This window comes from Manacus candei, unplaced genomic scaffold (genome assembly GCF_025592945.1).
Source record: "Manacus candei isolate 608988 ecotype Guabito, Panama unplaced genomic scaffold, ASM2559294v1 h1tg000057l, whole genome shotgun sequence".
NCBI classification, from domain to species: domain Eukaryota; kingdom Metazoa; phylum Chordata; class Aves; order Passeriformes; family Pipridae; genus Manacus; species Manacus candei.
The window spans coordinates 636,021-769,782 of NW_026138105.1; the positions used below are offsets into that span (position 1 = coordinate 636,021).

The following is a 133,762-nucleotide window of genomic DNA, read 5'->3' on the forward strand; positions in this document are numbered from 1 at the left end:
TGTGTCTGGGTGTGTGCAAGTGTGTCTGAGTGTGTCTGAGTGTGTTTGAGTGTGCTCAAGTGTGTCTGAGTTTTTACGAGTGTGTCTGCATGCGTGTGAGCGTATCAGACTGTGTGCGAGTGTGTCTGAGTGTGTCTGAGTGTGTCTGAGCGTGTCTGAGTGTGTCTGAGTGTGTCTGAGTGAGTGTGAGTGTTTCTGAGTGTGTCTGGGTTTGCCTGAGTGTGTCTGAGCGTGTCGGAGTGTATCTGAGTGTGTGTGAGTGTGCGTGTTAGTTTGTCTCAGTGTGTGTGAGTGTGCCTGAGCATATATTTATGGGTCTGATTGTTTGTCAGCGTTTGCAGTTGTGTCTGAGTGTATGCGATTGTGTCTGAGTGTGCCTGAACATGCCTGAGTGTGTCTGAGTCTGTCTAAGTGTGTCTGGCTTTGTGAGAGTGTGTCTGAGTGTGTCTGAGAATATCTGTGTGTGTGCAAATGTGTCTGGGTGTGTGCGAATGTGTCTCAGTGTGTGAGAGTGTGTCTGAATGTGTGCGAATGTTTCTGAGTGTGTCTGGATGTGTGGGACTGTGCTTGAGTGTGTCTGAGTGTGACTGAGTGTGTTTGAGTGTGCTCAAGTGTGTCTGAGTTTTTGCGAGTGTGTCTGAGTTCGTGTGAGCGTATCTGAATGTGTGCGAGTGTGTCCGAGTGTGTCTAAGTGTGAGCGAATGTGTCTGAGTGTGTGCGAGTGGGTCTGAATTTGTCTGAGTGTATCTGAGTGTGTGCGAATGTGTCTGAGTGTGTGTGAGTGTGTCTGGGTGTGTCTTAGTGCTTTCAAGTGTGTTTCAGTGTGTCTGGGTGTGTTTGAATGTGTTCAAGTGTGTCTGAGTGTGTGAGAGTTTATCTCTGCGTGTCTGAGCGTGTCTGACTGTCTCTGAGTGTGTCTGGGTGTGTACCAGTGTCTGAGTGTGTCTGAGTGCGTGTGAGCGTCTATGAGTGCGTCTATGTCTGTGCCAGTGAGTCTGAGTGTGTCTGGGTGTGTGCCAGTGTTTCTGTGTGTGCCTGAGAATGCCTGAGCATGTATTTATGGATCTTAGTGGTGCGAGTGTGTTTGAATGTGTCGGAGTGTGTTCAAGTGTGTCTGTGTGCGCGAGTGTGTTTGAGTGCGTCTGAGTGTGCTCGAATGTGTCTGAGTGTGTCTGAGTGTGTCTTAGTGAGTGTGAGTGTGTGCGAGTGTGTCTGAATGTGTTCAAGTGTCTTTGAGTGTATATGAGTGTGGCTGAGCATGTCTGAGTGTGTCTGAGTGAGCCAGAGGGTGTCTGAGTGTGCGTGAGCATGTATGAGTCTGTCTACGTGTGTGCCAGTGAGTCTGAGTGTGTCTGGGTGTGTGAGAGCATGCCTGAGTGTGTGCGAATGTGTCTGAGTATGGCTGGGTGTGTGCGAGTGTTTCTGTGTGTACCTGAGCGTACCTGAGCATGTATTTATGTGTCTGAGTGTGTGCAAGTGTGTTTGAGTGTGTCTGAGTGTGTTCAAGAGTTTATGAGTGTGTGTGCATGTGTTTGAACGTGTCTGAGTGTGTGAGAATGTGTCTGTGTGTGCACGAGTGTGTCTGCGTGTGCCTCAGTGTGTCTGAGCACGTCTTTTTGTCCCTGAGGGTGTCTGAGTGTTTGCAGGTGTGCCTGAGTGTGTCGGAGTGTGTCTGAGTGTGTCTGAGTGTGTCTTAGTTTGTGCGAGTGTATTGAAGTGTGTCTGAGTGTGTGCGAGTGTGTCTAAGTGTGCGTGACCATGAATTTATGGGTCTGATTGTTTCTCAGTGTTTGCAGGTGTGTCTGAGTTTGTGCGAATGTGTCTGTGTGTCTGGGTGTGTGCGAGTGTGTCTGAGTGTGTTTGAGTGTGAGTGTGTCTGAGTGCGTGTGAGTGTGTATGAGTGTGTCTGAGTGTTTGCAGGTGTGTCTGAGTGTGTCTGAGTGTGCCAGAGTGTGTCTGAGTGCGTGTGAGCATGTATGAGTGTTTCTGAGTGTGCCAGAGTGTGTCTGAGTGCGTGTGAGCGTGTATGAGTGTGTCTACGTGTATGCCAGTGAGTCTGAGTGTGTCTGGGTGTGTGCGAGTGTTTCTGTGTGTGCCTGAGCATGCCTGAGCATGTATTTATGGGTCTGAGTGTGTTTGAGTGTGTCGGAGTGTGTCGGAGTGTGTCTGAGTGTGTTCAAGTGTGTCTGAGAGAGTGGGTGTTTGTTTGTGTGTGTCTGAGTGTGTCTGAGTGTGTCTGAGTGTGTCTGAATGTGCCTGTGTCTGAACGTGTTTGAGTGTGTCTGCGTGCGAGTGATCGTGCATGTCTGTGTCTGAGTGTTTGCAGGTGTGTCTGAGTGTGTCTCAGTGCGTGTGAGCGTGTATGACTTTGTCTCAGTGTTTGCAGGTGTGTCTGATTTTGTCTGTGTCAGAGTGCGTCTGAGCGTGTGTGTGTCGGAGTGTGGGCGTGTGTGTGTGAGTGTGTTGAAGTGTATATGAGTGTTGTGTGTTTGAGATTTTCTGCATGTGTGTTAGAATGTGTCTGAGTGTATCTGGGTGTGTGCGAGTGTTTCTGTGTGTGCCTGAGCATGCCTGAGCATGTATTTATGGGTCTGAGTGTGTCCGAGTGTGTTTGAGTGTGTTGGACTGTGTTCAAGTGTGTCTGTGTGTGCGAGTGTGTTTGAGTGTGCCACAGTGTGTGAGAATGTGTCTGTGTGTGCGCGAGTGTGTCTGTGTGTGCCTCAGTGTGTCTGAGCATGTCTTTATGTCCCTGAGGGTGTCTGAGTGTTTGCAGGTGTGTCTGAGTGTGTCGGAGTGTGTGCAGGTGCGTCTGAGTGTGCTTGAGTGTGTCTGAGCTTGTCTTTATGTGTCTTAGTGTGTGTGAGTGTGCCTGAGTGTGTTTGCGTGTGTCTGAGTGTGTTTGCGGGTGTGTCTGAGTGTGCCTGAGCGTGTCTGAGTGTTTCTGAGTGTTTGCAGGTGTGTCGGAGTGTGTCCGGGTGTGTGCGGGTGCGTCTGAGTGTGCTTTAGCGTGTATGAGTTTGTCTGAGCATGTCTTAGTGTGTGCAAGTGTGTGTGAGTGTGTTTCAGTGTGTTCAAGTGTGTCTGCGTGTGTTTGAGTGTGTGCCTGAGTGTGCCTGAGCATGTATTTATGTGTCTGTTTGTTTCGCAGTGTTTGCACGTGTGTCTGAGTGTGTCTGAGTGTTTGCAGTTGTGTCTGAGTGTGTGTGAGCGTGTCGGAGTGTGTTCAAGTGTCTAAGTGTGTTTGAGATTGTCTGCGTGTGTGCCATTTTATCTGAGTGTGTCTAGGTGTGTGAGAGCATGTCTCAGTGTGTTAGAATGTGTCTGAGTGTGTCTGGGTGTACACAAGTGTATCTGAGTGTGTCTGAGCGTGTCTGAGTGTATCTGAGTGTGTCTGGGTGTGCGCGAGTGTTTCTATGTGTGCCTGAGCGTGCCTGAGCATGCCTGAGCATGTCTTTATGTGTCTGAGTGTGTCGGAGTGTGTTCAAGTGTGTCTGAGTGTGTGAGAATGTGTCTGTATATGCGCATGTGTCTGAGTGTGCCTCAGTGTGTCTGAGCATGTCTTTATAGGCCTGAGGGTGTCTGAGTGTTTGCAGATGTCTCTGAATGTGTCCAAGTGTGTGCAGGTGCGTCTGAGAGTGCTTGAGTGTGTGCGAGAGTGTCTGAGTGAGTCTTAGCGTGTGCGAGTGTGTGTGAGTGTGTATGAGTATGTCGGAGTATGTTTGAGTGTGTCTGAGTGTGTGCGAGTGTGTCTGTGTGTGCGCAAGTGTGTCTGAGTGTGCCGCAGTGCTTCTGAGTATGAGTGTGTCTGAGTGCGTGTGAGTGTGCCAGAGTGTGTCTGAGTGTGTCTGAGCATGCCAGAGTGTGTCTGAGCATGTCTTTATGTGTCTGAGTGTGTTGGAGTGTGTGCGGGTGCGTCTGAGTGTGCTTGAGTGTGCATGAGTGTGTCTGTGTTTCGTAGTGTGTGCAAATGTGTCTGGGTGTGTGCGAGTGTGTGTGTGCGTGTGTACCTGAGTGTGTTTGAGCATGTTGGAGTGTGTGAGAATGTGTCTCTGTGTGTGCAAGTTTGTCTGAGTGTGCCACAGTGTGTCTGAGGATTTATTTATCTGTCTGAGTGTGTCTGAGTGTGTCCGAGTGTTTGCAGGTGCATCTGAATGTGTTTGAGTGTGTATGAGTGTGTCTGAGTGTTTCGGAGTGTGTGTGTGTGTGTGTGCACGAGTGTGTCTGAGTGCGTGCGAGTGTGTCTGAGTGTGTCGGAGTGTGTTCAAGTGTGCCTGAGTGTCTCTGAGTGTATCTGACGGTGTCTGGGTGTGTGCAAGGGTTTCTCTGTGTGCCTGAGCATGCCTGAGCATGTATTTATGTGTCTGAGTGTGTGGGAGTGCGTTTGAGTGTTTCTGAGTGTGTTCAAGTCTTTATGAGAGTGTGCGAATGTGTCTGAGTGTGTTGGAGTGTGTGTGAGTGTGTGTGACTGTGTCTGAGTGTTTGCAGCTGTGTATGAGTGTGTCTGAGCATGTGTGTATGTATCTGAGCATCTCTGAGTGTGTCTGAGTGTGTGCCACTGTGTCTGAGTGTGTCTGAGCGCGTCTGAGCGTGTGTGAGTGTGTGCGTGTCTGAATGTGTGAGAGTGTGCCTGCGTGCGTGTGAATGTGTATGACCATGTCGGAGTGTTTGCAGGCGTGTCTGAGTGTGTCAGAGGGTGTCTGAGTGCGCGTGAGCGTGTATGAGTGTGTCTACGTGTGTGTCAGTGAGTCTGAGTGTGTCTGGGTGTGTGCGAGTGTTTCTGTGAGTGCCTGAGCGTGCCTGAGCATGTATTTACGTGTCTGAGTGTGTGCGTGTGTGTTTGAGTGTGTCTGTGTGTGCGCGAGTGTGTCTGCGTGTGTCTCAGTGTGTCTGAGCATGTCTTTTTGTCCCTGAGGGTGTCTGAGTGTTTGCAGGTGTGTCTGAGTGTGTCTGGGTGTGTATGAGTGTGTCTGAGTGTTTCGGAGTGTGTGTGTGTGTGTGTGCACGAGTGTGTCTGAGTGCGTGCGAGTGTGTCTGAGTGTGTCGGAGTGTGTTCAAGTGTGCCTGAGTGTCTCTGAGTGTATCTGAGTCCTGCGCACCGGAGGAGGCTGGTCACCTCCTGCCGACCCCTGCCTGTCTGTGACGACAGTGTAGACCCTTCAAGCTGAGGAAAAACCTTTCAGAGACCACGGAAACCCCAAAAGAACTTTTCGCCGCTTTTTGCCGCTTTTTGCCGCTGGCCCAGCGCTAGGACCGCCTGCCGGCCCCGCACCTTGCGGCGCCCGCCGAACCGCATGCACCGAGGACGCCCCGCGCCTGCCGACCCTGCCCCGCCGCTGCCCCGAGCACGCCGCCAGAGCCAGCCGTGCGGGTCCCGCCCCGCGGCCCGCCGCTGCCGCTGTCCCGAGCCCGCAGCTTGCAGCCTGCACCGGGACACCAGCCACCAGCGCCGGAGCCCCACGGCCTGCCATCGCCGAGCCAGTGTCTGCCGAGCCTGCCCCCGCGCCGGGAGCTGCCCCACGCCGCAGCTGCCCCCAGCCGAGCGCAGAACCGCCCACGCCGCCGGAGCAGCACAGCGCACCCCCCGCGCCGCAGCCAACACAGCCCGGACCCCCCAGAGCCGCAGAAAAAGACTGCCAATTAGCCCAAACTGCTACAAAAGGACTCAGAACGTGTGCTCCCAGCCGCTCGAGATAAGGTAACATAAAACACCCTGTTTCCATAGAAACCTCATGATACATTGAAGCAAAGCTCACACTCTAGCGTTTTGCTAAACTTTTGCAACATAAAGCAGTTTACTCTGATAAACTCTGCCTGCACGAGGCACACAGGGAAGAACAAAACAGCCCACACCCCACCCCCCCTGCACACACTGCTGATAGTAGCACAGCACAACATGGTAATACAAACTCAGGGAACATATCGGGAGACACGAGAGCCACGTAAAGCGAGTCGCTGGGAAGGGACAGACATTGCCATGCGAACTTCCGACCCCCGGGTCCACACAAGGCAGTCCTGTTACAGCGATGGGGAGAATAATTCAGTGTATTCATCCCCTTTCGCTGCAAATGAACAGCGAACACGTGGGCAACCATGGCCGCAGACATTTTCCTCCCCCACACAGACTGAACTCCAACCTTTCTTTTCCAGCCAAGGAGCCAACCCCGCCCCCTACCCACCGCCCACCATCCCCCCACAGGGAACCGGTTTTGCCGAGACCACAAGGGGGGAGGGATGAGAGGAATGGGAGACATGGGGGGAGGGGGAGAAGGAAGGGGAGAAGGAGGGGGAGAAAGAGCCAAACATGGTTCCAACGGGAGGGATCAATAGGGCACAGGGGGAGAAGTCAGCTAACATGTGGGAGCAATGTCTGGACAGGGCGTTTCGAATGGAAAATCTGAATATTATTCAGGCATGCCCAGACGATATGAGCCAAAGCCAGTCCCCTCAGAGTCAGGCCTTGTATGAGGCCACAGAGAACCTGAGGCATTTGATAAGAGGTTCTGACCTGTCCTCAACCAATATTTTTAAATATTTGGAGGCATTGAGTCACACCTATCCCCTCACCACATATGACTGGAAAGAACTGATAAAACTAGTTCTCAGTGACACCCAATATACAGTCTGGTTAGCTGATTTCCAGAAAAATTGCTCTGTTCATATTAAATACCTACAGGCAGACACCACGGCACATCAATCAGGTGGGAAAGCAAATTATAATTTAGATTCACAATCAAAATACCATAAAGAGATAACCAGGCAAGCCCTAAATGCTATGGAAAACATTCTCACTGCTGATCCAATTGATTACCTATCCAACAGTAAAGAGTTACAAGGTTATACTGAGTTAAATTTAAGATGCTCGGACCAGCTGCAGTCGACTTTAAACAAGCAAAATTAATACAATGAAGCCAGAGAGATGCTGTGCAAGCATTTGGCTTTGGAAAGAGAAAATGCAAGAGCTTTGCAGAGCCCTCCTGCAAGGGAGAACTGTGACTTTACTGAGCTGGTACAACCCTATCAAGAAACTTGCCTTGAGAAGCAACTACCTGCCTCTCTAGTTGCAGCTTTAGATGCCCAGATGAGAATACACAAGGAAGTCAGACACACAACTAGTTGTTTTAGTTGTGGAGAAATGGATCAATCTCAGGAGGATTGCCCCTGGAAGCCCCTAATAGCAACATTCCATAGACACCCTAGCAGCAGAGAAATGACTCAGTTGTACAAAGGGTGCCATACGCAAAACAAAAGATATGCTGCAAGCATTGTATTGCTTGTAATAGCATTGCTAACTGTACTCTTTTTTAGCACTACTTTTCATGTGCAAAAGAGAAACCTACTTAAGGCAAACCACAATATACCAATAACCAGCCCCCAAAATAACCATGTACCCTGTACCCCAAAGAAAGGTGACAGGTGGAAAACATTACAGATGTTAATAGCAGAACACGCAGTCAAAAAACATGCAGAAGCCTTGCAGATCGGACTGCCTCTACCCATAAGGCTTCTAGCAAATTGGTCACGAGTGGTAACTGATTCAAAAAACCATTCCTTTACCATTCTCCGTCACCCTGAGGATGCCCAGAAAACCCTTCTTCCCATCATGGTTTTAAGCAGTGCACAGACTATCCAAAATCACTGCTGGGCTGCCTTTCCTCAGGGGATGCAAAATACCTCGATGAAGTATCAGACAGCCATAATACACCATTATGCAAAGGACACATTAATAACCAATGCCACAAGAAATGAACTGCTAATTGTTTCTGCTGCTTTAACCAAAACTGCCCAAGGTGCAGATCTTCAGGTTGTTTCAGGAAGAATCCAACAACCACAACTCTGGACTTGCCATGGACAAGACAACACAGCAAAAAGGCTCTACACAGGTGACACAGCTCGAGGTAAAAAACATTTGTATTTACACGAGTTGCAGGAACCTCAGAGGGCTACCAGTTGCCCTCTCCTTGTGTTTCTAGGGGAGAACTCCAACTTAAAGTCTGACGAATTGCTAGCTGCAGAGGCAAACCAAATGTTAGAAAATTAAACCAAGGTAACGAAAAGCAAACAAAACAGGAGAGATCCTGAAAAGCAAATCTACCTAGTTTTTGTTTCCAGCAGGTATGAAGCATTGCAGCTTTGTTTCAGTGGGATCAAACTGAGAGAAGCCCACTGTTGGTTCTAAAACAGCCTCTTCTGTCACACCTCACCACCTAAATCTGTGTAAGTTGCTATTGAGTTTGTAAGCTTGTCATTTAGGGCAGAGCACGACTGAGGAACTGGACGGAAGGAATCCTGCCTTTACCAGCATTCCAGCTTTGAAAGGACAATTTGGATAGGATGACAGCTGAGGACGCTGGATTTCAAGATGCCCTGGCAAGTTTTAGTGGTAATATTTTAATTCATCTCCTTAAGCACAGATTGTGGTAGAAATCAACAGTTTACCTTTAAAAACCACACCAGATGCAAAACTGAACCAGTGAAAGGCCTCAGGGCCTTCACACATGCATCTAGGAAAACATAATATGCTGCAATAGACTTAAAAAAATCCTGCCACGGAACAGTAAGAAAACTACAAGCCATGAACTAAGCTTCTGTATAGTTCTGGACTGATTGTCATTACCTTGGGAAAATTTTAAAACAATCCTTTGATGTTATGATTGTGCTTATTATACTATGAGGTTGATAACCTGTTTTGAAAGTGAATTTCCTTGAGATATTGTTAACCTTTACCTATTTTTTGAAATGCATTCTGGTTGGTTCCTGTGAGTTACAAAAGGTATGATTTCTATACAAATGCACACAAAAGCACATCCTGAGACACCACAGCCAATGACTGACAGAAACTGAAAAACTGCTAAAGCAGCAATGTTTAACACTATACCCAGAGTTTTAAGGCAAGCAGTTGCCTCATTCATTCTCCATCAGAATACAGGTTCTCTAAGAGACCATTCAAAATAACAGTTAATAAAGCTACATTATCAAGGTATGCCACACTGTCAGGAAACCACCCTAGAGAGTTAATAGCAGATGAGGCCTGGCAATCAGAGATATACATTTTTGAATTAGACATATTGAAATTGTACATGCAAATAGATATACATCCACAAAACATAACTGCTACTACATCCACTAGACAAATCACAAAAGTGTAAAACACATGAGTTAGTTGCTTAGCAGCCTTTGGTACACTAAAATGGATTAACATTAAAATTAAGCAGTTACTCCCTATGAAATAGGAAAATTCTCACGTCAAGCATTTCACACTAATCCATAAAACAGTAAAGGCACATATTGAAACATGTGCTAAGTTTAAACAAAAGGGGGGAGAACTGGTGTAACCTGCAAGAACATCTGTATAAAGCTATGTATGTTATCAATTTTTGAGTTGTGACAGTGCTGAAAGAAGCAGGTCTGAAAAGCAGCACACACCACAGGCGTTTGTTTCTCCCAAGTTGCTAATCATAGTAAGATTTGATTTCAGGACAATGGATGAGATTCCTAGGTTTGTGACATGGAGAGAAAGCTATGCCTAAAAGTTATAAGAAAGAACTCAAGCAGGTTTCTTCCAGGAGTGAAAAACCCTATTCAAATATGTGACCACAGCAGCAGGAACCAGTGCAACGCAGAAGTTTGGAAAAGAGTTACGTTATGTTTTCAAGTTTACATTAGAAAATGACCAACGTGGTGAAAAGCAATCTCTGGAATGTGCGTGTGGGTGTGTGTTCGCGTGTGTGTTCAGAGTACGGTGGCCACCGATGTATGTATGAGTGAATGAGTGAAAAAAGTTGTTTGACTGGTCAAATAATAAAAGACAAACACCCCACAAAATAACATTACCTCAACCACAGGTCGCTTTTAAGAAATTGTAGTTTGCTAAGATTACCCTGTTCTTAAATAAAGTTGAATTCCCCAGTTATAAAAACCCTCAGATTAATAAAGTTATAAGTTTATACACAGTTAAGATAGGCCCCAAGTTAATAAAGTAATTATCCAAGTTGCACTACCCTATAGGAATATAAGAAAGTTTTAAAAAGGTTTACATTAGAGTTAAGAAACTGAGCAAGCACTGTGCTGGATCACTGCGAAGCTTAGTAGTTTTATAATGTTCTGATTGTTAAAATTGTTGTTTGCATTGTTGTTTGCATTTTTCATACTGTTTTTGTGACTTCTTAATATAATTAGAAGAGGGGATGTGTGGGAGGCATGACTAAGGTGGCACAGAGGATGTGCCCAGGTACAGAGCCCAAGGAGCATGCCCCAGAGTTAGTGAACTGGTTGGTTAAGAAAGTCACATGATCTGTAAGGATAAAAGGGCGCGCGAGTTTGAAATAAATCTCTTTGTCTCACCATGCACGAGGAGCATCATTTCATTCCTTGTTATACAAGGGCCTAACCGCAACACGACCATGGCCTCGTTGGGGTTGCACGTGAAAAACATCTCGGCGGGGGGAGACCCTGGGGCCGGGATCGATCGGGACCAATCGGGTTCAACCCCAATCCTCCTCCCCACCGCCATCACCGCCCCGCTCCCGGCAGCCCCGGCACAAGGACAGGGGCCCAGCAGAATTTGGCAATGACGTCATTCCAGAAGAGCCGTTCTATTGGCTGCGACCCACGAGGGAGCCCCAGAACCTGTTCATGGCTTGGGGGGGAAGGACAGCCGGCACCGCCGGGAACGGGGGTGCAGAGGGTGTTCAAGTGCCCAGGAAAGGGGTAAAAAACTTTCCCCTCTCCCTCCCAGTGCCCCCTCAACCCATCCCAATGTCTCCCCTCTCTCCCAGTGCCCCCTCAGCCCATCCCGGTCTCTCCCCTGCTCTCCCAGTGCCCCCGTCCATCGAGGTCCCAGCCCGGCCCTGCCCCCTGCTCTGCTCCGGCCTGGATTTCTCCCCTGCAGGGGCAGCTGAGGTGGCTCCAGGGCGGGCGGGAGCTTTCGGGGCAGGGGGTGGCTCCTGACATGCTGCTGGAACCGCCCCTGTCTGGGCGGGCCCGTCAGCCTGGGGCACCTCCTCACCCGAGCCTGGGGGACGGGCCGGCAACTGGGAGGGGCTTTGGGAAGGAATGGGGAGACTGAGAAGGGGTTGGGGGTTGTGGAGGTAAGTGGGAAGGGGCTCGGGGGAGCTTGGGGGGTTGGGAGGGAGGTTGGGGAGATTGGGGTGACTGTGAGGGGTTTTGGGGCAGTCTGGGGGCCTCACAGGGTTTTAGGGGAAGTTGGGAGTGTCCTGTGGGACCGGGATGGGATTTGAGGGCTCCTGGAGGGGCTGGGAGGGCTTTATACCTTTATACGGCGGGCATCGTCTTGTATTGATGGGGGTAATCGGTGAGCTGACTGTTTCATAATCATCCAAATTTTAACAAGACTTTGAAGGTGGTCAACCTCAGTTTGAAGTAGCTCATTTTTAGCAACAAGTTTATGCGATTTTTCTCCCATTTTCCTCTCAAAAGCTAACGATGACTTCAACAGCACATTTTCTGATTTCAAAACAGTAGACTCAACATCAGAAATCCATTCATGACTTCCCTGTCACCACTCCATCCGAATGTCTGTGCACTCACTTTGGCCTGAGAGAAACCTGCCTGTTTGCAGGGCATTGACTGGGCAACTTTTCTTTTTGCGGGTGGAAAAGGGGAGATCAAGAAAAAACAGATGAGTCCAGCAGAAGTGATGCTGTTTCTGTCAAAAGCAGAGCAGAGGCCGAAAGCACTTTAGGAAGTTGCTTGCAGAAGCACTGTGCATTCCAAGTTACAGCTCAGCAGTCTCAGTGACTTGTCCAACATGGGAGCTCCTTTTCCTTTTCTCAACCCCCAGATTCCTCAGGACTAGGAAACTGAAAACACTGCTTCAGAAAAGCTCCTTTCCTTCCTAATAATTGTGCTTTGTCCTTCCCATTTGACAGTGCTCTTGGAAATGTGCTGGTGTGATCTGGATCTGTGAGCAGCCCTGACCTCCCACAGCACTCATCCAACGGCAGGAAGACCCTGCCTGGCTCCTGCTGGGGTTCTTGCCACCCACCGACAGTTTCTCCCTGCAGAGGTGTGGGCAACTACCCAGGCAGGATGAGACCTGACCACGGCAGGCAGCAGGATCCCTGCCCTGACAGGAAGAATCCCGGAACACAGGGACCCTGCTCTGCAGGACAACCCCGGGCACCCCTGGCTGCACCCCCACCTTCCCAGCCCGCAGCCATCCCTGGGAGAAGGAGCCCACCTGCGCTGTCCCTTTGATGGTGCTGTAGGGAAGAACATCCTCCTCCTGCGCAACAGAGAAACTGGGAGAGTCCTGACAGATGCGCAAGGCTGTGGGATGGGGTAGCTTTAGGAGATTCCTCCAGGAACACAAGCGACATTGCCCTGCACCTGTAGACTCACTCTGCAGAGGAGTGTGATATTTTGTCCCCAAGGGAAGTCTCAACTGAACACCTCCCATCTTTCCACTACCCTTAACCTCCCTCTGCCTTGCTTCTCTTCTCTCGTGCCTACAGGCAGTGCCCTCGGCCCTGCTGGGCTGTGCAGAGGAGCTGCTCCTGGGCAGAGCTGTCTCTCTGCAGTGCTGCCCGCTTGCCAGGAGCTCCCTGTGTGCCAGGAGCCCGGCCCAGCTGAGCAGCACAGCAAGAGCCAAAGGCAGCCCTTTCTCTGCCCCTCTGGGTTCCCCGCAGGTGTCCCTGGGGCTCCAGGGGAACCTGCTGTGGAACAGGCTGAAGGAAACAATGATGTTCTCTCTTCTCACCTCTTCAGTGACACTTCTTTCCAGCAGTGACATTTCTCCTCTTAGAAAATTAACAGGGTATGATGATCACCTTTTCTAGTTTCATCATTACGCAGGACACCAGGAGGGTGACAGCAAAGGATCTGGTAACTCCCTGGCACAGTGGGGGTTTTCCTGGAGTCACACAGAGAAATGTGTCAGGTCTCTGAGAGGTGTCCACCCTTGAGCTGGACTGATGCACTGCTCACACACACTGGGGTGTTCAGAGACACGAGTCCTTCCCTCGCACACACACAGGCAGTTCATTGCAGCAGGGGCAGTGTCTCCCTGGGCTCCTGCTGCAACACCCAGAGCCTGCAGCCACCTCTGCCCTGTAGTGCTCCCATCCCACATATGCATGCTCACTCCTACACTTCAGATGAACATTGGGGTTTTCTACTCCCTGGAAATGCCCAGTCCAGCCCCTCCCCGGTCCCTCCATCTACCTGCCCCACCCCACCCCAGCAGAGCAGCACAGTCGTTTCTGGTTGTGCAGCAAGAAAGGGAGGAAATAGAGGACAGGGACAGGGACTGCGTGTCTGGACTGCTCAGGAGATCATCAGCTCAGGCGGCAGCTCCTGCAGCCCCAGGGCCAGACGCGCTTCCCAGTGGCCCAGGCAGCTGCTGCCACATGGGCACAAGCTCTGCTGCCCAGGAGGGTCCTGTAGTGCAGGGCTTTGCAGATGGCCACGTAGCGGTCGTAGGACACGATGGTGAGAAGGGCAACCTCCGCTGTGATCAAGAAGAAAAGCAAAGAACACCTGTGCAGCTGCTCCTGAGCAGGAGATGCCCCTGGTGTTCCAGAGGGAATTGACCATGGCTTTGGGGACAGTGGTGCAAATGCAGCCCTGGTGCGTGAGGGAGAGGGGGAGCAGGAAGAAGTCCCTGGGGGTGTGCAGGTGGTGGTGGCAGGCTACAGCGCTGAGGATGAGGCCGTTGCCCAGGAGGGCAGCCAGGGAGAGGCCCAGGAAGAAGCAGAAGTGCAAGAGCTGCAGCCCTCGCATGCCAGGAGGAGGAAGTGGAGGATGGAGCTGCTCTTGGACATGAACATCCTCCGGGCATCAGGAACTGTCCAAGGAGGAAAAGGCAGTGAAAACTTTGGGGACAGATTTCCTAGAACAAAACCCATGAATTCCTCTGAGCATCTACCTTTATCCCAAGTATCTGCAGTCACACATATGTAGATTCTGGACTGTAGAAGACAGGCTTAGCATGACTTTAAGATGATTTCTTCTGAATTTTTTGATTTATTTTTCTACTACCAGGTGTGACAGCTGTGTCACGGTGACACAGGGGGCATCATGGAACCAAACGAACCCTGAGACATTTCGGAATCCCATGTGTGTTGGGTCTGTCTGAGCTGGAGTTCATTTTCTCACTGCAGCCGTCACAGTGCTGTGCTTTGCATTGGGAGCTACAAAGGGGTTAATCACACCAGTGCTTTGGCAACTGCTGAGCAGGGCTGGTGCAGCATCCTCACTGTCAGCTTCCTCCCTTGAATCGGGGGGCAAGATCATGGAAGGGGATACAGACAGGCCAGTTGAACCAAATGGACCAAAGGGACATTGCAGAACATATGGCGTCAGCTCAGTTACAGGAGCTCAGGAAAGGAACAGGAAAGGGAGAATCCATTTTTTTACAATACTTGCCTTCTGAGCGGCTTTTCTGTGTGGTGAAGCCCTGCTTCCCATGACGTGGCCAGGCATCGCTGCTGATGGGAAGTAGAGAATAAATCTCTTTATTTTCCTCTTCACTTATGCATGCACAAACTTTGGCTTTTGCTTTAGTAAAGTGCCTGATCTCAAGGTAGAAGTCATTTTCCATCTTTTTCTCTCTCTCCTGTCTGGCTGGGAAGGGCAGTGATAGAGCGGTTTGGTGGGCAACCTGGCATCCAGACAATGTCAACCCACTGCAACATTGCAGGCTCTCATGGAACCAAAGGACTGCTGGGACACTGGGGGAACTCACGGAATCAAGCGGTCATCGTGACTCTGCCCTGCATCATGGAAGCAAATGTTCCCTGGGAAACTACAGAAAACCAGGGACTTAAGGGATGTCACTGGGACGTGCGGGACCTCATGGAATTAAACAAACCGTGGGATATCTTTGGAACTTCATGGAATCAAAGGGATAAAAGAAAAGAATTAAACCCAATGACCAGAAACCATTGGATCGAATATTTCTTTAATATGCCAGCTGGGGATTCATGGGGGTACTCTGCCATGCATGAATCAAAGAATCAGTATAACTTTTGGATATAAATACAGTGATACTCTAAAGACCACCCTTCACAAGCAGTCCATACTTATGATTTTGGGGTCAAATAGCATCTGGGATTTTATTCGTGGAGCAAGACTGCCATCTAGCTTCCATTTCTTCTGGGGGGGACAGTAATTTTTGCACAGTGGTCCTCTCGCTTAGCCAGGCCTCGTAGCATCTCTGATTGATCTATCCAACCTCTAACCCCTAAACTAAATGTTCTAGGACCAGCTAAGGCATCTGTCTTAGAACTTCCCATTTGCTTAAACAATGTAGAATTGACTTTCTTCTTAAGTGAACAATCTCTTTTTAAACAAGTTTTCTGAGGCATGTAAGCTAATTTCTTGAAGAGGGGCATACGATACACTCTCTATTAGTTTTGATGTATCATCTACATTCTCTCTCCTAAAACTAATTGTAGTCTTAAAAGAAAAGACCGCTACCATGCCAAGAAAGCAAATCCCTTTGTTGATGAGGATTTTTATCTAAGAAAAAACTTCTGATTTACTAAGTCGTTTAGAAAGGAGATCCTCTCTCAGTGCCATTGTGACAATTGGGGCCTCATGTAACACATGGAACACTGAACACTGCAGATTCCCATGGAATCAAGGGGCCATTGTGACACTCTAGGGCCTCATGGAAGAGGGAGGCCCTGCAGAGAGACTTCAAATCAGAGGTTGGGGCAATCATCAGAGGATGTTCAAGAAGGGGAAGTGCCGGATTCTGTCCCTGGGATAGGGCAATCCCGGATGTACGGACACACTGGGAATAGCAGTGCTGGAAAATGGTCTCTGGGGTCCTGGTGGATGGCCAGTTGGCCAAGAGTCAGTGGTGCCTTGGTGGGAGCTAATTTCTCAGTCACACAAGGGTTTCCAGAAACAGTTCCTCCCTTGCACACACACACAGAGTGTTCAGACACCCGGAGCCTGGATGCACATCTGCCCTTGTGGGGTGCCACCTGCTCTACCACTCTCTGAGATGCCCCACGGCCTGAGAGATGGACACGGGGAGCTCTGTCCACAGAAATACACCCCAGAAGTGCATCCAGGGGCTTTGCCAGGCTTTAGTACTGTAAATGCAATGTGACACCAAGACACTCTTTGTCCCACATAACTTCAAGGCTCCCCCAGGAGGCTGATGGCATTTGTACTTGCTCAGGGTCATCTCCCCACACCGACACCAGGTGTGTGCTCAAGACTTGTCTGTGCAATGCAAACAGAGACACCCTGTTTAGTCCTTCCATGTCTCTCCAGGGAAGGCTAAAGAACCTCTGTGGGCCAAGTGAGAAGCCAGTGCTGGAAGTATTGGTTCTACTGAGAGTGTCAAACGAGAGCAGTTGGCGGGTCTGGGATGCACACCCTTGGGAGTAGACCTGTGTTTTCCAGTGCACATGGCAATAGATAACACCCTGTTCTGGTGGTCCTTCTTTTCCTCCTAGGGAGGTGAGAGAAATGGGAAAGAGAATGAACTTTTTGGTTCTGCCTCTAAGTGCCCCTTAAACTGCTGCAGATATGCTGGTTCCAGCACATCCAGTTCAGGTGTGACAGGCTGTTCCCTGTTCCTTCTAGCAAGAGGAACAGGAGGAGGGACACAGCAGAGCTCACTTACGGAGATTGCATCGCCATGAAGTCCAAAGAAGGCGACAGATGCCATGCCACGTCTGAGCCTTCTATGGGGACGGTGCTTCTCCCATGAAATGCCTCGCCGTAACACTGCTGGCACAGCTCCCGACAAAAGCCCAGGTGGTCCTTGTCCCCAGCAGAAGTGCTCCTGCTGCCAGCAGGGATGCTCCCTGGGACAGGCCAGGAGAGGATGAGCCCGGTGTGCCGAGCCAGGAGGGATATTCTTCCTCTCGTGCCTGTCGACCATTTTCAAATGCACATGCCCTGGAGGACAATTCACGACTCATCATGTGCCAACAGAGGAGGGATGTGAGGGAAGAGACAATGGAGGTGAAAGGAGCTCATGACCTGTCAATCTTGAGCTCCCCAATACGAACCCGCACCCCTGCAAACAGCCTCGGTCCCGTGGCCTTCGTGGTGCAGGGAGGGAGGGAGAAGAAGGTAGAGGAGGGAGAGGAGGCGGCCCGCCCGTAGCAGAGAGCCGGCGCTGGTGGGGGTAGCGAGACGCCGGGCGGCGGATCGGCTGGTGCGACGCTGGTCGCGGTTCTACTCAGTGCGCAGGGCCGGTGGCCGGGAACCGTGGTGGTCAGGGAAGTGGCTAGATTGGCCGCGCAGGTCCCTGGAGACTGCCGTCCTGCCTGGTATGTTCTTCACAGAGCTCTGCCCCCGAACTCTCGTCCCGTCAGTCCCTCCCTCTGCTCCATAAAGCATTCTTTCGGAACAGTCATCGCTCTTTTCTTTGTCAAGTCGTTCCTCTTTCCTTGCTTTCTCTCTCCTTCAGAGAACTCCTGCAGTCAGTCCTTCTCTTTTCCTTCTTTTCTTCCGCTCTTTGCTTTGCTTAGTCCCGCAGTTTTCCATTCTTCAGTGACTCCACCAATCCACTTCTCTTTCCCGCACTCATGTCTCCAGCAAATACTAATGTTCACTTCCACTGCTGCACACCTTGACATCCTCTTAAAATTCTTCTGCGTATGGTCTTGACTGCTTCTGTACCCTCTGTTATGGGAAACAACCTCCACTGCAAAAAGCACTTCTGACAGCTTTTCTTCTTTATCTCCACGCCAGTGTCTGCAGGTAGAGCCCAGGTGCAGCAGGACCAACTGGTAGAGACCACCAAGGGCAGTGAAATCACCGTCAAGTGCTCACACGCCAACATAAGAATCGGCGATTTTGTCCATTTCTACCGGCAGCTCCCGTGCCACACCCTGAGCTCCTGGCATGCACTGCTAAAGGGTGACTTTGATGCTGATCTTCCACCAGGGAAGATGGTGAAAGGTTCAGGACCACCCACGTGCCTAGAAGTCTCTTTAACCCCTTGAGGAGTTGCAGCACTTCCACTGGAACGCTCTTACCATTATCATCATTATATCGTTTTTCACATAATCATAAAAGTTTTGTAGAGGAAACGCCATTTTAGACGTAACCAAACTGAAGAGTGTATTTCCTGTGGTGCGATGGATGCCTGGGATCTCGCTGGATTTTATCTAGAGAAGGGGCTGGGAGTAAGGGTCGCCATCTGCCAAGCGCCCAGCCCTTCAGCTGCCCTTCCACATGCGTGGGCCAGGGCACTCCCAGCCCCACCACACCTAGGCAGTGGTATGGTGTTTGCCATATGTGCTCCCTGGGTGTGCTTGAGGGCCTTCATCCTGTTCCCTGCTTATCCTTCAGCACATTCCCTAGGGAATATGCTGTCCTTACCACCTCTGGGGCTGGGATATCCAGCAGCCCTGCTGGAGCCACTTTCCTCTCTCGCACTGTGCATTTTCCCAGCAGCGAAAGGCACAGCCAGAGACCCTGCGCTTCTGCCCAGTAGGATTCATCTCCCTTTCCTGGAGAGCTAGGAGAGAGGCATTCTTCCCAGGCAGATGAAGAAGAACAGGGGAGAAGCCACAGATGCGGATGAGACACGTGTTCCCTGAGGAAGCTGCAAGCAGTCCAGAGAGCTGCGGACAGTACGGGAAGATGTTAAAGGTGCAGCAGGGAAGAAGCCCGGAGCTCCCAAGACCCCAGCAGTGGGTGTGCAGCAGAGAAGGCGATTGCAACTGGGGAGAGGAGGACTGCACTGCGAGCTGACCGGGAACAGCCCCTGCCCATGAGTGAGGCCTCAGAGCCAGGCAATGCTCAGAATGCCATTGGCTGAGGGAGTCAGAGGGGCTGCTGCTTGGGGAGGGAGAAACCCAAAGAGAGCAGTTCAGGCACAGGAAGAACAGTTAATTTCTCTGCCCTCCTTCTTCCTTTGCTCCCCAAGAGATTCGTATCTGGCAGCTCTTTTTCTCTCGGGACAGGGTGGTGGTTTCCGACACACTCAGCAAACAGGCAGATTGGTCTCTGCATGAATTTCGGCCATCTCATACTCACTTTCTACCTGGGCCATCTCCTGCCTATATCCTGGCTTTTCATAAATTCATCCTTCTTCTTCCTCCCAGAAAACACTCAACAGCCTTTTCAGGTCCCGTGGGGAAACACCACTGAGTAGAGAAAAATCGTTGCAAATCTAGTACATGCTGTCTTGCATGTATTCACTCCAGACGATCTTACTTCTGTAAGGAAATGAGGAGAAAAAGAAGAGAAAGTTCAGACCCCTTCTCTGTCTCTGCTCTCCACTTCAACCTCTGTCCATCTTCCTCTCTCTTCTAATCCACATGCTGCCACCAGAAGATATCTCTACTGTCTCTGCAGTCCCACATTTCTTCTTTTCTAAAGAAAATCAGCAGATCCTTTCAAAGCTGCTCCAGGCCTATGAAGCTCTCATCTCACTAATTTTATTAATGCTTTCCATTCTACCTCCAGGTTGCTTCTGGCACTACTTCAAGTTTTCCCCAGAATGGCAACCCATTCAGGGCTCCTTCTTTGCAAGATCAGCATTGTGTGTTCTCTGGGAGTGAGGAACTCGGGGAATGAGGAACCCTCAGAATATACGGAGGTGACAGAGATGGGAAAGAGAATGAGCTTTTTGGCTGTGCCTCTGAGTGCCCCTCAAACTTCTGTGGATGTGCTGGTTCCAGCATATCCAGTTCAGGAGTGACAGACTGTTTCCTTGTCCTCTGAGCAAGAAGAGCAGGAGGAGGGACACAGCAGAGCTCACTTACTGAGACTGCATCTCCACGAAGCCAAAAACAGGTGCGAAGATGCCATACCACGTTCAAACTTTCTCTGGGGAAGGTTCTTCTCCCATGCACTGCCTTGACGTAGCACTGGAGGCACAGACCCCAACAAAAAACCAGGTGGTCCTTGTCCCCAGCAGAAGTGCTCCTGCTGCCAGCAGGGATGCTCCCCGGGACAGTCTAGGAAAAGCTGAAGCCTGGTCGCTGAGCCCGGAGGGATATTCTTCCTCTCGTGCCCCAGACCATTCTCAAAATCCCGTGCCCTGGAGGACAATTCAGGAGTCACCAACAGAGTGCCAACAGAGGAAGGATGTGAGGGAAGAGACAATGGCAGTGAAAGGAGCTCATGACTGTCAATCTTGAGCTCCCCAATATGAACCCGCACCCCTGCAAACAGGCTCGGCCCCGCGGCCTCCGCAGTGAAGGGAGGGAGGGAGAGGGAAGGCAGAGGAGGGAGAGGAGGCGCAGAGGAGGCGGCCCGCCCGGAGCAGAGAGCCGGGGCTGGCTGAGGTAGCTAGACGCCGGGCGGCGTATCGGCGGCTGCGGCGCTGGTGGGGAGTGGGGTTGGTGGAGCTGACTGCAGTTCTGCTCGGTGTGCAGGGTTGGCGGCTGGGGACTGTGGGGGCTGCGGCAGCGGCTGGGGTGGCCGTGCAGGTCCCCGGAGGCTGCCGTCCTGCCTGGCAGGTTATTCAGAGCTCTGCCCCCGAACTCTTGTCCCGTCCGTCCCTCCCTGTGCTCCATAAAGCATTCCCTTGGAACACTCTTTGTCAAGCCGTTCCTCTTTCCTTGCTTTAATCTCTCTCCATCAGCGAAATCCTGCAGTCCATACTTCCCCTTTCTTTTCTTCCGCTCTTTGCTTTGCTTAGTCCCGCAGCTTCAGTGACTCCACCAATCCAACTCTCTTTCCCGCACTCATGTCTCCAGTAAATACTAATGGACACTTCCACTGCTGCACACCTTGACATCCTCTTAAAATTCTTCTGCCTATGGTCCTGATTCCTTCTGTGCCCTTTTTTCTGGGATAAAACATCTAGTGCAAAAAGCACTTCTGACGGCTTTTCTTCTTTTCTCTCCGCCCGTGTCCGTAGCCAGAGCCCAGGTGCAGCAGGACCCATTGTTAGAGACCACCGAGGGCAGTGAAATCACCATCAAGTGCTCACACGGCAGCATACAAATCGGCGATTTTATCCCTTTCTACCAGCAGCTCCCGGGGCACAGCCCAGAGCTCCTGGCACGCGCTTGTAAAGGGTCCAGAGATCTGCGAACGCCAGCGGGGCGGCTGTCGGTGTCAGGAGATGGTCGTTGGACCGTCCTCTCTCTCTCCGGGCCCTGTCATGGGGACGCGGCGCTGTATTCCTGCGCCCTGGCGGACACAGACTCCTTTACACCGTCATCTTTGGATCTTTCAGGGGATTTTCTTAGAAATACACAACTCGGTTAATTGGTTCTACAGCGGAGTAAAGCGGCGCCCCTATAAAAAGAGGGTGTTTCAGTCCTACACAGAGCACAGGCTTGTGAGAGTATGACTGAGTGCCAAGTGACATACAAAGCACGGGGCAGCACGAGTCTGGGCACACTGCAGTCAGCTGCAATGTGTGTCCCTAGCTTCTCCTGAGCCATCCTCTCCTGGATACTCTGATCCACTCCAGGCAGGCACCGCGATTCTGTTTCATGTAGATCTCATCTCACTAACTTTAATAATGCGTCTCACTCTGCCTCCAGTCCGTGGCATCTTGTAATGAGATCCTTCACGTAAAGATTCACAAGATCAGAGGGTGATTTGAGTGCTCTTGTCAGGGGGATCTCAGCCAACAACATGAAGACCCCTCAGCAGACCCTGCTGAAGTGCTTCCCGCCGCTGGCAACTGAAAGAACTCACTCCAACACTTCAGGGAATAACACTCTTTATTAATACAAATTGGGACAGGTTAATAAGGTTTGTCATCGGTGGTGATAAGGTCTGGCTGCAAAAATATGTTTTAAAGCGATGTCTCAGTCTAGAGAGACTAGACTGTTTGCTAAAGAGGGTGAGTTGTGAGGTAGACCAAACTCCTCTCTCTCTGCAATTGTAATGTCAAATTAAGGGGCTTTACTCGAGGAAAATGTGGAAAAACAGAAGAAATAACAACCCTTTATTAAGAAATATATGAATGTTGGCAAGAAAAAAAAAAAGAAAAAAAAACAGTAACACCAAACAAAACAACACCAGCAACAACAACCACAACAACAAGTCTAAAAGAATACTCCTCTGTCCTTTAACACAGTCCTAATTGCGGTCTGCAGGGGGCGCTGTTGGGCCGCTGGAGCTGTAGGGCCTGCAGTACCTGGTCACGGTCTGCAGGGGGCGCTGTAGGACTGATGGAGCTGTAGGACCTGCAGTACCTGGTCACGGTCTGCAGGGGGCGCTGTAGGACTGATGGAGCTGTAGGACCTGCAGTACCTGGTCACGGTCGGCAGGGGGCGCTGTAGGACTGATGGAGCTGTAGGACCTGCAGTACCCGGTCACGGTCGGCAGGGGGCGCTGTGGGCTCCGTCAGTCACCCGCGGGAAAAGGGGACCGGAGAGAGAGGTCCCGGACCACGAGGGGAAGCCGAGAAGGAGATGAGGGGGGTCCTCGCCTCCGTGGGGGCGACAAGGAAGGCAGGCAGCACACTCCCACGGGAACTCACCGCTGTCTCAAGTGGCGAAGACTCACTGCAGTCTCAGGTGGTAGTGTCTCCAAAAACTCCTCCTCCCCTCCCGCGGGCAAGCAAAAACTCTCCGATGAAACACAGCGGCTCCGGCGGGCGGGACAGTCAGACAGGTTGAAGCCAGCAGGATGGGAGGGCGAGCCCCCCCAGGATTAACAGCCAAAACAAGCCAGACCTCCGTTCCCCCTCCCCAACGAAAATGCCTGTCTGCACCCCAGAGAGCCAGCCACACACACCACACTGCCTCTCCCCTCCCAGCCCGAGTCTCCACCAGCCCCGCCTCCGTGCCTCTTCCTTATCTTTCTCCAAGATCGGTCGTTAACCCAACCCGGCTACATCTTTGGTAATGCTAATAACCTCCCTCCCCCCACTCACTCCGTTTCTTCTCCCTTGGAGTGGGGCAGGGGGAAGGAAAATTCCCCTGATTTCCTAATCTATAACATTATCCACCCCTAATTTTTCTTCCCCATGCTGCCACACTTATTAGGTTAAATCTTTGATCCTCATACGTACATGCAGTATTCCAACTATATACTCATCCACTAGTAGGTAGCTACACATACAGATACAGGTGCAGGGTTACATACAGATACAAGTATACAGTTACAGCCAGCTCACCCCAGAGTAAGGTTTCCCTGAGGTATGCACCGAGTTTCTCCATCTTCCTGCATCACCCACCAGGTGCAGCCGGGCCCTTGGGCAAAAACAATCCCACGAATGGGTTTGTCTTTGCTCGAGGTAGGGTCAACCCAAACCTTTTTTCCTAACACACCCCTCGCGTGAATCACGGGGACCTTATCTCCATCCACGGTGTGGAGGGACTCTGACTGGGCAGGGCCGGCTCGGTTGATGGAACCTCTGGTGTTAACTAGCCATGTAGCCTTTGCTAGATGCTGGTCCCAGTTCTTGTCTGTCCCTCCACCCAACGCCTTCAGGGTGGTTTTCAACAGTCCATTATGTCGTTCAACTTTCCCTGCGGCTGCTGCGTGGTATGGGATGTGGTACACCCACTTGATGCCATGCTCCCCTGCCCAGGTGGCAACTAAGCTGTTTTTAAAATGAGTTCCGTTATCTGATTCAATGCGCTCTGGGGTACCATGTCGCCACAGGACTTGCTTTTCAAGGCCCAGGATGGTATTTCGGGCAGTAGCGTGAGGCACCGGGTACGTCTCCAGCCATCCAGTGGTGGCTTCCACCATAGTAAGCACATAGCGCTTACCTTGGCGGGTTCGTGACAGTGTGATGTAATCGACTTGCCAGGCCTCCCCATACCTGTACTTACTCCAACGTCCACCATACCATAGGGGCTTGAGTCTCTTAGCCTGTTTAATGGCAGCACAGGTCTCACAGTCATGGATAACCTGGGAAATAATGTCCTTGGTTAAGTCCACCCCTCGGTCTCGTGCCCATATATGGGTGGCATCTCTGCCCTGATGGCCTGAGGCATCATGGGCCCACCGTGCTAGGAACAACTCTCCTTTGTGCTGCCAGTCCAAGTCCACCTGTGACACCTTGACTCGTGCGGCTCGGTCTGCCTGTTCATTGTTGCGATGCTCCTCATTGGCTCGGCCTTTGCGCACATGGGCATCTACGTGGCGGACCCTCACAGTGAGCTTCTCTGTTCGGGTAGCGATGTCTTGCCACGTATCAGCAGCCCAGATGTGTTTTCCCCCGCGTTTCCAATTGGCCTTCTTCCATCTGTCCAGCCATCCCCACAGAGCATTGGCTACCATCCACGAGTCAGTGTAGATGTACAGCTTTGGCCACTTCTCCCGTTCTGCAATGTCCAATGCCAGCTGGACTGCTTTGAGCTCTGCGAATTGACTCGATTCTCCTTCTCCTTCAGTAGCTTCTGAAACTTGTCGGGCGGGGCTCCATACAGCTGCTTTCCATTTGCGCTTCGTTCCTACAAGGCGACAGGAACCGTCAGTGAAGAGGGCGTAGCGTGCTTCTTCTTTCGGTAGTTTATCAAATTCTGGAGCTTCTTCAGCCCGTACCGCCTGCTCTTCTGCTTCCTCATCTGCTAGACCAAAACTCTCGCCTTCCGGCCAATTTGTGATGACTTCTAGGATCCCAGGGCGATTCAGATTTCCAATACGGGCACGCTGTGTGAGCAGAGCGATCCACTTACTCCATGTAGCATCAGTGGCATGATGTGTGGTGGGGGCCTTTCCTTTAAACATCCAGTTCAGCACTGGTAGTCGAGGTGCCAAGAGCAGCTGTTCTTCTGTGCCAATCACCTCAGAGGCAGCTTGTACTCCTTCATAAGCCGCTAGGATCTCCTTCTCTGTTGGGGTGTAATTGGCTTCAGATCCCCTGTAGCTTCGGCTCCAGAACCCAAGTGGGCGACCTCGAGTCTCACCAGACACCTTTTGCCAGAGGCTCCAGGAGAGACCTTTATTCCCAGCTGCAGAATAGAGTACATTTTTCACATCTGTCCCCGTCCTGACTGGCCCAAGGGCTACAGCATGTGCAATCTCTCGTTTAATCTGTTCGAATGCCTGTTGCTGTTCAGGGCCCCACTGGAAATCATTCTTTTTTCGGGTAACCAGATAGAGAGGGCTTACGATTTGACTGTACTCCGGGATATGCATCCTCCAGAAACCTATGGCACCCAGAAAAGCTTGCGTTTCTTTCTTGCTGGTTGGTGGGGCCATGGCTGTGATCTTATCGATGACTTCCGTCGGGATCTGACGACGCCCATCTTGCCATTTCACCCCCAGGAACTGGATTTCTCGGGTAGGTCCCTTAACTTTACTCTTCTTTATGGCAAAACCAGCTCCCAGGAGGATCTGGATGATTTTCTTCCCTTTCTCGGAAACCTCCTCTGCTGTGTCCCCCCATATGATGATGTCGTCAATGTATTGCAGGTGTTCTGGAGCCTCACCCTTCTCTAATGTGGCTTGGATCAGCCCATGGCAGATGGTGGGGCTGTGTTTCCACCCCTGGGGCAGTCGGTTCCAAGTGTACTGCACGCCCCTCCAGGTGAAAGCGAACTGCGGCCTACACTCTGCTGCTAAGGGAATGGAGAAGAATGCGTTTGCGATGTCAATAGTAGCATACCACTTCGCTGTCTTGGACTCCAGTTCATACTGGAGTTCCAACATGTCTGGAACAGCAGCACTCAGCGGTGGGGTGACTTCATTCAGGCCACGGTAGTCCACAGTCAGTCTCCATTCTCCGTTAGACTTACGCACAGGCCAGATAGGACTGTTGAAAGGTGAATGGGTCTTGCTGATCACCCCTTGGCTCTCCAGCTCACGGATCATCTTATGGATGGGGATCACAGAGTCTCGGTTTGTCCGGTACTGCCGGCGATGCACTATTGTAGTGGCGATTGGCACTTGCTGTTCCTCGACTTTCAGCAACCCTACGGCCGAAGGGCTCTCCGAGAGGCCGGGCAGCGAGTTCAACTGTTTAGCCTCCTCGGTCTCCACAGCAGCTATTCCAAAAGCCCATCTATGTCCCTTGGGGTCCTTGAAGTACCCGTTCTTGAGATAGTCAATGCCCAGGATACATGGGGCATCTGGACCAGTCACAATGGGGTGTTTCTACCAGTCTTTCCCGGTCAAGCTCACTTCAGCTTCAACTATGGTCAACTCTTGAGATCCTCCAGTCACCCCCGAAATGGAAATAGTCTCTGGTCCCACATGTCCTGAGGGCATTAACGTACATTGAGCGCCAGTATCAACCAAAGCCTGATATTTCTGTGGGTCTGACGTGCCAGGCCATCTGATCCACACAGTCCAATAGACACGGTTGTCCCGTGCCTCTACCTGGCTAGAGGCAGGGCCCCTCTAACACTCGTCTTCATTCTGCCAGTCATCGTTTTCCTCTTGTGAACGTCGACGGGAGGTGCCCTCTACCGAGTCAGATCCCTGCCCGCAGGATACTGGTACGGCACTCACTTTCGCAGACTTCCCCTTTTCTTTCTCTTTCAACTCTTGTACTCGGGCTGCTAGGGCCCGGGTAGGTTTCCTGTCCCATCGTCTCATGTCTTCTCCATGGTCACTTAGGAAGTACCACAACTCAGTTCGTGAAGTCTGTCTGTTCTCTCTTGCTGAGGGGCGTCTGGTTCTCACTGGGGCCGTATGGAGATTGTTTCTCTCAATCTTCTCTTTCAACCCTGTAGTTAATTCCTTGAGCTCATTAACTATTGTCTCTACAGAGGAGATACGGGCCTGTATCGGTCCTCCGATCATACTGTCGTACAACCGAAGTTTATTTATTACAGACATCACTGGCTCCCGCTTCTCCCCAGCCTCCAGTGATGTCAGGTAACCTTTATGTATGGACGGCCCCATACGTGTAAAGCTCCACCACATCTGTGGTGTACACTTAACCTTGTCAGGATCGTTGGTAGGTTGCCCATCCCCCCCAAACAGTACTTCTAGCAATGCCATTTCTCTCAGCCGTAGGATTCCTTCTTCGATGGTCTTCCAGCTCTTGGTGTAATGATCTGCCTGCAAGGAATCTCTGTAAATGAACCTCTCTCTCACACCATCCACGAGCCGTGCCCAGAGAGACAGGGGCTTCGATTCCCTCACAAACACCTCCTCAATACCCACATCTTGGGCAATGGACCTCAGGAACCTCGCTTCACCACCATCAAGGTTTACTGCATCACCTGTAGAGTCCCAAACTCGGATCATCCAAGCCAGAACGGGCTCACTCGGACGACGAGCAACATCTGCCCGTAGATTCCGGAGGTTATTATACGATAAAGACTCAGTGATGATTTCTGTCTCTGGAGCAGCTGCTTGTGAGGACCCTGCCTCTCCATCATCGTCAACTAGGCGAACTGATTTGGCTTTACATTTCTTCCTGTGGATAGTGGCAACCTCCGTTGGTTTAGTCTGCCCCTTAGTTTTTTCCTTATCCTGAGTCACCTTGATATTAGGCATCTTGTCCTCGTCTTTTCCTTTCCCCTGGGAATGCTGCACCATACCAAGCAACTTCCTGTAGGCAATGGCCAAGACCCCGCATGCAGCTGTCACCTGCTTCTCCATGGATCCATCACGACCCCTCTCCCTCACAGCTTTCATTATTTTTATAGGGTTCAGGAGTTGTTCAAGGGTAAGTTTCCATGTCATGGGAGCTGAGCAACTTTCTAGGAATTTACCCATGTCCTCCCATAACCCACGCCACTCGAGGTTTTCCACCCCTGGGTCAGGCTCCTGAACGCCTTCTCGGTAATTCTTGGCCTTGGCTTGGTATATCAGGTATGCTATAGTGGCACAATTTAGGATGAAAAGCCCAACAATTGAAATGTCTCGGACATCTAAAAATGATTTAAACTTCCCAGAGGCCATTGTATCGTATCCAAAAGGGAACTGAATAAAAGGTTGGGCGCGTGCATTCCCCTGTGTGTCTCCATAAGAATGGGTACTATTATCCTTAAAACCCCAGAGGAAGCAGCTTAGGCTAGAGCAGTAGTGTATCCTTGAGGATATGTTCCGGATGAAAATCACAGGTGCTGAATTTGCCGTGTCATATACCCAATGCACAAACTCAAAAGTACTTATTGCAATGTAAGTACTAGTATGCGAACTGAAACACGTTGACAGGTGGGACAGGTATCTTGGCATGGTCATATGCCAGAGGAGAGCAACAACCCCTAACATCATGGTGCCTACAAATTCAAAAACGCGTGTCAATCACACAAAGGGTAGTTATTCTTTTTCCACCTTTCCTCTTTCGGGCCCCACGTTGGGCGCCAAAAATGTCTCAGTCTAGAGAGACTAGACTGTTTGCTAAAGAGGGTGAGTTGTGAGGTAGACCAAACTCCTCTCTCTCTGCAATTGTAATGTCAAATTAAGGGGCTTTACTCGAGGAAAATGTGGAAAAACAGAAGAAATAACAACCCTTTATTAAGAAATATATGAATGTTGGCAAGAAAAAAAAAAAAGAAAAAAAAACAGTAACACCAAACAAAACAACACCAGCAACAACAACCACAACAACAAGTCTAAAAGAATACTCCTCTGTCCTTTAACACAGTCCTAATTGCGGTCTGCAGGGGGCGCTGTTGGGCCGCTGGAGCTGTAGGGCCTGCAGTACCTGGTCACGGTCGGCAGGGGGCGCTGTAGGACTGATGGAGCTGTAGGACCTGCAGTACCTGGTCACGGTCTGCAGGGGGCGCTGTAGGACTGATGGAGCTGTAGGACCTGCAGTACCTGGTCACGGTCGGCAGGGGGCGCTGTAGGACTGATGGAGCTGTAGGACCTGCAGTACCTGGTCACGGTCGGCAGGGGGCGCTGTGGGCTCCGTCAGTCACCCGCGGGAAAAGGGGACCGGAGAGAGAGGTCCCGGACCACGAGGGGAAGCCGAGAAGGAGATGAGGGGGGTCCTCGCCTCCGTGGGGGCGACAAGGAAGGCAGGCAGCACACTCCCACGGGAACTCACCGCTGTCTCAAGTGGCGAAGACTCACTGCAGTCTCAGGTGGTAGTGTCTCCAAAAACTCCTCCTCCCCTCCCGCGGGCAAGCAAAAACTCTCCGATGAAACACAGCGGCTCCGGCGGGCGGGACAGTCAGACAGGTTGAAGCCAGCAGGATGGGAGGGCGAGCCCCCCCAGGATTAACAGCCAAAACAAGCCAGACCTCCGTTCCCCCTCCCCAACGAAAATGCCTGTCTGCACCCCAGAGAGCCAGCCACACACACCACACTGCCTCTCCCCTCCCAGCCCGAGTCTCCACCAGCCCCGCCTCCGTGCCTCTTCCTTATCTTTCTCCAAGATCGGTCGTTAACCCAACCCGGCTACATCTTTGGTAATGCTAATAACCTCCCTCCCCCCACTCACTCCGTTTCTTCTCCCTTGGAGTGGGGCAGGGGGAAGGAAAATTCCCCTGATTTCCTAATCTATAACAAGCGATCTTCTGACATTTGTGAAGCAAGTACAAGCTCTGGTCCTAAAAGCAATAGGTAACATGCCTTGCCAGTGCCCTTGGCCATCTCCAGCACAACTAGTCCTGTGCTGTCCCACAGCTGCTTCTGTTTCCCTGCAGGCTGCAGACACCCATCCGACTTCCCCCCTGGTTCTCACCCCTGCCATTTGCAACCCTTCCCTGACCGCTGCCCAGCCTCACACTCTGTTTCTTCAAATACACACATGGAGTGATCTCATCTCCTCCCACAGCAATGCCCTTGCAGGGACATTTCTTTCTCCTTGTCCCCTCTCTCCACCTTTCCAACTGCAGTGTGGGGCAGTGTCTCTGTCTCGGGCAGTTTCCTTCCTCCCAGGAAAGCTCCAGCAGCTGGGAAACAGCCTTTCCAGCAGCATGCCAACCCCTCAGCCTTCCTGGGGCCTTTCCCCTGCCCTGACAGCAGCAGCTTCTGTGTGCTGTCCCCAGGCTGCTCTTTTCAGCTGTTGGCACAGACAGGGCCCAGCTCTGCCAGCTGCTGTCCCATCCTGCGCACAGTACAAGGGACGCGGCAGTCCAAAGAGAAGCCCCGTTGCTGAAGTGAGCCCAGGTTCTCAGGCAGAGGGGATCTCCCAGTCCCTGTGACAGCCTGTTGGTCACAGCCTTGTGCTGGGCTGTCAGAGACCCTGCTCTGCCCCTCTCTGAGATGCCCCATGACCTGAGGGACAGACACAGGGAGCTCTGTTCACAGAAGCACATCCCAGGGCTGCATTCAGGTGGTTTCCAAGGGGATGTGACTCTCAAAATGAAGTGATCTCAAGACACTGTCCTTCCTGGCCTCTCTAGAAGTAGCTGATGGCGTTTGTACTCTCTCTGATTCCTCTCTCCACACACACACACAGTGTGAATGCTTAACTCTCTTCTTTACAGTGCAAATATGCTCATTTGATGTTCCTCCGTGGGGGACAAACAATCCTTATGAGGTGGAGAGATAGACCAGTGCTGGGAACAGTGATTGCAAGGGACTGGTCTGTGATGAGTGCACTGGGGCCCCTTGAGCAGGGGGCCCAGAAAATAGGATCACAGACCAGACTGTTTTGGTCACTGTTGGTCCTTCAAGAGTATTCATGGAGGCCTGGCTGTGGAAGGGACAGGGCTGTGTGCCCCCATCCTCTACAGTCACCAACTTCAGCTCTTCAGTGGTGCTTTATGCAGCAGGAAACTTCCTGGAGGTTGTTCTTAGCAGCAACTTTGAAAGAACACTTGAGCCTTCAGGCACTGCCCTGAGGAGATCCCCTTTCCTTTTGGAGCTCAGTTTTGTCCCAACAGTGCCCATGGCCTGTCCCTGCCTGCACTGCAGGGGTGACACATAGCAGAACTGTGACCAAGCTGGCAGAGCACTCAGGCTTTACATCAGCAATCAGAGGTGGATCAGATCAGAGGGTGGAAGTTAAAGAGAGCAGCTCTGGAAGACCAAGTACTGGCACTTCCTGGAAGATCTACCATGCCAGGAGTCTTTTCCTATCCATCCCTGCACACAGACCTGTCCCTGAAATTCAAAGAAAATCTTGGGTAAAGGATCTCAGGAAAAAAAAGACCAAAGGGCCCTTTGTGTTTTTAAACACAGAGACTGATTCAAAAAATCCTTAAACAGTATGTAAAGCACAATTTATTACAGCCAGGGGATACAGGGGGTTTCGCCCGCCCGTGCATTCCACTGAGAAAAGAGACACAACATATTTTTATACATTTGGAAGAAGTGATCTTCTGCCAGATTCTGTCCCTGGGATGGGGCAACCCCGGATGTACGATCAGACTGGGAATGACATGCTGCATAACAGTGCTGGAAAATGGTCTCTGGGATCCTGGTGGATGGTCAGTTGGTCAAGAGTCAGTGGTGCCCTGGCGGGGGCTCACTGCTCTGTCACATGAGGCTTTTCAGACACATGAGTCCTTCGCTTGCACACAGACACAGACAGTTCATGGCAGCAGGGGCAGTATCTCCTGGGGGTCCTGCTGCCACGCCCGGAGCCTGGATGCACCTCAGCCGTGTGGGGTGCCACCTGCTCTGCCACTCTCTGAGATGCCCCACGGCCTGAGAGATGGACACGGGGAGCTCTGTCCACAGAAGCACATCCCAGAGCTGCATCCAGGGGCTTTGCCAGGCTTTAGTACTGTAAATGCAATGTGACACCAAGACACTCTTTGTCCCACATAACTTCAAGGCTTCCCCAGGAGGCTGATGGCATTTGTACTTGCTCAGGGTCATCTCCCCACACCAACACCAGGTGTGTGCTCAAGACTTGTCTGTGCAATGCAAACAGAGACACCCTGTTTAGTCCTTCCGTGTTTCTCCAGGGAAGGCTAAAGAACCTCTGTGGGCTGGGTGAGAAGCCAATGCTGGAAGTAGTTGTTCTACTGTGAGTGCCAAGCAAGAGTGGTTGGTAGGTCTGTGATGAATGCCCTGCGGAGTTGACCTGGGTTTTCCAGTGCACATGGCAATAGATCACACCCTGCCCTGGTGGTCCTTCATGTCTCTCCCAGGAGCCTGGAAGTGTACAGACACTGCTGAGTTCTTTCACCTAACACATTGCCACTCTTGAGAGGTTCACTCGTGTTTTTTCTCCTCAATATGTTCTTGAGAGAGGACTTACAAGAAGACCTAAACCTTCAGGCACTACCCGAGGAGATCCCTTGGTAGGATGGAAATACTGTTGCGGAGGGCAGCTGTGCCACAGAAGTGCTAATTGCCTGTCCCTGCCTGCAGGCCAGAGGGTTGACACACTACAGCCCTTAAACTTCCAGAGCGCTCAGATCTTACACTGACAGCTCTGGAAAAACCAAAGGCTGATGCTCCCTGGCAGTGCTGCTGTGAGCAGCATGACAGAAATGATCCAAAATACAGGCGGAGAACTACAAGGGTAAGTTGACCAATTGTGAGAAACAGGGAACATAGTCCTAGACATTGGTGGGGAATCCCTTTGGCCAAAAAGCCCCTTGATAAGGGGCAGGCTTTTGAGACATGGAAGGGAAGGTTAGAGAAAGGGGTGTCTGGAGCGCTCAGCGTGTTAAATGTAGGAAGAAGACCTCAAATAAGACAAAAATATCAGGATGCTTGATCTGGTGCTTTTCTGAAGACTTGCCTGTCACTGTCAGTCCCCCACAAATTTGGGGGTCTCCCAAATCTCCCAATACTCTCCTAATGCTCTTCTAGCACCCAACGGTCCTCTCTTTCCCTCTTCTCTCTCAAAATAAAATTCCACCTCTTTTACTGCAGCATGACTCTGTCTCAACCGGTGTCCCCAGTGATGTCAGCAATGTCCCTGTGATGTCACTGATGTCCCCAGGGGTGGCACCCGTGTCCTCAAAGTTGTCACCCATGTCCCTGTGTCTTTGCTGGCATCTTTGATCTGAGCCCGGAGCGCTTCGCTCTGGGCTCTGGGATTGTTTTGGGCTGGTTTGGGGGGACTGCGCACACCCTCCCCAGGTCAAAGCCCCACCCCAGCTCCCTGCACCCTGCTGCACTCCCCACACCCCTTGCTCAGCTCCGCGGGGATTTGTGCCTCCTCTGAAGGTGGCAAATGTCTGCAAAGCGAGTCGGGAAGCCACTCCCAGTCTTTCTTTTCCAGTCTTTTCTTCCCAGTACCGTAGTGGTCGAAAAGGAAACCAGAAAACCAGGAAAAAAAACCAAAAACAAATCACACCAGGCCAACTGCCAGCTCCTCCCGCTAAGCCCAGTCAGACCCCGCCAGCCGCCAGGGCCCGAGAGCTGCAGCCCCCGGGCCCCGCCGCGGCTTCCCCGCCGTCACCCGGCACCTCCCGCACGTCCCGCCCCGCAGCGCCGCTGCCGCCGTCGAACACAAGGAACAAAACCTCTTTCCCCCAGCACAGGCCGGTCCCTCCCCGACAGCCTCGGCAGCAGCAGGAGGGCCGGGAGCGGCCGCAGCCCCCAAGGACGGGCGGGGCGCGCCGGGAGGGGCCTCGCGGGGCGGGGGCGGGTCCCGCGGCTGCGACCCCGCGGGGAAGGGACCCCCGGGCCGGCCCCGTCCGGCCCCGCCGCTGAACCTGCTCAGACAGCGCCCCTCGCCTCGCCCACAGTTTTAACGTTATTAAGCCAAGATTTAATCCAGAGCACCACGAAGTCCCAACTGCAGGGGATTTCCGTAGACTGGTTATTTTTCTCTTTTTAATGACCGCGTTGCCAAAGTCAGGGAAATACAATCAGCATTCCCTAAACACCATCACAGGTTTGAATGACTCTGGCCATGATCCCTGGCCCGTAGACAGAAAGCCCAGAGCAAACGGGAACTCCAGCCAGCTGCAGGCAGATGTTACTCTGTCCCAGTTTGCCGGGGGTGGGGGCAAAGGCGCCCTTCCCCGTTCGGAAGTGGAAGTCGTCCCCTGGGCAGAACCCGCCCTGAGCCTCGGCCTCCTGCTGCCGGGAGAGAAAATCCGAACAGTAATCATGTTTTTATTTTTTATTTCTTATTCCAGAGGGGGAAACACTGCAGCTCCTCTGCATGAGAGAAAGGCTTCCCTGCTCTTCCGTTAAACACAACACCTGGAATTAGTGCCCTGGGGCATGGTCGGCTCATTCCAGGGACTAGGGCTCACCCATAGGGTCTTTGCCAGCATCAAATGGAAATTACATCGTGGTCAAACGCAGTTCCTGTTGGACTGGATGCTCCTGGCCAAGGCGACCAGTCTGTGGAAGTCAGACCAGTGAAGATCTGGAGGGATTTTCAGGGGGATACTTCCAGGTTTTATTCTTCAGAAACTCCTGTTCTTTCTGGCATTCTGCTTCAATATTCCCCTATTGGAAGAGGCCACTTAGTCTTTTTAGGGGCCAGATTGCCAAAGCCCGGGCAATCCATTCCCTCCACACCTCCACACCCCCTTACACTCAGAGGCTGAGGGGCAGTGGCCTGCCCTGCACAGGCCCCGGGGATGGGTTTCAGGCTGTCTGTCCAAAGGCTGGAGTGATCCTGCCATCATCCTGTGGCCATGAGTGGCACAGAAGGCTCAGGGCCAACAGCAACTCCAGGCAGCTGTAGGCAGATGTTATCCATTCCCAGTTTTTCTGGAGTTGGGGGAAAGTGCCTTTCCCCATCCGGCTGCGGCAGTTGTCCCCGCGGCAGAGCCCACCCCGATCCTGGTCCTTCTTGGAGACAATTCCCCTGTCACAGCCCACTTCCTGCAGAAAAACGGCAAAGATTGGACCTTTGGAGAGAATTCTTCCCTGGGATGATGCCGAGGCCCTGGCACAGCTTGCCCAGGGAAGCTGTGGCTGCCCCATCCCTTGAAGTGTCCCAGGACATGTTGGACAGGGCTTGGAGCCACCTGGCACAGAGGCAGGTGTCCCTGCCTGGGGCAAGTGTCCCTGAATGAGATGATCCTTAAGGGCCCCTCCAACCCAAACCACTCCAGGATTCCATGGGGATTCTGTGAGCTATCCCTGCCATTCATTCTGCATCATTTCCTCTCCAAATGGAGAGAAATTTAAATTCTCAAATTCACATGCTTTGTTAAAGTGATACCAAAACCAACATGAAATAACTGCTCAGAGACAATTTTGAGTCTTTAAGCAGCAAAGGTGTTTATTTTGAGCAACGTTGGGGGCAAGCCAGTTTGCACTGGACAAACTAGTTCCAGAGTTTTCAGTGAAAAGTCAGGTAATTTATACAGTTTTGGTGAGAGATTACAATATTTTATATGAATATTCATTAAAATTACATCATCTAGTTATAATATTCATATTAGGCGGGGTTCAGGTGGAACTTGAGGTGGAGTCATCCTTTTGGGGAGGTTTCTGGGGATCGTTCCTCTTTCTTCAGCCTCCTGAGGGTCGTTTCTCTGTTCCTCATTGTCATGAACTTTTCAACTCTTCCTGACTACGTGCGGAAGTCTTACTAAAAACCCCTTTACTCACCCCAAATGTCCATCCTATCTAATTTATGACTACTAGGCCAACCTTTTCGTTATCTTTCATTAGGATAGAGCATACCAAGGCAAGCAGGCCTCTCACAGGCCTCTCAGAGCCTGGTACCTTCTCTCTCTTAACTAATCTCATAACACATGATCTCTGTCTCTGTCATTTTAACCTAAATGCAACATTCCTCAAGTGGAATCTGTGAACCTCTTCTCAGAGCAGGATTCCAGCATCTAAAAATCCTTGCTCTGTTTCGTTTCCCCCCTTTTCTCAGGACTTACGAATTCTTTTGTCAAGTTCTAAAGAAAAAGGGTTTCGGTAAGAGAACACCATTGCCCACATTTTTTGTGTTCTCTTTACTATGATACTCAACTTATACCACAGGTAGATGTTCAAGAAAGATAATATGATCATTCCTCCCAATATGACTAGCATAGGATGTATTAGAAAATTAAATATTTGCATTGCTCTAGGAGAGTATCCTACCAGGATGTCCCACCAATGATGTTCCCTGATTCATTTCGCATCAGCTAAAATAGACTATATTTTCGGAGTCATGTTTCACTTGCCACAGCATGCGTTGGGTTGTTCTGTTCACTTCTTGAACTAGCTTTTCTACATCTGGGCGTTTAAGCATTGCTTTAAAAAAATCGATATTCATGCCTATTTGTAATTTAGGTACACCATGATACAAAGTATAATTCATTCTAATCAATTGTTGACTTGTTACTGGTGCAACATAATTAAAATCTCAGTCTACCATCCTAGTGAAATTACATACACAAAAATTAGTACCATTAGTTATTTCATGACAAATCATCATGGCTGGGCTTCATTAACGAAGATTTGGGAAGGGCTCTACCCACATTTGTTGCAAGCGCATTGGTGGCTAAAAAGGCCAATACGAGATAGGCATGTCCAGTTGCAAAAGGCACAGCAGAAAGACTCCCCAGGTGGTAAGGCACGATTCTTTCTGCATTGTCTTTTCTCCTCAAGGGTGATCCTGCGGGCGTTCTCAAAAGCATCAGCAGCCTTATAGACGGCGTGTCTCCAGACCTCCCGATTGGAGGGCAGAGTAGACCAGTTATGGTGATCAATATGGCCAAGGCTGAGATGTTGTTGTTTCAGGGAGTCCTTGTATCTTCTCTTTGGGGCTCCTCTCTTGTGGTAGCCGGTGGCAAGTTTACCATAAAGCAAGATCTTAGGGAGGCGGTGATCCTTCATCCTTGAGATGTGCCCTGCCCAACGCAGCTGTGTTCTCAGTAACATGGCCTCAATACTTGTGACTGCTGCTTGTTCTAGAACAGATGTATTCATCACATAATCTGACCAGTGGATGTTTAGGATTGTGTTCATGACCAGTATCTATAGTAATATTAACACAAGCAGTTCTAACACATGCACGTCCATTTCCTACATAAAATACTTGTGATTGGGCTTTACTGTGTGAGAACATTTCAAAGGTACATGTACTTTCTTTGATATCTAAACACAGGTCTTCATTTTCTATTACTGCATTTTCACAAATGTATCCTAACTATTCCCTGGGAATACAGGCCTCGGTGCTGATGGATTGCCATTTGCCTTTGGTCTGATCATAATTTGCCCAAGCACTATGACCTAAGGGTCTGACGATGACCTTTTGGTGTATAGCTCCCAGGGTTAGAACAGGAAAGACTGCCTGTTCTTGTGCTGTACTAATGGTGAGCACATATGCTTCAATTCGTTCATGCTGTGGATTATAGGTGAAATTTACTAATTGCCACCAGGCTTGATGATCTTTTTCAAACTGAGTAGTTCTCTCGCTATTAATTCTCTAATTTCTTGGGGTAATATCCCTGATGTTCCTTTTCTGAGTATTCTTGCAGCTATAGATTGTACCCATTGTAGAGTCTGGATACAATGGATTGCAAGTGCAACCTTTTTGCTAATACTTCCAGTGTAGTCGGCAATTTTAGTAAAATCTTCGGCCATGTAGTTCACTACCAATATTAATAATTTGACAGCTAGCGATTGGTTTTCTGCCAGTGTGATCATAGATGATTTTAAAGGGACTTTGAGTTTTCCTAAATCAGAAGTGACAGCACTGAGTTTGTTAATTAATACTTGATCTATAGTATTTAATACACCTAAACCTGTGCCAACCCACACGGGTATATCTCTTTGTTTCCTCTTATGGTAGGACCTAGTTGCCAAGCCAAGCCTTCCATCCTTTAAGACTCTGCTGTGTATAGGGCTGGCAACTTTTCTGTGTGTGGGATATATTCGCTTGGACATTTATTTGAACTCTTTTCACTGAATATGTAGGATCTAGTTATAGCTTTTGTTCATTGGATTGTCTAATTACGTGAGGTCCAATAAAGGTTAAGTTATGTATACTTTCACAGTTTGGAGAGGAAGTTGTGAGTGCCTCAGTAAGTGATTCGGAAGTCGTTTCAATAGGTGTTTTAGTAGGAGAACTGTTTTTAAGTCTAATAAAAAATGTTTTGGAAGCACCTCTATCTTTACTCATCCATGAGCACTGAACTGAAACTGATCTAACAGTAACTTCATCTCACGCTGGGCTTCATTCTGCTCATTTTCTTTAGTATCGTCCCATAGGCAAGAAATTGGACTCTTTCTTTCAAGCCAAACATCATTACTCGCATTATCTGTTTGCCTAAATGTAAGTGATTGGTTCGTCATGGGTGTTCCTGTCAGCTTGACTTGTTTTGTCTTTTGTGTTATTAACACCTTTGCACCCTATTTGTGTTTCATCGTCCAAATTTCCTATTATGATATCTAATGAGTCTTGGGTCTTATTCCAGTCTTGTTGTGTATATGGTCTGTTATTATGTAGGACATAAATGGCTAAACTTGGCTGTGGAGAAAGCAGTATTGTATGAGCAACCTATCTTGCATTTCTATAAGCCTTGCCTTGACATGGCCGGGCACAGACAGTGTAAAAAGTGCACAGCCATCATGGCTTCAGGTTCTGAGGCTGAAACAAAGAGAAATCTGTGCCAAAATTAAGGAGGAATCCCAAGAGGTAAACAATGTCTTCACCTCGCATGGACATCTGCAATAATGCAATGAGAAGTGTGTTAGTAGGGCATGTTTAGACCGTGGACACTCTTGTGTAACCAATAGTGTAAAAGTGATCACGTGCCAGGGTGTAGAAAAAGTATAAAAAGGGCATCTTAAATAAATAAAGCAGACATTTTGTGGATCAAATTGGTCGCATACAATCTGTCTCTGAACCCCTCTGTCAACACTTGGCTTAGGCTCTTGATCAGTTGAGGAATGTATCCCCACCCAGGGAAATGATTCTATAATCTGTGCACTCGACCATGCCACTCCAAAGTAGGAGCTTGGGATAATGTTATACTATTCAAAAGTCCAAGAATCAGCATTGGTTTTAGGTCCATGGTTCAGGTTTCCTCAAGAGTTTTCTTTACCATCTTCTGGAGCTCTTTTGACTCGGGAGTAGTGGATCCAGGGTGGTTGCTCTTTTACCCAGACTGCTGCGAAGGTGGTCAGCAACACCTGGAAAGGTCCTTCCCACTTTTCTTGCAGAGGTTCTCCTGAAAGATTCTTAACATATACCGGGACTGAATGGATGTAGTTTACAATCAGGCTGTTTTGGTTGGTGTTCTAACACCACCGTAGCATTTTTATCAAATTGTTTTCCTACAGCTATAACATAATGTTATAGGTTATAAATTTAAGAGTGGAATTTTTCTTTCTCCTGCCCCTCCCCCCCCCCCCACTGTAGGAAAGACAGAGTTTGAATGGAAAGGGGGAAGGGATCAATTAGCCTTACAAAGGATCTAGCTGGCTGGACCGCATTCCTAGCTGATGGCCCACGTGAGGCTGGGGGGAGAGGGGAGGAGTTTTGGGAGGGGGTGGTTGACTCTGCTTGGGGGGTGGGGGGAGAGGAGTAGACTGCAGAGTTCTCTCACTTGAACGGAGATAGAGTCTGTGTGCAGGTATTTTTGAAGAAAAAGCCTGGAAGCCGGGCTTTTCTGGCTTCTTGTCCTGGTGAAGCCAGATCACTGGTCTCGGCTGGTTTTGCACACTGCCTCATGACTCCAGCCAGAGCCTACTGTGTTTTCATCGGAGAGCTCTGTGCTCACTGAGGGAGAGAGAAGAGGAGCTTTGAGACACTGTCATCTGGGAACAACAGTGAGTTCCATTGGGGGTGGACTGCTTTCCTTTCCCCCTTTCTTCCATTGGGGGAAGGGTCCCCCATTTTCTTTTTCAGCTTCTCCTGTGACCGGAGACCACCCCCCCCCAGACCCCCTCCCCGCGCAGTGACCGCCAGAGCCCTACAGCGCCACCTGCAGGTCAACACAGAGAACTGCAGGCTCTGCATCTCCAGTAATCCAACAGCGCCCCCTGCAGGTCAACAAAGAGAACTGCAGGCTCTACACCTCCAGTGATCCAACAACGCCTCCCGCCAAGCTTGATTAGAACTGCGCTAGAAGAAAGAGAAGTATTCAGACTTTTTTTTCTTTTGTTTGAAGGGAATTTCTGGGTACAGGACTATTGTTTGGCTGTTTTTATGTTCTGTTACTGTTCTTACCAATATACATGTATCTTTTAATAAAAGGTTGTTATTTCTTCTTTTCTTCCACACTTCCTCAATTAAAACCCTTTAATTTTTGAATTTACAATTGCTGAGAGACAGGAGTTTGGTCTGTCTCATAACTCATCCTCTTTAATAAACATTCCAGTCTCTTCAAACTGAGACACATAATCATACACATGTTGATTGCCTATTTAATCTACTGCCTCACTATCTCCAATCTGCATTGCATAGGGTCTGCCATATAAAATCTCAAATGGACTCAGTTTTTCTTTTGATCTTGGTTTGACCCTCAGTCTGATCAGAGCAACAGGTAAACCCTGATGCCACTGAAAATTTGTTTCTTGGCATATTTTAGCAATTTGTTTTTTAATGAGACGGTTCATTTTTTCTACTTGCCCACTCGCTTGGGGTCTGTAGGACGTATGCAATTGCCATTTGATTTTCAGTGCTTTGCATATTGCTTGTACAACTTTTGCACAAAAATGTGAACCCCTGTCTGAAGAGACGCTCCTTGGCACCCCAAATCATGGTATGATCTCATTTAACAGAACTTTTATCTTTCTTTACTTGTTTTGCGCGGGAAAGCTTCAGGCCATCCAGAAAATGTATCTGTCAAAACTAAGAGATATCGACACCTCCCTTTTCTTGGTAACTCAGAGAAATCAATTTGCCAAACTTTACCAGGGAATTTTCCTTTGCTTATTGCCCCTTGTTGTATTTTATTCCCAGTATTTGGGTTATTTTTCAGGCAGCAGTCACATTGGGATGTAACCTGTTTTATTGCAGTAAATAATTTTGGTCCTACCACTCTAGCTTTTAGATGTTGATAGAGTGATCTAAACCCTAATGAATCTTGTCATGTTCTGTTTTTACGAACTGCCATACCATTTTTCCTGGCAATACTAGCTGTCCTGTTGGGACCCCCTGGTGGTCTAGTGGTTAGGATGCAGCACTCTCACTGCCGCAGCCCAGGTTCAATTCCCGGTCAGGGGGCTTCCCCGGGCAGATGGAGCTCGTCAGCCCTGTAAGGCCATCCATCTAAGAGAAGGTCACTCTAAACAAACCTGCATCCTGAGGACCTCGCTGCCACTGCCCAAGCTTGCTTGGCCTCGGCAGATGAACCTCAGGGTTAAAGGGTGGGCCCAGTTCAGCGCACACTGCATCTCACCTAAAAAAAAAAAATCCACTGCGCAGGCTGGAAGGGTAATGACCTTTCCCAAATCTTCGTTCGCGGAGACTGGCCATGATGACTAGCTGTCCTGTTATTAGCTGGCCCCACCCATTGTCCAATAGCTCACCTCCATTTTTATGTATCCACTTATGATCTGCCTCTTGGTATTCTGCTTGGAAATCTGTGTCTAGCTTCTCTGGCACTAAAGCTGCTATTGCTAATTCTCCGCTTCTTGCTTCAGTTTTGCTAATTTAGCTTCTGCATCAGTTTTCCGATTACCTATTTCTGGAACTGTGTTACTTTTCAGGTGTCCCTTACAGTGCATTATAGTCACATGTGTTGGGAGCTGGATGGCTTCTAACAGTTAGAGAATCTCTTCCATGTGCTTTACAGCTTTTCCTTGGGCAGTCAATAGCCCTCATTCTTTCCATATTGCGCCGTGGGTGTGTACAACCGAGAAGGCATACTTGGAATCTGTCCAGATGTTTATTCGCTTCCCTTTTGCCAGTTGAAGAGCTCGGGTGAGAGTTATCAGTTCTGCTTTCCGGGTTGAAGTTCCTGTAGGTAAAGGGTTTGACTCAATCAATTACCTTTTCTGTTGTAGTAACTGCATAACCAGCCATTCTTACGCCTTGCTTCATGAAACTTGTGCCGTCCAAAAACCAGTCATCTGCGTCTTGGAGTGGTTCTTCTTTAAGGTCCAGGTGGTTGGAGTACACTGCTTCAGTGGTTTCTAGGCAGTCGTGTTCAAGCGGTTCAGCTGACATTCTTCCTTCTGGGAATGAAGCTGGATTGACAATGTTAGTCACTTGAATGGTCACAACATCTGATTCGGCCAGGATCGCCTGGTATTTCAGGAACTGGGAAGGTGATAACCAGTGGTTACCCTTTTGTTCCAGTACTGCTGACAAAGTATGGGACACTAACACAGTCATTTTCTGCCCCATTGTAAGTTTTCTGGCCTCTTCTATATTTATAACCACTGCAGCTACTGCCCTTAGGCAGGTGTGCCATCCTTTGCTCACCTCATCCAATTGTTTGGAGAAGTAGGCTACTGTTCTCTTGTATGGCCCTAGCTGCTGAGCCAGGACCCCTAAAGCCATCCCTTGAAGTTCATGTGAGAACAACCAAAAGGGCTTTGTTATGTCAGGTAGACCCAGCACCGGAGCCCTCATGAGTTCTTGCTTTAGTCATTTGAAGGTTTTGTCCGCTTCAGGGCTTCAAATTATGTTAATTTTGGTTGTTTTCAGCAGTTCGTAGAAAGGTCTTGCAAGTACCCCGTACTGATATATCCATAAACGGCACCAACCTGCCATTTCAAGAAAGTCTTGTAGATCTCTCACTGTTTCTGGTCTGGGTGTCCGGCAGATTGCTTCTTTCCTTGCTGTTCCTAGAGACCGCTGTCCTCCAGAGACTTCGTGTCCCAGGTTCACCACTTTCTCTTGCACCAGCTGTGCTTTCCGTTGGGAGACTCAATAACCATTTAAACCCAGGAAGTACACTGTACACATTCCTCTTCTGTTTCTGTTGCTATCAGTAAGTCATCTACATACTGCAGAAGAGCACCATCTCCCAGTGGCTGTTCCCATTGTTCTAATTCTTTGGTCAATTGATTACTAAACAAAGTTGGCGAATTTTTGAACCCCTGAGGTAAAACGGTCTGGGTTAATTGCATCTTTCTTCCACTACTGACTGATTCCCATTTGAATGCGAAGATCTTTTGGCCCTCTAGGGCCAAGGGGAGACAGAAAAATGCGTCTTTTAAAGCTAATACTGTAAACCAAATCAAATTGTCTTTTAATTTTGTCAAAAGTGTATAGGGATTGACCACTATGGGGTAAATTGTTTTTGCTATTTCATTTACAGCTCTTAAATCTTGAACTAGTCTATAGACCCCATTTGGTTTCTTGACTGGGACAATTGGGTGTTAAAATCTGATTCATACTTCATTAAGAGTCCCAATTTCAAAAAGTTTTCAATTACAGGCTCAATTCCCTTTCTGTCTTCTAGTCTCAATGGATACTGTTTTCTGGCTACTGGTTTTGCTCCTGGCAGTAGTTCTATTTGAATGGCAGTTGTTTGTTTTGATCTGCCAGGTATATTGGTAGCCTTGATCCAAAATTTGACTGATCTTTTGATTGCTTTGCTCTGGTTCTATGAAGCTCATGGCCAATGTCAGGGCTGCTACTAGTTGCTCTTCATTTACCTGAAATTCAAATTTACCCTTGTTAATTTAAATCACAGCTCCCAGGTTTTCTAATAAATCTCTCCCCAGCAAAGGTTTCGGAGAATTAGGCAAATATAAGAATTGATGAACTCCCATTTGTTTCCCAGTTTTGTACCTGAGGGATTTCAGAAACAAAACTTTTTCTGGTTGACCTCCTATAACTTGAACAAACTCACCACTTTTAGATACTAGTTCTTGATTCAAAACCGAAAATGTAGCTCCAGTGACAATTAGAAAATCTAATTCTTTTTCATTTTCCCCTAGCCCAGTTCTGACCAATGGATCCACCAGGGGTAAATCCACTGGTCATTCTCCATTCTGATGAGGGATGACAGCCCCTTCTGAGGTCTTATTTGCCAACTTAGGACAGTCTTGTTTCCAATGGCCCGTTTGTAGGCAATAGGAACACTGATTTTGTCCTATTCTTGGCTGCTGGTAGGGGAAACCTCCTCTTCCCCTAGTAATCTGGCCTCTGCCCCAACCCCTTATGTCTGGTCCTGAGGAATTCGGGTTTTTGGTCATAGCTACCGCTTTACTCTTGCTAATTTTCTATCTTCCCTTTTCTCTCTATTGTTATATACTTTCCCAAGCTTCATTCATTAGCACCTCTAAGTCTTTGCTGGCAGGATGGTCTATTTTCTATAATTTTTTTCTAATATCAAGATTGTTTTGTCCCATTGGTAACCCTACTAGTTGCAGTTTACGCTCTTTTGACGCTGGGTCTAAGGTAGTGTATTTCCTCATAGCATCTCTAAGTCTGTCTAAAAATGCTGTGGGGGTTTCATCTTGTCCTTGTCTCACTTCATACGAAGCTGCCCAATTCACTGCTCTGGGTATGGCATTTCTTAATGCCACCAGGATTAAATTTCTATATTGTTCTAGCAACCCATCTTGCACTGGATCATTTGGATCCCAATTAAGGTTATGTTTTGGAAAAATGTTTTCTATGTTTCCTCTTAAAACATTTGTAGCAATCTGTGCTTCTACATTTTGTCTAGCTGTATTGGTTACAAGTTCTTTTTCTGTTTCTGTCAGTTCTGATAACATTAAATCGCTATCAGCCCAGTCAATATCTTGGTTTTTCACAATCAATTCAAATCTTTTAGTCACTTTCTCAGGTTCTTCTCTAAATCTTTTGGCTTTTTCTCTCCAACTATTTAAATCACCTGCAGAAAAGGGAGCTTTTATTCTGGTTTGAGTACCTGCAGGCGTTGGCGTAATGGTACCACCGTGTGGCTTGCCCCTGTTTTGGATCTTGCTTTGGTCCCAGCTTCGTTTTTGGTTTTCCATCTCCCAGCCCGACTATGATGTGTGCTGCTTACCCTCTCCTCTGGTTCTTCTACACTTTCTGCTATACTCACCGAATCATCTATTCCTGATTACTGTGGGCTGCTAGGTCCTTGTCTAGCTTGCTCTGGTCCTCTAAAGTGTGCTAGTTCTAGTTCTTGGAAGTCTAAGATACTCTCTTCATCACTATCCCTCCTTCCTAACTTAAAACACTGCTGCCCAATACTGCAAGCATCACAACATTTTTTTCGGTTTATGATTTTTCCAATCCTTTTCCAATGTTAAGACAAAGGATCTTGGGGTGGGATATTTATTCCACAGTTTTTCTGCCATTCGGGTTTATTTCTCAAGGTGAAAAACATCTCTGCATACATCGCCTTGTCCCATTTTTGTTCTCTGAGGAGAAACAGTGTAAGCTGTAATATTGTATTGTAATTAAGACTTCCTTCTTGTGACCACTTTTCACCATGATCTAATGTATAAAATGACCACAAATCCTGGTACAACTTTAAAAGTGTTCTTTTGCTTAAATTTCCTCCAGGAATTCTGCCTAATTTCTTCCAATGTTTCAAAACTCAAAAGAGTTTTAATATATATTTCTTTACTTCACTCCCCATTCTTAAGGGTATATCAATTTACAATGTATTGGTTATTACTGACTAATATCATAGAATGCAGGGTATTCACCGGATCGTCCAACCATCTGAGTGTCAGTAATGTGCCAGCTAACCCAGGGGTCATGTTCCCAAACCGGTTCCCAGTTGTAAATACTCTGAATCACTGGAGGATTGTACCCTAATTTGTCTCTTCTTTGAACTAATTGTCTTACAAACCCACTGAGATGATATACTACCATGTCAAGCAATTCTTGTCTTTGGGCCCTTAGCTCAAGATCTAACTGAGTTAAGCTCCCACCAATGTCTTCCTCATCCAGTTGAGTGGCTTCTTTTATATAATCAAACTCTAGTTTAAGTTTCAACACTTTCGTTAATCTGTTCCACTGTCTTAAAGTATTTCTTACTTTATCCCGCCACTTCATGGGTTAAATTATCCCTCAGTTAGTTCTATTCTGGCCAATGCCCTCACAGGTAGATTGGAAACGGAGATTGGAAACTTGCTTTGCAGTGACACTGCGTCTCAGACGCACTCACACACATACACTTGCACACCTATTAAGTTCTTAAAATTTTCTAAGTTTTACATGTTCCAGTTGCATTACCACTTAAGGTCACAAGATGTCGCTGTAGACCATGAAATACACAGCTTACACACACACAGTCAAATTGTTTTACCACATAAAACCACAAGATGTCGCGGTAGACCACAAAATGTATATTCTACTGTTAACTTGAGCGAATCTTTAAAATTACGTACCTATCAGTTGTTTGACAATAATATTCACTCCCTCGGTCTCTTCCAAGCTCTGATTATCACCACACCTAATGAAATACAAATTCAAAGTTTGATTTAACCTTATTCCTTGTGTCTCCTTGGGTCCTAAAATGTATCTATTGCAATTTCACGTACAATGCACAGTTACAAAAGGACAAATCTTAATTTTAGGTTTCAAACGGCACGGTAGAGTTTCTGTTACTCGTTTGGAATTACTGGGGTTACTTCCCGTGAGCAAACAAACAAACCACAACTTTTAGCACAGAACAAAGCAGCCTGTAAAATGAAACAAGAGACCCACAGTAATTATCTCCAGCTACCGCATTCCAGGGATTCCTTATCAGGACTATAAGAAAATCGAAAGGAAGCTTCTCTGGGTCCTAAAGCCCTTGTCTCAAGAAAATCGAAAGGAAACTTAATCCCAAATCTTAAGACAGTTCAAAAGGAAATTTAAGGATTATTAGCCTCCCAAATCTTCAAGTCAAAATGAACAGTATTTGGCCAAATACAATACAATGAAGCCAAATCTGGGATATACCAGATATATAGGAGGCGTCCCTCCTAATTAACCCAGCGAGAACAGTGTCCTGTTGGGATACTCCAAGAGGGGTACGAAGCCCGGCGCCCCGCAAATTTACAGGGCTCCTCTCCGAACATCGGAAAGGGAGACAGCAGATGCTGCATCATCGATTTATCGGCAGCAACCTCAGGCAGCACCAGATTGGACCTAGACATTGTCTCAGAAGTAACTCTTAATAATCCTATGGAGGTTGTTTTAGTAGGCACCGATGTATGGGGACCCTTACCCCAAGGCATGGCAGGATTAATTATTGGCAGATCCAGCATATCTTCAGTGTTTCAGTGTTGCCTGGTCTTGTTGATTTGGACTATCAAGGGGAGATTAAAATAATGCTTACTATCTTGTCTGGCTTTTCTGTACTCAGTAAAGGGCAGCAAGTAGCTCAATTGTTGTTGATGCTCTTCTGGGTCCCTAATAGCAATACACAAGAATGAGGAGAGGGTGGATTTGGTAGCACTGATGTTCAAATAAACTGGACAGAAGAAATAACGAGACAGCAGCTGATACTACCTTTGCGCGTAAAGGATAGGGATGTAACAGGATTGCTTGATATGGGGGCAGATGTCTCCCTTAATTTTGGCTCAAATCTGGCCTGCGGGTTGGCCACTGAAGAATATATAACATATAATTTTGGGAATCGGGGACACTGAGGTACCTAAACACAGTACATATGTTTTACTGACACACAGTCCATAAGGAAAGATGGCCTGCTTTCAGCCTTTTGTTTTGAACACTATAATCTCTCTGTGGGGACGAGATTTGCTGGAGCAATGGAATGTACAGTTTGTAATTGTCGTGGGTTAAAAAAGGTTTTCCCCTGGAGCTGGAAAGTGGTTAACTCCAGGGGGTTGGTGTTCTTGGTGTTCACCCAATCAGTGCCCCTGCAAAATTAAACATATCACACCAGACTGGAAAAGGAGAGAGATTACGTAGCTGGAAGAAGAGCGGTAACCACGTCTTGAGACCACGAGAGAGAGGGGCCAGAGAGCCCCGCTTGGGGCCAAGGCCCCCCAGCCCCTGGTTGGGGCTGCAAGAACTTGGAACAGTGTTAAACTGGACCAGGTTCTGTGACCAAAAGCTGAAGGAGTTTTCTCCACTGTGAGTGGGCAGTAGGAGCGCCAGTAGCATCAGCACCGAATAGAGAGCTGTGGTTGAAAGCCAAGAAGATAGCCAGCAGCAGCAAGATGGCATAGAGCCAAGCTGAGAGACAGAGAGATGTCTGATGGAGAGAGACAGAGCATCAAGCTCAATAAAGACTGTTTGGGGTGAGATTGACTTTATTTTCCCCAAACCCTCCAGAGCCTTCTCAGGAGGGGGTGGTTCCCACTTGAAGGGAGTCCTGAAAGTGCAGCAGCAACTAGAGAGAGAGAGAGGAGCTGAGAAGCTCAGAGACGTTCTGGAGCTGGATCAGGACAGTAAGGAATGCAGGGGAGAAGTGGCCTTCCTCCCCCCCTCTTTGCCACGTTGGCAGTTGAGACAGAGTAAAGGAGCTCTGGTAGAACTCTTGGGGCAAAAACTGAACTGAGAGCTGCCCTAACCATTCTGACTCGAGGGAACTCGAACCCTCAAGGAAGGGACTGTCATAGGATGCCCTGCACCCCGTGATATGACTGTGGTAAGACAAGTTTTGTCCCTGCTTTGTAAGCCCATGGGAGAGAGACCTTCAACTGGAGCCAAAGGGCCAAGAGGGGTGAGCAAAAACCCCTATGTTGTAATGGAGAGAGAGAGAGAGAGAGAGATATTTTCCAGCTACAACAAATCCAGCTACAACTGCTGCCTTGAAGAGGAGAGACACTGCTGCCCTGAAAGCGGAAAAAACCATTCCTTCTCTCCTTCTGAACTTTTATTGGAGGGAAAGGAGGGATTTGATCTAATGTAAATATATTGCTTTACCACAGGATAGTTAGAATTGTGTATATAATGAATTATAGTATTTATTTGTGTAAGTAATAAATCGTGATATAATTCCCTCCCCCCCATACTGAGTTGTGTTATATCTGGAAAACCCTCTCACACTGAAGCAAACTGGGGGGCGGAGGGGGCTTGGAGGTTGGAAATTGGATTTTTGAGGGTCTCAAACCACCACGGTAATTCAGCCTTCAAATTTGTGCTAGTGGTCACTGGTGAACCTCATCTCCTCAAACTAACACAGTTAACAGATAAGCCAGTTTGGGTCAATCGGTGGCCCCTGAAAGGGGAGAAGCTCATCCAGGAACATAAATTAGTACAACAGCAACTGGATCCAGGGCACATAGTTCCATCTACCAGTCCTTGGAATTCTCCCATTTTTGCTATACCAAAAAAGAATGGGAAGTGGCGGCTGTTACATGATCTCAGAGTCATCAATGCTGTACTGCAGCCAATGGGACCGTTATAGCCAGGGGTTCCTGTGCCAACCCTATTGCAACAGGGACTGGGTTCTCACTATCACTGATGTTAAAGATTGCTTCTTCACAATACCGTTACATCCCGAGGACAGTGTTCATTTTGCTTTCTGTTTACCTGTGATTAATAATGCAATGTCCATGCAACCATATCAATGGGTCGTGTTGCCACAGGGTATGATGAACAGTCATACAATATGCCAGGCTTATGTGGCAGCTGTGCTGAAACCTATCAGGGAAAGGTATAACTCTTGCATTTTTTATCACTACGTGGATGACATTTTGATATGTGCTGAGCAACAGGATCAAACAATATGGCACTGATGGAGCTGTTGCAGGAGCTGCAAGCTAATGGGTTACAGATTTCTGCTGAAAAAGTCCAGACGTGCTCACTGTGGAAATATTCAGGCTGGATATTATCCAAGCAGTCTGTCATGCCACAGTCATTAACTTTAAAGCCAGTGGTAAAAACACCAAATGATTTACAGAAACTGTTGGGTACAATTAATTGGGTTCGTCCACTTCTAGGCATCACTACATAGCAGTTGAAGAGTCTATTTGGTTTATTACAGAGCAATAGCAATCTGACATCACCACACACCTTAGCAAAGGAAGCAGAGGAAGCAATAGACCTTGTTAGTCAGCAAATTGCTTTATGTAAACGTAGCAGGGAGAAATGCTGAAACTGAAACCAGTACACTGTTGAAAGTTCAACAAAACAATATTTATTACAAAGAAGTGGCCAACAAAACAAGAAGTTGAGAGACAAGAAAGAGAAGGGAAACAAGCCCCCAAGACAACCCATCACTCACTCACGTGTTACTTACAAGGTTTTCTTGCTGACCTCAGAATGCTTAGAATTCCTCATAGCAGAAGGTGCATCCTCGGAGCATTGGCAGGCTCACAAGATAGAGGGCATCCACGCAAAGGCAACATTGTCCTCCATGTGAAGCTTGAATTTGCTCCCAGCAAGAGCCATCTGCTTTTTATACAATTAACCAGTGACATCTACCTGGGCAGCTGTGGTCAGCACAATCCAGCTAGAGGCCTTCAATCCCTCCCCATGTTGTGTAAGTGGTGCCCCTTCTGCACATGCATGTGTACATTGGAATTTGCCTGCACCTGCGTGCTGCACCTCAGGGTATCTTTTCTAAATGAGTCTGTGGGCTTACTTCATCATCCTCCTCTTGACTTTCCCCTTCAAATGTCCTTGGAGGGCCATCAGTCAATAGCCAGTCACCAATTAATTTCAGTTTATACAAGATGCTTCCTTCAAGGACGAAGGTCTCGTTTATCAGTGCTTATTTCCACATAACTTGGCAGGAAAAGAAAAGACTCTCACAGGTGCAGGAGTTATGTGCAGAATTAATTAAGCGAGGGAGATATCGATGCCAGCAGCTCACAGGGTATGATCCTTCTTGTCTGCATTTGCCTCTCAATGGTTAAAGATTACGAATATCTACTGTAAAAAACAGAATACTTTCAAATTGCTCCTTGATTTAGTGGGAAACATTTCCTTTTCTTTGCCAGCAGATAAATTGTTGCACGGGTTGGCACAGTTACCTTTAAACCTGAATGTCATTTTATCACCTGTCCCTATCCCGAGTGCAAGAAATGCATTTATAAATGGGTCTGGGAATACGAAAAAGGCCGTTGTAGAATGGCAAAAAAAGGGATATGGAAACACGCTTACACCCAAGAAAATAGTTTAACACAGCAGTGTGAGCTTCGCACAGTAATCCTTACCTTTTTTCTCTTTGAAACTGAGGCAATTAATGTTATCGCTGATTCTCAGTATGTGGTGGGTGTTGTACAAAGAATTCATTCAGCTCTGCTGAAGGAAATAAATCAGAAAACTCTCTTTGAATTGTTTGTCCAGCTCAAGGCCCTTTTAGGAAAACGTATGGCCCCATTTTTCATCTTGCACATTCATAGCCACACTTGTCTTCCTGGCCCTGTTACTGAAGGCAATGCAGTTGCCGATCAGTTTACTGCGGCAACTTTGCAGTTTGATTATACGAGGGCTTTGCATTCCTTTTTCCATCAAAATGCTTACGCAAACAGTTCAACCTTACATTCACTCAGGCTAAGGATATCGTACGAACTTGTCCAGAACGTCAGAAAGTACAGTCTCCTATCCCTCTGCAGGGGGTTAATTCTTGGGGATTACAGGCCAATGATTTGTCAGATGTTACACATATTGCAGCATTTGCACGGCTTTGCTTTGTCCATGTCACAGTTGATACATTCTCAGGCTTTCTGTGTGCATCTGCTCATGCGGGAGAGAAAAGCAGTGACATGCATCGACATTGGACTTGGTACTTTGCAACGATGGGGTTGCCCCAGCAAATTAAGACAGATAATGGTCCCAGGTATTCGGCTGCCAGCATGCAGAATTTTTTACAACAGTGAGGGTTTCGTCATCTCTTTGGCATTCCACATAACCAGCAGGGGCAAGTTATTGTCGAATGGCACCAGTCAGTGTTAAAGGTTATGCTTTTAAAACAAAAATGGGGAAATACAACACCCCAGGAACAACTAGATAAAACTGTATTTACTCTCAATTTTTTGAATTTGGATCATTTTAATTGTAGTAGAACAAGCTGTCATTACAGGACCACTGCCTCATTACATGAACAAAAGCCCAAAGTATTATACAGGGATACACAGGGGGATGCTCAATGGCAGGGTTCTGTTGAGTTGTTGGCATGGGAGAGGGGGTATGCATGTGTTTTATCACCTGCAGGACCCCGTTGGCTTCCAGCATGTCTAGTAAAACCCTATCATGAGTGGGACCAACACAACATGCAATCCAATTCCGCAAATGAAGAAGCTGCCCCTCAAGACTCATAGAAAGAGGTTGAGGAATGCTGAGCCGCACAAGCCCTGCCTGGACATCACGTGGGGAAGTTTGAAAAGACTGCACGATGATGAAGGTTGTTGGAGATACATCTAATCCTCAAAACATCTTCCTAGCCTATCTGGCCATAGTGGCCAGCAACAGTACGGTAAAAGGGGTATTTCACGGTGTGATGTGGGTCTCCTTGCTCAATCTACCTAGGCTCATGTTTATTGAGCTCATATACTTGACCCTCCAATGTTAAGACTGGTGACATGGTGGAATGCAGAAATGCCATGCCACTCTCTAACAATGATACTAATTGGATTGGAGGTGTTTGACTGCCACCTCGTGGCTCTTTGGAGGAAAACAAAGATTGGATTAAAACTAACAGAAACCAAACCTTTTTTACACTTCTTCCGCCTGTATGTCTCATCAACCAACCAATTAAGGGCTATTTACTACTTGTAGAAAAATTCCACTTATGCTATCAGCAGAAGGAAAATAGAGGACACACTAGTAGGAATTTAACCTTTTTCTCTGTCACTGGATTTGATCATGTCCTGATTGACAAAGAAGCAGGGGAATTGTCGCCCTTTCAACTACCTTGCAAAATTTCACAAAGCACTATGTCAGATACACTTGCTATGCAGTGGATCCCATGTAGACTAACAAGTCCCAGGATAGTAAACACTGGATTACGTGGGGTAAAAATGATGGATTGGGGTTCGAGGGGTCATTTGATCACCAACACATCACATCCTGTAAACTTTGCACAACCTACAAAAGAGACTCTTATACGGACAAAAGGGGGCCTCTCAGGACCGGTACGGCAAGCAACATATAAAAACAGTTCTGGTCATAGGGTAAGCAAACTATGGAGGGCTACAATGCCATTCCTAATTAGACATATAGCACATGGACACTATTGTAGAAATAATTCCTTGTATCAACTAACTCTCACTGTCATAATGACTCAGTCGTGATGTTTTCCTCTCATCCATATGTCTTTTTAGCAGGACCTGATGTTAGGATTAGTGTGACTAACACTAACATTACTGTAGATAATCCCTACTATTTTAGTTGTTGTATTACAAATCAGAATCTATCTACTGTCAATTTATCGGTAATAATTCCTGTGTGCAGAAGGGTTGAATTATAGCTCCCAATGAATCTAACCAGAAGCTGGGAGGATGATGCAGCATACAGTAAATTGGCAAAACTGTTAATCCAGTCAAGAAATCAAACGAAAAGGTTCATCAAATGACTAATTGCTTTCATCATCTCTGCCGTCATCATTGCAGCTACTGCAGCCGTGGCTACTGTTGCACTGGCCCATTTTGCACATAGAGTGGCCAGTGTGTTGGGTAATATGTCATCATCAATGGTTATGTAAACAAATATAGACCATCAAATATTAGCCAGGTTGGAAGCAGTAGAAGCAACCTTAACATGGATCAGGGACAGACAGGATGCTATGAATAATAGGATGGCTTTAAAATGGGAGCATCAGCATAAATGATTATGTGTCACTCCATTAATATGGAATGACAGCCACTGTGACTGGGCACAAGTTCAAAAACATTTGCAGGGCACTTTCGCCACAAACATCAATGATGAAAGTTCAAGATTTGGCTAAAGCAATAAAATTACAGATGTCCGAAACTCGATCTTTAGGCAAAGTGTCTGGTGGGAGTTGTCTGATAATGTTCAATGGTTAAATCCCAAACATTGGTTTGAAGGACTTAATTTAAGGATCTAGATATTTGTGGCAGTAGCAGGTTTTTTAACAATCTGTCTGTTTTTAATATTTAAAGTCCTCTGGAAGCGTATTGGACAAACCCAAAGACAAGAAGCCCAGGTCCTGGCCCTCTTCGCTGTGAACTCTGCATGTCAAAACAAAAAAGGGGGAGATGTGAGAACAAGCTGCGTCACTCTGCACCTGCATTTAGTTAATCAAAAGGGAGGATCGACCTGGGCTAAGTCCTTTGAGAGAGAGAATGTTATGTCTCAAAGTGGAAAACCACTTTAACCAGCCTGCATGGTAAGTGCGTGTTTTTCTCTTGTGGTTGAACACAGACACCACTTGATGGAAGTGTGAATGTGTGGGATCAGGGCACCGGTTTGGGACGATCTTGGGAATTCCGGATAACAAAAAGAAAAACACTAGATGCTGTTTACGAGAGAATATGAATGAAAGGGGAACACCAAAAAGTGTTGGTGGACAAGTCCCAAAATCGAACCCTGTGTGTGCAGCCTCATTTTCTCCTTCAGCGCCCATACCTCTCCAGCTCTCTTGGAACCCCTTTAGGCACTGGAAGGGACTCTAAGGTCTCCCCGAAGCCTTCTCTTCTCTGGGCTGAACACCCTCAGCTCTCCTAGTCTGTCTCCAGAGCAGAGGTGCTCCAGCCCTTTGAGCATCTCTGTGGCCTCTCTGGACTTGCTCCCACAGCTCCACATCCTGATGTTGAGACTCCAAAGTTGGAGGCAGCACTGCAGCTGGGGTCTCACCTAAGCGAAGCAGAGGGGCAGAATCCCTCCGCTCACCTGTTACCCACTCTATAGGATGAGCGAGCTCAGGACACAGTGGGTTTCTGGTTGCTGGTGCACATGGCCAGGTGCTTCTCATTCACCAACGTCCCCAAGTCCTTCTCTTCAGGGCTGCTCTTAATCCATTTTCTGCCCAAACTGTGCTTGAGATTGCCCTGACCCAGGTCCAGGACCTTGCACTTGGCCTCATACCAACAGAATCACACTATGACTTTGGTGATGGTCTCTGGGCCTATGGCAATGACTCCAGCCCATTGAAACTTCAAGCTCCTCTTGCTGCCTCATGCCTTCTCAAGTCCCCCATGCTCCCCTTGATACAATCTCATCATCCTTGTATTGGGCTGACATAGTTTGAGACCCAAAACCAATTTTTCAAACCCCCACAAATTTGCTAAAATGTTGAGAGAAGTTTTCAGACAGGCAACAGACTCAGCATGGGAAAATTATATCAAAATTTATTGCTAACAGAATAGAAACTATAAAGTAATATATACAACAATACTAACTAATTCTCCTATGATAAAACAATGTATTTACAAACATCACCCCTTCTTCCCCCATAAAGTCCAGGAGGAGAAGAAGTCTCTCCTTCACTCTCAGGGCCACAGCTCCAAATTAATTCTGCGGCACTTGGAAGTGTCTCTTAAGGCAGCATTTCTGATTTGTTGTAGACGAAAAATTTCTTTCTCTCTCCATCAGGGTGCGGGGAGCCTCTCTGACCCCCCCACTGGCCACTTGGTTTCAGCCAAGGGTTCACTCATAGGTTGCAAGTAGGGACAAACTCACCTCACCATGGTCAACATCACGGGTTACAGGGGTTAAAGTTCTGAGTCTCTTCCCAGTTCCGTGGAGGTCCCATTCCTCGGGGAGCAAGCTCTCGGGGAACCTCTCTAAGAGGTCCACCCCTTCCCTAGGCCAAAAGGTTCTGGAGTTTTTGGGTCAGTCCCACCCCAGAAACATTCCAGCTTGCCTTTCTCTCTGGTGCTGCTTCGAGTCTGCTGCCTGAGCTCTGCTGCCTCTGCTGCTTCTGCTTCAGGCACTGCTTTACTCCATGGTGTGCTTGCCACAGGATCCAACCAGCCAATCACCACCCCTCCCCCTGCGGTGAGGGGAGCCGGTGAGGCCAGCCAGAGAACTCCTGGGAAGTTTCTCTCTTTCGCTTTCTGGCTGCTGCATGTCTTAGCTAGGGGCTCAGCTCGGCTTCAGTGCTGCACTTGCCTCGGGCCAAAGCCAGGAGGGGGAAAGCCCTCTGGCCCCTGAGGGGCCCTGCAGCCCCTTTGCTGTCTCTACCCCATGGCTTCTCTAATGCCAACTGCACCAACAAGCTTCTTTTCCGATTTATGAGAATACATCATTTCCGCAGAGGCGTACCAAGCTTCCCATTGGCTCTACACTGGAATTCCACCCCTGGAACTAGCCATCTTCCAGCTCCAGGGGGGGATAATGGGCTCTCAAACCACAACATGGCTTTACATGACCAAGTTTGGGTAGCAGGGGGCTGCAGGGGTGTTCCTTGTTAGAAGACACCAGAAGTTGCCCTCATGTCATGGAGAGCCAGCTTCAGGTGGCTCCAAGATAGAGCTGCTGCTGGCCAAGGCTGAGTCCGTCAGTGATGCTAGTAGTGTCTGCAAGAATGGATTTAAAAAGGGGTAAAAACTGCTGTGGAACGGCAGCTGGGAGGGAGGGAGGGACGAGAAGATGAGAGAGCAACAGCCCTGCAGGCACCAAGGCCAGGGAAGAAGGAGGGGTAGGAGGTACTCCAGGTACTGAAGAAGCCTGGTGAGGCAGAGCAATCCTGCCATGGTGAGGCAGAATTTTGCCCCGTAGCCCATGGAGGTCAGTGGAGGAGCAGATACCCACCTGCAGCCCCATGTGAAGGACCTCACTCCACAGCAGGTGGAGATGCCTTGAAAGAAGCTGCAGCCTGTTAAGAGCCCACACTGGAGTAGGTTCCTGGCGGGGGCTACGCTCTGTGGAGAGGAGTCCATGCAGGAGCAGGACTTGACAGGAGCTGTCACCTGTGGGGGACCCACACTGGAGCAGTGTGTCCCTGAAGGACTGCAACCCATGGAAAGGGACCCAGAGTGGAGCAGTCCTTGGAGAACTGCAGCCTGTGGGAAGGATCCACATGGGAGAAGTTTAGTGCAGGACTGCCTCCCATGGAAGCAGCCTCATGCTGGTGCAGGGAAACAGTGTGAGGAGGAAGGACCAGATGAGACAAAGTGTTATGAGCTGACACCAATCCACATTCTCCATCTCCTGCAGTGGTTAGGGGGAGGAGTTACAAGGACCAGGAGTGAAGCTGAGCCTGGGAAGAAGGGAGGGGTGGGGGAAAGGTGTTTTCAGGTTTGTTCTTATTTCTTATTTTCCTACTCTGTTTAATTGGTAATAAGTTAAATCAATTTCCCCAAGTTGAGTCTGTTCTTACTGTGACAGTAATTGGTGAGTGATCTTCTGACCAATGGGATTTTCCTCTGTCATAAGTTTACTTGTTCTAAAAATCCAAGCAGGAATTTTTCTTTCCCCTGTCCCACTGTAAAAGAAAGATGCTGAACTAACTGGCAGGACCGCATTTCAAGCTGATGCCCCTCTCTAGGGCTGGGGGGGTGATGAGTTTTTTTTTCTTTCCCTCCTCTCCTTGGAAACAGGGACATGGGGCTTTTGTCTTAACTTAGGCAAGGTGTGTGTTGAAAAGGTCCGGGGCTGTTTTGCTCTCGGCTTGGTCATCTGGCTGTTTTCTGGCCTCAGCTTGCCTGCACTCTGCTCTGCCCCCAGCCCAGACCTGCTCAGACTTCGCTGGAGAGGTCTGGCCCACCTGCAGAGGAACTTTTTGGGTAGGGGGTCGCTCTTTTCCCTCCTCTGCTCCCGTATTTTGGCAGTGGTTTGTGCCCATTGACGAAGGGGGGGGGAGGGAAATCCTGGCCACAGCCAGCTGCAGACAGCATGAGTTTTTCATGGGAAGAACCTGCCCTTCTTTCCCCTTTTCCCCTTCCCCTCCTCGGTGTGGGGGGAAAATCTCCATTGTCGGCTTCTCCCGTGCTCTGGGGTTCCTGCTGGCAACACAGAGCGCTGCAGGCTCTGCTGCTCCAGTGATCCAACAGCGCCCCTGCCGACAGTTCTCTAAACCCCTTCATCACCATCTCCACTTTCCACACACCACCAGCCACCCATGACCTCTCCATGTCCTCTGAGTCCACTGTCAGTGAAGGGTCTACCAGCACTGCAACATTTATTATTGTACTTTATTTCCCCTGCTCTCAAGGCATGCCAATGGCACAGGCTACCCCGCAACATCCAGTGGCCTTGCCAATCTACTTCCAAAGCTCTCCTACCAGGCCTGGACAGTCTGAAATTGCTTGTGACAGGCCTGTGGCAAGTCCATGATGAGTCCACAACAGGTCCATGGTGGGTTTCTGGTGGGCCCATGGTGGTCCCTTAGCACAGCTGCCAGTGACCCTCTCTGGGGACATCCTCACTTTCTGCCCACATGGTCCTTCAATGTCCCCAGCACTTTCTGTGCCTGCTTCAGGACCTCCTCTTCATCCACACTGGGGAAGGCCTCGCTGGGGGTCATGGGGAAAGGGTGGTAATTTGGGTACTGTGTGGCCTTTCCATCCATGCCCTGTTTACATAACCACTGCATGTCCAGTACCAGGCCCCCCAGTTCTGGCTCTTTCGCCTCCAGCCATTTGGCAAGGCCCATCAGCCCTCCCAGGCCCTCAAAGGCTTCACCACGGCAAAGTACAGCAGCCACCAGTGCCTTCTCCAGGGCCTGGTGCACTTTGAAGAGGACCCAGTTGGGGCAGCAGCGCCGAATGTCATTGTGGGCTGCCTGCAGGTCACTCATGGCCTGACGCAGCCACCGTAGGGCCTCGGGGATGGACGGAGTCAGGGCCATGGGCTCCTCAGTGCTCAGCCTGGAGCCACAACCTTTCTGTCCCCAGTGGTTCTGGGCAGTGCTCACAGGTTCGTACTGGACGCAGAGCTCCTGCAACACCTTTGGCCACCTGACATCATGCAGTGGCCTCAAGGCTGCAAGGCCGGGATCCACATCGCCACTCACCTTCCATGGCTTCCCCTCTGCCACAGCCTCCTCCTGCAGCCTCTTCTCCAGCTCTGGTGCAGCACCCACCAGTGCCACATTGTTCTCCTCCATAACAAAGGCCACATCCTGTGGCTCCTGGCAGACTAGCATTTCACGCAGCACGGACAAGGCAGATGCCTCCAACTGTCCACCCAGCATGTTATTGATCTCCTGTGCTAGTGTCTCCAGGACCCTCAGCTGGTACCGGTTCAGCACCATCTCTGCATGCCGGATGTAGAGGAGCCGCTGGGCACCACCTGACAGGCACACATGGATGACCTGTGACTGGGAGCTGCCCTCCACCTTTGTCCCATTGTGGAGCAGCACAGTGCAGATGTTCTCACAGCACTGCACTTTCAGCTGCTCCACTGCAAAGCCACCATCCCCGTCCACTCCCATCACAGCCTTGTGGCTCTGCCACTGGAGCAGGGACACCAGCCCCAATCTAAACCATGGTGATACCAGGAGAGTCTGCAGACGCCTCTGCCCAGGGCAGTGAGAGCCATAGCGACATGGACATGGACTGCCCTCCTCCAGCTGCTGCTCTGTCACCTCTGAGAGTGCCCGTGGCCGCAGGTGTGGTGGTAGCATTTGCAGCAGCCACCTGGCATTACATCCTGTCACTGGCAGGTCAGCCATGAACAAAAAGGTCTTCTTCAGGGCCTGAGCAGTCTCTGAGGGCAGGCAGTCATTGAAGCACAGCCTGTGGGATGGCTCTAGGCAGTCAGCAGTGCTCAGTAGGTACAGCTTAGCCACAGCAGAACAATCAGGGGGCTCTGGTGCCTCCCGCAGCAGCTGGAAGAAGTGCCGTGTGGCCAGCAGGACCACCTTCTTCTGAACACTAGTGAGGGTCCCACTGACATGGCTCTCCTGGTAGATTTGGGCCAGGACATGGCTGTAGTGAGTCAGTGTGGGGAACGTCACTACCCCAAGGTGTTGCAGGAGGTCTCCAAAGACAGCCACATGTGGGTCAGGCTTGAGGAGGTAGGGGTAAAAGTCAGCCTCATCTGGGAGCGATGTCACCACTTGCCATGGCCTGGCCATGTCTCCTGACTTGGTCAGCACCACAGGCAGCTCAGCAAGGTGCTCTGCATCCACCTCCTTCAGACGAGTCTGCAAGAAGCTGTACATGTTCTGGAGCACTTTGGCCCGTGTGATCACCTGTTGTGGCGTCTGGCAGGCTGCCCTGCACACATGCTCCAGGTTGGTCACCACCAGGGCAGTGGGTACCTCTACAAGGACTCCCATGGCCTTCAGGAACTTCTTCTCGAGTTCAAGGGACTCTGGCAGAATGGTGGCTGATGTCCACAGCAGCTCAGCCACATTTTGGCAGTGGTAAATGCTGCCCTTCAGGGCCACAGGCTTAATGCAGGTTGCAAAAGGGGGATGGAGGTTGCTCAAGCTTTGGGGGATGGCCAGTGGAGGCAGGAAGTGGATTGAGGCAATTTGCTCTGGGAAACCTGCTGATTCAGTATTTTCCAACAGGGTTTCAAGCTCTTTGAGCATCTCCTCCTGTCGCTTCAGCAGATTTGCAGTGTGGCAGGTAGCCTGAGCAGCTTCATGCTCTATCTCCTGGGCCAGTGCCACAAAATCCTCTACAGAGAGACTGGTGCGGACACCTGCCTCTAACAGAAACTCTTCAACTGCCAAATTCATCCCTAGCTCCTTAAAGAAAGATTTAGGCACAAAGCGGTTTTGGAGCCCCAGAGTGCGGAAGGAGGGCGCATTGATGTAAAAGTAGGAGGCTAAGCGCAGTGTACCACGGGCATCAGGTATAAAGGGCACATTCTGAAATGCTGCCACAACAGCCTTCCTGGTCTGACTATCACAGATGGGTTGCAGGACAAAGAACAACCGTACAGCTTCCATAAGGTCTTGTTGAGTGAGCTGGGACAGCCGGGGTAGCACCACGGTGATGAAGAGCTTTCGGTCATCAGTGTCCTCCCATTTCAAATCCTTGGCCAGCCGCTTGTGGATTGGGTCTGATGTGAGCAGCACCGTGTCTTTGTCCAGGTTGTACAGGGCTTGGGCACCCAGGGGCACTTCCAGGTACTGTCTGTGGAGCAACAGTACCTTGCGGTAGGCAGCCACTGCTACATAGCCCCCACCAAATTTCCGGAAGAGAGGCAGGAGCCGGAGCTGCTCCAGTGCACACGAATCCAGCTTTCCCTGCACAAAGCACAGCAGAGTAGTCACATGCTCCTCCTTTAAGTCCCCCCAGCAAAGATCAGCTCCAGTGTCTGCCAGGTGGGCCACTACAGCCCTGGGCTCTGTGACCTGCAGTGCCCTTGGCTTCAAGCAGAGGTGGGCAAAATCAAAGGGTAGCAGGGACCGCTGGAGCATAGGGATGCCCAGTTTGTGCAGCACCTTTTCCACTTCTGAGTGACAGTTAAAAAGAACTCTGGAGAGGGAGGATAGTGGCACTAGGTGCTTTGAGTCTGTCTTATTCCCCTGAATAGGCAGCACTGCCATGTCCTGGAGATGATCCATGAATGACTTCATGTTTGCATCCAACTCCACTGAGGCCTTTCCCTGTGTGTGGACAAAACTGTCAAAGAAGGTCCACAGTCCCTTGAGCCACTTTTCCCCCTCTGGGGTCCACTTCAGCTGACCCAGTGCCTCCTGGATGAGTGGTGTGGCTTCTGGGAGGCCAAGCTCCTTCACAAAGCAAGGTGGGATCCAATCAGGAACACACTTTTGGGCAAAGCGGTGCTTGTGGTGGGGGAAGAGGTGGGCAAAGGAGTTCTTGAAGACTGGATGACGGACGCTGAGAGTATTCAGATAACCATCTTGTGTGGCTAGCAAGGGCAAGCCTTCCAGTTCTTCCTTGTCCACATCCTTGGGAGCACCGTGGGAGTACCTGCTCCATCCTGCTAAGTACTTCAGCAGGATGGAGCAGCTCTCCGGGGTCCCCAGGGATGTCTCAGCCACCTTGCAAGGCACAGGCAGAGCCAGGGCCTTGAGGAAGCACTGGACAGAGGCGCGGCTTAAGGCAGCAGCGCTCACCTGGGCTTCAATGAACTGCTCATGGATCTGCCGCAAGTGGGTGAATGCTGGAACCAGTTTCATGTTCAGGTGCTGCAGCACCTTCTGAACATCTGGGTCTGGCGTCACCTCAAGAAAGTATGGCTCTGTTAGCACATCCTTTCCACCTGGAGATGCCCAGGTTATTGTCACCGTGCTGCCAGGTGACTTCTCGTGGTACACAGGCACCAGGGGCAGGCGTGCATGACTCAGGTGCTTATAGACCTCCCTCACCATGTCCTGAAAGATAGGGAGCACCCTTGTCACAATAGGGAAAAACCGGAGGAAGTGTAAGTCCAGGTGCTGCTGGCAGAGATTCAGGGACTTGTACCGGAGCTCTTCTGGCCCCAAGGCTTTCCACTGCCTGGTGAGAAAGTCACAGTATAGTGGAACCACCAAGTGCCGGAGCAAGAAGTCATTCCAGGCTGCCTCTGTGCAGCCTTTGTCCCAGCGAAGACTGCGTCTGGCTGCATCCACAGAGAAGTTGGCATTGATGTGCACAGGCAGCCCAGTTTTCAACGGCAGTGGGAGGGTACAGAAAGCTTTGCCTGTGATTGTGTTCAATGGCTCCAGGCAGGCAGCCACAGCCCCATAGGGCAGACACTCAAGCACCGGAGACTCCTCAGCCCCCTTCTGCACCCCAATTTGGGAGATCACCCTCCACACAGTTCTGGTCTTGGTCTTGCTGTTTTTGACTTTCATGATATAGGAGACAGAGGTGGGGCCGTTCCCATCCATGGCGTAGCTTAATCTTGCTTGAAAACCCCGTCTCAGCTCTGCATCACCATCTGTGAGCTCTGTTGTCACCCGCAGCCTCTCCACCAACTGTTTCCCATCTGGGAGGATCTCAGAGAAGACCACAGTGTGGATATGTCGGAGGAAGAGCACCAAATCCTCACCTTCCTCAGCCAGTGTTTCCTCTATGTTCACAAGGTCTTGGTCTCGCACGACCATGTCAGACACCCTGGAGTTGGGAGCCTCAGCTGCAGTGCGGAGTGGCAGCCGGAAAAGGACACCCTGACTCAGGTTGAAGAGGGAGGGTAGGAAGGTGTCATAAACATCTGGAAAATTCTTCTTGAATTCAGGGTTGACAGCGAACATCCCACCAGGCTTCTCAGCTGTGGCTATGGGCACGTAGTAGAGATGGGGGTCAGAGACACACAGGGCACTGTCTCCAGTCAGGAAGGCTGGGCAGTCAGTAAAGTGGAAGACAGTGTTGAAGCCAAGGCCATATTTGCCTGTGACATCCTGCCGGCCTTGCTTGCCACCCACCCCCAGACGCTGAATGCCTTCAATGTCCTGCTGCTGGAAGGGCCTGTCATTGTAGATGCAGAGGGCAGGGCCCTGCAGGACGTTCCATTTCTCACTGAAAGTGGCTTTCACTGGGTGCTGCCGGCGGTCCCACACAAAGTGCACAAGCCCTGCACCAGCATCATCTGCATTCTGGAGCACCTCTTTCACCATATCAGAAACCGATGCTGGGTACTCCTTTAAGATGTTCTTCAGACGTGTTGGCAAGTCTTCACGGGCACCAAATGGCTGTGCCCAGAGGGTCAGGTCATCAGTGATGAGCTGACTCCTCTCCAGTGCTCGGTGAAGTGTGGTAGGCACCCCACAGCGCAGGGCTGCAGCTCGGGACAGCTGTTTATGGCACAGGAGGACATCTCTGTCCAATTGCATCCATGGTGTATCATTGAAGTGAAGCTTGTCCTGTGGACGCAAAATGCCCTCCTCATCAGGCAGAAAGAGTCGCTGGGTCTGGTAGGCATCTGGCTTGTTGCCATCTTCCATCAAGCCACAAGACACCAGCCGCAAGGCCAGAGCCAGCTCCAGGGCAGGCAGCGGCTTTCCAACATGTGTCTCTGCCAGGGTGCAGAGCACTCGGGCATAATCATCCCAGGTGAAGGTGTGGCGCAGCCCCACACACTCCCAGAGTTGGCCATAGCACTTGTATTGCTTTTGGAGCTGATGAAGGTATGGGACAGCGTCAAATGACAGTGTCTCAGCCACAGCTGTGACTGGCACAAAATGGGAGCCCACCAAGATGAAGGGTTCCCCTTGGGCCACTGCAGAAGCCACTTCATCCCAGCTGGAGTGACCTTTCTGGAGCAGCATGTTCAGGTGCTTGTAGCAGCAGTTGGTGCTGTCCTGCAGGTTCTCCAAAGGAAGAGAGTTGGAGCTACAGCTCAGTGCCTGCAGCTGCTTAAGGACTGTAGCTGATGGTATCTGCCGGTCCAGTCCCAAGAAGGATATAACCTCCCTGGGGAGACTGAAGTTTTCCCCCAGTGCTTTAGGAGCCAAGATAGGGTGAATGAGTCCCACTAGTGGGGCATGGAGGTGATGGTAGAGCTGGGCAGCTGGCAACAGCACATGTTCACCAGAGGGCAGTGTACCAGGGAGGAAGGGCACAGTCTGGAAAGCAACCTGCAGGGTATTGTTCACTCTCTCCTTCACTGCATCCTGAAGCAGCTCAAGGATACAGGCAGCCCTCTGGCAGCCTTGAGCACGATTCTTGGTCCAGACAAGCTGCACGGTCTTTGCCCGCTCCAGCAGCTCTGGCAGGGCCATTGTGTTCTTCACCATGCCCAGCCTCTCCAGTTGGTTTAGTCTCTCTGGGGAAAGGAAGGCATTCCCAGTGGGGAAGCACCCATCCTTAGGGTCATATAAAGGGGCAGCACGGCCTCTGGGATGCACCAAGCGATTGATGAGCTGCAGGTGGCCATGAGGGGTGGCAGGAATGCAGGGCACTGTCTGCAGCACTTTGTCCACATCATCATGGGCCATATCCAGTGCATGGAGAAGCAGTGGGTTCCGGTCAACAGCAGAGAGCTTTTCCAAGTTGGGAAGCACGAGATCACAGTAAAAGCGGGGCCAGTCATAGGTGCCAGCATCCACTGCCTTCCCAAGGCCCTTCTGCACATGCTCTGGCAAGGCCACAGCTAACAGGGGATGGGGCACAGTGGTGGCAAAGACACGCTTCGCCACATCACCCAGCTTGGGGTGTCTGTCCACATTCTGGTGTAAGAAGCAGGCATCCTGCAGTGAGCACCATGAGCAGCCATCAGAAAAGAGCCTGGGGCCATTCCTGGCTGCCACAGCATGGTAGAAACCAGTCACGGCCTCTGTAAAGGGGTAACGGGCAGTGTTAAAGTCTGGCCAGAAGAGATGATACTCATAGTTCTTCAACTCACCTGCCTCATGCATGGCACGGAGGTGGTCTAGTGCCTGGAGCCAGGCAATCGGCACAGCATTGCGGAGCAGCAGCCGGTTCCACTTACCCCGCTCCGCGGTGTCCCACAGCCCCTTGCGGTTTGAGAGGATGCTGAAGGCCCCATGCACATGGATTGGTAGCCCTGAGATGACTGGTATGGGAAGGTGGCAGAAGACTTGCCCCTTCTCGCCATCCAGGCGCGGTACCCACTTGCCATCTTCAGTAAGGGTAAGGGGAAGGCCCACACCAGCCATGGGATGTGGAGGACAGAGTCCTGCCCGTGTGTCCTGGTGAAACAATTCCAGCAGTTCCCCATTACCCTGACACACCAAAACCAAGTAGTGCCGTATGGTCTTGGATTCCTCCTCGCAGGCTGAGAGCTGCTCAATGGCCGCCCAGCCTGGGGGGTCCCCAGGGGACACCAAGTCTTGGATCTCCTTTTGCCGCAGTGTGGCCAGAGGTATGGTATTCTCTGCAGAGGAGGCCATGTCTGGCAGCATCTCCAAGGACAGCTCCCTCACCTTCTTCAGGAAGAGCAGCAGGAGCCAGTTAGAACCAAGGAAACCAGTGCCAAGGGACTGGATGCGCTCTGTACCAAAGGCCTCTGAGCAAATCTGCGATGTAATGGCTTCCTCTTCAGTGCGAAAAGGCAGGCGGAAAAGGCTCCCTAGAAAGGGTCCTGGCTCAGGCAGGCAGCACCCAAAGATACCATGGTAGGGCTGGAACTGCTCAGCAAAGACACGGAGGATGCGTGGTCGGCTGGAGAAGTCCAGGCGGATGCCAGGGCAGCCGGCCCTGGGGATGTGTTTGCCCAGATGGGTGCCATTGGGATCAAAGATGAGCAGTGTCTCCCCACTCAGCACTGCTGGCACATCTGTGATACGGTAGACAGAGCTGAAGCCCAGCCCAAAGCGCCCAATCCGGCCTGCCTGCCCCTCCTTTGTAGCAGCCCCAATCCGCGTGATGTTACGGAGGTCATCCTCTGTGAACAGGGCATTGTTGTAGACCCAGAGGGCTGGGCCGTGGCAGGCAACCATGCCTGGGTCTAGCAGCCCAGAGGTGGCCTTTCTGCAGCACCGGAGGTCCAGGAGGAAGCGGCACACAGTAGCTCCGGCATCCTCTGCATTCTGGACCATCTCTGTGAAGAGGTCGCTCTCTTCGCCATACTCCCGGAGGATGTTGCGGAGGCGTAAGGTGATGGGCTCCGAGGGGCCACAGGCTGTGAATGGCTCTGGCCCCAGCACCCGCATACTGAGTAGCTCTGCACCAAGGAATATGGCTGTGCTGGATGGTACTGCCTCATGCACCACCTCCTGAACATCCTCCTCATCGTCCAGCTCCATGTCTAGGTACACGGTAGAAGCAGCTGGGCAAAGGGCAAAGCCTGAGCCCTCCGGAATCCTCACAGGAACCGGCACGGTGCCCTCGCCCTGGTGCCCCCGACTCTTCAGCCACTCCAGGACAGCTACGACCACCTGCAACTCTGTGGCAGTGCCCGCTCTGGAGCTGCGTGTGTTTATGTCCTGCCTCAGGTAGCGCAGGGCTGACACTGCCCTCTCCTCACTCACCCCCACCGCCACCCCCCAAGCACTGAAGAGGCAGCTGTAGGGCAGGAAGTCAGGGGGCACGCGGGGCACCAGCATCCCCAGCTCCAGCTCCTCAGGATAGCCCAGCACGGCATCACGTGGCAGGACAAATCCAGACCCAGTCCACACCACAGCATCATCCGGGGCGGTCCTAAAGACCTCCAGGTTTTCTTGCATGTGCCAGTAAATGGGCTGGAGAGCGGAACCCACCTTATCCATGTTCCCATGCCCTGCCAGCTTTCTCAGCTGCTCCCACACTCTCTCTGGTGGTGGAGTCTGGCTCAGCCCCAGCTCTTTCTCTGCCTCTGGCAAAAAGGCATCAGTCAGGGGCATGGCAAGCCCCACTAGGCACTGGTACTGAGTGGATCGCAGCTCCCTGGGCGGCAGGAAAGGTTGCCCAGGCATTCCAGTGCACTTGGAGCAAGGCACCCATGGCAGGGCCTGAAGCCTCTGGAGCTCTGCAGCACTGAAGCCAGTCAGTGCCTTGGGGAGGTTGCAGACCTTGATCAGTGCCTCAGCCCTGTCCAGAGCCACTGTGTCACCCTGACTCACTTTTGCTGCAGCCGAGAGGATGTCTGAAGGCAGCAGACACCCCTCACCGTGCCACAAGCCCAGGGCCCTCAAGGCACGGAGGACAGAGAGACTGTGGAAGGCAGCAGGAGGAAAGCGCTCAGGTCCCAGCAGCGCCTGCAAAGTGCTGTCGCAGGGGTCGTAGAGGTCTCATGGGCAGGCAGGGCCATTGGGGGTCTCCAGGAAGGCCAGCTCACTGCAGGCTTGCCGGAGCAGGGGGCTCTGTGCAAAGGCAACCTCTCCGTGCTGCAGCACCCACAGTAGCAGAGCCTGTGTCTCAGTCGCCCGCCCCTCATAGGCGCCTTGGGCCACGGCTTTGATGGCCTTCAGCATAACGTGGGTTGCACTGATGAGGGGCCTCTGGAGCCTCCCAAGGAGCTGCTGGTCAGCTTCATCTCGGCACTGCAACATGGCCTCCGGCAGAAGCACATCTCTGGGCATCTCCAGCTCTGGCTCCAGCATCGGGGTGGCATTAGCCGGTACCAACTCCGTGGGCTGTGGGGTGGCCAAGTAGGGCAGTGGCATAAAGAGAGGCAGAGCAGCCAAGGTGGCCCTGTCCTGCTCTGTCAGGGATGGGACATCTGCCAGGTAGAGCCGGAGGGTGACCACATCCACATCAGGCAGTGAGGCCATGCGGGAGGCCACTGCTACAACCCCCTGCCTGCCCAGGGCTCGCAAGGCATTGAGGGGGGATGGAGGCAGGACGTAGCGGGACAGGGAGCGGTGCCACATGCCCGGTGGCACCACTGGGCAACCCAGGACCTCCAGTACAGAGGCCACAGCAGGTGGCAGGTGCTGGTCCTCCCATGCCTGGAAAATGAGACTGGACTCAGGTATAAGCAGAGCCAGACAGATACTGGGGGCATCCAGTGGGGACAGGGATATGAGAGGAAGCCCCTCCAGCGGGCCCAGGTCTTCCACGTGGTGGGCCAGGAATTGCCACAGGGCTGGGAACCAGGAGGCTGGGGGCTGGGGAGGTCCTTGGGCCGGGCACCAGTTCACTGGGGTTGAAGACTGGGATGTCCAGGTGGGGGGCAGAGCCAAGCGCAGGGTCTGTACAGTCACAGCTGGGTCCAGCAGAACCAGGTTGGGGAAGAGACCTGTGTGCAAGAGGTAGAGGCTGGACTAGAAGCACATGGGACCTGGGACCTGACAGGGGGACCCAGGATGTGGGGGAAAGAGCCTGAGATCTGCAGGGGATGGGTGGCCCCCCATACTGGAGATGGGAGGACCTGGGTTCTGGAGGGATAGTGGATACCCTGAATAGGAGGACAGTAAAACCCCAGACTGGTGGAGATAAAGGAAATCTGAGAAAGAAAAGAGGTGTTAGGGGGACCAGTATTAGGGGGCACTGGTCTTCAGATGAGGAACACAAAGACACCCAGAATCCAAGGGAGCACAGGGGGGACAGGGGAATGTGGGAAGAACAGCAAGGACAGTGGAGTCCCCAGAGACACAGGGAGATACAGGGAGATACTGGGGCTGCAGAGGAGCCCCAGGCTATACGAGGGTGTTGGTGTTTAGACGGCAACCAGGGGACCGAAGATAGTCCAGGGCCCCCCCCTCTCTTACCTGTCTTGGCAATGCCTCGCAGGAGGCTGTCCAAGCCCAGCTCCAGGTCTGAAGGCAGGAAGGACCCCATCAGGCCAGGCAGGAGCTCCCTGTGGGGACAAAGAGTGGTGCTGGGGGACTAGAGGGGTAATGGGGGGCAGGTAGCTTCCTAGACACCTGCTTCAGCTCCCACTTGGTGACACCAGGTGAGAAGAGGGCAGTGAGGATCCCAAATGTCCAGGTTCAGCTGTGGTCCCCCTTTCCAGCTCAAGAGTGGGAGCTGCACCTCTGGGCAACTGGCTCTCCTGTCCGCTCCACAGGGAATGGGGCTGCCAGGGGTTGAGGGCTTACCTGGGGCAGTCGGATGTGTCCGCGTAGACAATGGTTGATGCAGTTCCAAAGGCCACGAAGGTCCCATCAGCGCGAGGCAGGAGGGGGAGACCCCGGAGCTCAGCATGGCACCCATCCCCGACCACGTAACGCAGCAGGGAGAGACGGTCGGCAGCTGGGAGGTCGATGGCCCCATGGCGCCGCAGCACCTCCCACACATGTCCCGCTGTGGCCTCCCGCATGCCCTTCGGCATCGCCAAAGCCAGCGCCCTCCACACGTGGGCTGGGACCTCAGCCAACGGCTCCCCAGCTGCCACCAGCAAGGCCCGGACTGCCTTCTGTGCAGCCACGTCCCCCACAGCCTCTGGCAGCAGCACAGCCTCAGGCGCCCGCAGATGCCCTGCCACCCCCTCTGCAGCTGGCACCAGGAGAGGGGCAGCTGCCAGTTCCTGGCAGACACGGGTCACCAGGCTGCAGATCCGGCCAGAGCTTGGCATGCACTCAGGGTCTGGCCAGATGCCGTAGACATCTGTGCCAGGTAGAGCCATGGCCACAGCGGCCAAGTGGCTGTAGACCCGGGGCAGGAGGTCAAGCAGCAACAGGGCGTTCCAGCAGGCATCTTCCTCGCCCTTCTCACCCTGCTCAGGCCAGCGGAGGTGGCGGCGGTCATCAGAGAGGGCGAAGGGAGCACTGACATGGACGGGTAGCCCCGTGGCCATCTCGTCAGTGGCTGGCAGGGGCAGGAAGCAGCAGAGCCGCCCTTGGCAGGGTCCACGGAGGGGGCGTGCCAGGCTCAGCTCTGGGCAGCACCCTAGCCCTGTGCCCAGTGCCATGACTGGCCCCTCTGTGGCCCTGCCTGTGGCTACCAGCCACTCGCTCACGTCACCCACCCCATTCCCATGCAAGGCCACCAGGCACCACGCCAGACTCAGCCCCTCATCCCCTGATGGCACTGGGACAGGGAGAGGCTGAGGGGATGCCACAAGAGTCCCCATGAGTGTCTGGACCCCATCAGGGGCCACACGGTGCAGGGCCACACGGCGGACATGGCGGAGGAAGAGGAGGGCAAGAGGGCCATCAGTGAGGAATGTCTGGATGAGGCTGCAAATGCGCTCAGGATCGGAGACCCCTGCAGCGATTTCTGAGGGTTGCCGGCGAAGGGGAAAGCGGAAGAGGGTGCCCTAGGGAGAGGCACGGTGTTGTCCCACAGCTTCCAGTCCAGCCCAGAAGGGCTCGAAAAGGCCGGGAAAGTCCTGAGCTGCAGAGATGTCCCAGCGCTTGCCAGCACCTGGCAGCACCCGGCATTCGGGGTCCAGCACCCCCAAGTATGGGGGGCTCAACACACCTGGCAGGTCTGGAGACATGAGAACCATGAGGCCTTCACAGGGATGACATGGACACCACTGCCTCCCCAGATCATCCTAACCTATCAGTAACCCAAAGGCCCATCCAATACTCCCATCTCTACAGTGCTTCCCATGATCCAAAGCCTAATCCCAATTCATCAGCTCTCCCTCCGTTTTCTGCTGTTGCTCTGCCCTCCACTGCCACCTAGCCTCCCTTCAGCCTCCTGGTGCTTCAGATTTCCTCACTTCACACTGCCCTCCATTTTGCATACCTCACTACCCCCCAGTTCTCCCCCGCTCCTATAGTTCAGAACCTCCAGTAAAACCCATGTCCCCAGTTCAATCACAGTTGAGGTTTCCGGTGCTACTCACCAGTGAGGTGGTAGACAGAAGTGAAGCCCAAGCCGAAGCGCCCCACAGTGTGGGGATCCTCCCGCTTGTGCGACACCCCTGGGCGCTGAATCCCTGTCCAGTCCTGAGGTGACATCACAGCATCATTGTAGGCCAGGAGAGCTGGGCCTGGTGACCAGGACCATGAGTTAGGGGAGAACTGGGACATGTAGGGGGCTCTGTGACCCAGACTCAGTGTTCCCACAATCTCAGTCCCATGAAATGCTCCTAAGTACCACTGAGTCTTCCCAGTACCCTTCAGTGACCTCAGAACATCCCAAAACCCCTCATCAGCTCCAGTTCCCCCAGTTCCCTGATCATTCTTCAATTCTTCACCAATATCACCCAGTCCGTCCCAGCATCAGCCAGTGCCACCCCAGTGCTTCATCTGGTCTCTCCCAGTGCCCATAGCACCTCTCACCCTGGGTGCCCTCCAGTCCCCCTCCGTTGATGCTGAATTCTCGCTCATCGGACACAAACACGACCTCTTTAGCGCCAGCATCATCCGCATTCTGCACCAGCTCCTGGAATTAAGAATGAGTGCATGGTCACCTGGGCTGTCCCAGGCCCATGAGAAAAGCACTGACCTTCTCTAGCTGGGAACCAAGGTCCTGGAACTGGTGCTGGGCAAGGACCAACTGCCCCCACTGCCTGGGTTGGTCTGCCCAGCTGGGCAGGAGAGTCTGGATAGGTGGGTTCCCTGGGAGTCTCACCTTGAGGATTTGCCCCCCATCTGGGTACTTCTGCAGGATGCTGTGCAGGTAATCAAGGAAGACGGGTGCCTGCTGGCAGAAAGTCTCCCTGTAAAGCAGAGAGAAGGGGAAAGAGTGTGGGGGAGGGTGCGTAACCAGGACTCTATGTCCTCCTTGAATCCCCCAGATGTCCCCTTCCTCGGAGTCAAGGACCCCATCTTTTCCCAGGACTCTCTGAAACAACCACCTCCAAGGACTACACCCACACTTTCCCAGGGTCCCCACCTCTTCCTGGAATGCTCCAATGTCCTGGTTTTGGCTGGGATAGAGTTAATTTTCTTCCCAGTGCTGTGTTTGGGATTTGGCAGGAGAACAATGCTGGTAACACACTGATGCTGGAACTGGTGTTCAGTCATGCTTATTCCAAGTCAAGGACTTTTCAGTGTCCCATGTGTCAGAGACTGAAGTGTTTGATGATTTATGCATTCTAGGAGACTTTTGCAGGCTTTTGACTTTTTGATGGGCAACTGGGCCCATCCCCCCTCCTCCAGCACAGATGTCAAGCCCAAAAAGGCGGGAAGAGCTGAGCTTGCAGGCTTTTGACTGTTGCACTGTACCTCTGATGGCCCATAGAAGCCCATCCCCCCTCGCCAGTCGGGAAAAGGGCGGGAACCAGGCCAGACACAGCAGCTCTTGCGCAGGGCCCAGGGAGAGGTTGGAGGCAGGAGGCATGGCCCGTGACACTGATCATGGATATGATAATTCATAACTTCTTGGAGTGTGGGGGCTTCCCTCCTTCACCCCCAGCAGATCAAGGCCACCACTTCAACTGACAGACATGGAAGCTGCAACTATCAAATTTCATCGCTGGACCCCGTGGGTGGTGACTATGGACATCTGTCCACTCTCAGCTTTTCTTTCCCTTACTCTCCCTTGCTCTTATCCCGCCTTTCTCTCCCCTATGCATTTTTCTCCTCCCCAGAAAGGTTATGACAGCACCCAAAAATGTTAACTTACCTCTTGATTCAAAATTGTTAAAATAAATCTTATCAATATATGTTTTCATACACCGATTATTTAGTGTCGTTTCCCTTTAATCCACCCCAAAGGAATTTTTGATAAAACCTGGGTTACCCCCTCCCCCCTCTTTTCCTGGGGCGGGTCGTAACACCATGCTCTGCCAGCGAGGGGGGAGCATGGCCAGAAGAGCCGACTCAAACTGGTTGGGCGCTAAGAAAACTGTCATGGTTTAATCCCAGCTGGGAACTCAGTCCCAAGCAGCCGCTCGCTGCTCCCAGTAGGATGGGGAGGAGAATCAGGAAAAGCTAAAACCTGTGGTTTTTAGCTGATATTAGTGCTACTACTAATAGTAACGAAAGGGGGAGAGAGAGAAACAAAACCCAAGATAAACCAGTAATGTCCAACAGTCACTCACCACCCCTCTGATCCATGCCCAGCCCGTACCCCAGCAGTGACCAGCGGCTCCCGGACACCCCACCACTACCACTCTGTTTCTACACTGGGCAGGAGGTTTTGTGATACAGAACTTCCCTCAGGCCAGTTCGGATTGGTTCTCCTGGCCATGCTCCCCCCTCAGTGGCAGAGCATAGGACACTGAAAAGTCCTTGACTTGGAGTAAGCACGACTGAACACCAATTCCAGCATGTGTGCTACCAGCGTTGTTCTCCTGCCCAATCCCAAGCACAGTGCTGGACCAGCTTCTGGGAAGAAAATTAACTCTATCCCAGCCAAAATCAAGACATTCAGCAACCCGGAAACTCCCTCCCTGCAAGCCCTGACCCTCGCAGTCCCCACCTCCCTCAGTCACCCTTCAGCTCTCCCTGAACTCCTGGTCTCACCAACAGCCCCCTGCGACCCCTGCAACGCTCCAGCCACCCCTTGTGTCCCCCCACAAGCACCCAGTGAAACCTCAGTGACAAGCCCCAGACCGACTCACGCCTTTGGCTGCCTGAGGGCCATGAGGGACGCCCGGCGCCACTGCCCGGTGCCACTGCCCGGTGCCGCTGCCGTATATGCACTGTCCCGGTGCCGGTGCCGCTGCCGTATATCCACCGTCCCGGTCCGCCTCTCGCTCCCTGGCACTGGCCCCGCCTCCCGGCTCAACAGTTTCGATTCCCGGCTCAACAGTTTCGATTCCCCGCTGCACACACAGCCGGGGATGGAAGGAATGGGAGGAGCTGAGGACATGGAGGGCACTGAGAAAGGTATCTCTAGGGGCATTGGCACTGGGGAATGAAAGACGTGGGCGGTCCCTGTCCTGCAGAGTCCCTGAGCCTGGGGCAGTCAGGGACAGAGGGCCTGATGAGGGCCTGAGGGCCAGCAAGGATCCAAGTCGTGGACTCGGCTGGGCACAGAACTGGTTCTGTGGCCATCCACGGGGGTTTCTAGGGTGAGATAGGACCAGGACATGTGTCCAGGTGAGAACTGAGGGACAATACATATGTTAAGGGTGTGGAGGAACCGAGACATACCTGAGGGCCACATATGGGAGCCAGACATTCATCCAGGAAGATATAGGAAGAGGCTGTGTGATTGTGGAGGGCAACTATCTCAGACCAGGGTCTCACAGACCCTCTACATCCATCCATCCATCCATCCATCCATCCATCCCTTCATCTTTCTGTCACTTACCGTCCCACTACAGGGTGTTGGCTGCTCCAGCAGGGCAGCACACCAGTGAGTGTCCACAGGTTCCTTGGGGGACATCAGTGTTCAGGACAAGACCGGAAGGGAGAGGGACCCCAGGGAGACCCAGTTTCTGGTCTCCTGCCTATGACAGGTCTTCAGAATCATCTCAACTGTCCTGGATGAAGGAGCCATATCAAATGGATCATGGGGACCATACAGAGATCACTTGCACTGTACAGATCACATAAGACCAATTTAGGCCCTATGGACTATTACAGACTACGTGAGGACCAGAGGACATCACACTGATTGCACAGGCCACACAAGAACCCCAAGGAGACCACATTGAGGCTATTTGGACTGCAGACCACAGGCTGTACGAAGACCATAAAGACATAGAAACCACTTGGAATGTGTGAAAAAGTAACCTGTAGGACATGCTGCTTTAGGGGGAGTGTAGGACAGATTTCAGGGGGACACGTCTCAAAGGAAACCTCCTCAGCTCTTCCTTCTGTCCCCTTGCTCCTGACCGCAGTGGTGTGCAGGTAGGTGCTTCATGGTAGTAGGACTCAGACAATACATTGTTCATTAAAGCCTTTTATATTTAAGCTCAAATGTGCCTCAAGGGGAAGAATAAGGGCCACATCTTGCTCAGCGGGATGAGGCTGATGGTGCTGTTTGTGTGAGGGGGTGTGTACCTGTATGGATTTGTGAGGTTGGCTGTGTGTATCCCTATGTGTCCTATGATGGCTCCACAATTGGTTGGACCTGGGGGCTCGGAGCTGTGGCAGCCTCGTCTTCTTCGGGCTGCTGGATGCAGTAACTTCTAACAGTGATGACAGAGGGGGAAGCCCTTTCCATGGTCCTGATTCAAAGAAACCTTTGAACAATCTGAAAAGCACTTTTATTACGGCTGGGGAATGTAAAGGGACAGGTGTTCTCCCCAGTGCACTCCACTGTGCCAAGAAATACCATAGCTTTTTATACAGTTTGAAAGTAGCAAGTTTAAAATTATCTACACACACACTCTCTTTTTGCAGTCTGCCTTATCTAAATAGACACTTAGTTTTACCTCCTATTCTTACCATTATAGAGTAGTTACATAAAGTTTTATCATTTCAAGCAGTTTCAGGTTCCCCACCCCTCTCTGTGTGCTAAAAAGCCTTCCCTATTCTCTAAGCTATTTTATCTTAATTGCCCACAGTTTGGGCAGAAACTTTTAAGCAGTTTTACATTTTGCAAAGTCACACCTACATAGCTAAATAGCTAATATTTTATTTCATTTTCTATTTCAGTCCCATGCCCTGGATGTGCAACCCAGAGGCTGGTCTCCAGCCAAGGGATGTGCCCCTCTCCAGAAGGGCACAAGGAGTCCAATATGCCCATGGATGAGCCCCATGGCAATGCCACCAACTCCATCCTGGATGGAGAGAGCCAGGGCAGAGCCTGCAGGGTGGGCCAGAGGTCGTTCTCCTCTGGGCTCTGGTAAGACCAGAGCAGTTTGTTGTGGCCAGTGGAGGCTGTGGAGGTGAATGGGCCTGAAGGGAGGCTCTCCAAGGAGGTGCCAAGAATCAGTCGAGCCTGGGGGAGGCAAAAGGGGGTTAGTCAGGAGACGGGGCCAGAGGAGGTGCCCAGGAGGGGCCAGGAGGAGGCCATAGGGCACCCTACTGCCCAAACTTCTCCTAGTCCATGATATCTCCAAGGGAGACCGAAAGGGCTGAAGGGGGAAGAAAGCAAAGGGTGGAGGGAGTCTAGGAGGGACCACAGGGGTTCTGGAGAAGTCCAGCGGCCACTTTGCCTTTCCCCTCTGGGTTACACCCATATAAACCCCAGCTGCCCAGCCTGGAGTCCTCCCGACTTTTCCTGCTGTGGCCAACTGTGGCAGAGGTTGCACACACAAGAGGGGGCAGGACATGCTGCCCGCAGCTCACAGGAGGACAGGGAGCTACAGACGCTGCAGCCTTCAGAGCAGGACCACTGGACAAGCTGCCACGTGTCCCACACAACTCCAGTGCCACAATCCATCCATTCCCTGCTCCCACATCACCTGGAGATGTGACTTCCCCTGTTTAATCAGACGTACATTATAGCCAAAAGGAGCTCTGTCTACATCCCTGGCCAGCCCAGTCAAGATGCAGCTGAGGTTGGAGGTCTGGCTCCGGGAGGGGTGGAAGAGAGCAGCAATGTGGAATAAGGATGTTCCATTGCTCCAGTGCGGGAATGAGGAAGCCTGGGTGGATGGGGATTGAGACCATTCCTGAAAGGTGCATCCAGACCTACAGGTTGGAGGTATTGCTGTCCCTCCTCCAATGACAGACACTGCAGGCCAGGGGAAAAATCATCCCCCGAGAAGGCCAAAAGGGAAGCCAAGTTCCTCCCGTCCTATTCCATTCTGTTGAGCCACCAAGCCTGTGGTTTTGCAGTTGCAAAACAACTCCCTATTTCACAAGGCAGAAGGAAGACATTTCCCCACCAAGTGACCGGAACTAAGAAAGAGAAACAAAAAGTCCTGAGGGCTTTTCTCCCAGGGTCTGCAGGATCCTAAGACCAAGTCATCACGGGGGCCCAGACCCAGGCATGTGACTAGGACATTGTGGTTCCAGTTCAACCATCTCAGCCCTGCATTTGTGTTTGCAGAAACCCAAGTTGTGCGACAGAAGTGGGTTGTGGCAACGAGGTCATATCAGGACCCACAAGAAGCCACCCAGCTGCTCAGTGCCTCCTAGCCAGTGTCTTCCTCTGAAGAAGCCCTGCTGAGTCGAGTACTGAGAGAGCCAAGAGGAATACAATGCTGCCTGTGACCCATGTGTTGGCCTTCGGTGAGTGCCAGAGGCTGTGCAGGCTCCCAGAGGGTGGCAGGAGGCATCCAGAGACTTCACATAGATGTTACACAGCTGCTTCTCTTGCAGGTGCTTGGCTGGTGGTACAGAGCAAGGCTACACCAAGTGAGTATCTTGAGGAGGTAGTTGGGGAGTTTGGACTCATCTCTGGTCCCCACCCATCTCCCAGGGCAGTTCTGCAGCCCCATGGAACAAAACTCACCCTTGTGTGGAGACTGTGCCCAGAGGCAGCCCCAGGCTCATGTCAGGGCAGCTGCTGGGGGCTCCCTGTCTGTCTGGCAGCATCTCTCTCTCCCTGTGCAGGTGCTCCAACAATCTCCATCTTCCTGAAGCCACCTGGGGTGATCCCACCAGGAGGCTCCACCACCATCTGCTGCAGCTGCCAGCATGGCAATGGGAACTTCATGCTGTACAAGGATGGCCACCAGCTCCGTACCCTGGAGCAGAGTGGCAGCAGGGCCGAGTTCTCCATCTCTAATGCCACCTACAAGGACACGGGTACCTACAACTGCCATTACCTGGAGGGAGGCACTGTGCTGGCTCGCAGCGATGGCCTGGATGTCGTGGTGACAGGTGAGAGATGTGCTGTTACCCCTTCTTGCGGGGTCACATGCCCTATGTGCAGACTGGGATGCATGCAGACACTTGGCTTCCCTATCCATATGATGGGCAGGGGATTTCTCTTTTTCCCTGGCTTGGAGAGGTGGGGACCATCTGCACCTTCATCTAAGCCTTTTGATGGGTTTCTGGAGATCTTGATGGCTCCTGGCACCATGTCAACGCCCTGTATGTCTTCTCAAGCCCTCTCTTGTCCCCCCAGGGATCCGTCTACCTGGACCCAACCTCTCTGTCCTGCCTGGGCATGAGGTGACTGCAGGAACTCATGTGATATTCCGTTGCACCTCCCCACACCGCAGTACTGGCTGTTTCCTGTACCTGGAGGGCCAGATCCGAGCCCAAGTACTCTCAAGGGAACAAGATGACTACAACTTCTCCCATGTGCAGGAAGGTGAGGGGGGCCACTACAGCTGCCAGTGTTTCACCAAGAATGCTTCGATAGAATGGTCTGCTGTCAGCAAGACCCTGGATTTGGTGGTGAGAGGTGAGACATCCCCCCAGCCACATCCTACTCTTCTCTTCCTCCTTGCAATCTGTCACATCCTGGGGGAACTAGAAAAGAGGATTTAAGGGAGGAAAGCAGCTGTAAGAGGGATCCGAGCAGAGGATTTCAGCTTCCTTCAGCTGTTTGAGCCTGGCCAACTCCCCAAGACCCTACAGATGACCTACAGACCCTATAGACACAAGGTCACTAGGCTGACAGTTGGGGGTAAGAGTCAGAGGACACTGTCCCCGCACCTACCAGCCCCACGGAGAATCATATGTCTTGTCACAGCTCAGTGGCACCGTCTGGCTGGCAGGAGCAGCTGAGGGCCACCTCAATGTTCCTTTGGTGCCAATGGGTGGGGTGACAGGTGAGAGGCTATGAGTAGAGGGTGTTCCAGGAGACAGGGATGTGGGAGGTGAAGCTGACAGGAGCCCATGGGGCTCCCTTTGCTCCCTGTGAACTTCTCTTTATCTCTCTTTAGCCCAGGAACTCCCCAGTGTGTCCCCTTATCCTTGTGTCTCTTTTCCCTCACTGCCCTGTGAATCCCCTTGGAGGATACCTTTGGTCTGGGATCTCCTGGGGGACTCCTCCCAGGGGCTCCCAGTGACCGTCCCTTCCTGTCCCCTGCAGATTACACGTTGTGCAACGCAGTGCGCCTGGCGCTGGGGGCCGGGCTGCTGGTCCTGCTGGGGCTCATTACGGCTGAAGCCACGCGAGGCCGCTGCTGCCGGGGCGGGAGGGCCCACCCTCTCCCCGCAGGCAGCGCTCCCCTGACTGCGACCAGTGTGGGAACACCGGGATTCCCTTCCCGCGCCTCGCGGTGGGATAAATAAACCGTTCCTGTCGTTGTCGCTGTCTCTGTCTCTGTCCCTGCCCCCGTCCCTTGTCCCTGTCGCTGTGCCTGTCCCTGTCCGCTCGGGGGTCCCCGCCGGACGGGCGAGGGGGGAGGCGGGGGTACCCGGCGGAACACGCAGAAGGGCGGGGCTTCGGGAGTGGGCGGGACCATGACTGTTAAGGGGCGGGGCTTGTGCTGGGGGCGGGGTCTGCGCTCCCACGCGCAGTGACCATTCCCGTCCTGCAGTGACCGCTGCACTGACCGCTCCCTCTGCGCTGGCCCCCTCTGTCTGCACAGTGACCACTCCACTGATGTCTCCTGCCACACAATGACCACCCTGGCCACTCAGTGACCGCTCCTGCGCAGTGACCACTCCTGTGGCACAGTGACCACTGCCATGGTACAGTGGCCACGCTCGTGAGCACAGTGACAGCTCTTGTGGCGCAGTGACTGCTCCCACTGCAGAGGCCTCCATTGCTTACATTCGTTTATTATTTTAAAACACTGACGAAACACATCACATCCTCATCTACATATATAAATTTACTTTTGCACCACTATAAATTTATATATATAGGGCCTTTAAAACTCTGTACGCTCAGGACACACAGTTCTAGAATAGCTGCACTGGCTACAACAAAAGGATTTTTGTTATGAAAAGGAGGCGCCAATATCAAAAACGCAGAAAAAAAGAAATTAAAAAAGAGTGCAAAATGAATGAAAGTGCAAAAAGCTTTTGTTATCATAATCACACTCTTTCCACAATATGCTCCCCATTTTTCCCTTCAAGGACAAGGAAGGCTCAGGCCCCCGAGGGAAAGTCAGGGCTGGAAGAAGGGAGCCTGGCTACGGCCCTCTTCTCTTTCCCTCTGCGCACCTGAGGAGTTCTCTCCTGGAGGCTGAGGAGTGAGGAACAGGACTGGCCAAGTCACATCCCTCTCTCAGCTCCCTCCTCTTCTCCAATGCCCTCACTGCACTCATGGCCCCAGATGTGCCTCTGCAGACAGCAGCTGCCCTAAGCCCTTGACCCTCCTGGACAACTTGGAGGGGTTTTTTCTTTTCTAAAAGTGCTAGTGATCACCATGGAAATCAGTAGAGGAAGGCAGGAGTGGGCAGCCGTGCTCTGGCAGGGCAGGCACAAAGCTTCAGCCTGCTGAGCTTCAGGCTGGCTGCTCTCATGGAAACAGAGACCTTGGCTCACAGTGTCCCAATGCTGCCCGTTTCCATGAGGAGGGAGAAACATCTTTCCAAGAGGCTCCAACTGCTCCCATGCACCCAGAGTCAGCTCCAGATCAGCCCCCACAGAAGACACCCCATGCCTGAGGCTGGTGCATTTGGTGGGACTTCTCCCATGGCTCCAGCTAAGCCCCACCAACACCAGTTGCAGGGGCAGGAATAGGCTTGAGGGCCTCCAGTCAAAAAAACATTTGACTTCAAAAACTCTTCATTGACTTAGAAATTTTGGCTGCAGTCACATCTCTCAGAAAGGTCCCAGAGAGGAACCTGTGGGCCAGACCCAGCCCCACTTTCCTCTCTGGCTTCTTAGTGACACAGCAGTGAACATCCCTGTGAGCAATCTGGTCCGGCAATAGGGTAAGGACAAAAAACTTTGGTGCTTCTTCCTTGGTCACAGCTGTCCTTGATGGTTCCTGATAGGGGACTCCCACACAATGCTCTGTGGGGATGGAGGACTTGCCAAGGCCAGGGGTACAGCAAACCTTCCTTCTTCTGGCTTCCTTGCTGGACCAGGGACAACTGCTCATGGAGGACACATCACCTGAGAACCTGAGATCCTGTGACAGGCATCTGCTGCCTTCACAGCCACAGAGACCACCCTGAAAGAGTGACACACCAACAGCAGGGGAATGGTGTCGTGGTACTCCCACAAACACCCATCCACATGTACACACACGATCCTTTGGGTTTAGTTTTAAAGGACACGAGAAGGTTATAAGTTTTAACAGTAAATAGCCCTTGACCACCTACAAACCCTGTAACTCCCTCACCCAGATGAATCCAGCAGCTTTGTACCCCAATGGCCTAGTGAGCCTGAGAGGCTGATGAAGTGATGCTCAATTCTGCAGGTGTGTGACACAGACTCTCAGATCTCTCATCACCCTTCTTGTGGAACCGGTGTTCCTGACAGCTGCTTCCTGTGCAGGGCTCAGACCCAGTGGAGACCTGGGCTCCAGCTGTGCAGCCAGACCCCCCCAGCCAAGGGGCAGCACCCTGGTAGTCCTGTTCAGTTTGTGTCTGCTCTCGAGCCCAGGTCAGGCAGTGCCATGGCTGGCACAGTGTGGAGATGCAGCTCTGCCTGTTTTGCTGGGGCCCAGGCAGAGCATGGTTTGATTGCACCCGACAGCAGAGCAAGAGCCAGTGGTATTGGTTGTACCCAGACTTGTGGTCCAGCCAGGGCTTGGCTCATGCCTCCTATTCCCCTTCATCAGGACCTTCTAAGCTTCCCACCACCTCTGCTCTCCCAGGCAGCCCTGTGAGACACAAGGTTCTTCATCCTTCACACTAGTTTCAGATCTGATGCCTGGGTAGCAGCTCCTCTCCAGCACCCTGGGACGGTGCTTAGTCCCTTCCCCAACAGAAGGAATAACTTCACACATGGGAATGGAGAAGATAAAAACAGGATGCTTTCATAAGACATTTCCTTCTAAACTCAATAGCCATGTCCAGTGCCTTTTTGTGCCTGATCACATCTAGAGAGGTCTCAGCATCATTTGCAGTCTCACAGCTGAAGGTCCCAGGGCCCCTCCTCTTCTTCCCCAGCGCACAGTGGCCCAGAAAGAGACTCTCCATCAAATGAAGAGACCACCTTAAGGACCATTACTGCAGACAAAGGGTGTTGTGGGGAGCAACTGTGGGAACCAGGGGCACAGCTGTTCCTTACCACTCCCTCTCTCCACAGCTTGCCACACTGCAGTGCTTGAAGAGATGGAAAGATCCCCCCCAACCGACCACAGGGAAAAGAGAGGGAAAGCTGCCTAAATCAAACCCAAGCCTTGACAAAACAAAGACATGGACCAGTTGCAAGTCCTGCGTGAAGAGCAAGTGGCAGACGTTTCAAGAGCAGGTCAAGTGTGACCCCAAATATTCAATAAAACAGAGTCAAAACGCTACATTTCCATTGGAAGCCTTGAACGGGTTGACCCAGGGGTGACAGCGGCTCTCAAGGCAGTGCTGCTCCAGGACATCTTGCTGGTACACTTGCTCACATCTCTTCATCCCTGTCTTTGAGCACTGGGAAAGGGGGAGATTGTTTTGCTACTGATATGTCATTCTTAGGAATGGAAAAGAAAGTGAATATGGGACTGGGATCACATTGCTGCAGACTATGGAGAGCCTGTGGGCAGGTAGCCGTCCTCCAGCACTGCACTGCTCCAACAGCTCCCACAGTAGGCACACACAGGATGATGGATCATGGAGAGCAGCACGGGTGCTGCCAGGAGGCACAGGGACTCTCTGAGGACCCGCAGGCATGTTGGCTTTCCTGGCTTTGCAGCCCTAGCACTCTTCGTCTCCCTTCCATTACAAGGGACAGCACTACATGAACATTCCCAAAGTGCCTGTAGCCTTGTTGAAAAGGTGCTACGTTCCAAAAAGGACAGAAACAAACCAGTTAAGTGCTGTGTTTCTTTTAGCTCTGCAGGTAAGGGATCCGGGGACAGCAGAGGATCCAGCTCTTCAGACAGCAAAACCTGGGTGCCTTGTGAGGGTAAAAAATGGGGAGAAGGCAGTTTGGCAGGATTGAGTCAGCCAACTCAGGAACACCTTCAGAGGTGACTGTGGATCTGTCTATGGAGCAATGGATGCATCTTGTCCTTCGGAGTTGCCTCCACTCCAGAGCGCCTTGCTCCTAATACATGGACCAAAGAGGGCCCAACTCTCCTTTGCAGAGGACTCTTTAATTGCTGTGAGGGGAACAAGTTATCCAAGCATCCTTTCTCCTGAAGAAGTGCTAGACAAAACAGTCAAGCTCAAGAAGAAACAGAGCCTGTTCTGCCCCCAGCCAGCCCTGGCCCTGCAGGGCCCTAAGGCTGCTGCATTACAGGAAAGAGGAACAGAGCACAGGTGCTGGTCGTGGGCAGAGCAGCAGCCAGGACACCTGATTCCTGAAGGGGCAAGAGGTGGCCGCTGGTTTCCAGTGTAGCAAAGGGGCAAAGCAAAGTCATCATCTGGGCTTAAAAAGTCAAAAGAATTCAGAAAAAAAGGCAAAATGAGGAGAAGCTCCTTGGGAGTGTCCCTTGGGAATGGTGTCAGCACAAGCCCCACCACAGGATCATAGTAAGGGAAAAAACCCAAATCTCTCTCAGCTGCTGAGCAAAGGCAAGAACAGCCTCTCAATGGTTGCGAGCGCAGACGCAGGCAGTCAGTCCCTTCCCACGTCTGGGTGAGTGGAGTAGTGGTTTCAGTCCCCACCCTCCACAGTGGTACCTCATCCCTCAACACTTTCTGAACCAGTGCAGTCACAGCAGGACATGGGGGCATCTGTGGTGCTCAGATAGGCCACCCTCCATCCCTGCAGCCACCCCCGAGGCCTGGGGTCAGCCTGTACCCAGCACTGGAAGAAAAGGGCAGTGTGGAGGGAAGAAGATGGGAGAGGAAGTGGTGAGAGAGCAGAGATGTGGCATCTGAAAGGACATGAGCAGGACATGACAAGCTGTGGTTGGTTGGGGGGATCTCTGTCCTGACCAGACAGTTTGGCAGCACCAATGCTGAGGGAGGGTCCTGATCGGGCCAAGAAAAGTCACTTTAAGGTGTCATCAGCGTTCTTGAACATGAGGATGGCATTGTAGATCTTGAGTGCTGGGCCCAGCTTGACACTCATAATCTTGACTATGTCAGCCTGCGTCAGCAAGAGGAACGCCTCACCATCGATCATCTGGGGAGGAGAGCAGGAACAAAGGCACTCACCAAAAATCCAGGCTGGCATTCCTAGGGACAGCCAGCAAAAGCACGACCTGAGAACCTGCACAGTCCCACTTACAGGTGAGCCCAGAGAGCAGGACAGGGGCCACCCACAGCACTCCCACACTGCCCCAGATAAACCACAGCTGGGAGCTTGTGTGCCCAGGAACAGGGCACAGGGGGAAAGGCCCTTCCAGGGGCCGTCCCAGCAGCTCACACTGCAGCCAGGCTGGGATTCTGCACTGGAGCCCAAAGGGCACAGCACAGAGACATCAGGCAAACACACATCCATTCCCTGCTCCAGGTCCTGGCACACTTGGAGGCTGCCCCCAGCTCAGCTTTGCCTGCCTGAGCACCCTTAAAGCACAGGGGCCATTTACAAACAGGCTGTGGGACAGTGGGTGTCCCCAGCGTGCCCAGCATCAGCTTACCCTGGGTTTCAGAGCCACAGAGGGGTCAAAAAACATCAACTCTGGTTGACAAACAGCAATGCCACCCAACCACTGTACTGGTGAGAGGGTGCAGATGGGGGAAGATGAAAGGGTGAGGAGGAAGCAGCTTCCCTCGGGAGGTGATGGTGTCATTAAGGTTGCAGCACGATCCTCCTCCTATTCCCCCATCCCAATCTCAGTGGGGCCCTCCCTCCCCCTGCCGGGAGAAGAGGGCAGCACAGCTCTCCTCCTGCCCCATATCTGCACAGCCAGACAGCTGCACACTCGAGAGCAGTGGGGCTGCAGGGCGGGATCACTGCCCCATGCTGGATGCACTCTCAGCATCCAGCAGCAATCCACTCCAGGAAGGCCACTGGCCAATTCCTCCCAGCCCTGTTGGCAAACAGCTGTCCTTGGCCACCTGCTCTCATCCTACAGCCCTTCTCACCTCATCCTTGAAGAGCTTGGCTTGGTCCTCACAACCCGTCAGAGTCTGAACAAAGCTAAACACCTTGGAGTAAATGGAGAAAAATGTCAAGACAGAGCAATGGCTCTGACTAGAGAGCACCCTGAGCCCACACCCTCACTGTTACAGAGGCATTTTGTGCCCTCTAAGGTGCCACGTGGCTGTTGGGACAAAGGCTGCAATTGCTTCACCCTCCCATGCCCAGAGCCCACCCCTGGATCCAGGTAGAGACACTGGCCTCCCCTGGCCCCAGAACAGCAAATGCTTCAGCAGCTTCATCTCCAACAAGCACCTCCAGCACAGTGAGAGGATTCCCACCGAGGGGTTGGGGAAGGAGAGGGGCACCCAGGGACTAATGGGAAAATCAGAGAATTGTTAAGATTGGCAAAGCCCTCTGGGATCATCAAGTCCAACCATTAACCCAGCACTGACAAGCCCACCACTAACCCATGTCCCCAAGGTGCCACATCCACACCGCTTTTGGACACTTCGAGGAATAGTGACTCCACCTCTGCCCTGGGCAGCCTGTTCCAGTGCCTGAGATCAGGCAGGGCTGGCTGCTGGGCCTGGTGCCAGAGCTCCTCCAGCTACTCAGGCCTTAAGAGGGGCCATCATAAATGTCCAAGAAAGTGAATGAAGGTGATGATGAAGAATCTGAGGTAAAGATTTCTCTTTCAGACAAAACAGGCACTGCTCATCTGCAGAGTCTGAGCTTTAATTTTTTAACTTGGCAAAGGTGAAACTTTGGAAAATTGTAACGTGCTAAATTAAGTGACTGCTATTTGTCTCCACCTGCCTGCCCTGGGCCTGGGGAAGTGTCATATTCAAGTGAGAACCTGGTTGTTCTGCATGTGCTTCCCAAGAGCTGTCCTCAGGGCTTGTGCCCCTCACCAGCGTGTCCAGTGGACCATCTCCTCAGTAGCCCAGAGGAGTGACCACTGAAGCCCCTGCATGCCTGGAGCATCTGCCGTAGTGCTGAACAGCTAGGCAGGTGCTCCCAGCCATGCCAGAGGACCAGGGGCCAGCATGAAGAGTTCCAAACCATCTCACCTCATCAATGGTCCACTTGGCCACCATGGCAGCTGTGATGCCAGCCACCCCTGGCAGCAGCTTGCAGTGCTGCTCCCAGCACAGAGACAGGGAGCGGTCGGGGTGGGCAGACAGGGCGGACATGAAGAGAGACTGGTGCATGCTGTCTGAAGAAATAGCTGGGGATAAAAATGCAAGATGTGATACGAGGTAGAAGGACAAGAACATCCCATCATATCCTACAAGCCCTGGGGAGAGCCTTGCTCGGGGGGGGCCAAGGGGTGGCAGCAGATGGTCTGATAGGTCCAGGTATCAAGAGCTATGGGTTATCCCCTGATTTACTAGGATATCAGTGTATCCTAGTGTTCTGTTTGGTGGGATTGGGGATAGAAGTTTAGAGACAAGTTTGGTTTTGCCCTGTTCTCACCACCTTCAATCATTCATTTTCTATACTGAACTGGGTTTATGTATCAAATTTCACACCAGAACTCCTTCCCATATAATCCAGTTCATTTCACGTTTTTAACAAAGGTTTTCACTTGCTCTCTGCTCCAAGGAGTCAAGGATGGCTCCCAAGTAAAGCTCTTTTTCATTCACCCCTAGCACTAGGGTAGATGGCCCATGGTAAAATGGAGACTGGCTGGGATAAATGTCAGGCATCTACTTCTGTCAGACATCAGAACTAAAGACCAAGGAAACTGTTCAGCATCAATTTCTGTGCAGCAGCAATAATTTGGCATTTCACAATTTGGCTGAAATTTTGTGGCACAGCATCCCATTATCCCTGTCTGAAGAGGACAAAGCACTGCAGAAAGTACACTGCCATGGAGAGGATCCTTATTCCCTGCCCTAAATCACTCAAAGAATCGCAGGCATAATCCAAGAGCCATGCTTGAGGGAGCTAACAGAGCTCTGGTATGAAGCAGGAACATTCCTTGTCGATGATCAACTCTGGCAGTCGACCACAAGCCCCTCACTGGGACGGACCTGTGTTAGCCAAGGGAGACCTGCCCCCAGCAGCCACCACCCCAGCTCTGCCAGCCCTGCAATGACACTGTGGCAGAAGACGGCACTTACTCTGGAAGTCTTCCTGCTGGATCTTCCGGTACTTTGGAGGTCTCCCTCTAAAGAGACAGGAAGACTGATGTCCAACAAGGCTGGGACTGGCCCAAGGGCCCTCCTCCACACCGCACAGAGCAACGCCTCAGCAGTGGGAGCAGGGATTACCACTTGGACCCTCACCCAAAGGGTTGACAGCTAAAGACAGAAAATGTGGGAAGAAAAACCAAGAGAAGTGCCCAACAGAGCTGAAAGGACCGAGGCCAGCTGCCAGCGACCGTGCTGCCCCAAGGCCAAGGAGCCTCTCTGACTGGGGGTATCCCTCCCATGGCAGGTAGTGGTGGCACAGGGGCCCTGCATGCGGCTTACTGGGTGTGCTCCTACCTCCCATGGTGCCGAGATTTCTTTCGCTGAGAGAAGCCCATCAGGTTCCTCTTGCGAGTTGAGGCCTCGGTGTCGGACAAGTCAGCCTTCAGCCTGCCCTGGTTCTTCTCTGCCAGCGGGCACCCTGAGAGGCAGTAATGGGCTGTGAATCTCCCTGTCACGTGTCCTGACCCATCGCAGCCTGGTGTGGGGCACTTCCTAGAGAACAGAGGGGAGACAAGCATTGGACCCAGCTTGGAGCAGCACGGGGGGACCAACCAGCAGAGCCACCCTTCTGCCCCCAAGCATGGGCTGCCATAGCCCTGATCATGAAAAGCAGAGTAAAGGTGCTGACCAAATTCCGGGGGTGAGGGCACCGGGTGCCCAGATAGGGCACACCCAGTCTCTTCAGGTACAAGCACTTGTCCATTTGCCATCACAATAACCCTGTACAAGTCACCACAGTGCTGAACAAGCAGGTTATTGGGGTTCACATCACATACCTGCCCTCCCCATCCTCATGGATAATGCCACTTCTGTTAAGGATAACAAAAAGTCTTTCTACAGACACATCAGTAGCAAAAGGAGAGGCAAAGAAAACCCCCATTCTCTGTTGGACATAGGTGGGAATATAGTTATCAAAGATGAAAAAAAGGCTGAGGTATTTAACAGCTTCTTTACCTCAGTTTTCAACAGTAAGACAGGTTGTCCCGAGGAGAGCTGGCTTCTGGAGCTTGTAGACAGACATAAGAAGCTGAATAGCCCCCTGTAATCCAGGAGGAAACAGTTTGTAACCTGCTGAGCAACTTGGATCCTCACAAGTCTATGGGACCAGAGGGGATCCACCCAAGGGTGATGAGGAGCTGGCGGAAGAGCTCGCCAAGCCTCTCTCCATCATTTCCCAACAGCCCTGGCTCACTGGGGAGGTCCCAGATGATTGGAAGTTGGCGAATGTCACACCAATCCACAAAAAGGGCCAGATGGAGGACCCGGGAAACTCCAGGCCCGTCAGCCTGACCTCAGTGCCTGGCAAGGTTCTGGAGCAGATCATCCTCAGTGCAATCACACAGCACCTACAGGATGGACAAGGGATCAGAACCAGCCAGCACGGGTTTAGGAAGAGCAGGTCCTGTCTGACCAACCTGATCTCCTTTTAGGATCAGGTGACCTGCCTGGTGGATGAGGGGAAGGCTGTGGATGTGTCTCCCTGGACTTCAGCAAAGCCTTGGACACCATCTCCCATGGCACACTCCTGGAAAAGGCTTGGACAGGTGCACTTTGTGCTGGGTTAGGAACTGGCTGGCTGGCCAGGCCCAGAGAGTGGTGGGGATGGAGCTGCATCCAGTTGGGATCCGGTCACCAGTGGTGTCCCCAGGGATCAGAGTTGGACCCAGTTCTGTTTAATATCTTTACTGAGGATTTAGATGAGGGGATTGAGTCCACCATCAGCAAATTTGCAGATGACGCCAAGTGGGGGGATAGTGTCAATCTGCTGAAGGCAGGAGGGCTCTGCAGAGGGACCTGAACAGGCTGGAGAGTTGGGCTGATTCCAAGGGCATGAGGCTGAACAAGACCAAGTGCCGGGTCCTGTACTTTGGCCACAACAGCCCCCTGCAGCCCCAAGGGCTGGGGACAGAGTGGCTGGAGAGCAGCCAGGCAGAAAGGGAGCTGGGAGTGTGGATGGACAGGAAGCTGAACATGAGCCAGCAGTGTGCCCAGGTGGCTAAGAAGGCAAATGGCATCCTGGCCTGGATCAGGAACAGTGTGGCCAAGAGGTCCAGGGAAGTGATTCTTCCTCTGGACTCAGCACTGGTGAGGCCACACCTCGAGTACTGTGTCCAGTTCTGGGCCCCTCAGTTCAGGAAGGATGTCAAGGTGCTGGAGCAGGTCCAGAGAAGAGCAACAAAGCTGGTGAAGGGACTCGAGCACAGGTCCTATGAGGGAGCTTGGGTTGTTTAGCCTGGAGAAGAGGAGGCTCAGGGGAGACCTCCTCACTCTCTACAATGCCCTGACAGGAGGTTGTAGCCAGGTGGGAGTTGGTCTCTTCTCCCAGGCAGCCATCAGTAAGACAAGAGGGCATGGTCTTAAGCTCTGCCAGGGGAGGTTTAGGTTAGACATTAGGAAGAAATTCTTTACAGAGAGGGTAATCAGGCATTAAAATGGGCTGCCTGGGGAAGTGGTGGATTCTCCATCCCTGGAGGTTTTTAAGATGAGACTGGATGTGGCATCAGTGCCATGGTCTAGTAACCACGGCAGGGCTGGATCAAGGGTTGGACTTGAAGATCTCAGAGGTCCCTTCCAACGTGGCTGATTCTATTATTCTATGATTCGCCATACTGGTTCCTTCTGATGCCAGCCTAGCACTGAGGTTGGCACTAGACTGAGTCTGTTATCCCCTGGAAAAGGTCCTGCAAGTGACTGCCTGAGCTGGGAAGATGCACTGTTCCTTCTTGGGACTTCCCAGCTCAGCCTCACAGTGAAAGGCATCCATGAGGGATGGGAGGAACAGTGTTCTCACAGCTGGTGTCAGGGAACACCATCTTATAGACATGGTCCTCTCTGAAGCCTATAGGTCCCCACAGGTAGATGGGCACACAGGGTACCCCAGAGGGCTCTGGGTGCCACAGGACAGGCACAGGAGAGGATCACGGGGGTCACACCAGCTGTGAGCTCCATGCTGCCTTGGGGCCAAGCCTGGGGAAAGCAGGGGGCAGAGACAGGCATGGGGTGGGTGCAGGGAAGGAGTGGATGCTGGTGGGGGTGGTAGAAGAAGAGCTGGCATGGACTGGCAGGGAAGCTGTACCTCTCTGAGCTGTGCTGGGGAGCTCACCTGTGGTGAAAGCTGTACTTTGAACTCTTGGTATGAGGGATGCTCTTGCAGCCCAGGGTTGGGCAGCCTGCATGGGCAGAAGAGGCTGGTTCCTTTGGCCCTAGACCAGGAGGAGAAACAGGAGAGAGACTTTCATGGCTGCAAGCCCAGGCAGAGACAGGGCACTGGGCTCCCTGCCTGCCCTAAACAAGGGAGGACTTTTCCAACTGACAAATCTGTGGAAAGGTCCTTCCTCTCTGCCCATCCATGTCCAGCAACCGCCCTCCCATTTCTGTGGGGGTCTGGTGTGTTCACGCCCTGTGATGAGGGACTGACACAGGCGCAGGACTTACTGAGAGGAGGTTGCAGTGGGTGTCCTGTTTTTGAGCACCAGCCTATGGGGTGGATGTCTGGATGATCCGCATCAATCCAGAAATCATAGATGTGACTCCAGCCATCAAAATGGACCTGGGAAAACAAGCAGAGGTCACTCTTCAAAATGCAGGACACGTCCCTGAGGAGCTCTGGAGCTCTCCAAGTTGCCAGCAAGCAGCAGGATAGAGCTGAACTGCAGCACAAGGCTCTTCTCTACTCCTGGAGCCAGTTACTGAGACCTGTCAACCTCTGCACAGTAGGCTTTGACAGACCTCCACTCCCAGTGAGCAGGGAAGGGCAGAAGCAAGCCAGCACAGTTCCTGGACACAGGCTCAGCACTGATCCTCCAGCACCCACCTTTATCCTGTGATCTTCCACATCCTCCACACTGGCCACTCGGATGAAGGAAGGAGTCCTCCTGTCCACTGCCTCCAGCTTCATGTTGACCAGGAAGCCATGGGGTGGGCGCTGGAAGAACCCAGATCAGCAGGGAGCAGGGCCATTCTTCAGGCTTCCTGCACCCCTTGGCAGCTTTCCCAGCAGTGCGTACTCCTCAATCCCAGTTTCAAGCCCTGGCCTGGCTGGGGAAAAGCCATCCCAGATCACAGCAGCAACAGGAGAGAGTGGGAACAGGCCTCCTGAATCTGAGCTGTGTTTTAACAAGATAGGGAAGCTGCCCCAGGGAAGAAGGTCTCTAAGAGACACATTTTGGGGATCTATATTGCAACCACACTTGGCTGGACGCAGCTGCTGGGGGTGCAGTTGGAGAGAAACACTAATCAAGCAAACCTAAATTATTTCCCATCGCCCAGCTTCTGTCTAGCCAAAGGGATGTCACACTTCTAATTTTTCCCACTACTTGCCCTGACTTCTGAGCCTTGAGTGTAGATCCAAAGCCCAGGCCTGTGGCAGGAGCACATGGAACATCACTGGACTTCTCATAAAAGACCTAGCAATGGAGACAGCCCAAATTCCTGCTGAGGTGGGGTGAAGCAGATGATGTGGCACTCACCACTTTAAAGGCCCAAGCTGGGACAGCAGATGCTCCAGTTTCCTTCAAGTACTTTTCCCAGGTGAAGTTGTCAGGGTCAGGATAATCTGGAACGGGGAAGATGCAGAAGGTGAGACACTCTTGCAGGAAAACAGCAAGTGCCTCAGAACATCCCACTGCCTTCAAGGGCCAACCAAGTCTGTGCCAGGCACACAGGAACCTGAGAGACATCAAGAAGTGCTACTATTTTCCCATGTACCATGAAACCCAGGATACAAGGAAGCAGAAAACATCTGGGTGTGCACAGACAGCTTGGGTCCTCCTTGTGTCTCTGAGTGGGGAGACTTGGCCCAACACAGCCACCATACTGCATCTGAATGTGTGTACAGGAGCCTTGGCAGGTACATGCTGTCTCCCTGGCTGTGGCCTTGCTGAAGGAAACTGTCTGGGCTTGCAGATAAGCAAGGATCATGGGGTTTGTGCCTCCAGGACCCCCATGCCACCCTGAAAAGCCTGTCCCCAAGGGATGCACTCCCAGGCCACTGACTCACCTTGAGGAGGTGTGAGGGGTTTGCCATGCTCATGACACCATCCAACTGGGTGGATGTATGGACTGCTGGGATCACACCTAGAAAACACATCCAAGCTCTTACACAGGGCTGAAATACCCAGCTCATCACCATGGGTTGTGGGGGCCCAGGGAAGGATACGTGGCAGCACCCTCAGACCTGCACCACCAGCAAAAGCCCCTGCAGAAACTGAGGTTTTCTCCAGCACTCTTGTCCCTGAGTGACCCAGGGAACTCCAGGGCCCAGCAAGGCAAGAGCTAGAGCGGGGAACTCAGCTCAGAGGGGCAGGCCCAGGCACATGCCTCTGCCCAGGGAACAGCAGCCCTTTGCTGCAAGTAGGGAGGCAGAACACATCCTCCAGAGCTTGGAGCAGTGAGACAAGGGTAGTTGGGTGGGCTCATGTCCCCAGTATGGCTCCCAGTCGGTCACAGCAGTCACAGCACCCTCAGGAGATACTGCTTTGCAGGTCTGCCCTGGGATAGAGCAGGCAGCTGCCCAGCACCAGACGGGGACAGAACCTGCTGCAGCCCCACAGCCCCTTGGGGTGAGAAGAGAAGGTCAGAGGGCTCCAACCACAAAGCTAAGAAGCTGTTCTTAGGACCGTGGCTGTGCTAACTGGCCATTTTAACTGGCCTTAATCAGCCTTGACTGGGACACCTCCCCATCCTGGCCACAGTGCCCTGCCTACAGGCGCAGGAACTGCTTTTTAAGATCAGGCCTTCAGTCTCTGAAGTGCAGGTGACCCTGTCTCCCAAGTAGGTTTCAGGCCGAGCCCACAGCATGAGATCGTGCCTGTCTTTGCCCCATGTCAGCTACAAGCCATGGCAACATTCCACAAGGTGACATGGAACAGGTAAAGGTTTGTCCCCCAGCACAGGAGGGTGACCCTCTGCCTCCCTGGGTCGCTCAGGGCCTCTCTGCAGCAGCATGTTGGGATTGTCCCATGCATTCCCAAGCACCCCGTCACTCTTGCTGAAGCAGTGGCAGGGTGTCTCCCCACCACTGGCACTCTAGGAGCCTCTGTGCACTTACCAGTAGTCATAAGTATCATCCCAGTTGTCAAAGTGCACCAAAAAGCGATTGTCCACCACGTCAGTCACTGTGGCAACACAGATCAGGGAAGGGTTCATGCGGTCCACAGCTTCGAGCTTCATGCCCACCTCGAAGCCTGGAGAAGCCTCGTGCTGGCAGGAGAGAGGGGCAAGCTGCAGCACAGCTCCTTCCTCAACACTTCCCTTGCCTGCTGCAAGGAGGCACCTGCCCAAACCCTCCCAAAACCAGACCCTCTCTGGCCTCCAGGCAGGCCCAGGACCACTCAGGCTCCCAGTAGGGCAGTGCCCTGCTGTGTATCCAAGGAAAGAGGCAGAGGGTAAGTAACTCAGCTTGGCCACACAAAGAAAGAGGAAAAGTGATCTTCTGATCCTCAGAATCTTCTATAAACAGTAACCTCCAAGAGAAAAACAGCCTCCAACTGACATTAGTTCCCATTTTGTCACAAAACATTTGTATGAGGTCACAGTCCTTCAGTGTCAGCAGTGACCAATGCCCTAGACATGGCAGGAGCAGCTGGGATGGGCCCTTCTCCCTTCCTAGCCCTTATTTCTTGGATCCAAAATCTGTGTAAAATCCTGCATCATACACACTGGTGGAATTGTTGCAGCAATGAACAGCAGGGTTGAGACACAATAAATAACTTAGAGAGGCTGATTTATCAATAGGTTGAGTTTCCTCTGCAGCTGACGAAGAAATGATCAGCATTTTGCACTCTGCTACATTCCCACTTCCCTTCACCAAGCTTCCGTGTGAAAAAAATAGGCAGACACATAAACAATGAACATACATTAATAGAGACAAAAGAATTATACTTATGAAACATTAACTGATTTTTTTTTTTAGCAAAATAATTGTTGACAGTAACAGTTACTTCTCCTTACCAATACTTCTGTAACACGTTTAACTGTCCATTAGACCAACCTGGATGAAACAGTGAATCAGACCAGCACCAATTTTGGGCACACCAAACTAGTGTTCAAGCTACAGATCCTGAGTAGCAAAGTGTGCCACAGCCAGCAGTACACACTGCTGGCCCTCTGCGCTGTGGGCTTGAGAAGTGTGGGGTGAACAGAGCAAAGCCCAGTGCTGGCAGATGCATTTTGCTCAGCTGGAGCAGAAAACTCACACCTGAACCTGTAGGCTCTGGTAGGAAGGAGATGCTGCTACTCACAGTGTTTCGGACCAAGAAGAGGTGCTTAGGAGCTGCCTGAGCCTTTGTTAACTTCAGGTAGTTTGTCCAGCTGAATTCTTCTTCCTTATAACCTACAACCCCTCAGGAAGAGAAATGAGAGCAGTGAGTTCACAGTCAGGAGGTGGTGAGGGTGAGCCTGGCCATACCTGACCCGGCATCATCCTGCCAGGCATGTCCTGCTGTGGGCAAAGAGGATCCACAGCAGCCCTGGGATGCCCAAAGCCCGTGGCTTAGGCCCAATGGCTGGTTTTGAAGGGGTGTTATAAAACGTGAGCAGTGGAAATCCATAGTGCAGCTCCTGCACAGAGAAAATCATTCCCGTCTGCTGACTCCAGCCTGGTAATGGGACATCCAACAGGGCTTTGCCCCAAAATGCGAACAAGAGACAGGTCTGTTTCTTTCAGGTGCCTGTAAGACACAGGCTGTCCTGTGGAACCCTCCCCCACCCCAAGTATCCCTCTTGGGCCAGTATCCGAGCAGCATCCTTCCTGGTCCCCATGGAGCCACCCTATCCCCACCTGACGCTCTACATTTGCCCCTACTGTTCACCCCCCTCCTTCACCAGGACCCAGCACCCAAGACAAGATAACTCCTTACCTTTGGGGGGCTGGAGTTTGTGCCCTGTCTCCTCAAACCAACCAGCAGGGTGGATGTCGGGGGAGTCAGCATTCAGCCAGAAATCATGGCACTCAGAGTAGCCATCAAAGTGGAGGCGCATCCGGTAACCACACACCTACCAAAAGGGAAAGGGAAAGGACCATGGAAACCTGCTGCTCTACCTGGCTGAGCGTCACATGCCCCACCCCTCCCACACACCATCTCAGCTTATATTGCCTTGAGAAGCCAGGAGTCAATCACAGGCCAGTGCCCAAAGCAGGAGGCACAAGCCACCAAAGGTCAGTGCAAGGCCAGCACAAGCCAGCCCAAAGAAGGGATGTTCAGGTTGGTGCACAAAATGTCATGGTGGGGGAACTTGCTGGATCCAGCAAGTGCAAAGATTCCCTTTTCTGCACCTAGGGAACCTGCTGGTGCAGAGATTTTGGCTAAATGCCATGCTGGCTGCCTGGGACGCACCGCGAGGCGAGTCTGGTTTGACTGCTACATGGCTGAGTGGAGAGCCCACACAGATAAAAGGAAGAGCAATGGGATGCCTCCATACATTCCATCTCAAGGGAATGTCCTAGGGGCATCAGCACAAAGATAAGAAGCTGCTGCCATCACCACAACCCCACCCCTCATGACCTGCTGTGTCAGGGTGATGGAGAGACCAACTAGGCCAGGACATGACAGCAGCTCCATGGCGCCGTGTCCTGTCCCTGTGAGCTGGCAGAGAACAAACCTGTTTGTTTGTCCAAGGTGCTGGAGCACCAGCTCATCTCCTGCAGCAACAGGCAGGCAAAGGCACCAGCTCCATCCATCTCTTCCATAGGCCAGGTGGCAGCACCTTCCCTGCCCCAGAGTCCAAAGAACCCACGAACATGGCAGGCAACTTACCTCAGCCACAGTCAGGATGAAGTACATAGATGGGTGCTGTGGGTCAATCCCCTCCAGCTTCATCCCCACTTTAAAGCCATTCTTGTGCTGGGAAGCTACTTGGTACTGGAAACAAAAATTAAACTACGACGTAAAAACCAGTGCAGGGAGTTGAGTCTAGAACCAGCCTGAGGAGCAACCACCAGGCAATGGGAGCTCCTGGGACCAGGAGACTATGGGCCACGGGTTATGCTGTCATCCAAATTTTAATTCTTTTCCCATAGAAAAACACATTGTTCTACGTCCTTGTGGGTTTGCATCTCTTGCTATTGGCAGTGCCCCTGGGCTAAAAGCCGCAGTGGGGGAGTGGGGCACCCTGGCAGTTGGACGCCTGGGAGCAGGGGTGCAGCACAGCAATGTGGCCTCAGGAGAGACCACACCTGGCTTCCAGGAAGGGCTGGAAAGGTTCCACAATGCCAGAGTCACAGGGGTGTCCTAGGAAAAGGTGGGGTGCTTGGGATGGGGAACAGCACCCTGCTGGGGAGTGGGACTCCAGGCAAATCAGATGACCAATCACCTCCAGGTGGCAATGGGAGCTTGATATTGCCCAATCCCACAAAATACCAAAGCAAAAAAGAGAGGAGAAGGAGGAGGTGGGGGGGTGGAGGGGAAGGGAAAGAACAGAGAAGATGAAAGAGGGAAAAAGACAGGAAAATCCCAACTCACATCCTGGAAGAGATCTAAAGGGGCAGCGACAGCTTTCTGCTCCTCCAAGTAGGACGCCCAAGACCAGCCTTCTTTCTTCTCCTCACTGGCACCTGAGCGCAGCACAAACGCACACAAACGCTGCTGAGAGGCTGCTCCAGCCCCAGCCTGGCTGCCTCCAGGCAGTGCCGAGGGCGGGTGGGTCCCGCTGGGGCCATCCCGCTCTCACACACAGTCCTGCATCCCTGCGAAGCTCAGCACCATCCTATCACCACCTCTTCTCCAGCAAACTTGGCCAGTGTGCAAGGAAGGACAGAACCAGGAGTCTCCATGCCCTGAATGTCCTCTGTCACTGTACCATGTCCTAGTAAGGCACCTGGTCTAGTGGAAGGTGCCCCTGCCCACGGCAGGGAGGTTGAAATGAGATGAGCTTCAAGATCCCTTCCAGCCCAAACCATTTCATTATTTTATGATTTTAAGGAGCCTGAGGGACTAGCCATCCTGGGCAAAGCATCAGGACACCTTTGCAACCAGGTCCTCCTCCAGCCAATACATTTGATATGCCCACAGCACTGATGGATTTGGGACAACCAGCAGGATCCATGCAGAGACCTGGGAATCATTCCCAGTTGCAAACGGCTCCCAGCCAGTCAAACCAGCAGCAGGCTCATCTGCCAGCTCTGCTGTCCTCTGCTCTGACACAACAACCTGACACATCAGGGCCACCCTGATGCCCTAGAAATGCATTTACCCAGAAAGAAGACAGACTCCACAGGCATGGAGGTGACCCTTCATGCCTTTGAGAAGGTCACAAAGGCCTCGGCAGAGGCACGAGACATAACCCAAGTTTCTTGCTCTCTAGCCACTTTCTCTCCCTATTTTGTAGCACCTGAAGGGACTCCAGGAGCGCCATGCCTATTCCAGCACTGAGGAAATCACAGCTACAGGTCAGCCACGGCACACAGCCTCATGTAGGACAGGCCAGAAATGCCCAGAAAAAGCAGACTAAACCCATTCCTCCCTTGCACATAGGGGAAGTGGAGATGGAAAAAATAAAAATTTATGGAAGAAATTAAAGCTGAGCTTCAGTGAGCAAAGTGACTAACCTAGGTGCTTCGCTGATATTTCAGAGCGATAAACACCTTTAGTATTCTTTAGGACATAGAAAAAGTGCTAGGCATGGCTGGGGAATCTGTGAGTACAAGCTTTGCACTTTGGAGAACGACAAATACACCAGGAGACAGAGCATACACTGACAATGTTGCACTGAAGCATTTCTTTGCTGATGTCCTTCTAAAATAAGAGAAAATAAAATGCTGAAATAACAAGGCTCAGCACTGCTTACTTGTATGCAGCACTACTTACTTGTATGCAGCAGAGAAGTTACATGCTCTGGGCTCAGAAGACGAGCCGTATGAGATTCCTTTTAAACAGTGGTTAACTCAGTGTTACGTCAGGGATTAATGACACCTGGCCCCTGCCACTGTGCCTGCACATGGCTATGGAGAAGACTATGAAGCTAGACCATTTTCATTTTAAAATTATTTTGAATATGACCTTTCACTACTCAAAGACAAAAGGTTTCCCATAAATATTTATTTTCATTATTTCCCCAAGTTTTCCTTCCCCCTCACCCCCATCACACTGCAGGCAAAACAACAACCAAGCAAACACTGCCTCCCTCAGCTTGCCTCCTCCCTGTCGACAGCTCTGCTTTTGAGATCTCTGATACAATCCAGGAATAGATCCCCACAAGATAAGACAACCCCAAATCACATGGCTTCAGTGGCACCACATCTACAGGAGCAGCTCCCAAACTTGTGAGCTCCTGATGACATGAGGGATGCCCTGATCCCACGGGAGGGCAAAGCCACACATGGTGCAGAGTCCTCTTATTGCTCAGCATAGTGTCTCTGGGAGCAAACACGGTATCCACGAGTCAGGAACAAATTTAGCTCCTGAGGGGAGGGACGGTACTGTACAGCACCGGCCAGTGCCTGAAGCCAACATAGCCATATCTGTAGGGGTGCACCCTTCCCACAGAGAGAAAGAGAGGAAAGGAGAGAAATGGAAAGAGACAGAGAGAGCAGGATCAAGCAAGCAGAGGGGCTCACAAGCCTTCAGGAACATGTACCAGTGCATTGCACTGGGTGTTTGACTCTGCTGGAGCACCAAAATGGTCTAGACCCACAGTGGGATCCCCCAGCCATGGTGGGAGCGCTGACCCCACCGCCCATCTGGCCCTCCATACCGTGCTGGCTCCCATTCCACGCCTCAGCCTCCAGATTGCTCATAGCAGAGTCTCCCACAGAGTTTTTCCTCTCTTCCTGCTTTTCCTCCTAGACGTGAGAACAGACAAAACAAAAACCCAGGTCTGCACAGAGATTTAGGTTGCGTGTTGTACACGGTGCCTTGGGCACACACCGGTGCCAAGGGCCTTACTGTGCCTCCATGATGTCCCTGATTTGATCAATGCTAGATCCAGAAATGGGCTGCCAGGGAATCTGATGATGGGAGGGTGTAGGGGATTTTGGTGCTCAGCGGTAACAATCACACCTGGAATGGACCCGCTATAGTCAGGGCTGGCAAGCAGACCTTCCTCGCCTTGTCAAAGTCTCTCCTTTCCAGGACACACAGCACACAGACAGACAATCCCTTACTTCAACACTTGCTTTGGTGGTCCAGACTCAAAAGAGCAGCTAAGAGTGCTCGATAGCTACAGCCCAGCCTGGACATGTCTAGCACTGCCCAGCCCATGGTAGACAAGCCAAACAGCCAGTCCAGTGTTAGAAGCCCCGATGCTCCACACATTCAAGTCTTTTTGGCCTTAAGAGCCAGTGGGTTACCCCTTTACCTACAGCTGACACACCCCAAAAAGCATTGATGAGAACTGTGCACACTCACAGTGTACATGGGGTGACCTATGGCCCCCACTTGACATTGGCATATCTGCACACACGCCCTCCCTGCCCTCATCCTACCATTTGCTCAGATTCATATTCTTCCTCTGAAGGGCTCTGATAGTCCTTCCTCTTTCTTTTCTTCACCGGTTTGAGGATTTCAGTGGCATTGGTGCTGCTGGCAGAGTTTTCCACGATGACAGACCTGCACAGAGGAAGGGAGGGTAAAGCACTGTGGCATAGCACGTGACACTGGCTGGGGTATTGGTAAGGTAGGGGCTGCTGGAGAATCACTGTCCACCCGTTTCTTACTCACACATGCTCTCCTGACTAATGTACGCACTCCTCAGCACACAAGTTAGCAAGCGTTAGAACCAGGGACAGGTCACAGTTATCCTCACACACTTGGGTGTCAGAAATCAGTCTGAACACAGGGTTGGATCAAAAGGGGTCTAGTTTTGTAACAAGGCTCTAAGCTGCACCAGAATCACACAGAGATGCTGGAAATCGAGTCCCAGGAGTCACACATTGGTCAGCAGAGTGGCTGGGAATGCCCCCGTGACCCATGCCTCCCACTGCTGCTCAGCCTGGAAGCACCCACTGCAGCAAGCTCCTGCAGCAGCCCTGCTCCAGTAGATACGTGTTTATGAGGCCACAAACTGGCCAGGAGAAAATCTGGCTCCTGTGTTTCCTGCATGCTTCCCCTGCGTCAAGTCTTCATCCCCTCACTCTGCAGCCAGGGCACTCTGCCTACAGGAATGAGGGGAACAAGAGGGATCCCCTAGAGGCAGACGTGCTCACATCCCTTGCTGGAGCACACGGCCCAAGGGAGGGAGGGCAGATGGATGGATATGGCTCTGCATGGTGCAGACTCCCCTTCCTTTACCTCTCTTTGAACTGCTGGTGACAGTGCTCGCTGCAGAAGCCCCTGCCTTCCCGGGCCCCATCCCACACGTGTCTCCGGCCACAGGTATCGCAGTGGCACATGCTTTCTGCTGTGGGCAGCTTGCTCTGCTCCGGCACATCTGGGAGGAGAGAGGAGCAGCAGTGAGGCACGAGGTGTAGCAAAGGAAGGAGAGCAGAAGCAGGAGACATTTGCCTCACTCAGGGACCACAGCAGACAGCATGTGCTGGATGGTGGTACCCACCCCTCAAGTGCCACCATGGTGCCCTTACCATTAGCCACAGTAAGATTGTCTCTGCTGGTGGGTGCCACCTCTGAGTCCCCATCTTTCTCTGTGTGACCCTCCTTTAGGGCTTCCACTGGAGGTATCTTATCAGCACTCACCACCTTCAGTGTCCCATACTCATTTATTCGAAACTATATCGTTGAACCAAAAAAACAAAGAAGAAGAGTTAACAAGGAGAACAGAAATGTAACTCGATAGCTTGTGGGTGCAGCTGAGCTCTGAGAATGAGGGACATGGTTTGGTCATCAGTGTGTCCAACAAGAGGACAGCTCTTCGAGGACAGAGATGAGTACAGCACCCCAGTCTCCTGTGATGGTGCCCCTGCCTGCAGCCTGTGCTGGACACACTGTGGGCACTAGGGTGACCAGCTGGCAGAATAGCTGGAGGATGTTTGGAACTGGCAGGTGGATGACTGGAGGATGCAGTGCCCTGAGGCTGAGAAGCAGCTGAGAAACGGGTGCATTTTCTGCAAGCTATGCCATGCACTGAGGGGTATCCCTGAAGGCACCCTTTGCCTGCTGAGTGCTGCTTCCAAGGTGAGTGCAGGAGCTGGGTGAGAGCCGGCTCCATGGCACAGCTTGGAAAGGAAAGATGTCCTGCATAGCACGTAGCACCACTGTGCCTCCCTGTGAAGACCTGCTGCAGCCCCCAAGCACCATGTGCGAGCTCTGCTAAGCTCCCAGGATAGGAGGGGCATAGGGATGGGGCACAAGAAGAGCCAGAATAGCTGAGGGATCCTCCAGTAGGGGTGCAGGTACTGTCAGGGGCCACGTCCCATCCTGGTGGTGCCCACCTGGCACAGGCTGGGGGACTTACAAGGTCAAGGAGCTGCAGGGAGTGGTAGAGGGGACAAACACAGTGCCCAGGGCTGAACTTACCCGCAGGTTACTCCCAGGCAAAGTAGCCACCCCATCTTTCCACTCCAGCACACGGACTGTGCTGCAAGTCTGCACCCCGCTGATCTGGGGAATGACAGTAGCTGTGATCGGTTCATTCCCTGTTCCCCTCTCTGGCCTCTCGGCCCCTGTGCTTCTCTGTGGTTCCCGGGGGAATCGCTGGATTTCTAAGGTGCTCGTGGGAAGGCTGATGGTAGTGGCATTTGCTTGAGAAGGGAAGAAAGGAGACAAACAACCAGAGGCATACACAGAACACTTTGCTAGTGCAAACAAGGCTCAAAGGAAGCACAAAATCACAGAGGACATGGTCTCCCAGCCAAGGGCTGTGCTGTGGGCCACAAGCAGTCAGAGTGACCCAAAAAATCTGCAGCCAGCAATGGCTTATGGTGGGGGGTGGCACCAACACTATCCACATTCAAGGGGTTCTACTTCAGCTTGATCTCGGCCTTTTTCTGTGATCAGAATGCTCTGATGTAGCAGGAATGTCCTGGTGAGCTCCTAGACTGCAACTTTAGTTTAAAACTTCCAGTTTAGTTACATTTCAAAGGAACACGCTGTGTAGATCAGGGTCTCAGTGCAGTGAGAACTGAGGCACCAGCAGCAGGAAAACCTGGAAGATCTGCTTCTGAAGAACACCCCTGATCTCATCTAACACACATCCATGCTTTGCTCACATACCTCCTGAAAGACACCTGTCAGCTGGGCTGAAAATGGTCCCAATTTTCAAGAAGGGTAAGAAGGATGACCCTGGAAATTACAGGCCTGTCAGTCTCACTACAGGGCCTGATAAAACTATGGAGAAGGTTATTCTCAGAGTTACTGGAAAACACTGGAGAGGCAACAGTTGTCAGTCACAGTCAACACAGGTTCACAAGCTGACCAAGGAGAAAGCCAACAGATGTGGTTTTTTAGTATTTTAGCAAAGCTTTTGATACTGTCTCTCACAGTATCCTTCTGGACAAAGTGTCCAGCACAGAGCTCAACTAGTCCGTCATATGTTGGGTGAACAATTGGCTGATGGTTGGGCTCAGAAACTTACAGACTGGCGGCCATCACCAGTGGGGTTCCCCAGGGCACTGGTTTAGGGCCGGTGCTCTTTAATGTTTTTATAAATTATGTGTATGCAGGAATCAAATGTACATTAAGTTTATTGATGACACTAAGTTAGGAGGAGCTGTGGACTTGCTCAAGGGTTGAGAGGCCTAACAGAGAGAACTGGATGGACCAGAGAGCTGGGCAATCACAAAGTGTATGAAATCTAACAAGAGTAACAGTTGGATTCTGCACCTGGGATGGGGTAATCCAGTTATATGTAGGAACAGAGGGATGAGCCCCAGTGGGAGCTAGCAGTGCCATGGCAGCCCCAAGGGCCAGCCCTGTCCTGGGGGGCATCAGGCCCAGCATCACTGGCTGGATGAGGGGGGGTCTGTCCCGCTCTGCTCTGCTCTGCTCTGGGGCAGCTTCACCTCAGGTCCTGGGGGCAGTTTGGGCACCTCAGCTCATGAAGGACATCAGAGGGTTCAAGTGTGTCCAGAGGAAGGGGACCAGGATAGGGAAAGGGTTTGAGGGCAGGACTTAGGAGGAGCAGCTGAGGCCACTTGGCCCATTGAGTTCAGAGAAGAGAAGCCGAGGGCTGACCCCATCGCAGTCTGCACCTTCCTCACAGGGGGCAGCGCAGGCAGGGGCTGAGCTCCTCTCTCTGGGGCCAGTGATGGGACACAAGGAGGTGGAATGCAGGTGCATCACGAGAAGTTCAGATGGGATATTAGGAAAAGGTTCCTCACCCAGAGAGTGGTTGGTCCCTGGAACAGGCTCACCAGGGAAGTGGTCACAGCAGCAAGGCTACCAGAGCTCAGGGAGCGTCCATCTCCACTGTTGCCAGTGGACAACAGCCTTATGGTTTAGTTCTAGGTGGTCCAGCCCGGACAAGGGAGTTGGACTTGATCCTTATGGGTCCCTTCCAGCTTGAGGTATTCTGTGATTCTATGATATTGCAGCAGCCCAGGAGCCCACAGCCCTGCAGAGCAGGGACCCAGCACATTGTGCTGCTCTGGCACAGGGCTCCAGATATCAGGGCTTTGGCTTAAAACTCAAGAAGTTTTGATTTACCACAAACCATCCAAGTGATGCGGAGAACCTTTAAAATGGCAACAGCAGCACAGCTTTGCCTCCCAAGATTTGGGAGGAGCACAGACACACAAGGAGTGTGAGGTATCAGTGCGTGGGGAGAAGGCTGGGGAGACACCAGTTAGAGAGGACTGTTCCACATACCTGGTATGATGAAGGCAGTGGTTGGCAGGTGGGTGCTCTGCACAGTGCTCTCGGTGGTGACCACATGAACGCTGACCTCCCCAGCAGCATTGCCCTTCGTGCTCCTCACCACCTCCATCTCTGCCCTGCTGTCCATCACCTTGCCTGGGCACACAGCGAGGCACTGCAGGAAAGAAATCAAGTTGGGTACCAGTACAAACACAACAAAGGAGTGAGAAAGTGACTGCAGAGATAGGTCTCTCCCTTTCCACCATCTCCCAGCATAAATCCCTTCAAGATGTATTAAAGGTCCATGCGACCCAACACAGAACAACTCGAAGGTCACAGCTGGCATCAACATGACCCAGTAAAGCCCCTGTTGTGAGATCCCACCTCAGACCCTGCAAATGCCAAGGGTTTTTTCTTACCTGGCACCACCATAAGATGGTATGAGGACGGCAGGTCCACAAGATGCTCCTGGCTCCTCCAGGTGCCTACACTACTCCAGTGCAGACTGTGACTGAGGGCTGGCAAATGCTACCCTGGAGCAGGCAGAGGTCCATGAAGTTTCCCTTCCAGCTCTCCTGTTGGAGTGTCACCCTTGATCTTTTAACTGCCTGCAAGAAAGAATTTCACAAGTGCCAGGATTTGATGGGGGAAACAGGGGCGAGTCAGGGGAACTTGATGCCTTCTGCATGCAGTTTCTCACAGGACTGGTGATGTTCGACCTCTTAAGCCATGAATTTCAAGGAGTGGGCAAAGTGTCAAGGCCCTGAGGGCACTATTGAGTCTTACTGGCTGTGATCAGGCTCCCCTGGGACCCCCACCCATGGGCCCAGGGACTCCAAGTTGCAGCAGCGCAGTCTCCAGCAGGTCTGGCAGCAGTGGGACTGACCTCCTGGCTGGAATCCTGGCTTGATCTCAGGCCTTGCCTGAGCTCCAAGGGACATGGCCACAGTGCCTCTCCAGCTGCCTTCCTTGATTCCCTGTCCCTGGGGAGCAGCTGGCCCTGCTGTGTCCCAGCTGGCAGGATGGTACCTGCACCAGGATGTCCCCAGACCAGGGCCTGCCTGCAAGCCCAAGAGAGGGGCAGTTTTGCCTCCTGGTGCCCAGGGCACCCTGGCGAGGGAGGGCTCTCGGAGCTGCCCTAGTGAACAATGCAACGGACATGCGTGGCCAGGCAAAACCCCAGCAGCATCCCCAGATGTGCTCAGGAAAGGCAGACCTCTCCATGCCTACTGAAAATGATGGCCCAGGTGTCCTAGAGACTCCTGAAGTCTGAGGATGCTGAGTGAGGGAAGGATTTTGGACCTGCCCTGTTTCCCACACCTTCTTCAAAGCCCTTGTTGCCAGGATGGAGGCAAGGGCTGCTATGAGGCTACAGAGGGCTACGGAGGGGACCATGGCCATTTCTTGGTTCCTTTTGATGCAATTTCATTTAGAAAGGGAAGACAGCCATGTGGAAAACAAGATAATCACTTTGCTGACGTGGGGTTAAGTCTGGAATTTTAAAACCTGAGACATTAGGATAAAGGTGTCACAACCAGAGGGTAAAGATCTACTTCGTCTTCTCTCTCCCGGTGCTGTCAGGTTTGTGACCACAAACACTTGATGCTCAGCTGACAGACAGCATAGACCTTCCAGGCCCTTCTGGCACAGGAAAGCACTGTTAAGTGTCAGAAGACCTGAAGAAACTGAGCAACTCAGCTGGACACCAGATTCCAACTGAAAGCCAAAATGAATTTGGCAGCCAACCTGTTCTGGTGCTTCCTAATACCCACTAGGAATCTATCTGCTTTCTTAAGCACTCAAATCCAATCAATCCTTTATTCGTCACTTGAGTTAAAAGTTTCAAGGACAACTCCTCATTTTGTGTGAGCTGTTGGCTGTTTTTTTTAACTTAAACAGAAATTGGTACCAGAAATGCCTAGAAAGGAAGAAAAATAACTAGATCCAGTGCTCAGATTGGACAATGCTCCAACTCATCTCCATCCAGAAACCTATGACACAATAGCAAATACTTGCACAGGAAGTGCCCTGCAGTAATCATCACGTTTTCAACACTCTTCAAACCCTTGTGGGGCTGTACCAATGCTGTCAGGACTGGTTCTCCCAGGCCTTATGAGTTTGGCATATGAATGAACAGAATGAATCTGGATTATAGACTGGGTGCTATGCCTTAAAGTGGAAGAACTAAACAACGGAGATTTAGGACTTAAACTACAGACAATCCATCCTCCAACAACCTCCTGGAAAAGGCCTCACTGCACCAAAGGGCAAGTCCCAGCACTGCACCACGGCTGGGCATCCCAGCTCAGAGGGTCAGGAGCCCTCCAAGCGGCCTGAGGGAGGCAGAGAAGCCCATCCAGTCCATGGCCTTGCTCTACAGTTGGACTCAGTGATCTTAGAGGTGTTCTCCAACCTTAATCATTCTACCACAAACTGTCCCTCCTGTTCCTCTTATCTGCCCCTCAGCAGTGGTGCCCATGCTTTCCTGGGCACCTCTGGCCAGAGCACTAGACCCTTGCTGGTAGGTCAGGTGTGGGCATGACACGATGGCTGGGGCTGCAGAGCTCCATCCCCACCTGCAGGAATGTGAATCAGGATTGGAGATATTGTTTGCAGCTCACAGTTTTTAAAGCCTGGTATAAAAATCTCACCTGTTGTGAAGCATCCCAGGTCAGGAACACTACATATGGGAAAAGGGAGAAAAGAACAAGTATCTGTACGGGGGATCACCCACAACTATGATCTGTCTTAGCATCACTGTCACAGAAGGAGAAAGGCACTGGTACACATCTCTTTGGATAACCCTGCTCCTGAGAGCAGAAAAGGTGTCATGGAGAGGTTGTTCACAGCTGAGACAAGTCTGGTGGCTTCAGCCCTTGGAGCCAGAGCACAGGCAGGTACCACTGCCCCAGAGATCACTTCAAGAGATCTGCTGCAAGCCCTGGAATGACCTATATTACCACAGGGCAATTCAGGAACCAGAGGAGGTCTCTAATTCAAGCTTCTGCTCCCAGCAGGGTCAGCTATATGATCAGACCAGGTTGTTCAGGGCTTTATCCAGCCCAGTCTTGAAAACCTACCGGGATGGAATCCTGCAAATTAGCACAATAATTAGCAAACCAAACTAACACGTTCCCTTGGATATTAGGAAAAGATTCTTCCCCTTTCCTAATTGGCCCCTAGGTGGTCAGGCACTGGAACAGGCTCTCCAGGGCAGTGGTCACAGCCCCAAGGCTTCCAAAGCTCAAGGAGTGTTTGGACAACACTCTCAGGGACATGGTGGGATTGTCGGGGAGTCATTTGCAGGGCCAGAGGTTCAACTCGATGATCCTTGTGCTCAGGATATTCTATAACTCTTTCTGCTGGTTGCTCTAGACAATGAACAAAAGATTTATTAATTAATTAATTAATTAATTAATTTATTTATTTATTTATTTATTTATTTATTTATTTATTTATTTATTTATTTTATCTGGGATCTTAAAAAGCTTTTGGCTTACACATGCCCCAGTGACGTCTGATAAAACTCTGCTCACCTGGACAAGACCGGATCAGGCCAACACTTTGCAGTCTTCAAAAATCCCACCAGCCAGCTTTTAAAGAGTAACTGTGGAGCTACAGCTATTTTGGCCTTAACAGTGAGTCCCCAAATTCCCCATTTTATCTTGTATTGGGTGTAACTCCACATGTGTTACAGAGGGTGCAGGTGAGCCCCACACCCCAGCCAGCCAGCCAGCCATTCATTCCACAAGGTCTCCACACACCCACCCCTTCTGCCTTCTGCTGAGGGACAGCCAAGGACATTGGGCAAGCAACCCAGGGGCTTGGAAAGGACTTCTATGGCTGCTATACACGTGAGTAACACATGTACACACGAGCCTCCAGCTCTGCCATGGTCCCACACCCACCCTCTCCCAAAACCATGTCAAAGCCAGGGAATGATCCACTGTTTGGAGAGGAGGGAGACGCTACATGCAACAGGCCACAGAAGAGCATGAAGAAAAGCAGCTTCCAGCACAGAGCTGCTGCGCAGCCCCGTCAGTGCCTTATAAAGCACAATCTGCTCAAAAGAGGTGTTTCTTTTCATCACAAGATTGGCTTAATAATAATTCAAACAATATTAACATGTATTGGCTTTGTGGTTTCTTGAATTTTTAAATACTTCTGAAGCCTGCACTGGCACATGCTGGGAGTCAGCTGGCAGGAAAGGCCATGGGAATCCTGGGGGATACAGGATGCCTATGAGCCAGCAATGTGCTCCTGCAGCAAAGGAGGAGGATAGTGTACTGGACTGCAGTGGGAGCAGTGTCACAGCCTCCTGCTGGAGGCTGGAGACCCTTCCCCTCTGCTCTGCACTGCTGAGGCCACCCCTGGAGTGCTGGGCCCAGAGCTGGGCTGCCCAGTACAAAAGACTGGGACAGACTGGAGAGAGTCCAGCACAGGGCCATGAAGGTGATGGAGGGACTGGAGCACCTCTGCCATGAGGAGAGGCTGAGAGAGCTGGGACTGCCCAGCCCGGAGCAGAGCAGGCTCAGGGGATCTCATCTGTGTGGATAAATACCCGGAGGGAGGGTGCAGAAAGGACGGGGCCAGGCTCTGCTCAGCAGTGCCCAGGGACAGACCCAGGGACCATGGGCACGAACTGACACACAGGAGGGGCCCTCTGAGCATCAGGACACACTTTTCCACTGTGAGGGTGGCTGAGCACTGGTGCAGGTGCTCAGGGAGGTGGTGGAGTCTCCATCTGTGGAGAGACTCGAAAGCCACCTGGGCACATCCTGGGCAGCTGGCTCTCGGTGGCCCTGAGGGAGCAGGGACTGGGCAAGGTGACCTCCAGAAGTGCCTCCAACCTCACCCAGCCTGTGATTCTGTGAATTTTTTTCAGAAATCTCCTCAGTCATAGCAGAGAACTTTCCCATCCTTACCATCAGCTGAGGTATGATTATTAATTACCTCCAGTGGCAAAATTGAGCCTTTAAGAAAGACCACCAGCTGAGATCACGCTAAACATGCAAGCACTGCAGAGACCAGCCAGGCTGGGAGCTGTTCCCTTGGATCTTCCCCTGTCTTCTGGTATTGCCCAGGGCAGGTGTTTAGGAGGCTAACAGCACTGTAGAAAGTATTTGCTTTATATACACACAGACAAACTCAGGAACACCCTTCGCACAGGCAGGTGTCCCAGTGGAGAAAGACAATCCTACCTCTTCCCTTCCCAATCTGACTGCTACTTCAAAGCCAGGAGGCAACGTCTCCTCTGGAACAAACCAGGGGCACAAAGTACTGCTCCTGTGTTCTGCTGCAGCATGGTGGGGTTTGGAATGGGCCGTGGAATTTATCAACATTTCAAAACCAGATGAAATGTTCTTCTGCGCAGTAAAAGCCCAATCATGCTGCACATTTCAAAATAGCAAACAGATTCTGTGAAAATGGAGATCAGAGGGAGAAGGGCAATAAAGCAGCAAGTTTTAGCTTCAGACACAGCTGACAAAGCAGAGCCACTCAGGCTGAGTTTTCACCTGCTGTCCCAGGAGTGTCACCGCCACCAGGATTAGCTTTTGGGCCTGTGGATCCACGCAGAGCCACAGGTGGGGAGAATGAGCAGTTACAGTGATCTCCTGTGCCACTCCAAGGGGCTCAGGGTGACACCATCCAAGCTCAATACTGAGGCCAGAAGGCAGTATGAAGCCTGGGCAGCTCCAGCTGGGTGCAGACCCCTGGCCCAGCTACCCCTGAGAGGCACAACAGGGACACCCACACCTACCTTCCACTAACCCCTGATAGCACCAGCCCTGCTGCAGCATCCAGCCCTGCATAGTTAGGGATATTCTTCCACAAGTTACACTTATAGGTACGCAGAAACATCAAAAGGTGATGGATACCTGATCCTGAAATATTTCTAAATGTCTCATCTTTTATCTTCTTTTATAACTAGTAAAGAAATAAATCCACAACCTTTTCCTAGCCCACGAGGAGCACTGTCTCCATAGCCTGGGCTATGCACTGCCTGCCAGGCTGAACCTAAGCCCTCCACACTGCAGGACCCTATCCAGGGCTGCAGCGGTGTCACCTCCAGGCTCCGGGACAGCACCAGCTCACAGTGTTTGAGAAACACCTGAAGCAACATGGTCAAGCGTCCAGACTGAAAGGGGCTTCCAACCTCCGTGTGTCCCAGAGAGGATCCCTTGGGAAAGCCAGGGAAGCACAGTGCGGTTCCCTGTCTCTGTGGAGAGGGCTGGGCAGCGCCTCGCAGCTGCAGCCCAAGCTGGGCGCAGGCAGCCGGCGGGACCCGAGCCTGATCCGGGGAGATAAGCACGGTAATGTTCCTGTGAGATACCCCGGGGGCGGCGGCCCTGGGCAAATACACTGCGCTGCACACGGTGTCACGGTCCAGCTCCGGCCCCTCCGCGCCGCTCCACCCCGGCTCCGGCCCCGCCGCCGCGGGCACAGAGGATGCCGGAGCGTCCATCCCCGCCGTCCCCGGGCCCGCTCGCCGGGCCGGGGCCTCGCCCGTGCGGGAACCGGGATGCGGCGATGCCGGGCGGGGATGCAGCGAGCCCGGGCCGGTGGTACCCGGCCGCGCTTCTTACCTGCCCCCGGCCGGACGCTGCTCCGAGCCCCGGCGGCGCTGCCCGGCCCGGCCTGGCCCGGGGTGCGGGGGGCGCGGAGCGGGAGGGGCGCGGGGCCGGTCCGAGTGTGCGCGGGGAGCGCGGGGAGGGGGCGGCTCAGCCCGCGCCGTCGCCGTGGAAACGCGCGGGGCCGCATCCGCAGGGCCGTGCTCGGCCCCGCCGCAGCTTTTCGGGGGGATGCGGGGAAAGGGGGGGAGTCGTCATGGCAACGCTGTTAGACGGGACAGGGGGCTGAGAGCAACAAGGTGCTGCTTGGATTGAAGCCCTTCGTCTATGGAAACGAAGGTTGGGAGAGAGCTGGAGGTCTTCAGCCCAGAGAAGGCTCTGGGAGACCTCAGAGCACCTTCCAGTGTCTAAAAGAGTTCCAAGAGAGCTCGAGAGGGACTTTGGACAAGGGCCTGGAGGGACAGGACGAGGGGGAATGGCTTCCCACTGCCAGAGGGAAGGGTTAGATGGGATACTGGGAAGAAATTAGTCCCTGTGAGGGTAGTGAGGCCCCGGCAAAGGTTGCCTGGAGAAGCTGTAGCTGCTCCATCCCTGGAAGTGTCCGAGGCTGAGTTGGACAGGGCTTGGAGCAACCTGGTCTGTAAGGTCCCTTCCAACCCAAACCCTTCTAAGATTCTGTGATTAACCAAATGCCCCTCAGATAGCAATTGGACATCACCAATGGGAACATGTTCTCCTCAGCAGCCCAGAGACCCTTGAGGCCAAATCAGTTCCCCAGGCCCTAATTGGCATCGATGTGGGGGATGCCTGCCCTCCCCAGCTCTCCTACCACAGGCCCAAAGAGTAACCAGAGAACATTAACCTGACATCCTCAAGATACCTGGGAAGGAAAAGAATCACTTGAATTAGTTCTGTAGTGGAAATGCAGGATAGGCACAATGCACAGTAGTGTTTCCAAAGGGCTCTTGTCAAAACTCAGAGCAGCTTATCCTGCCCACTCTTTGGTATTCTGTGGCCACACAAGGTGTGCGCCTTCAGACACACAATGTCTATCTCTCTTACCTGCAGAAAGCATGAGTGGAAGGAACCAAGGCTGGAAGCACAGAGGCCAAAAATGTACAATAAGCTGCTGAGAACAGCCCTCGATGCATGTTGGATGGGCTAGGGAGAGGCAGCTGCCTGCTCACCCCAATGTCCAGCTCTGGCTGTTCTGAACCTGGGGCACAGAGTGTTCCTCCTTGCTTGGGAGATTGCAGGAACACACCCTCTGTTTTAGTGTATCTGCCAGTTCTTTGTCACCTTGAGTTCTGTATCCTAAATTTTTAATAAATTAAGAATATTAAGTCAAAGACTCTTAAAAAGCAATAGATCCTGCAAATCAGGAAGGAAGTAACAGGCCTGCCAGAGCTGTCCGGACAATGCTCGTAGTCCTATGGTTTAGTTCTAAGTGGTCCTGCCAGGAGCAGGGCTTGGTATTGGATGCAATGGTACTCATGGGTCCCTTCCAGCTTGAGTTATTCTACTATGAATTTTTGTTTCCTTAAATTTAGCTCTTCATAATGCTTTTCTTATTTAACGTGTTCTGACCTGTATTATTCAACTCCGCTATGCCCTTAATCCCACTAGACCCAATGTGTGCAGAGTGTAGCAGGGCTGTGCTGCTCCAGGATTTGTTTGGTCAGGATTCGTCCCCATGCATTCTGCTATTTATGGGATAGCAGCATCCAGACATGCTAGTGCCTGTCACTCCTGTCCTCAGCCACAGTCATGTCCCAAGCTCATTTCAACCAAAAGCCTGATAGAGACCTCATAAAACATGAAGCAATAGGAAGTTGCTGCCATCCACAGCTTTTATTCCCAGTGGACAGGTCACTGCAATCCTGTGCCTCAGTTTCATGCTTTCCAGGGTGATGTAGTGTTGGGAGAACAAACCTATTCTGGTCTGGGCTGTCACACATACACAGGTGACACCTAAATTGTGGCAAATGGTGGATTATACTTTCAGTCACAGACCAATTAGTTTTAATTGTCAGCAAATAGATCCAGGCAGGTAAGTGGAGAGGCACTCTCAGAAGTTTTCTTGTGTCTCCCCAGTTACTGTCAGCACTTACTCTGTGCTTGTACCAGAGTTGAGCAGAACAGGAGATGCTGTTGGACCCCACCATTACCCCCCAGGTTAATTGTACAGCATCCCTGTTGTTCCACTGTGATCACGACCTGCTGTATTATTTTCCTCTTGTGTTGATGCTAAGCAGAATCAGGAACACAAACGCTGTGCAGGGAAAGCATTTGGCACTGTACTCAATTCTAGGGGAAGCATTGCTTTCACCCAGTAGTTTGCCCGAGTGCAGCTGTGTGCTGTGGCCACACCAAGCAGGTGAGCTGTGATCTATTTACCACCTGCTGACTTAACAGCACCAACTTCTTATTCACGTGTACAGTATAATCCTATTCCAGGCGCTGCACACACCAGTAAAAAAATTACATAAGTAATTCCCCCTACAACTCCATCTACATGACAGCACAGGCTGCATCTTCCAGTTACCTCCAATCCTGGTGTCACCTGCAGATCTTTCCCTCCACTATTTTCAGTATTTTGGACTGAAATCACTGTACTCAGTTCTTACCCAAAGGTAAAACATTGGAGTAACAATTAAGCTTTTGCTTTTAAAATGAGTAAAAAGAGTACTGCAGATACTCTAAATCAGACGAGCCTGCAGAACTCGCCTTCTGTGAATAAGAGGAAAAGGATATTGCCCTCGAGTCAGAGAATCACACAGATTCAAGTCCAAAATTTGAGTAGGAGTACAAGCTGTTGTGAAGTACATCCTGAGTCATGCACGAGCTATCTTCCTATGGTCAGCATTTTTTCAGTGGTACGGATCATACCAGCTGCTGTGCTCCATTCCTTCCTGTACAGAAACACACGTATGTGCATCCAACTTAGCCCTGGCGGTGACAGACATTGCTAAAAGGGCGGAAGTTTATGAGCCACTTCAGAGCAGCTTATTTATTGCCATTTTTAATTGGATTATGGAACAGCTGAAACTTCCCCTCTGGCATCTACACACACATTTGGCAAAATAGTAATGTGTGAAGAAGCCATGAGAGTTAAGAGCCTGCATTTTGCCATTTGATCCCTTCTACCTAACCACAAAAGAAAAGGGGGGAAAGGGCTGATCACAGTGTGACAGAGATTGTTATGATTCCAAGTACACATAGTTAAAATGCCTGAACTGCTGCCACTACACACAGCAACGTGTGTTAGTTTTAGTTAGCTTTTTGGTTTGTGTTAGCTTTGCTTCTCACCTTTCAAAGTACCATGTTCCTGTTCACTTTAAACAGCCCTTACAAAGCGCCAAGGACACAGCAAAGAGCTGCTGATGGTGTAGCACGAACTCTACCCTCAACCACTTTGACGCATCTTTAACTGTCATAACATCTGCACCACCTTTCAAGGACATTCCAAACAGCAGCTCAGCTTAATTGTTGGGATTTCCTGAGCCAAGTTCCTACTTTCCCAGCTTTTGCTCTTTGATGGTATGAAATTGCTTTGTGGACGTTACAGTGCCAACCTGAACTAGACTCAAGTAGGAATCGGAAATAGTTCAAGTTATTCCATGTGTGAATAATAAATCAAAGAATCATGTTGTAAATGCTCATCCCCACTGCTCATCCAAAGACAGTTACAATCTGGGTTAGGGACAGAGTAATCTCCCAGTTGTAAATGGACTCTAAACCCACAAAATGTAGAGGTAGAAATGTTATAGTAGAAAAAAGCAGCGTCACCTACTCCAGCCACTCAGCTCTACTCCAAGCATGATATTGCAAGGTGACACTTTAGCGTCAATCAAAGAAGTTGTGTTCTTCCTTACAGCAAGACAACATACTGTTCCATGCTCTTCATGATGTAGAAGCAAATAAAAAGTGAATCGAACAATGGTTGTGGATGTTCCATCCCTGGAAGTGTCCAAGATCAGGTTGGATGAGGATGGAAGATGCCCCTGCCCATAGCAGGGGAGTGGAACAAGATGATCTTTAAAGTCCCTCCAACCCAAACCAGTTTGTGATTCTAAGATTAAAGGATGAAACTTCATTTATGTCGAAAACCAAAATACAAGATGGGATGCTTTTTTTTTTTTTTTACAGTAGTGTTGGTTTCTCCTTCACAATTTGCTACAGGACACTAGGGTTTTGTCAATCTTGCCCCCCATATTTGATGAGAAGGCATGTTTCTCTTTTGTCTTTTTAAGGACAAACTTACATTGATGCAAAAAATTAGAAATAAAAAAAAAGGCAGGTAGCCCAGTTCTGAAGCATGTCACCAGAAAGCTGGCTCCAGGATCAGGTTAAAAACTGAGATATGAGCAACTCCAGATGGTTTTGTCCTTGACTATTGCTACTGCTGCAGACAAAGCAAAAGGCAGTCAGCATACAAGTCTGCTAGCCTTTTACCCTTCTATGAAATTTATCAAAATCCAATTTTAAAACCCCGAACAGATGTCAGGAATAATACCACTTGTGCTCACAAACACACATTAGCCCCAGAGTGTTCCACTCCCAGAAAAAAATTGTGCTGATAGAGCTGGAATGCTGAGGGTGTTTGGGTTTTGCCGGCAAATTCTCTACAGCATTTTGACAAGCCTTTCACTTAACTGTGCTGGCTCAGGATATGGCACTACCAAAATCCTACTGGCTTCCCAGAGGAAACACATCCAAAAGGACACAAGTCATGCCAAGGAACCCCTGCTTCCTTTGCACACTAAGGGGCTGTTTGTCTTTTGCACAGCCAAGGAAGACAGCGAATGTGGCTCCAGTAACACAAGAAATACTGATATTTAAAGGAGTTTCAAGCAAGCTGGTTAAATCCAATCCGGTCCCTCCCTGCAATTCATGTGTAAAGAGGACTTCAATCAAACATGACCATTGTCACAGCAACCTCATCTCAGAAAGCTGAGTGTAGTTGTTAAGAGACATCGTTCTGCAGTGCTGACCAAGGCTGGGGTGCCCACAGCCACTCCAAGGCCAAGATATCCTCAGGGGTCAGGCACTGGGGGTCAGTTTTAGAAACAAAGGTTTACTTGTATATGCCTGTGCAAAAAAAAAGTAATTGTCAACATCTTGTTACCACAGAGAGAGATACTGGAAATACACATATGTATCTTTCAATCTGCTGAGCTCTGAGCTCAATGCTTCTTTTGAGGAGTGTGGTGTGTATTTTACTAGAGGAACAGTTTTCCATGAAGCTCTGTTTTACACAGAGGAGCAGTTCTCCTTCAAGTCTGACCTACTCCATGATCAGCGTAAGTAAAACCAAGGCAGTTTAATACCTGTGGTAGGTTTAAGGGAGGCAAATACTTCCTCAAGTGTAGCTTAGGTTGTAAGTCTGCACTAACCTTCTTCTCACAGTATGAATTCTGCAGGAAACCCCTGGTACTCCCCTCCTGTTTGAAATCCAAAGCCAGAGGTACCACCTGCAGTGATCAAGACTGCAAAACAATTTTTCTAGTCATTAAGCTAAAAATGCACCGCCTTCACTAAAACGGCTTCAATTTAAAACAAAATTTCCTTATCACAAATTAACCCCCCTAGAGTCACGCAGGTAACACTGCAGTACCAAGTACTCAGAAGTGTTGGTTTAGCCATGCCAGAATTATCTGTCAGGCTCCATAGCTGTATTAACAATCCTAGGGAAGCTCAGACTGCCAGCTCAAGTCCAGTTGTTTTTTTCCATTCTTGAGATAAAAACAGCACGGAGAAGTGTATACCATGCAAAAGCAACAGTAACCTGACCTTATGGCAACACTAGGCATGGATTCACTTCAGGTTCCAGGAATGTGACTGTGCTTCTCCATTCTGGTGCTAGTATGGATACTCACCTGCAAGAAAGTCCAGCTTTCTAGAGACGATCGAGAAAGGCAAGAAACTGAATTTTAAGGTAATTTTTTGTATCATCAAGCAATTCCAGGAGAGAAAAAATGGGCATCAAGTCACACTTCACATGTGCCCCATGCCTGACCCAATTCCTCTGGGCAGATGTGTGAATTGGAACCACAGATGCAGCTGTCACACCCAGCCACATCTGCACAAAGGACCAGGTGACAAACTGGGACAGAAGGAGCTCATGACCTCTCAAGCACAAGGTCAAGGGCATTTCAAAAGCTACCAAGTCTCTCACTAGTTTCTTCACAACAGCAGAATAAATTGTGACTTCCCCAGTACGAGGCAGAACAAGAATCCCATTACACTGCAATGAACACAAGAGTTTGAGTCACCAATTTAATTTTATACAAGTCAAACTACACGCTGTATAAAGAGTACAAGGCAGTTCTAATGTTTGCTACTGCATCTTACAAAAATCATTGTAGCTATAAAGGGGAATTTTTGGGATGAGTCCTACTCCACAATTTAAGTGAATTGGCAACTGTGGTTTAGCAAAGCTTTTGTTAAAACTAGAACTCTAGCTCCAAGAGATTACATTTCCAATAAAGTTCAGACCTACACACAAGAGGATTATAGTTCTAGTCTGAAGCAAAACGTTAACGTAAGTGAGTCAAAGGGGTGGGAAGACAGATTTCTTTCCTTGGGTTTCATATCCAATAGATTTAGAGGCTGACAAACCATACAACACACTAGTGACTTGGACCACAGCCAAGAGACACCTCTGTGTATGACAACAATGACACTTGATATTCAAGCAAAAAACATCAGAAAGCTTTAATTCTTTCAAGTCTGAAATGAAGGGGTTTTCAGCAATACTGTAGGATACAGGTTCCAGAGTACCCTTATCACCTTGAATACAGTCACAGTATGGGGGGAATGTTCTTTTGGCAAGTTAAGGTACAACATAAATCCTCCAACTTGAGTTTATTGCTGGTCTAAAATTTTCCTACTACTGTTACTGGTTTATATAATTTGCGGCCTGCTTTCAAAATTATGATAAACCAGAGAACTGTGTGACCTGCCCAGCAAAGCAATCCTGCCTTTGGCAGCACTCTGAAACCTACGAAGCTAATGACACCCATAGCTCTAATGTAATGAAAAAAAAAAATAAGAAAAAAGGATACTTTCAAAAGAGCCCAGATTTTAGCCTGTTTATATTCAGTTTATTTTTAATATAAAAACCACTTTGTATTTAAGAGTACTCAAGTTACTCCTGCAGAATTGCTATAAAATCAAACTTTCAGCTGAATTTCTACAAAAGGGGGACTTTCCCTGCTTTGTACCACCATCCCATCTCATATTGCCAAATTTGGAATACAAATTAAACCTTTATGCCTCATGACTTAATTCTTAGGCCATTCAATCCTGCAAGAGAAAAAAACAGCCTCTGAAGTACTAACGTAACACTAATGGCCTGACAGGTAGGAAAATGTTCCATAATAGTGTGCAAGATGAGAGTTCTAGTTCTAATCCCTTGAACTAGATCTTGTTCGTGAGCGAGACTTTGAACGGGACCTGGAGCGGGACCTGGATGCAGCTCTTTTGGGTGGTGACTCAGAACGAGCCTTGGCAGATGGCTGCTGCTGCGGAGAATTGGAACGAGACCTGCTCCTTGACCTGGACTTAGACTTAGCATCTCCTTTACCATTTTCTTTGGGAGAGCGAGACCTGGACCTCGATCTGGACCGAGACTTCTCAGACTTCTCCTTGGATCTGCTGTGAGAGCGTGAACCCCTGTCAGACTTGGGTTTCGATTTGCTCTTTGATCTGGACTTCCTGCTTTTGGATCTGGAACGTGAGCGGTCTTTGCTTCGTGACCTGGATTTAGATCTTTTAAAGAGAGACAGTTTATTCTGTGTGACCTGAAGTGTACTTACAGTGCCTGTAAATATCTGTCAGTGAGCAGCAGTCCCTGTACTGACAGTGTTAACACTGTGGCACTTACCGCGAACGGCTTTTGGAGACGCTACGGGACCTGCTGCGGCTGCTCCGACTTCTCCGACTTCTGCTTCTAGATCGTCTCCTGGACCGTGACCTACAAACATTCAAAATTTAGTTTGCCCCTTTTTCTGTGCCTTGTGTGCCCTGCATCATCTAGAAGAGTCATAGTGTGGCTTGGGATGCAAGGGACCTCAAAGATCATCTGGTTCCAACCCCCAGCCATGAGCAGGGACACCTTCCACTACGACCAGATGCTAAAGCACCATCCAACACTTCCAGGGATAGGGCAGCCACAGCTTCTCTGGGCAACCTGTGCCAGTGCCTCACCACCCTCACAGGGAAGAATCTCTTCCCACATGTATCTAATGCATTATGCTATCTGGTAGCATAATCTAACAGAGAAAAGCTGCTACAGAACTTCTCAAGAGCAAGGATGGCCACACCAATACACACTATTAACCCACCCAGACTCAATGTACCATCAGTTAATCATATCTGAGGTTTTCCGTGTGAAAAAACTGCTCAAACCTGGCTTTGCTGTATTGCATAAAATAATTCCTTCTACCTTCTCAGGCCCCATCCTATTCCTAAACTATCAGCTGAAGGTAACTATCGCATCAGCTGAAGATGACTACTGCAGGTAGGGTACCTATCCCCATTCTGAGTGTCTTGATCCAGTGACTGACATGTTTGGAGAATTACCTTGACCTGCTGCCAGAGTAGGATCGCCTATGGCTTGAGCGTGGCTTGTCTTCAACGAGCCTGATCTTCCTGCCGTTTATCTCTGTGCCATCCAGTTTATCCAGGGCACGCTTCATGTCCGAGTATGATCGGAATTCAATCACTCCTTCATTCGTACGTTCTTTGTGAGCATCTGCATAGGTCACCTCCCCAGCCTGCCTCATGAAATCCTTCGGGGAGCAGAGGAACAGTTACAGAACACACCACAGGCTGAGGCTCCGCAAGCAGCACTTAGTGCATGCAAACATCCACATACAAACAGTTTTCAATTACTTCTAATTCATTATCAATATCAACACTGCTATTAAAGGAAGCTATTGCTTTCTGCTTATCACAACAGGCTCCACAATAGAACATCAATACGTACTTTCAAATCCTGCCAACTACAGCGACTGGAAAGATTTTCAACAATCAGTCTGAACTCTGTACGAACGGGTGGTCCATATTTATCTCGTCCTGATTGTCTGCGACTGCTATATCCGCCACCACCCCCACCTTGATTGTACAAAGAAACAAAGTTAGATCGTCCCCTAGCATGACAAAAGGTCAATGTTCTGAAAAAGTTAGTTTAACAGTCATATTTACTGGAGTAGGACTTTATTTCTCTAAGCCTCCAACAAACTTTGCAATTTTGCCATAATCTACATTAATGGCAAATCAAACAGACTAAAATCCTACAAGTCTGTGCTCCTAAGATCTGTTAGAGAGTGACTGCTCCTTATTAGATTCACCTTGCTAAGTTTTATTTTACAGAACATTGTAAAATATAAAACTTAACTGATTACATGCATTTCTACATTTTACAAAAACGTTTACTAGTTACACTAAGTACTTACATCACAGTATGAGGTTTTTGGTGGTGGTTTGGCCACAAAACACGCAAGGTAACAGTCACCTAGTTCAGTTTAACCAGTTTTGTCTAACCCTTGGAATCCTCACCATCACCCTGCGTCTAATGGCAAAAGGCTGCTGTCGTCATGGCTTCCGGTAAGGTCAGCCAAAGGGTCATAGGGCAAGGGTCACACAATGTATGGAAAAGCCATGGCCAGGAAAGGCAGTCATCTTAGCCTCAGTGGACACAGCCTCAGCCCCACTGGTCACTTTTAAATTGAAACATCAAGGACTTGTTAAAAAGTTTGAATTGAACATGCAACAATTTTAAAACAACATACATTTGATTTTTTCTTAAAAAGACAGAACCCTCCCCCCCCCCAACACCACGCTTCCAGAGACTATTAAAAAATCAACCTTAGTACTCTTTATTACAGTACTAGGCCGGTTAAACTCTACAGAGCTCACTCAAGCAGCTTACACGAGTGAGCTGAAATATTTACAATACCCACCCCTTAGCACAACAGATTCCTGCTCCAAAACCTCCCCCCGCCCCTCCCATATACCCAACTGAAACATTCACACGACAGTTCACAGCTGAGCGATTCTCCCCCAATTACGCAACCATATTTATATATTAACACTACTGATGCAACATCGCTGTAACATCTAAACGCTCCCAATACTGGAGCCTCCAAATCAACAGATCAAACCCTTTCTAGAAGGCCGCGATTTCGAGGCCAGAAGTGCTACGGGATACCAGAGCGCATCGCTGGTGCCGGGGAAAACGCTGCAGCCCTTGCGGTGCGCCGGGTACCCCCCGCTAGCGACCCCTCCAGCCCCGGGGCTCGGTCCCAGCCGAGCCTCCCTCGCCCCCGGCCCTGCCCCTGCCCGCCGCCGCCCCTCGCCCCGCGGGGAGGGACGGGCCCGGACTCACTGCGGCTGCTGTAGCTGTAGCCGTCCCTGTCGCGGCGGGGGCCGCGGGCGTGTTCCACGATCACCCGCTCCCCACACAGATCCTTCCCATTCAGCTCGTACACGGCATCGTCGGCGTCGCGGGAGTCCTCGAACTCCACGAAGCCGTAGCTGGGGGTAGGACAAGGGCCCAGTCAGGCGGCGGCGGAGGAACGGTGACGCTGCCCCGGGCCGGTGTCGCGGCCCCCCCGCTCCCCCATCCCCGCCGCCATCTTGTGCCGGCGCCACGCGGCAGCGGCCGCGACATGGACGGGCTCGGCCCTGGGCTCTCGGGAGGGACGGACGGACGGTGCTCACCCGTTTTTGAGGTCGACCTCGAGCAGGCGGCCGTAGCCGCTGAAGAAGCGCTGGATGTCCTTCTCCCGGACATGGTAACTCAGGCGCCCTATGTAGACGCGCGGCATATCCGCGGCGGGGCGGGAGGGGGAGGAAAGGAGGGAAAGGAGAGGAACAGGAAGGGGAGAGGAAGAGAGAGAGAGGGAGAGGGAGGGAGCGAGCGAGCGCTGGCGGCGCGAGGGGCGAAGGCGCAGCGAACCCGCTCCCCTCGGCCGGGCCTGGCGCACCACAATGGCGCCCGCCGCCCGCCGGCGGTTTTATACGGGAGGGCGGGGCCTGCGTCGACGTCACCGCGCTAACGCTCTGCTGCGCGCGGGCGGCAGGCGGAGGGAACGCGCGTGCGCGCCCTCGCGCGCTAGCGGTGCGGCCGCTGAGCGCTGCGCGCGCACGCGCGGGGATGCGGGCGGGGTCCCGTGGGCGCGCGAGACTCGCGGCCGGCTTTGCGCATGTGCGGGTCCTGCGCGCGCGTGCGCGCGCCCCTCCCCCCGGAAACGAAAGATGAATTCTACCAAAGACTTGAAATGTAAAATAATCCATTCCTTTAAGTCATTTGTGTCTACTTTGAGATAACTGCAGGTTGTAGTGTCTGATCCCAAAGCTTCTCTTCCCACTACAGCTGCATTCTGTTATTTTTCGTTCCTGTTCTCCCCAAAGGATAACAATTCTCTGGATCAAATTTAAAACCCCTTGATATGGATATTCACTTGGAATTGTCTGTGCTGGCACCTACGGAGGCGCATGTAAGACTCACTGGAAACAACCCAGTTAGTCATTCTCGCTAAACCATCCCGTGCCTGGTGAAAACTGTGCAAGCCTGTACTGAAGTTCAAGGATAAGGAGGAAAGCTCAGCCCGTTCTTCAGGGCTTCCCTGCAAGTGGATGCTCGTCAGGATCAGAGCCTTAAGGAACTGCCTTTCTCCAACGATCTGCCCTTCAATGTTTTCCTCGCAGCCCATAAAAGCTGCTCTCCCATAGTCGATCATGCTCATTTCAACATCGGTGCCTCTAAGTATAAGGAATTCCTTTCCCCATTCCAACAAGGAAAAAGAAATTCTTCATGGCGAGATCAAGTCCATGCAGTCTCTAAGCTCTCAGCCCACAGCAGATGTTTACATCACTGCCTTTTCTGGGCAGAACATTCCTGGAAGTGGATGACAACTAGCCTGTTCAGCTCAGGGCCATACTGAGCAGGAGTGAGCACAAGGCCTCTCTGGTGGAACATCTCAAAGCTCTTGGCACGTGGCAACAGAGTGAGATTTGCTGAGGCCACATGGAAAGGGATAGAGGATTCATATTAGCGTCTTTCTTACCATTTTGTTTTGTTTTTCTGTTTCCATCCTTGAGGAGGAATAAAGGATCTTCAAGGTGCCTCCTCACTGGGTGCCATATACCCCTCCAGTGCCTGCTCAAGCCATTTGCAAATCTTTTCTTCTCACACCCCTACCCTTTTTTAACTGTTCGTCCCCCATAGTCAGTGATGTGTTTTTCACATTGTTTCTTTTTTCTCTATCCTTCTCTCACCTTGAGTTGCTCGGTGGCTGGGTTAGGACCAGCCTGGGGCCCAGAAAGAGAAGGCCATTTAGGGACTTCTCTGAGCAGCCTTGGCTGTAACTAAGATGGCCCCAGCCCTGTGCTGTCTTATGCCTTCTCTTATGGTCTGTTGGAAACCCTGGAAGGCAAGAACTGGCTGCAAAACAGTGACAGAGCGACCAGAGGTGAACCTCACCTCTCACACAGTCCAGGCAGGCTGGTAGAGGTTGCTCAAAGCGGATGCAGATAAGATCAAATTATCTTCTCCATCCTTCCAGATCAGTGGTCCCAGGCCATTTCCCTGGCCTCTCTCTGTTGCATCCTATCATTTTTACGCCCTTGACTTGGCAGTCCTGTTCCTGATACACACGAGCACACGTGGCAGAAGGTTCAGCCTCTGAATCAATAGCTTTCCTCACACCCAAAGGGACGTGTGTTCCTTACCCCTGGGACTCAGGATGAACCCTTGGGACCCTGGATAAGCCCCTCTGGTGCATTAGTTTTATGGCTTGATCCATCAAATCAACTGGAGCTTTTTCCCTCTGAAAAGCGAAAGGCTCTGATCTCTCCGTACAAAGATTTGAATCTGTAATTAATCATAATCTGTAACATATGAAGCAGAGCTCTGGTAGCCTTCTACTAGCCTTTTATTATTAGTCCAATGAAAGTATCACATATAATTTGTCTGTCTTATTGAGGGCTAATATTTGGCTTGTGGTTATTTCCTGTAATCTGATGTCAGAGGAGCCCTCAGTGTGAAATTCATGTTCTTTCTCCAGCCATGCCAGCAGCGGGTATGGGCAGATATGAATGTCTTATGGCCATATCGATCATCATCGTTGGTCTACTCTGGTCTCCAATCGGGAGGTCTGGAGACACGCTATCTGTAACGCTGCGGCTTCTTTTGAGAACGCACGCAGGATCACTCTCGAGGACTGTATTAGGGAGGGTTCGAGACATACTGAAACTTGAAAACCCAGACACCGTTGGAACGCAGTAACGCAAATATTTATTACAAAAGGTGGCTAACAAAAAAGAAACGGGCACTCGGGAGAAGGGGAAAACTAAAGAGGAAAGTACGACACCCTACTGACCTAGGTGTCATTTATGAGATGATCTTACCCACTCCAAAGACTATAAAACCCTCTGCAGCAGCAGCGTTTTCCGGAGGGTTAGCAGGCTCCCGCGACAGCAGGCGTCCTCGCTAAAGGCAACTTGATCCTTCATGTAGAGCAAGCGAACCCGAACCAAAAAACCTGTCTGCTTTTTATACAGTCAATGAGCACCTCTGCTCAGGAAGGCGTGGCCAGCACCACCTCACCAGAGGCTCTCAATCCCATCCTCTTAGTTATATAACTTCATCCCTTCAGTGCATGCGTGAGAATTTTGGAAATCCCCTAACGCATGTGCAGTCTGCTTCGGGGGTCTTTTCTAATTGAGTCGAGGGTCGAGCCTTCCTCCTCTCTTCCTCACCTTCTCCTTCAAATGCCCTTGGCAAACAATGAACCAATAGTAGAACACCAATTAAAATGATTTATACAGAAGTTCTCCCTCCAAGGATGAATTCTCTGTTTTATCAGTGAACTTGGCAGGGAGACTATAAACTACTACAGGTGGCTGGGGCCAAACACAGACCAAAAAATATCAACATTCCCACTACAAGGAGAAAAGACAATGTAGAGAGAACCGTATCTTGTTGATACCACCTAAGGAGTCCTTCCGCTGTGCCTTTTGCAACCGGACCTGTCTATCTCACACTGGTCTTTTTAGCCACCGGCGCGCTTGTAGCAAGTGTGAGTAGAGTCCTTCCCAAATCTTCGTTCGCGAAGCCTAGTCACGATGATGACGATGATGATGAAAACAGTCTAAATTATGCGTATCTTGAATTTGTTATGTCCCAGCTGTTTGTCGCAAGACTGGTGTCTCCAGAGGCTACTATCAAGTGTCTGACTGTTTCTGTTATGCTTCCCTCTCCCATCACCTTGTCCATATCACATCACACGCCGGTCACTGACTCCTGGGCTTTGGAGCAAAATGGGACCCCTGACACATATGCAGAGAACTGCTGAACTGGCTGTCACTGTCTGGTGCATTAGTGGCTCGGATGGGACTTTTTTCCACTGTTTCTTTTGCAAAATGTGAGGGAATGTCCTCGTATGCCTTGTAGGTCCCCTCTGGGCATAGTCTTTGAAGTGCCCAGTCCAGGACAGCAGCCAAGCATGGCTTCACGGGGGCTGTCCTGGCTCTCAGGCTCTTCCTCTCTCTCCTGCAAATGGATTCATTCCCCCATGATACCTCAATTTGAGCAGGGGCTCCCAGCATGGGGCTGAGTGGGTACAGATAGAGCTCATACATACAGGGAGAAATGGATATTCTTGGGCTGTGAAAGTGCTTATTCTTCTCACCAGTAGCACTGGATGAGGTTACGTGGACTATTGCATCTGCTGCCTGGTCACAGACTCTCTATTTCAGGTGGAGATCCTGCCTGCTCCTGAGGAAGGTCAGAAGAGGAATGCCATCCAATCTGTGCCCAGAAATAGCAACAATTACACTCTGAACCCAAATTTCTCATATTATTCAATTTGAGGACTGTATAGAAGGGCTGTAATTTGAGCTTATCTTATGTGTTTTTATAAAAATCAGTTGATCTATGTACATGGAGGGTCTAGATCCAGCTGGCACACTGCTGTGTTAATAACACTGTGCTGGTTTGGACTGGGATGGAGTTAATTTTCCTCCCAGTAGCTGGTATGGGGCTGTGTTTGGGATCTGTGCTGAAAAAAGTCCTGATAACCCAGGGTTGTTTTAGTTCCTGATGAGCAGGGCTGACACAATCAGGGGCTGTTCTGCTTCTCACCAGCAAGGCGGCTGGCAGGGCACAAGCAGTTGGGGGGACACAGCTGGGACAGCTGACCCCAGGGATATATTCCAGACCATAATGGAGTCATTCTTACATGTAAAGGTGGGGAAGAAGGAAGAGGGGGGGATGTTTGGAGTGATGATGTTTGTTTGCCCAAGTCACTGTTACTGTGATGGAGCCCAGCTGTCCTGGGTATAGCTGAGCACCTGCCTGCCATGGGAAGAGGGGAATAAATTCCTTGGTTTGCTTTGCCTGTGTGTGCAGCAGTCCACAACACTCCTTTTTGGTACACAGTGTGGGGCTCAAAGGGTTCAAGACAATGACAAATTCGATTGGAGTGCGCCAGATGGAATTTATAGCTTTTAGTTCTGTTTAGCTATTAATTGACAGCTCCTGTGCTTGCCATGGGGCTCAACTCTGTCGACTGAAGCCAGGTTCTTGTTAGTGGCAGCTTTCGGCTTTCCCTACTCACTGTGGTGCTGATCACCCCTCTGTGCTGTGTCTGGGAACACACTGGTAACAGCCATGGTGATGGGTCTGGACTGCGGGTGGCCAGGGCACTACCCATGTGCTGTGTCTGTGCTGCTGCACTAGACAGGCTGGGACTCCAGTGTGAGCTCCAGCTGAAGGGACTGGGAGCTGGGGATGAGTCCGCATGGGAGCAGGACACCCTGAAGCATCTGTGGCCATAGATAAGTCCAGGCCAGAGGAGGTATATCTCCAAGTGTCTGGCTGTGGTCATGTCCATCCCACAGCAGCTGTACCTTTGAAGCATTTGTGGCCCAAGGATAAGTCTATGCTGGAAAAGGTACATCTCAGAGCATCTGTGGCTGTGGGATAAATCCATGCTGCAGCAGGTACACCTTGAAGCATCAGTGGCCATGCACAAGGTCATGCTGGAGCACCTGAAAGTATGTGGCCGTGGATAAGCACACACAGAGCAGGTACGCTCCTGAAGAGACTGAAGGCACGGTTAAGGCCATGTTGGAGCATGGTCACTCCCAATGGGACTGTGGCTATGGGTAAGGTCACACTGGAGCAGGTGTGTCTCTGAAGGCATTGTGGTCCCTGGATGAGGCCACGCTGGAGCAGGTGCACCTCAGAGTGACTGTAGCTGTGGATAAGTCTAAGCCACAGCAGGTATATCCCTGGAGAGACTGTGGCTCGTGGATAAGGCTCCACTTAGAGCAGGTACACCCCTAAGAGACTGCAGTCTGTGATTAAATCCAGGCCAGAGCAGGGGCAGGGGAGGAAGGAGGAGTTCACTGCAATGTTAAACCTGATGGTCTGGTCCAAAGGGACGAGGGGTGGAAGTTGTAATGGAAATACCTTTAAATTGTTGTAGCCCATTATTTGAGATTCATGTTATGGAATTACCATAGCAGGAAGCACCCAAACCTGTAGAGAAGCTGTACAAGAGGAAGTACCACTGCAGCAGTGACCCGACCTGAGCTAGCTTTGATGCCCAGTAACTCCACACAACACAGCACCTTTCCTGCCCTGAGTAACCACCAGAACAGATAGAGCCCAAAGTCATGGACTCAATGAACTCAGTGGTCACTTTGTGAATATTTGTGGACTTTTTACGGGCACTTTACACAGTGGACTAGGGCACTTGTATTTTACACATAGACTAGGGGAATGATATCTGTGTATTATATCAGAGAATGGGAAGGTGGCTGATGATTAATGAGGTTGTGTGAATAGTGTGGGACCTGAGCATCACATAAATGGTATGGAATATGCTGGTTTAGGCTGGGATGGAGTTAATTTTCTTCACAGTACCTGGTATGGGGCTGTGTTTTGGATTTGTGCTGAAAACAGTCCTGATAACAGAGGGATGTTTTAGTTCCTGCTGAGCAGGGCTGACATAATCAAGGCCTGCTCTGCTCCTCACCCCACCAGTGAGTAGCTTGAGGAGAGACACTGCTGCAATGACTGACCCCAGGGATATTCCAGACCATCTATGGTCTGGAATAGTATAAAAAGTATAAACAGTATAAAAAGTGGGGGGAAGAAGGAAAGGGGGGTTATTTGTAGTGATGGTGTTTGCCTTCCCGGGTCAACCTTACCATGATGGAACCTGACTGTCCTGGGGATGGCTGAACACCTGCCTGCCCCTGGGAAGTGGGGAATGAATTCCTTGTTTTGCTTTGCTTGCATGTTCAGCTTTTGCTTTCCCTTTTTTCATGGGATAAAATCCACACGTTTTCTCACTTTAGATTCTCTCCCCTGTCCCACTAGGGTGAGCAAGTGTCTGTGCAGGGCTGAGGTTAAACCATATCAGAGAACGCATGGGAAACCTTTGGCTGAGCTTAGAAACTTCTGATCTGGGATGTCTCCAAGCCCAAATCCCCAGCCTCTGCTGCCTTATGAAAATGTAAAAGATGAGTGATTATTTTTATATGCCTGCTATGCAGGTCTTCTAGATACCAATATCTGGTAGAGCAGGGCAAGAATTCCCAGCTTTTATTTTATTTTTTTTTTTAAGAATTCTCCTGATGAAAATCACAGATCTGATTTTGTCCCCCCAGGCAGAGCTGGCACAGGGGATGTTCACATGGACTTTAGTTTGGCTGGCCACAGGGCTGGTGGTGATCTTCCACACTGGGAAATTGTAATGAAATAATTTTCTTTCCCTAGCGTTTTCATTTTAAAAAGATGATGGGTTTTTGTTCCCTTTTCTGCCAGCCTTCTTTCTGCAGTTCCTGCCACATTATTTAGCGATTTTGCTGGCTGCCCAGCAGAGGGGTGTAGAAACCAGCACAGGTACCAAACCTGCTACCATTGCGCCCAGTTCCACATCCCCATTGCCCCCAGTTCCCATCATTCTCCCTGCACGTGCTGGAGCCGGAGGACCCGGGCATGGGCGGGACCAGAGAGAGGCAGGCAAGGAGGTGATTGAGGGAGTGAGAAGAAGCCACCCAAGAGCTGTCAGTGCCATCCCAGTGCACAGCCCTACCCTGGGTACACAAGGTACACAATGCTGTGCCATGCCCATCACTCCAGAAACAGTCAGCACATGAACACAATGCCAGCGTGGCATTGCCAGCACCAGGGTTTCTGGCCTGGAGCGTGAGGTGCAGGAACACCCAGGAGTGGCCTGCTGCTGGGTTGTTACAGGGGCTTCCAGCCTTTCCTGGATTTATTTGCCTGGAGTGTTGTGGGCTGATGCCCTCAGGAGCTGAGAAAGTTACCATCTCTGTCCACATCCAGCACAAGGCAGGGTGTGTGGTATCCCTTGGGAGCTCCTTTGACTTCACCGGTGACAGGAACAGGTCGTGCGTGGTAACTCCTCTCTCATCCTCTCCTCTCCACCTTTGCAGGCTGCTCCACCACTCAGCCAGCTGCCCAGGATGTGGTTTTTCTAATGAGACAGTTTGGGGTCTTGAGATTAGGTCCAAATTTCCTTCCCTCCATCTGCTTCCCAGCCTTTGTCCATCTGCTCTTGGTTTGCATCAGGCATGGCTGACATTTCTCACTGTGGGTGGGTCCAGGGCAGTGCAGCACAAGGAGCCCCAGGGATGCCCCGATCAGCGTTCACTGCCTGTCCCTGACACCTACCAGACCCATGGCCAGGATGACCATCGGTACCCAGCCACTGCTACATAGGCAGGGGCTGCCAACACCCAGCCCTGCCTGTCCCCACTCCTGGGTGTCCTGCTCTCCCAGCCCTCCAATGCCAGCCACAGGTGTAGGGAATCTCAGGATGGGGAGGGCCTGGTATAGGCACAGGTTGGCAGGTGGATGTGGATGGGACTCCAGAACCTCAAGTCTGGTCTGAGGATGGTGATTTGTTGAGTCCCTTTGCATTCCATCCTGGGGGGCTTCTATCCCCTTCTCTGGCTACTCTCCTTGCCCTGGGGTTCAGCACTTTTTATTCTGAATAAAACCCAGACATTCTCTGAACTCCAGGAGCTAGATGAGTAGAGGGACTTTGTGACACTGCAGCAGAAGTGTTGAGTCGTTAAACTCACGTCCTAGAATATGCTCTTTGCATTAAGGAAATTAATCACAGATTTATTTTTTTTTAGGAAAAACTCTTTAATTTCTGTGAATCCCTCTTATGAGTCCTTTTTTGTGCTGCCCACAATACTTGGCCTTCTTGCCTTGGGCTGAAACTTATTTAGCATTAAAAATGCCACTCCCAACAGTATTAGTAACACCTAAACCCTTATGAGCTGGAGATCCAAAGAGCTGATCTCCTCTCTGAAGCAGCCTGTCAGTCCTCCTTCCCAACCATGGGGAAGGGGCAAAGTTTGTAACAAGGGTGGCTGGAATAAAAATATTTCTGGAAGGAAGTGGAGGGTTAAGGCTTGTCAGTAGGACGGCTGACCTGCTAGTGCAGCTGTCCATGGAACCATAGAGCCATTGAGGTTGGAAAAGACCTTTGAGATTATCAAACCCCAGCCATTAATCCAGTGCCAAGTCATGAAGCTGGTGGGATGTGGAGGTTGTGCCCATGCCCTTGGCGCTTGATGAGCTGTGCTGGCCTGGTTGATGGAAGGCTCTTCTGGCAAGGATTTCAGCTGGAACACCACAATGAAGCCAAGCAGGAGGGTGGGAGCCTGCTGTCAGAAGCTCTGGAGGAGCCCCAGCTCCAGCAGATCTGGTGAGCAGAGCAGAGGTGAGGGCAAAAGCCATCAGGAGCTGTGATGGTGGTGGATGACATGAAAACACCCTCTGGGACAGTGCTGGGGGACACATGGAGGCATCTGGCACATGAGAGTGGGCTGGGCTTAGTAATGGCTTGTAGGCAGTGACCCTCCACTGCCCAGGAAGGGGAAAAGTAATTCATTCACCATGGTAGGACCTCAGAGCATTTCTGTGCATCAAGAAAGCTGCTAGTCAGTGCTCAGCTGCTTATCCTGAACACCAAACATATAATCAATTATGTCCTTTCATGCACATTGCAAGGATAAACATTATCAAATAATTTATTCTTAGATCTTTGTACATGAGCAGAGATAGAGATTTATTCTCAGCAGTGCAAACTGCTTTCCGCAAAGGTTATATCTTTGGGCTTTGACTTTGGATGCGTCGAGTTTATTTTTCTCTGCCACAGCTTTATGTGATCAGACTTCAGAATTAACCTGGTAAATCCAGCGGAACATCTCTGGGCTGTGCCATGTGTGAAAGAGAGATTTAATAGCACACAGAACTGAAAGGAAGAATGGCCCTGCTGCAGGTAACTGCTGGCACACCTGAGCTGTCTTTTGGGTTGAGTTTACCTGGGATGGAAGGTGCTACTGAAATGAGAACACTTTTGTACCTTTTAAATGACACAGAGCAGGAGATCAGCCCATTTGTGGACTTTTCAAGAAAGGGTAACCTCTGTAAGAATGGTTTGTTAATTTGCTCCTCCCCCGATTTTACTGAGTTGATTGTTTTTTAATTTCCTTCTATTTTGAAGGCATTACAGATGCTCACATGAAGAAAAAAAAAGTTTGCATTCACGGCTTAATTTTAACCTTTTCCCACAACTTGCCGACAAGCTTGTTTATGAAAATGGTTTAGTTTTCACTGAGTACAAACATAGGTAAAAGATTGTTTGGGTGTCATTTATTAAGCTAAATATTTAATTTTTTTTTTTAACAGTAAAACCTAAAATGCATCCATAGAAAAATAAAAACCATGGCTGTAGCATTTGCCAAGTGATATGAAAACATTGGAACTGGCTGCATTCTTGGCACCTGGATGTTGCCTGGTTCAGCAGTGCAGAGGATTGCCCAGGCTCCTGGGGCCACAGGCAGCAGATCTGTGGGTTTCAGCTGAGGTGTGATGTGGATCTAAGACTTTCCATGAGATGGCACAGAGGACTTTGAAAGAGTCTTTCTATTGCTATGGTGACCTCACCATCTCTTGTATATGTGATGCTGTGGGTGATGTGCAGGGATTTCCCACTGCATCCAATCTTGCTACAACAGGGAGCTGTCGGCAGCTGGGCTGAACCTTGGAGCAGGATATCCCCCAGCCTCTCAGTCAGGGCATTGCCTTGGTGATGATCACGAGAGCCCCAGGGAACGCCTTATTACCAGGGGCAGACACAACCTTTTTAAGGAGCCAGTATCTGTATCAGGGAATTGCCCCACTGGCCACGTCTGAAAGCTGCTCCAGTGGCTTCCACCTCTTCATAGCAGTCCTTGGGAATGAAGCCTTGAGATTTAGGTGTAACTTGGTCAGCTGAATCTGGGCCTTCAAGTCCTTACAGCAAGTCTGACCTCCCAGGAGGCACCTAAACTTGCCCTAGGCCAGACCTTAGTGAAGCCCTGGCTTACAGTCCCTGTAAAAAACACACGGCACAGGGAGATACAGTGGGGGGTATACAGAGATGTGCAGAGAAAAGCAGAGTGCACAGGGTGAAAAGTGATGGCATTAAATCTAAAAACACATTAAACTGCCTGTAGGGACAGTGGGGAAGAAAAGCTGGTTTTAAGCAATACAGACACTGGAGTGGGGTGTCTGCAAGTCAGCCCTGCACTCCTGTGTCCACACAGGGAGAGCTCTGGGAAGGTGAGTCGGAAACTGGCTTGGACCCCACGTGCTGTGTGTCCTCTCAGGGATAAGAGATCCTTGAAGTGTGCACAGGGGTGAAGTTCAGCCCAGAGGTGACAGCTGACACACAGAACACCTCACTCAGCCATGTGAAGGAGCAACCAGCCTGTCTGCGTGCAATTACCGGTGGCCTCCCTTGCAAATCCTCTGCTCCTGGGTATCAATCTGGAGACATCAGCACCTTTTAATAATGCTGGAGTGCCGGGAGGGGATGAAAAATAGATTGTTTAACCTGCTTCTCTCTAAGTGTAGCAGTTCAATGAAGCTCTTTCCTCAGGGGTGAGCACCCACATGACACATCACAGACTGCCACCCCTGGGACCTGGCAGTGCCCAGGTGTGGCGCTGGGCTGTAGGCAGCTCCCAACCATCCCATGGGCTCTCCACATGGTAGGAGTGCCGAGAGAAGGAAGATTCCGGAGGTGACAGCCTAGGGTAGTGCGGGTAGTGGGAACAGTGGGCTGCCTTTGCAGCCAAGGGGATGGACCGGAAGAGCGGGGTACTGAGGTGGGAGGTGCTCCCAGGGAAGGTGATGGGAAGTATGCCACTGCTCCTAACCTTCAGAAATGTTCATACCAATCACTGCTGTGATGATGCCAAATAGAGAAAGCAGGAAGGATTCATTGCAGGGTTGTTATTTGAGCTCTGGTAAGTTCTCCCTGTGAAGAGACAAAGAAGAGAAATAAAATGATAGCTCAGTCTGCCCCATCCCATTGAAAATTCAATCCTCACTGTTGTCTCCTGCAGATCCAGGCTTATCACAATCCAGGGAATTTCCCTGAATTTATTCTTGCAGAGACATCAGCTTCTTTGGGAGTGATTTGGGATCAGGGTAGTTTTCCCAGTCCTCTTTTTGTCTGTTCCTTTCCACACCAAAGAGCTTGTCTGGCTGCTGATGTGAGCCTGGCCCTGTGCCATCAGCTCTTACCAGAGATCCAGCAGCACTCATCTGCATCTCACATTCAGCAGCCCTTGAAAAGCCAGTCAGGCTCTCCTTTGGGAGCATCCTCACCTGAGCCTCTTCCCATCGGGCAGATGAAGGAAGAGGTTCCCTGCTCAGGCTCCTCTTCGCCTCTCACCCCTGGATCCATCTAGTCCTTCCAGAAATCTTGGCAGGACTTGGGATCCAGCCAAGTCAGACCTGGCAGAGCCAATTCTGTTGTTGCTGCAGGCAGTCACTGCTCCTTGTGATGCCCTGCAGGGAGATGCTTGTGAGGCCCTGTTAGACACTTTTTTTTTTCTCTCATAGAATCATAAAGGTCAGAAAAGCCCTCTAAGAACAACGAGGCCGACCATTCTCTCAGCACTGCCAAGCCTACTACTAAACTATGCCCCCAAGTGCCACATCCACACATCTTTTGAACACCTCCAGAGATGGTGATCCCACCACTACCCTGAGCAGCCTGTTCCAATGCCTGACCACACTTTCCCTGAAGAAATTATTCCTAATCTCCAATCTAAATCTCGCCTGGCACAAGTTAAGGTCATTTTCTCTCATCCTGTCGCTTATTCCCTGGGAGCAGAGCCCAACCCCTGTCACGGGTGACAGCGGGTCTGTCAGCACCTTGGCACATACTGACGAAGCAATAGATGTTGACCAGATCAAAGTATACCCCTGAGATGGACTGAAAGAGAGGACTGAAAATGGAGGCCCTGATCCTGACAACACACTGATGCATCCTGAAGAAGCTGTCCTGTGGGAACAGAGAACACTGTCTCATGAGAACAGGAGCACTGTCTCATGAGAACAGGAGCACTGTCTCATGAGAACAAGGACCTGTTTTGAACGAGAGTGGTTGGGAAGAACATCAACATGAGAGAAAAATAAGAGCAGGTGCTCGGGACTGTTGTGGGAAAGAACTGGGCTGTTTTGAGAAAGAGCAAAGTTGTGGTGAGAAAGTAGAGTTTAGAAAATGCACCTATTAGCTGTAAGAATTCTGGTGTGAAAGTTTGAACTGTCCTATCCGTGTGCATTACGTGTGTTCAAAAACTGTACTTAAGGGGCTGCGCAGCAGCCCCAGTGGGCTGTCCCTGCTTTTTTCTTGGAATAAACTTTGCTGGAAACTTTTTCGTGTCGCTTTGGCCGTTCCGACATTATCAGCGACAAACCCCCACGTGGCTCCACCCTCCTGTCAGAAGGTTCCCCCCCCCCCGAGCCTCCTTTTCTCCAGGCTGAGCCTCCCCAGCTTCTTCAGCTGCTCCTCGTCAGACTTGTGCTCCAGACCCTTCCCCAGTTCCATTGCCTTTCTCTGGACACACTCCAGCCCCTCAATGTCTTTCTTGTTGTGAGGGGCCCAAAACTAACACCAGGATTTGAGGGGCCTCAGCAGTGCCCAGCACAGGGGAGCGGTCACTGCCCTGGTCCTACTGGCCGCACTAGTGCTGGT

The 133,762-nt window shown here is 50.9% G+C and overlaps 5 protein-coding genes across 7 annotated transcripts; 1 reads left to right on the forward strand and 4 right to left on the reverse strand.

The window, feature by feature from the left end:
• Nucleotides 1-25,600: 25,600 nt before the first annotated feature.
• On the reverse strand, nucleotides 25,601-28,876 carry LOC127478156 (uncharacterized). The gene is made up of 3 exons (XM_051803417.1): nucleotides 28,579-28,876; nucleotides 26,320-28,520; nucleotides 25,601-25,621 (listed from the first exon to the last, which is right to left on the reverse strand). Exons 2-3 carry the CDS (start codon nucleotides 28,036-28,038, stop codon nucleotides 25,601-25,603), a joined length of 1,740 nt encoding a protein of 579 aa, XP_051659377.1. The 5' UTR covers nucleotides 28,039-28,520; nucleotides 28,579-28,876.
• Nucleotides 28,877-54,719: 25,843 nt separating this feature from the next.
• LOC127478069 (sacsin-like) lies at nucleotides 54,720-73,098 on the reverse strand. The gene is given in 7 exon segments (XM_051803210.1): nucleotides 54,720-67,777; nucleotides 68,250-68,338; nucleotides 68,580-69,912; nucleotides 70,277-70,423; nucleotides 70,716-70,818; nucleotides 71,008-71,095; nucleotides 72,944-73,098. Coding segments are annotated over 7 exon segments (11,886 nt in total). The 5' UTR covers nucleotides 72,967-73,098; the 3' UTR covers nucleotides 54,720-57,674.
• Nucleotides 73,099-73,113: 15 nt separating this feature from the next.
• On the forward strand, nucleotides 73,114-78,877 carry LOC127478085 (leukocyte immunoglobulin-like receptor subfamily B member 5). Of its 2 annotated transcripts, none has more exons than XM_051803275.1 (6): nucleotides 73,114-73,211; nucleotides 76,273-76,454; nucleotides 76,545-76,580; nucleotides 76,779-77,048; nucleotides 77,296-77,577; nucleotides 78,211-78,877. In XM_051803275.1, exons 2-6 carry the CDS (start codon nucleotides 76,424-76,426, stop codon nucleotides 78,411-78,413), a joined length of 822 nt encoding a protein of 273 aa, XP_051659235.1. In that variant the 5' UTR covers nucleotides 73,114-73,211; nucleotides 76,273-76,423; the 3' UTR covers nucleotides 78,414-78,877. The 2 variants fall into 2 exon arrangements, with proteins under 2 accessions (XP_051659235.1, XP_051659233.1); XM_051803273.1 differs by lacking the exon at nucleotides 73,114-73,211 and adding an exon at nucleotides 73,223-74,180.
• Nucleotides 78,871-115,803, reverse strand: L3MBTL1 (L3MBTL histone methyl-lysine binding protein 1). Of its 2 annotated transcripts, none has more exons than XM_051803262.1 (24): nucleotides 109,680-115,803; nucleotides 105,744-105,772; nucleotides 103,512-103,700; nucleotides 103,105-103,267; nucleotides 100,816-101,039; nucleotides 99,924-100,068; nucleotides 99,634-99,772; nucleotides 98,829-98,952; nucleotides 98,099-98,186; nucleotides 95,869-95,960; nucleotides 95,164-95,268; nucleotides 94,267-94,402; nucleotides 93,649-93,740; nucleotides 92,457-92,608; nucleotides 91,407-91,483; nucleotides 90,877-90,962; nucleotides 90,222-90,332; nucleotides 89,843-89,957; nucleotides 89,511-89,610; nucleotides 86,702-86,899; nucleotides 86,336-86,382; nucleotides 85,280-85,437; nucleotides 84,212-84,274; nucleotides 78,871-83,306 (listed from the first exon to the last, which is right to left on the reverse strand). In XM_051803262.1, exons 4-24 carry the CDS (start codon nucleotides 103,238-103,240, stop codon nucleotides 83,172-83,174), a joined length of 2,523 nt encoding a protein of 840 aa, XP_051659222.1. In that variant the 5' UTR covers nucleotides 103,241-103,267; nucleotides 103,512-103,700; nucleotides 105,744-105,772; nucleotides 109,680-115,803; the 3' UTR covers nucleotides 78,871-83,171. The 2 variants fall into 2 exon arrangements, with proteins under 2 accessions (XP_051659222.1, XP_051659221.1); XM_051803261.1 differs by having other exon boundaries at nucleotides 93,649-93,749.
• A 126-nt stretch (nucleotides 115,804-115,929) lies between these two features.
• On the reverse strand, nucleotides 115,930-120,687 carry SRSF6 (serine and arginine rich splicing factor 6). Its single transcript, XM_051803272.1, has 6 exons — nucleotides 120,393-120,687; nucleotides 120,058-120,206; nucleotides 118,657-118,784; nucleotides 118,251-118,459; nucleotides 117,553-117,642; nucleotides 115,930-117,437 (listed from the first exon to the last, which is right to left on the reverse strand). The coding sequence occupies exons 1-6, from the start codon at nucleotides 120,497-120,499 to the stop codon at nucleotides 117,074-117,076; spliced, it is 1,047 nt and encodes a 348-aa protein (XP_051659232.1). The 5' UTR covers nucleotides 120,500-120,687; the 3' UTR covers nucleotides 115,930-117,073.
• Nucleotides 120,688-133,762: the final 13,075 nt, after the last annotated feature.

Bases quoted from the DNA above. Each gene is read 5' to 3' on its own strand.
- LOC127478156 (XM_051803417.1), bottom strand. From the start codon at position 28,038: ATGATGTTAGGGGTTGTTGCTCTCCTCTGGCATATGACCATGCCAAGA. The intron at 25,622-26,319 runs GTGAGTGCCGTA...ACCTTTCAACAG, and splicing joins AAAAGGGGAAGTCTGCGAAA to TCCTATCTGGCCTGTGCGTA.
- LOC127478085 (XM_051803275.1), top strand. From the start codon at position 76,424: ATGCTGCCTGTGACCCATGTGTTGGCCTTCG. The intron at 77,049-77,295 runs GTGAGAGATGTG...TTGTCCCCCCAG, and splicing joins CCTGGATGTCGTGGTGACAG to GGATCCGTCTACCTGGACCC. The intron at 77,578-78,210 runs GTGAGACATCCC...TGTCCCCTGCAG, and splicing joins CCTGGATTTGGTGGTGAGAG to ATTACACGTTGTGCAACGCA.
- L3MBTL1 (XM_051803261.1), bottom strand. From the start codon at position 103,240: ATGGACAGCAGGGCAGAGATGGAGGTGGTGAGGAGCACGAAGGGCAAT. The intron at 89,611-89,842 runs GTAAGTCCTGCG...CTCCTGGTCTAG, and splicing joins CCCACTGCAACCTCCTCTCA to GGCCAAAGGAACCAGCCTCT. The intron at 83,307-84,211 runs GTGAGAAGGGCT...TCTCCTCCCCAG, and splicing joins CCAAGCTCTTCAAGGATGAG to ATGATCGATGGTGAGGCGTT.
- SRSF6 (XM_051803272.1), bottom strand. From the start codon at position 120,499: ATGCCGCGCGTCTACATAGGGCGCCTGAGTTACCATGTCCGGGAGAAG. The intron at 118,785-120,057 runs GTGAGTCCGGGC...TGTACAATCAAG, and splicing joins CTACAGCTACAGCAGCCGCA to GTGGGGGTGGTGGCGGATAT. The intron at 117,438-117,552 runs GTAAGTGCCACA...TCTCTTTAAAAG, and splicing joins GTCTCCAAAAGCCGTTCGCG to ATCTAAATCCAGGTCACGAA.